The 144,179-nt window shown below is 43.3% G+C and overlaps 3 protein-coding genes across 3 annotated transcripts; all 3 read left to right on the forward strand.

Moving 5' to 3' along the window:
- The first annotated feature begins 2,816 nt into the window (after window positions 1-2,816).
- Window positions 2,817-59,460, forward strand: CRYL1 (crystallin lambda 1). The gene is made up of 8 exons (XM_074148586.1): window positions 2,817-2,948; window positions 5,453-5,560; window positions 15,617-15,743; window positions 26,718-26,879; window positions 30,918-31,112; window positions 40,342-40,447; window positions 55,054-55,160; window positions 57,215-59,460. Exons 1-8 carry the CDS (start codon window positions 2,917-2,919, stop codon window positions 57,326-57,328), a joined length of 951 nt encoding a protein of 316 aa, XP_074004687.1. The 5' UTR covers window positions 2,817-2,916; the 3' UTR covers window positions 57,329-59,460.
- A 42,763-nt stretch (window positions 59,461-102,223) lies between these two features.
- On the forward strand, window positions 102,224-103,015 carry LOC141464303 (gap junction beta-6 protein). The gene has a single exon (XM_074147119.1). It carries the CDS (start codon window positions 102,224-102,226, stop codon window positions 103,013-103,015), a length of 792 nt encoding a protein of 263 aa, XP_074003220.1.
- A 26,082-nt stretch (window positions 103,016-129,097) lies between these two features.
- Window positions 129,098-129,775, forward strand: LOC141463898 (gap junction beta-2 protein-like). Its single transcript, XM_074146575.1, has one exon. The coding sequence runs from the start codon at window positions 129,098-129,100 to the stop codon at window positions 129,773-129,775; it is 678 nt and encodes a 225-aa protein (XP_074002676.1).
- The last annotated feature ends 14,404 nt before the right edge of the window (window positions 129,776-144,179 follow it).

Here is a 144,179-nt window from a genome sequence, read left to right on the forward strand (position 1 = left end):
CCTCTCCGCAGCCAGTAGCATTTTCCAGCTCCTCACGTGGGGCAGCAGAAGAGCATGCTCAATAGAAGCTAAAAACATGGAGGGATCAACTTTACAGCTCCCAACACAAGTTGTCTGCTCCTACTGCTGATGGACTTAGAAGAAAGAATATATACGCTGGTGAGTGCATATTTGCTCCGCTTCAGCCTCTCCTGCTGCCAGCACAAGTCCTGCTTTTCATTCCCTAATGGAGCACAGGACCTTTCATCGTATTACTTGATACAGATTTTTGATGTTTCTGGGCTTAGGGTACCTTTTGTCCCTCCCATGTGAGTTGCAGGAAAGGCAGGAGAATCACTGCCCCTCATTCATGGAGGCTGCAAGTGCTAGGCCTAAAAATTCTTATGCTATTACACAAAAATGAAACTTGGCTCTTTTTTCCAAAATTGTATTTTATTCCCTTGACTTGCGCTTCTGAGAATTTAGTTCTTTATATTTTCCTTTCTTCTTGCAAACTTCCCTTTCTCCACTTTTGATCTCCTCAGTTTGGACTTACCAGTGTGCATGGTCACTGCAAACAGTGGGGAGTATGGCTGCTGTCATACCCTAACATATAAATAACCAATGCAGAGCTATGTGGCTTTGTCACTACTATATGGATGATAATAATATAGTTAAGATTTCATTGCCACAGACCTCTTGTTTTGTCCACCAACAGAACGTAAAGGTCCTGTAATTGCTATCATCACAATTGTGGTTAGTTCTCAAGCCCCTGTTGTAACACCTCCTGAATAGTTTCACTGAGCTTTTAATTCTGCTGAATCCATTTTTCTATCTATAATGGCTTTTCTCATTAACAGTCTATTACTTAAGACAACATAAGGTATAAATACACATCTCAGGAGGTCAAAGAATATTAAAATAACTGGTAGGTACTTCCACATGAGAGTGATGGTGAACTTCTGAAAACCATGTTTCCAAAGTCCAGGAGACATTAGTTTTGTGTTCTAGGAACATAATTTTCTTTCTCTGAAGTAAAATCTTGAGTACACAAAATAAGTATACACTGATTGCTTCAGTTATGCTTTGGATAGACAAACGTCTGTGTGTTTGTAACACATGCCAAGTCATGCCATTTTGAATTAGTCTTCAAAGGAGCAAAATTGGTACTTGGTAAAACCATAAAACAATATTTTCTATGCCAGCCTACACAAGGTCTAAGCAGCAGAACTGCCACGGCATCCAGCACCGTTCTATCCCACTTCTTTCAATCTTCCCAGTTATGGACCCTTTGCTCCACCTGATTTCCCAGCTACTGGCAGGTCACAGGTTACATGGATGGCGTCCAGATCGGGAAGTCAAGGAGATACTAGTTTGGTTTTCTACCTACTATCCATTGAGTGGCCTTCATGAAGCCTTTAGGAATTTATACCTTTAAGATCTCTGTCTCCTTATTGAAGGTGGCTGGAATTAGCAAAGTCCTAGTGAGAGGGATGAATGTACAAAGTGATTATGTAGGTCCTTTTAGTTTTTTCTTGGAAACTAGAAGAAATGATAGCCAAACAAAAGTTCACTGAACTTTGTCAGTAACTATGAAATGTTTATTCTGGGAAAAATATATTCATTTTCAACTTAATTTTTTTCAGAAAGTCAGAAACACAAGAAAACTTGCAAGTATTTCTCAGCTATATTAAGAGTACAGTAATATAGTATTTGATAACAAGTAAGCATTTAAAACGTTAACTTTTGTTTCTTTTCAGGAATATCCAGCATCATTGCAGAGCAACGTGCAGATGAGTAGGAACTAAACAGAATTAGAAAAAATGAGTAATAGAACATGCCAACAAGAACAGGAGATATTGTAGAGCAGCTTAAAGAATTACGTTAACATCACATTTTTGCACAATTATTTAAAGCTTTTTCTATGAAAACCAAGGACAACAAAAATATATTTTTAATTTAGAATTCCAAGAAGAAAGTATTTTTAAGAACAATAAGGCCTTGGTTAATGTTAAAAAAGTATGGAATTAGTTTTAAATTTGAACTTTAATTTGGAATTAATTTGTGCCTTTGTCAAAAAATAGAGAGCAGTGGGGTTTGATGTATTCTAGTACTGTCTCTGGCCAAAGCATGATAGGGTCTTTGGGTCCTCAAAGGGGGCTGTGAATCCCAATGCCCAGGCTCTCACAGGTGTTTCATCAGGAGCTCACCTGGGGGTACCCGAACACCTTTGATTACGTGGCCATAGGGGTCTACCTTTTTTAATAGTAGGGTAAAACCCTAGCCTTTACCCAGACCTTGGCCTTGTCCCACCCCAGGGTGGGTATGTCGGGCAGGCCTCCATCCCGGCAAAGGCTGACCTCCTGCCCCTCATCCTGCAGGTGACCACCCTCGCCTGCCTACCTGTTAGTGCAGCCCGAGGGTGAACACGGAGGGCCTGCCTTCCCACGGGGGACAAAGCAGCGCTGCCAGCACCTCGAGTTCGTGGGGAAGACTCAGCTGATCCTGTGAGAGGAGGTGTTATGGCCGCGTCCCCCGCCCCCTGTGGAGGAGGAGAAGGAGGCGAGCTGGCACTCAGCCCAGGTGAGAGCCGCCGGTAGGTGAGGGGAGGAGACCTTTCCGTGTCCGTGCAGGCGTCACTGAGGGCACCATGAGCCTGCGGGCGACGGGATCCACCCGCTCTCGCCCGGCCGGGGCGGCCGCTCCCGGCGCTGCGTGGGGGCGGGCTCTTTACCCGTCGAGGAGCGGCCGCTGAGGGGCGCGGCACGGAGCCAATGGGAGCGCTCGTAGCAGTAGCCAATGGGGGCGACTGTGACATGGCGGGAGCGGTGGGTGGGGGACGGGCGCGCACTGAGTCGGGGGCGGCACTAGCGGTGGTGGCAGTAGAGGTGGTGCTGGCTCCTTGTCCCGCATCGTCCGGTCCTGACCCCCGCAGGCATGGAGCCCTCGCAGGTTGCCATCATCGGCAGGTAAAGTTCCCTCTCCCAAGGTGCAGGTGCCGGCCCGGCTCGGCCCCCGGGGGCTCTGGGAGCCCGGGGACGTGCGAAGGGTCACGGACGCCGTCCCGGCGAGGCCCGGCCTACGGGGAGGTCAGTTTGCCGCCTCGGCCTTCCCCGCCGTTGCAGGCGTCGGGTGACGCGGCGAGGTGCTAACTCGGGGCGGTCGGTGGGTTTCGGCCACCGGGAGGGCCGGGCTGGGACGGAGGAGCGGTGCGGGACAGGGGCGGCCGGCTGCGGGTCCGCGGTGCCACCGGTATCCGGGAGCCTGGCGGGCAACGCGCGGGTTTGGATCGATAGAAAGAGCGTCTTTGCTTAAGTCCCTGACAGCTCTGTGCTACTTTAAGAAACACAACCCAAACGAAACAACAGAAAACCATCTGCAGCATCTCTACTGGAGGTCAGTCATCCTTTAGGTCTGAGAGGCTGCTGCCCTCCTTCATTGCCTCATTCATTTGTTTGTGGGTAAGTGCGAGAGGAGAGGAGAAACCTGAGCACGGCTTTAAGATCCTGTTCATCAACTACATCAAACTCCTAAGTTTCTCTCGGGCACTCCTGCAGTAATACCTTCTTGCCACAAGATACAGCCGTGTTTCTGACTTCTGTGGGAATGCTCTTCTTGAGCCAAAACTGAAGTTCTCTAGTTGAACAATAATCTGGTGGTGAGAGAAAAAACCTGCCCAGCAGTAACAGCCCCCTACTCACTGTTGTAACTCTCTGCCAGAAGTGTGGGCTGCAACAAACTTTATTAGCAAGACCGCTTGAGGTCTTGGCAACACGTGTCTGGGCAACATGTGATGGTGACAAAGCTGACTCTTGCCAGTGGCGCTCACGGAGCTTTTATTCACTGTAGGTGTGCGAAGGGCAGGGAGAACTGGACTTGTTCTGTACAGTCTGTAGTTCAAAAGAAAAACAATCCCCGCAATCCCAAAAACTTGTATCGAAATAAAAGAAAAAAGTACTTCTTGGTCAAACATTGATTTAAGGAAACTTAATTTAAAAGTGCAATTCGAAAGAGCTGATGCGAACTTATAAAGATACTGGTAGCTCTGATATACTTGTTTGAGTGATCCAAATGCCTTTATTTTAGAAATATGTGTTACTGAGGAGGCTACAGTAGCTAACAACCTTACCTTACTTTTTCCATAAATAAGCTTGTTCTGTAGTTTGAGAACTTTTGAGGTCTGGGCTTTACTATAGTGAAGGGGGGTGTGTGTGGTTTTTTTTGTTTTAAATGGTAAGTTTTGTGTGAGAGCTTATTGTCCACTTAACAACACTAAATGCAAAGTTTCACTCTTTTTTTTTGTCCCAGTTATTTCCACTGATTCCTGCTGTTTCCTGAAACTTCCTGTTTTGTTCCTTTTTTTCATATTTAAACTGAAGGCTGAGTATGTTCCTGTTTTCTCTTCCTTCTTTTCTCATCTGTGTTACTGCTTTATCTCTGACTCTTACTCTCCTTTTAATCCTTTATTGATGCCCTAGTGGCCTTGCGTTTTCCAATTGCCAGAGGTTGCTTAAGTTTAATACTACGAATACAGCGGTCTCAAAAGTGACAGGAAATGTGTGTAATTATCAACCCTCCACCGTAACAGTCATGGGTATAGAGTTCTGCTCCTGTCTTTAAGGAGATTATTTTTCTTTTATGATCTCAGGTTATTTAAGATTACTACCCTGTTCCTCAGTGCTTCTGTTTGAAGAGACTGATGCCTGCTATAAATCTCATTAAGAAACCTACATTGCTTTAAGAGACATGATAAAATCGTCAGTAACTACAAGTTTCCTCTGTGCATTTCTCAGTAATGTGACTTCGCCAAAAAGTTGTAGGTAGGCTGTTCCTGCATGCCTCCAGCATGGTAGGGTGCTTCACCTAAAAATAAGGGTATTGCTAGAGGTTGGTAGGTGGAAAAACAGTATCAAACCCATAGTTATTGGTTTGTTTTGTTCCTTTTCGCATGCTCATGGTACTTCCTGAATTGTAGAGGACTTTGGTAGCTGGGCCTTAGGTTTTCTGATCATCTCTGAAGCAAGATCCTGAACTCTTGGACCAATGGGCTGGTGTCTGTCTTTAGACTATGAACTGAACAGATGAGTGTTAAAAATAATAAAAAAAACCCCAACTCTTTAATGTAATTCCACGCACCAGCTCCAGGTTAAGATTGCAGCTGATGAAATTGTTGATACTTGAGTCCAGTGTCCCAAAGCAGCGGTTCCACCTCTTTGGAATTCTGCTGTCCTTTTTCTGCTTTGTCTTTTTCTTCCTCATTGTCTTTCTTCCAGTTCTCAGAGAAGCTGCTAAACAGCTAGCAGAGGATATTTCTCTGTTAGAGAGAGATTTGTTTCTTATCAATATGTAACTGATCTTTTAATGAAATATTGAAGAATCCAAGCTCTGTTTTCCTCCTTGTAATGCTTGTCAAGACTCCTTTCCCCAAAATAAATGCTGCTTTATTAATTGGCTGATATTTATTTTCTTTCAGTGGACTCATTGGTCGCAGCTGGGCCATGGTGTTTGCTGCTGGAGGCTTGAAAGTGAAACTTTATGATATTGCACAAGAACAGCTAACAAGTGCACTGGAAAACATTCGGTAGGTCATGTGACTTGAAATGACCGGGACTGTAATGAAACTGTGGGATTTCCGTAATCATGAATGAACAGCCACATCTTACTATTTAAGGGAACATAAGTGTTAAGCTTGGAAGAAGGCTTTAACTTAGAAGTGCAGGACGAAGTACGGGTCCTGTTAAGATCAGAAGAACTCTGCTCCCAATGACACTTCTGATGAGCACTTTAATTCTTAAGTAATGATTGAAGAGCTTAAGTTTAGATCCAAATTCTTGAAATTGTTTAATGATTATGTTACCTATAGGCTAAGCTTAAAATGCATGAAAGTAAGAGTTTTTGCATAGAAAGACAACAGAGACTTTCAAAATGGAAATAGGTTAATATGAATTGCTGAGGAGCCCTGCTACAATTATTAGTATTTTATAACTAGAACTTTTAAAATTCTTAAATTAATATTTTTTTGAGTTGTAGAAGAGCAGATTGATCAGTTGTTGCATCATTAGTGGAGCTAGCAATTATAGTAGAAGCTGGGAAGCATCTTTAGAAAGATCAACTTTGAGAGCATGAACGTAAGAACAATCACACTGGTTCAGACCACCAGTCCTCCAGCCCTTTGCTTTGTGGCACTGTGGCTAAAGCCACATGCTTTTGGTACACGGCGGAGCTACAAGTTCAAGTCCTGCCTGTCTGCTCCCCTCCCCCAACTTTCAGTGCCCAGAAGTTCCTTGTGTATTCAGTAACTCTAGATTTCTTCCAGGTATTTCTCTAACCTTCCCTTGAACCTGCGTAAATCCTTTTGCAGCCTCCTTGCCAAAGGACTTTGTGTTCTGCAGGTTTACTGCTCACCATGTGAAGAGCTATTCCCTTTTGTTTGTTTTCAACCTGGCTCCTCAGTTGCTTTGTTTGGCCCCTAGTTCTCATGTTAGAAGGGACAGTGGTTCTATCCACCCTTTTCTTGCTGGTCCTGAAATGTAGGTTTTTCTATATGCCTTTGAGAGAAAGAAAGATAGCATTTATAGTGGGTCCGTAAACAATCTTATGTTGCTGTATCAGTATTTAATTCTAAAGTTCAGGATGCTACATGATCAGCATCAACCTAAACATGTCAGCCCTCCCTTCGTGATGCATTGGAGTGAGCTATGTCAGCTGCTGTGTGTCAGCTGCTATGGGAAGTAAGCTGCACCTAAAAAAAGGTTGTGGCCTGTTGTATCCTGATTGCTTTTTGTAACAAGGCTTACAGCGAGGAGGAGTGACTTCAGGAGCCCCTTGTAGGTCAGTTCAGTTGTTGGAGTTTAGGAGTTAAATGGTATGTGGTATCTAGTGAGATTTCCTTAAAAAGGCTTGATAACGAAAGAAGGGAAAAATCTCTCTCCTACAATTTTTTAACTTTTCTTTTTTTTAATTTCCCCAAACCTGTCTTTCCAGGTATGTGTTAGTCAGACTGAACATCTCTGTTGCTACACCTAGATGACAGACACTTCTGTTTTTTGCAGAATTGCTGTCATAGTGGTAACCATTCCGAGATTCTGGATTTTTGTGGAGGGGCAAGTTTTGCAGTCTGTGTTACAAAAGAGAGCACTTGCCCCTAATTTTTTCTTTTTCTAATAGCAAAATGAGGACTTTAGCCTTCTAAGGTTTTTGACTTGGAAAAGCGAAGCATAAAATATCATGTATGACAGGGTAGAGTGCTATTTGGGTGTGTCTGTACTGTCCTGTGTCTGCATGTGCTGCCCCGTAGGAGTTCAAGGCAGGTTTTGCCTTTTACATAAGGTGTTCTTAACTCGATTTATAATTAACTTACGTATCTTGGCTGCTGTAACATCCTGGTTAAAAAGCCTAGTTTCAGGACAGCATACCTTTTGTGATAAGAATACAAGTTATGGAGTTTCTTCAACCAGTATTTTAATGATTGTACCTGTCAAAATATGGTCAAACTTGAACAACTTTGCACTGATTTCATAGTGGACACAACCTGCAGTAAATTCCTTTGAGTTACTGTTACGATACTTGCGTAAGGACTGGAGCTTGAGAAGGTAATGAGGGCTTGCAGGAGAGAGCAACTGGCAAAGCCGGCTGGTGGCTACTTCTCTGGACTTGCTGGGATCTGCTTTCCTTTTTCTCTGCAGATAGCTAGCACTTGTAGGGAAGTTTTTAGGCTTAGGATTTGTAGGGTTTTTTTGTTTGTTTTGTTGTACTATTGAAAAGTATTTGTTCCACTCTAGTCTGCAGTCCATGAACTTTAAGTGTGTGGAGGTGCTCTACATATTAAGGAGAAATAGGAGTGTACGGAGGACTGTAGTTTCCATTTTCTAAACAAAAGTGCAATTGCAGTAAACATTCACTTCTAAAAGGAGGTGATACTCCTTTGACAGAGATTACACAAAGTATTTATTAACTATTTTGTGATGGACTTTTAGTACATTGACTTGTAACTCACCGTTCTGAATTTATATAAAGGGCATCTCAGGTCTCATTAACCTAATGAATTAAACTCTTGCACATCAGGAGATAGGCAGCAGGGCTGTGTATTCCTGCAAGATGACTGGAACAAGTCTGGGATGGACCTACAATGATCATGAGAGCCTGCATGTATCTGTATGGAAAACCTGAAATGTACTCTGTAAATTTATTCAAAACACTTGGTTATGGGTAAAAAAAATAAGATTAAAGCATGGAATCTGGATCTACTGAAACAAGTGGAAATACGTGATGTGTTACCACAGTACCAGTAGACCAGATACAGAAAGAAAAGGAGAGTGTGTCTACGAAGGCCTGACATGGTGTGATGGATTTACTACCTACCTGCCTGTTGACAGACATGTAGCAGGCAGTGCCCTGGCACACAAAATGACCGCAGATTGGATTGAACTGGATGTACCAGTGGCATTATTAACCAGTGTCTGCTCTAATGGAACAACCTTTTGTTCTGCTGAATAAACAAACTAATGAACAGTTTTATGTCACACTTGACCTACTGAATGCACGCTGCAGTGACCTGCGTTGGAAAATGTAACTTTCCATATCTGGTGTGCTTTCTTCTGAGTCAGTGTGATTCTGACTTGAATGCAAGATCGATAAACTTTAAAATAATGAGAATTGGAAAAACAAGTGAAGTGCCATATTGCACTAAACAATCTTAACTTTTTTTGTGCTGTAGAAGCACAATTGCTACGAAAAACAAACAAGATACAGGGGCTAGAAAAAAGTAGCATTTCCACACTCACCTCTGGCCAAGTGCAGAGAAGTACTTTAAGAATTCTGTACTGTTGTGAATGGGGATCTGGAACTTGTAACGAAGTGCGCGATGCATGGCAGGTTGCAAGGCCAAGGTAGTAAACCATATCTGTGACTTCATTATAGCCAGAGTTTTGAAAGATGCTTTCCGCTGTAACTCAAGCTCATCATCTTTCTCATTCCAGGAGGAGACTGGTCTGTAGAAAAGACATTTGAATGTACATTACTTGTTGCTATCTGGTGCCCTCTTATGCTTTGTTTGTATAAAAAAGGGAACAGCTTATTGGATTGGGTTTGTAGCATGAGGAGTACACTGATACAGGCTTTGCTCTCTTTTCCTAGCTCATGGCATATTCCATGGCCATGCATGGTTAGAAACTTTTCCCAAGCTGGCTTCCTCTTCCAGACTCTGGTCTGTATTGCTGTCTTGTATTGACACTGTATTTGTATCAAGGGCAAAAAGCAGCTTGGCTTAAGTCTTCCTTGATAGTTTTATGTATCTCCTTTGAGGGGACACCTTCTAAGTAGACAATTCTTATCAAAGTGTGTTTTGATCTTGAGTAACTGACACTGGCACATCAAGCTTGTGCTAAATCATAGGCATGATTCTACCTTTCAATTTTATCTTAACATACCTAATGAGTGAACTTATTTAGCTCTATAGATCTGGAGACAGGCTTGGAATTGATCTTCTAAGGATAAGAAGTGAGTTGTACTGAGTTGCAGACCCTGTTGAAACTCGGCAATATGGCAACTCTGCATTTACTGTGGAAAAACAGTAATGACTGTAACTGCATTTTCTGGTTACAAAATCTTCACTCTTATTGCAGCATCCAGTTTGTGTAGTGCCAGTGGAGACATCCTGAGAGTGCTGTGGCTGGAAAACAGTTTGTGTGTGTGATAACTTTAGGAGAACGCAGAACTTTGGCTTTTGTGCATCACCATGGTCTTATGCTGCCCCCCGGCTCCACTGTAGTCAAAGGCAGATGTGTAGCTGTCCCTCTTTAATATACTGCCATTGCTATGGATGAAGGGCATTTGACATTGCTGGATCTCTCTTGTCTTGATAGAAACATGCATGCTTCTGTGGTCCAGCTTGTACTGCTGTTTCAAGAAGGTGAATGTGTAATAGCTTTTCCATGGTGGTGTATTCTGTGCTTGCCTTTAGTCTGGGGAAAGCAGGAAGATGGAAAGTAGTTGCTAACATTTTCAAATGACCAATTGCAACTCAATATTAGCAGCTCACTGTTTGGCCATTTTATGTGTGGACAGTGAGCTGGTCCCAGTGTCGGGGCTTTCAGTTGCCTACTTGGCACTGGTAATGGGGTTGGGTTTTTTGTCACGCCAACTACCCTCTTATTTATCAGACAGCGCTAGATCGTAGTCTGGTGCCGTGACTGGTTAATGGCCCTAGTCTTTGACAGTGATGGTTGGCTGAACTTGTGAAGAATAGTATTGGCGTTATCTTCTCCCCTCCTTTCTTCTTGCTGCTTTGGGTAGTAAGTTTGTGATTTGGTGGTCTTTAATCTTGCAAGTATTTGCTTATTGCAACAATGTGTGCTGAACACTATGACTGCCCAATAGTAGCTGTGGATAAAGGTGAGGCAAGGGGGTGTAGACAAGATAGATTAAGTGTTAGCATCACTTGTTAGGTCCTTCTCTAAAAGCTTTTGGAATAGTATGTGTAGCCATGAGCATCCCAGGCAGTTTATGTGATCAGGAGTGTTACTATAAATTGGATACCTTATCTTGAAGCAAATGCTGGCTCACTTCCCAGAATCATAGAATGGTTAGAGTTGGAAGGGACCTTAAAGATCATCGAATTCCAACCCCCTTGTCATGGGCAGGGACACCACCACTAGAGCAGGTTGCTCAAAACCCCATCCAGCCTGGCCTTGAACACTTCCAGGGACGGGGCATCCACAACTTCCCTGGGCAACCTGTTCCAGTGTTTCACCACCCTCACACTAAAGAATTTCCTCCTAATATCTAATCTAAATCTCCCTTCTTCCAATTTAAAACCATTACCCCTTGTCCCGTCACTACATCTCCTGACAAAGAGTCCCTCTCTGGCTCTCCTGGAGGCTCCCTTCAGATATTGGAAGGCTGCTATGAGGTCTCCCTGGAGCCTTCTCTTCTCCAGGCTGAACAACCCCAGCTCTCTCAGCCTGTCTTCATAGGGGAGGTGCTCCATCTGTCTGATCATCTTCGTGGCCCTCCGCTGGACCTGTGCTAACAGGTCCATGTCCTTCCTGTGTTGAGGACTCCAAAGCTGGACACAGTATTCCAGTAGAATAGTGTTGACATGGGCAGTCAGATGCAACAGTAAAATTCTGGAGGTAAACAAAGTGTGGGCTCTAAAAGGAAGTAGTATTTTCTTATGGATGTGAATTTTTCATTCTTCAAATACCTTACAGGTATGAGTCAAACTCTTCAAACCGTGCACAAAATACAATTGCAAAGCAAAGTCCTGCGGTGTGTTCTATGGGCATGGCTGCAATGACCTCAGTCTGTTGTCATCCTCAGGGATGATCACCCTGAAGTCTGGGCTGCTTTGAATAAAAAGTCATCCAGTAGAGGTCAGTGGTGCACTGCTCTATGTACAAACCAGTCTGGTTTGTGCCTTAATGTATGATAAATAGCAGGGGAAGCTCCCTTCCTTTGCCACAGAAGTGTGGGCAATCTATTACCCCAGCGGAATATAAAGAGAGTTTAGCATTTGGAAGACTTAAAATGCATTTGTGGGCAAACCAGGCAAAATGTCAATAAATATATTGGTGAAGGGGGGCAAAAAAAAAGAAGGCCAAAATTCAAGTAATGCATAAATTGTATTTCCTATTCCATGCTTTAAATAACTATACTAATTTAAATAAATGACTAGCATGAAGATTGGTGATGTTAATAGGAAGATTTTTGTTTAGGAGAAAAAATCAGTCCAGCCTTAAGTTCCAAAGTATGGAGATAGTGGTTTTACAGGTTAATTAAGAAATGGTGTTCTTGGTGCACAGTGTAGTGTGTAATGACTTATGTCAGAGAAGCAGAAATGATAGGAGGGTCATCACTGGCAGAGCAGGAAAGGTACGAAACAAGAGACAGGTGCTGCAAACTTCTGTAAAAACTTGTGGAAGAAAAATGAAAGCCAGATCTTTTAGTCTGTCACTAACATTTTTGAATCCCTCAGTTACCAGTCATGGAGTGGAGTTTCAGAGGACCAGGAAGGATGAGACTACTGTCATATTGCACCGAAAGTGAACAAGAACTTCACCCTCTTCTTCAAAGAAAGAAATAATTCTGTTGTGATCGCTTCAAACTTAAATTTTGGGTTTGTTTTTTTTTTTTTTTAAGAGCAATGAGGAAGAGAAGGATGCTGGATTTTGGCAAGCTGTGGTGTACCCTGGCAGCTTGGAAAATGGAACTGAAGCTTCCAGTTTCCTCTTCCTTGCCATGCAGATTGCTCAAAGGCAGAAGTCTGTGCTGTGTTGTTACAAAACCAAATGGGGAACTCATCCAGAAGCTTGATGGATTTTCTGCTTATTTCTGTGGTGCTGCCTGGAGGGAAATGTTGGATCACTTTTTTTTTTTTTTCTTTCTTGAAGTGCTTTTAAACAAAACTTACCAGAAAAGAATTTCCGACCAGTTTAGCTTTGGGTAGGAAAGATCTGGGTTTATGAACCTAAATTAATATTTGAGACAAGAGGCAGAAGGCTGTTAATGGAACTCTTTTCATCAGTTTTGAACTGCATGAACTGGTAGGAATACTAATTTTGGCACCAAGTCTAAGGGACTCCAGGGAAGCAAACAGGATGAAACTGAGCAGAGTCTAAAAAGTGTATGACTCTTAGCTTAGTTTTCCAACTAAGAATGAATCAAACCTTTTTAAAGCTCTTGTCCAATGTAAACAGAATGCAATGTCTAGTTGTTTACCCAGGCATGCTCTGTCTAAGAGTCAAAAATCACTGTCCATGATCAGCTCTGATAAAGAGGAAGCGTTACAACTTGCAGTACAGAAATGCTTATCTGGAGTTAATTGCTGAAGCAGCTCATTGAAGAGGAGAAAGTTAATGCTTGTAGGAGTTAGCACTGTGTGTGCACATGCATGTGGATTTTTGTTGTTCCTTTTGTTCTTCCCAATTCGAAATATGGGTGCGTATTCTGGTTTACAAGGTGCATTGTCACCTTTACCAGCTTCAAACAGAGCCTCTCTTGGAATCTTACCTGCTCCCAAGTTACTGGAAATACTTTGAGTCATTGTACAAAGTCCACGGTGATCTGAAGGTATTTGTTTCTTCCGACTGTTATGCTAAACCAGGAGCAGAACTGCTCTAGGCATTTTTTGGCTCCTGCTGCGTGGCTACTGAGTGCTCCTTACCTTGACTTTTAATGGGGTTGCTCCCAGGATAAGATATTGGGGCTCTGAGTTGGTGTCATAAAGATATATTAGGAAACTGGTTTGTTTGCTGGGAAACAAATTTTCTCTTTCCACTACTTTTAGTGGAAGAAAGGACATCAAAGTAACATGCAGAGCAGCAGGTGTTTATGACCTCTTAATAAAGCCAGAATAAAAGTGGTAGAGACTATACTTGCTGTATTTTGTTGGACACAACACAACTACATGGATGCTGAAGTAAAATTCTGATTCTTTGGAAGTTAATGGAAGATTTAGTGAGCCAGCTCAAGGTGAAGATCTGAGGGTCCATTGAATTTCTGCTGAAATTTGACTTGTATCTACAGTTAAGTAGGAACTGGATTGTCTTTGAGTAAATCCCTGCAATTTTTTTTATTTGGTGACTTCAGGATACTGTGGTCTAAATGTATTACTCTGAGCTATTTTCTCTTGGGGAGGGGAGAAATAAGTATTTCCATTATAAGACAAGATGGATTGCATACTTGAATGCCTAAAAAAGATCAAACACACCTGAAACAGTTCTCCCTTCTCCAAAAGAGAGCTGAAGATAACTGTCTTGTGCATGTTGACAGGGTAGGTGAGATGAATCCCACTCATTTTGTTTAGGAAAATCTGGAGCAGGAAGCTTAATATTTTTATTTGATCTATGGACTCAATAGTTGTTGACAGGAAAGAGCTCTAAATAAGAGAATGGTTTGACAAAGTGCGAGTGCATTGTCACACATTGCTCAGCAGGTGGTCTGAAAGGGGTAGAGAGAAGAAGAGGCAGTGTGACCTACATCCTCTCCCTTTTCACTTACTTTAAAATGCTGCTTGAAAAATATAGATGACACCTCCCACAATTTCATAAAGCAACCGAGAGCTGAGGTCCGGTTGCTCCCTGTCTGGTGTGTTGAGGATTGCTGGTGGCTGAAGCAGTGTCATCGGCAGAGGGTGAGGAAATGCCTCCCCAGGGTATAAGTGCTGGAGCTGGACTGGAGAAGTGGTCTGGGGCAGACATTATCCTGATGCTGTGCCTGTCCTGCTTCATAAGGAAGACATAAGGAAGGTGTTTGTCTCTGACTGCTGTAGATTGTGACAAGCATGTGGGTTCCCATCTCCTCTGAGCTCTCTAGATACATAGATAAATCCAGTGTTACTGTCTGGGTACCTGGAGCAGCCTGGGCAGGTGTATTGAGGACTGCGGTGTGGCTGGCAGTGGAGATCTGGGCCTGTATAAATAAGTTCTGCCCATTTAACATGTACTGTCCCTTAAAGCCCCTAATGAAGACTGTCATGTGTGCCCCAGTGCCACAGTCACTTAGGAAACACATGATGGGTGACAGGTTATTTCTATATGCAGTTATATGATTTGTGCAGTAGAAAAATACACTAACTTTTCCCAGGCTGTACAGCTTCTCTGTTTGCTACAGCTTTTCCATCCTCCAACTGGCAAATGCAATTTATTTGTCATGTAAAAAAAAAATTTATAATTTATCCAAAAAGAAGCCAAAGCTTCAGAACTAGATAGGCAGGGAGAAGAAAGGAATTTTTTTATTTTTTTTTTTTTTTTCCTGCTGCTAACCATTAGCTCAATTTCCTCCTCTCTTCAGTATGAGTAATTTTTGTTGAATAATAACCATAGGCTCAGAGAAGTTCTGGCTTGAGGTAACTGACAGATTTAACTGTGATATTGGCTACATCAAATAGCTTTGTGTTGATTGTGATCAGATAGTTTAATCCCACTTAATTTCTGTGGAAACTGCTCCTCTAAGTGACTTTTAACAGTTTTGAAAATGGCTTGTTTGATCTAGATTTATGGGCATTTAAAACTGTAGAGGCTTTTTCTGAGAAGGTAACGTGTCCAGCCCCAGCAGTAACGTATACTTGAATGTTCAGTTCAAGCTCTGGCCACTCAATTTAGTAACTACTTGAATTTTCTGACACTTACTCTGTAGTCATTAACTCTGCAGGGGTATGGGGTTTTTGTTGGTTTGTTTTTTGCTTGTTTGTGTTATGGGTTGTTTTAGGAAGGACTCCTGGCTGTATGGAATGTGTTTGTTTATTTCTATACAGTTAAACAGTGTTCCTGCAGCTTCATACCAAAAGAGCTGTTGTTTGTAAAACTAGATGAAGTATATTAAAGAGACCTCTCTTCCCATTAAATATGAGTTGAAAATCTCTTGCTGATTGTGCACCAGTGAAGACAGATTTGAGGTGGTGAGAAGCTTGTGTCTAGGAGTAGATCTTAGAACTGTCCATGCTTGAAGAGAAGAAAAATATTATAAGATGGAGAGAGCAAAGAGAAATGACTGAAACTAACATTTTATATTTTTTGAGTATAAATATATGCAGTGGCATGACAAATGGCATATTACTGGGTTGTTAAGAAGCTTTTTAAAAAATTAATGGTGGCTTAATAATGATGAAGTACTTAATTGCGTATGTTGTTTCTGTCAGCAAACAAATGAAAGAGCTGAAGGAATCAGGATTCCTGAAAGGAGCTTTGAGTGTGGAGCAGCAGTTGGCTCTCATTAGCGTCTGTACAGACCTGAAGGCAGCAGTAGAGGGTGCTACTTTCATTCAGGTAAGCAAAGATTTGATGATTCCTAGCAAACAGTTTAGAAAGATGATCAAGAGCTGTGCTGTGCAGTCGATGGGCGATGGAGAGTTCAACATCCTGACCACATAAGGGTGCTGACCAGTGCTTCCACAAATGTTTGCAGTTGTAATGATGATAACTGACTTAATTTTATGAGCTAACTTTCAGGTCATTTATGAATGGATATGTCTTTGAAACAGCACTGGTCAGCATCTTCCACTGAGTAAGAACTGACCTTCCTATTGTCTATTTATTATCTTTTTACCAGTTACTGTCCATGAAAAGACCTTTTATCTCACATGTGACCAGTTAACTTCCTTGAAAGCTTTTATTATTTTTTGTTACAAGACTTCTGCATCAGCTACGTGATTCCTCTGCCTGTGCTTGCTGCTTCCTTTAGAGAATTCTGCTAGGTCTGTGAAACAGGACTTTTGTCTGAAAAAGGTGCTTTGATTCTTCCCCATTCACGTAATACTTGTTCTGTGCTACCCTTTTCTCTTAACTTGATAGACGCATAAGGCTTACAGCATCATTGTTGAGGTCTTTCCTGAAGTTCCCTTAAAAGTTGCATCATGCTTGCCACTCTTCTGCTCTTTGGTACCAAAACTGTGCATTCAGTTTTGTTTCAAGTGAGCAGTTGTATATCGCTGTTACTGTGCTGGGTATTCATATCAAAACGTGTCCTCTGATTCCCAGCTCCTCTTATGACTTGAGACAGATCCTGGGAGTCGCCAAGACTGAGGCTTCAGTTTTCTGCAAGGATTAGAAGGAGAAACAGAACAATTGCAAAGAAATCACTGTTCTGTGTGTGTTTTCCAGATGACCATCCGTCCTGTACTCTGATCATCTCTTGGTCCTATGCATTTTTCTTCTCCATGCATTTTGAAGAAAGGGAATTTTAAAAATTTTTTTTAATTATTTCTCTTGTAAAGTGTGTGTGTGTATGTCTGCTTTGTTCTGTCATATTTTGACAAATTAACAGTGCTACATTTTCATTTCATTGCTACGTGCCATGTTCATTTGGGTACTGGCTAAACAAGAAGGTTGCCTTCTTGTTTCTAGTAGACTCTCCTAGTTCTGCCTGTTTTCTTGTACTTTTTCAAGTGTTTCTTACTACCTGGTACGTCTATATGCTGTCGGTATGCTACCTGTAAGAATCTGATCCTTCTTACTGCCAACTTTCATCTCCTTAGTCTCCTCACTTTTATTTTAGTATCTTCTTTTGAAGCTAAGCACAACTGTGGTGGAGGTCTTTGGCTCGTGTTGCTCCTGCAGAGATGTTGAATCTTAGTATGCTGTTGTTCCTCTTAGAGAGGCTCTTCAGCAGTAAGATTTTTGAACAAGGCCCTGCATGCTGCTTCAGATTAAATCAGGGGTTGCATCATCCATCCCTCCTACCATCAGCTGATGGTAGGTATCACGCAAATGTTGCAGAATTAAAGTAATTTGGGGTTGGAAATGACCTGTGGGAATCATCTGATCCAACCTGCTGCAAGGACCAACTCTCAGGATTAGTGCAGTTGAGTTTTGAATATCTCTAAGGATAAACACTTTTGGTTTCTTTGGGTAACCTGTTACAACATCTGATTACCCTCATTGTTAAACTTCTTTCCTAATATTGAATTGGAATTTCCCTTCTTGCAACTTTAGTTTCTTGCCTCTCATCCTACCACCATGGACCTTAGAGAAGAATCTGGCTTCTCTGTGTGTTCCTTTCAGGTAGTTGAAGACAGTGGTGGTGTGTTGATGGTCTACGAGTAGAAACAATCTGCCTGAGGCAACTCAAGCTTTCTGGTACTATTTTATGGTCCATTTGCCCTTTTCATGTCTCTTAATATGTAGTCATTAAGCATATCGTATAAATAAAGAATAAATAAATAAACCGCAGTATGCCTGTAGGCAACAAATCATATGTGTGGAACACTGTTGATGGTGTTCAATATCAGATCTTTGTTTTCAAACCGTAGCATCAAATTTTGGTTTGATACAAAGTGTTAACAATTATACAATGTAAATGAGCAAATTATTTGAATTAGTCTTTAATTTGCTCTTGGAAGGGACGTGGAATAGATATAAAAGAATCTTAATTCTAGGCTCACAGCCTTATTTCAGCAATGAACAGACTGCTTTCTGGCTCAGCCATATTAAACTTCAGAAATGTTGCCTAGTGCAGCTTTGAACCTGGAAGGAGAAAATGGACTAATCGTAACTTATGAGTGCAAGTGTTCTGACTTTTAGTTACTTTAAAAATAAAACATCAGTTGCGTTAATGTTAGTTGAATATAGAAGACTGGTTTTTTGCTTAGTTATATAACCTACTGGTTAACTTGTTAGAAGATTTCCATGAGAACTGCATTTCTTTACCCTAGATTTCAGTTGGTTAAATCGTAACTTCTTTTCAAATTTGGCCTTTGTAGAGTAACTCCAAGCTTTAAAAATTTCCTTGATGTTTGCACTTCTTAAATGAATTCTGCAGACAGTCGCCTTCTATGTCGTTTTCATGGGACATAACTTAAAACAAATGGGATGATGTAAAAAGTGGAACTTCTTAAATGACATGAGTGAAGATATAAAAGTGAAAAAGATGCAAGAAATAATTAGGACTGAGTAAGAAGAAAATTCGTAATGTCGTGTACCTTTAAAAGCAGTAATGTCATTAACCTTTAAAAGCTAGGTATGCCTTGATGCATATTATTTTCTATATTCTTCTCCTAAGCATTTTTATCATGTAACTTGTCTTGATTGGTGTGCTTTGCATCAACTCCAGAAGGAAATCAGTGTGGTTTTTGCTCTAAATCTGAGTATTCACCCAGTTACACTTCTCAGAGCTTTTCTATGCTACTTAAATTAAGTGCCTAACCTATAGCATTTAGGTGAATGTGCACTGCAAGCTTCTTGCATCACTAAAAGCTTTAATTTTGAAATAAGGTTTCCATTAGCTGAAAACACCATGGAGACAAATTACTGGGTACATTTGTACGATAATGTCCCTGGCGTGGGACTATCACGGGTGAGGTAAATGTTTCTTAATATTGTGCTCTTAACTTTCCAACATAAATACATGATGACTTTTGTCATTTGTCCTTAGGTGACTATTGGGTACTGAATTTACTAGTACTCCTTTCACTATTAAAAACATATTTGAGTGGATGTGTGTCGAGTTGCTAAATAATGTAAGCTGAACAGAAATCAGTACAGCACTTCTATGATCTCTTACCACAATGCTAGTAGAAGGAAAACATATATTTTTAATTGCTTTGCCTTGGAACAATTTACTAAGGGTAATAAAGTTTACTAGCTCTCAGAGAAGGATAAGATGACTATTGGTAAGATTTTTACTCCTGACACCTGAGCTGCTGTGTACGCTGGTGAGCTGTGAGGTCTGGCTGGGCTGGTTGAAGCCAGGCATGGAGGGTGGCTGAGAGGTGATGTCCAAACCCATCACTTGTGCTGTGGCATGGGACAAAGCAGACTGGTAAGGGGATGAGATTAAGCTTGTAACTTACACCTTGTGATCTGAGGTATTTATCCTTTTTCCTTTTAAAGGAACTCTACCTAAAAGCCTTAGAACAGTATCTTTATTTTTTTTCTCTTCCTCTTTAAAAAGAGGAGAAAGTGTCCTCCCACACACATTATGCCTGCAAACTCTTTTGAACTGGTAATAACAACACTAATAGATCTTTAGCCTGATCTCTTCTGGATCTTGCTGGTGCTTCTATCTGTCCCAGTGAGACATATTTAGAAAAACAGTGTTACCAGCATAAAAACAAATTTCAAAAAGCCTGGTGCTGCCTCAGAATGGGAAACCAGCATTGACTTGGGAGCCTTGACGGTAGCTGTCTCATGTCTCCTGACAGAAAAATTTGTCATTGGTTGTTCGGTACCAGCTTCTACCTCTAGCTTTTGTTTTACTTTCCTGATGGTGTTCAAGAACCCTTTTACTTCTGGGGATGAGGGAGTATCTGCAGACAGCAATGTGTAAAGATGTCTTTAGCTGCACTGAGCTCATAGGATAGGAGAGCATCCTGGTTTGGAGGCTTCATTAATGATGTACCTCTGTAAATACAAAGCTGGTGGAAGGCAGAGTGTGCAAGCATTGCAGTAACATGCCTTCTTCTGGACTGGTCACTGGTCAGCTCTGAGCACTGGACAGACAAACATGGGTTTGTTTGCTCTCAGCTGGGTAAATATAACCTTGGGCCTGGTTTTACCCTACTTATCTTAAATGCTGACCTGTGGCACCAGAAGTTACATTTTGGCTTCTGAAGGAGCTGGTTTTAAGCACGTGACCTGACTTGGTGTCCTTGTAGAGGTTTTGATAAAACTCTTTTCCTGATTTTTAGGGTTTGAAACAGTCTGATCTCAAAGACTCGCTGTAAAATACTTATCAAGTCCGTATTTGAGTTGAACTGAAAGTTGCTGTTTGGGTAAACAGCTTGCCAGTGTCACTGCTGTGCTGCTGCTGCTGAATGGACTTTTGTCCTTCCAAACTTTCTAACGTTCACTCCCCATCTATCCTGTGCATATAACAACTAGTGTTGTCTACCATTACAGACTTGAATATGGTTTTGGTCCCTGTTACTGGAGATCGTCACTGCCATAACTGTCATCCTGCCCAGCAGTTAATCTTGCTCTTCAGGTTCTCTTTCAGTGCTCCCTGGTTACCTTTCTAGGGCTGTATTGCATTTTCATTGCCTTTGGTAGATCACTTCCCCTATTTTTCACGGTGGATGGGGTCACAGCAGAAGAAAACGGAAGATCTGGTCCTTTGAGAAAGGATGCAGGGCAGAGGAAGTCAATCAGCCTGTTTGAGATCTTATTGCCCTTCCCTAAGGGAACCAAAAGGATCTTCATCTCTTCTGTAGCAGCCTGATCAGCTTTTTTGTCTGTCTTTTGGAAGTTTTGTAGGGCACGTGAACATCATGGAGAAAGATGGATCTCTTCACGGTCTGGATACTGACAGTAGATAAAGCAAAACTTGCCTTCTTCATTTGTTGCATGTGCTTTAAACAAAAAACAACCAAACAAGAAAACCCCACGCAATCCCCCAAAACCATCCCAAATATTCAAGTTTTGAATTTAGAATATGTAGTTCTGAAAACTGGTACTTCCTTAAATCCTGTTTTATATTTTGTACTAAAGGTTGAACAGACACTTATAATTCAGCCATTTATTCTGAACAGCATAAAATGGCAGTAACTTGATATTTTTATTGCTCCAGTTTCTTAACAGGGTATGTTTCTGAACTGTAGGAAAGTACAAAATGTTCCATCCAAATGCTGGATTTCACCTCACTAAAGTGTTATTTACTTGTACAATATCATGTGGTAGACAGTCTTTCATGTCTCTCAAGAGGTAGTGATTTAAGAAGCATCAAATTTCACACTGGTATGAGCTCATAAATTCAAGACAACTAAGTAGTTATCACTTGTTTAGATTTGAAGTCGGTTATAGACCTAAAATTTATTTTTTTTAATTAGGTTAGCCTGAAAGTACTGGTGTTTTAACTGATACTTTTACAACTGCTTGCTTATCCATTGTCCTTTAGTTGATGGCTTTGAATTCTATTACAGCTTTTCTGAATATGAACTTAACACTGTTCTAAAAGCCAGGCACTTGCAGATTTTCTGTAAAAAAACTTTTTTTATAACTGCATTTTGAATTTTAAATCTAAACAAGTTCAAACCCTGTGAATCAGAGTTAAACTTGTACAGGGGTTTCCCCTGCCCTTACTATAGTCCTCTGCTCTACAGCAAAACAGCATATGAGAAGACCCAACTTTTATCAGAAAGGGTAGATTATTAGAAGGTAATTATATTATATATATTATCAGAAGGTAAATATTCACCTTTATCTCTGCTGCCCTATCAACTACAGGGTAATCCAAAATCAGGCTGGAAGGGACTTCAGAGGTTACTTAGTCCAGCCCCTGCCCCAAGGCAGGATCAGTCATACCTAGACAACTGTCTGTCAAAAATGGGTTCACATGTTCTTCAAATCCTCATGTGCTGTGATTCCTTCTCCTCCCCTGCTAAGCATTTTGTTTCAGTACATACCTACCCTGTAGAAAGTCTGTAACTGAAGCCCCAGGATGTGAGCATACGTGACCATACCTTTCTATTATTTTGTTTTTATATAATTGTGTCAAATGGTGATAATGGGGCCACATCATTAACTAATTGCCAGTCTGCTTTTCAGTTAAAGCTGCTGCTGTCCTTATCCTGCTTTCTTACCCTTGGATAAGAAAGGATACCAGTTCTTGTTCAGGTTGAAAAATAAAGTCTTGGTTGCCAAGGTTGAGGTGGCTTGTTTTAGGCTAACTAGAGTTATTTTACATCTAAGGAGTCTTCTGTTGCCAAGCATATTTTTTGTTAACAATTTGGTATTTGGACATTATTATTTATTATTATTATTTAGATGTGGTAAAATTGTATGGAATGGTTATATTTGACTATGCAGTTGCTGGCTATGGTAATAGTGCTCTGAAATCTATGTTCCATTTAATTCAATTTCCAACTCTCCTTTTCAGGTGTTTCTAATGTCTGTCTTCATACAGGTAACCTGAATGCTGTTTAAAATCCACACATCCCTGCCTTATGTAGGTTTATGTTAATCGAGCTTTGTTTTAGAAATATGACATTCTGAAGTGTTTTGGTAAATTGAAAATAAGATAATTATGCTCGAAGTCTTTTCTGGGAAGTTCTTTTTCTAGTGGATTATAACTACAGAAGATAATTAAAGTATTTGTACAAATAGATTAGGCACTAAAACTTTCAGAAAAACTGCTTTTCTGAGATTCAGAACTCTTTGTCTCTTAATCCTGTGAAGATCTTTATATTTCCACAAAAAGCTGTGCATAATGTGGTTCCTGTCACAGGAGTGATGACAGTCTGGGTCCAGCTTGTGAGATAGTTCAGTGCTCCGAAAGCTACTGGTATGTCCTCATTCTATGAGAGGAGAAGATTGCTGTCACTTGACTCTGGGAACTGTTCTACAGAAGGGCCTCAAAATTGTCACCTAAATTGCAGCACTGAAAAGCTGAGAACACTTAAATTGCTGTAAATTATATGTGTATAAATAGAGGAACAGAGCCAGGGTTCATGGCATGTTTGGAGATCATCACTTAACTGCCGAAGATGAAGAGCATCCTTGCAGCAATCAAAGTTGATTATGGCTTCTAAACAGCTTACCTGCTACTTGAAGCCCCATTGAATTTACTGGGAAGAGGGAAGTCGTGGAACTCTTGAAAATAATTTTCTACCTCAGTTGTGGTTAGGGTGAAGCTTCAGGGCGTTCTTGCTGTAGCAGCTGCAGCATGATTGTGAAGTGCAGCTTTTGGGGGTTAGGTGATGGAAAACAAAGGTAGGAGAGGACTAGCTGCTTACAGTATTGATTACACGCTGTGAGCCAGCACACACAGAGCTCTGCCTCTGTTTGAATGAGGAGCCAGATGAGAGCTTATGGATCAGGATTAATAGGACCACCAATGTGGGAGACGACGTGGTAGATTTCTGCTACAAACCACCTGATCAGGAAGAAAATGCCGTCTTCAGACAACTGGAAGCAGCCTCACATTCACAGGCCCTTGTCTTCGTGGTGGGGCTTCAACCACATCAATATCTGCTGGAGGGACAGCACAGGAAAGCACAAAAGATTCAGGAAGGTTCTGGAATGCATTCGTGGTGTCTTCCTGACACAAGTGGTTGAGGAGCAGAAGAGGGAATGTGCTAGACCTCACACTTAGAAACCAGGAAGAACTGGTTGGAGATGTGAAGGTTGGGGGGAAGCCTTGTCTACAGTAACCATGAGGTGGTGGAGTTGAGGATCCTGAGAGGAGAAGCAAGACAATAAGTGGGATCACAACCGTGGACTTCAGGAGAGACAACTCTGGCCTGTTCAGGCCAAAATCTGCTTGGAAGAATTCCATGGCATAGGATACAGTCTGGGAATGAAGAGGGGTATAGGAGAGCTGGTCTAGGAGAGCTCAAGTTTGATCTATCTTCACTTTCAGGAATTGACATTGTCATAAATCTTCATATTAAGATTGCCAGGGAGGAAATGTTTTCTTGATTATATTTTGAATATGCAGCAGCCAGAATCTAGTCAGGAGGTGGGAACTCATCATTGTGCAGCTCTGGCTTTCAAACTCCTTTATTCTGCAATTCTTTATGCTTGGTGACTACTATCAGACTCCATACTTGCTATTGAAAGGACTCCATTCTGCTCCCTGTGACAGCATCTCCAGGTGCTTTTACAGAAGATGGCTTGCTTGTTCCTGAATGGCTGCCAATCTTTCACCTTCTCCATGCCAGTTTAAATCTTTGGCTTTCGTCTTACACTGCCGTGCTTGTATAGGACAGTACCACTTGCTTTAGGACCATACCACTGTGTTGCAGTACTTTATTTCAGGCCATGCTTTGTTTCTTTCACCTCCCAGTGCTAAGAAATCCACAGCCTTGGCAGCGATTCCCATTGCTAGTGTAAGGATAAGGTATTTTGCAAGATAATGTTTTGGGGAGTGTTTCCTAGAAGGTGAGTTGCTACCTTGGCATATCTGAGAATGGATAGGAAGAATCTGGATAGATGCCAGCATTTAAATATAGGTAAATGAAGTTGTGCGCTTCGATGAGCGTGGACGTGTGTGGGAGCACAGATGGCGGAAAAGCCTGTACAAAAACACGGGGCCGCTGGTTTTAAACGGATAAAACTCCGTTCTCTAGCTTTATATGTACTGGCATTCAAGAGATCGTGTCATGAGTGCAGCTTTTTAATTAGGGGCAACTAGACCTCAATCACCTGTTTTGGGTACTGGTGTTGTCTGCTGGGGAGAGAGTGTAGTACGTGTTTATCTTTGTGTAGCTCTTTAAGAGTTCATAGGTAGGTCAAGTAGCTGTTACCTGTTCTCTGATTGTGTATTTGAATAGCATAATGCCTGTTACCTTTAAGCCTTCAATTCAGTACAACACTTCCAGCAGGTGGGTTTTAAAAATTAACAACTGTCATGTTCTGATCAGGCTGTTAAATAGATATCTTAATAAAGTTTAAATTGGAAATCAGATTAGTAGCAACCTTGTTCAGGTGCTCAGGCCTCGGAATAAAGGTGTACTGTTCTCTACAAAAAGGGCACAGAAATATACAGTGTCACTTAAAATGCGTAGAGGTGTATGCTAACCTTTTTGCACTGATTCTTTGAGAGAGACTGTGGTCGCTTTAAAACCGTATCTTACCTGCTCACTGTTTGATCTTCTCTTTCTCAGGGTGAACAGAATAGCTTCAGACCTCTCCAGGCTGTATAACTGACAGCAAGTGAGGTTCCTGTTTAATGGATTGTTTAGAGCTTAATTTTCCCCCTGTTCTTCAGGGAATTGGTGTCTCTGAGAAAATAATTGCATGCTTGATGAGGACAGAAACTTTATTGCAGTGGTCCAACAACCTGAATACAATTGTGACACTATATGAGAAACTTCAAGCAAATGGCCCATTCAGAAACCTTACGTAACTGTGGCAGGTTTGAGTTTCCAGCAGATTTGAGTTTGCCTTTTTTGATTATCATCTGATGTGAGAGGAGGCTTAGAATTTCAAGTTCACAATAAACCTATTCAGAGCAACTCTTTTATTAGCTTGAACAGTATCTCCAGAGTTCTCTTCATCTTTGGCTTTACTAAAAGAAACTATTTAAACTTAACCAACAAGCAGGGAACCTGGAATTATAAGCAGAGTATCATTTTGTTTTGATAAGACCATTTATTACTTTGGGCTCTATCTGGAGCTCTTAAATGACCCTGTTTATCTCTTCTGCATCATGGAACTTCTGGTATTGTTCCATGCAACTTGCTTATTTTTTAAGACTTCAAATTACTTTTAACCCATTTACTGGGTTAAAAACTCTGGCCCTGGGCATTCCTGCCACAGAGTCTGTCTGAAGCTGCCAGGTCTTAAATGTAAATTTTGGATTATATTAAATGTATAGCCTATTTCCCTGTCCTTACATGAGTTCAGCGTAGCAGAAGGACAGAATGAGGTACTGACAGGTGGGAGAAGGGTTGAGTTGGAAAAGAGCAGGTATTTTCATGTGTTTTAAGGGGAAAGCTGAGGGTTTGCAAGTTTGGGATCCTGTTTGAATTTTTTTTAAACCCTTCCAAAAAATCCAGAAAACAAGCTGGCTTTCTCCCTCTGTTTTGTTCTCATAGAGTGAAGTCTTTCCTGTTGATTGTGGGATCCACTGTAGTTATCCTCCCATGTCCTCATTGCTCCCAGCCTGGTAGACTTCTGCATGCTCTTCTTCAAGCAACTGCAGGAGACAATTTTGTGATTCTAGTGACTGTAGATTGTGGCTCTTGGCTCGTATGGGTTAAATTTTTACACAATATTGAGCTGAACATGCTCAGTAGCTTAGGGAGAAGTTCTGATAGACTTCTGAAGTACAATGCATGCTTTCTCAGAGTTGACATGAATGGAGATATTTAAGTGTGAGAGTCACTGAAAGACATTTCAGTGCAGGTTCCAGAACTGTACCTTGGAATCTCCTGCCATAGTTCTGGAAACTGTTAAGTTTGTCTTCTTTTGAGATACACATTTCCATCTTGTCTGATAGTGTTAACTTCTATCACGTGAGATTCTCCTAAAAAAAAGGAGGCCCAAGTCTTAATCCTCCACACTCTGTTATCTCTGTGCAGGAGTAAAAGTTTATATTTCACACAAAGCAGAATAGTTGGGTTTGTGTTAAATCTCCTGTGATGTTTGGTGGTCCATCTTGCGCTTTAGAGAAACTTCTAAGCTTTCCATTTCTTTCTGGGAAGGTGTTTTTGTATTATGGCTTGCTGGTATATCTAGGCTGATTAAAATAGATGGTTTGTGCTGAGTTCCTAGGTGTCAAGGTGGGATCAGTGAAGTCTGGAATATATGAATAAATACTATTGAACTAGTAACTTCTAATACTGATTTTTGTTTTTATTCTAGGAATGTACTCCGGAGAACCTGGAGCTGAAAAAGAAGATTTTTGGTCAGTTAGATCTTATTGTTGGTGACAATGTTATCTTGAGCAGCTCGACCTCTTGTCTCTTACCCAGCAAATTGTTCACTGGCCTTAAGCATGTTAAGCAGTGTATTGTGTCACATCCTGTAAGTATGATGGCTTATCTTGTTTTTGTAGTAGTAGTACAGGTGTTTTAACTAAACTGCATCCCAAACTCTTCCCTGCAGACTGGGAGATACAGAAGGATATTTGGAGTGGTTTTGTGCTGTCAGTAGTGTGCAGAGGCCTGGCTTTTCAGAAAAGCTTCTTTGGTCAATCTGTGAGCAGCAGCATCAACTAAATTGAGAGGATGTATGCATGTTTCGTACTGTTGGCTCAAGATAAGCTGTGTAAGCTGATACGCTCATATTAATGTATGTTACTCAAACTGCTGGTTCTCAAAATGTAGGAATTCCGACTTTTGAAGACAAACCTATAAAATTATCTTCTTTCTTCTTGTGGCATCATTAGCCTTTCCTAGTATCCTTTTTTCAGCTGCTGTTGGGTGACACTAAGGATCCAAACAGTGAGCTGCATGTGCTTATCGGGTAACGTCAATAAAAGATGGAAGGTTTTGAGTCTGGTTTCTTCAGTTCTGATGCAGAAGCAGTATACCCCAAGAGGAAAAGCAGGAGGATGAAATGGAACAAATTGTACTTGCAGCTGAATTTGCATGCTTTGTGACCAGCTGGGACAGGGCAGTGATGCAGAAGTGGCATGACTAGAAGTGGCAGCAGAACCTCAAAAGGCTGAAGGGCACCTGTGAGCCTCTTTGGGGCTGCCAGACAGTGGGTTTATCACATCTCTCCTCAGTATGGAAGAGCATTTTGTCCTGATTACTGGGATTCTTACTGCTTCTGTTTTCCACTACTCAGTAGCTAATGAAGTTGTTAGCCTATTGTTAGTCTGGTGTTTGACAGATTAGTTAGGAGGACTGTTGTTATGAAGGTTTGCAGTATTCTGGAGAAAGGTCTGCAATTTGGTAACTACATGTTGTTTGTCCAGGGCATCGCTTGGGGTATAGAGTAAATGTCAGTTCCCTGGGTGTGCTCAAGAGTGGCAGTGTGAGCACGAAAATACAGCACTACTTTACTGTAATGTCTCTACAGCTACCTGTAGTCTAATGCTGCAGCGTCAAAGCATTTGGTGACATCCCTCCACCACCACCATTGTGCCTTGGGGTGATTGGGAAGCAAAAGGAACAAGAGGATTTGTTTCTTTCTTTCTAGTTAGTTTTCATCCCCTTCTAGTTATGGGGTTTTTTTTTAAAAAAAAGTAGTCAAACTTCAAACCTGTGTCTATGTTCAGCTTTTCTCCAGTCTAAAATTCAGTAGTTCATTATCTCCTATTTCTAGGGTTGTAACTTCCTGTAGTGCAAGACAAGAGATAATGTCTCTTCTAGACTTCTATATTAACTAACTATAGCTATGATGGTTTTTTAAGCAATTCCTAGGCTTCTGCCTACTCTCTGACTGTCAGTCTTTACATTAGTCTTCCTTACTGTTTTCCCAAGTTGGCCTGTACCTGTTGACTTGTTTAGTCTGAGCTGCAGTCTTTATAGGAGCCACTTCTGAAACCAGGTTTTATCAGATCTGGAAAGGTAGCTAGTCCCTGCGCAAACATTTTCTGGGTTGCTGTTGTAAGGATTTTCCAAAAGCGTTTTCCAAAGCAAATACACTGGAGTGCCTTAAAATGTCTAATTGTTCTGAAATGGCTTTGCAATCCAACTGAGACTATTTTCTTAGTAATCTCAGCTTCACTCAAAGGGGAGTGTACTGGAGAAGCTGTGAGCCAGCGTAGTCTTCCAGGGACCTTTCTGCATCTGTTACATCAGGAAACATGCTTGCTTTGTTGTCTTCTGGTGTTTTTTGTTTTAACCGTGGCCTTACTGACATCTTGAACACAACAGTAGGACATGGGGAGTGGTGGCCGCAGGAAGCAAGCAGCTCTGGAAGACGCTGTAAATACAAAAAGTTTTGACATACCAGAAAAATTAGAAGCTAAAGTTGTAAATCCTCTGGCACAGGTGAGTGTATTGAGGAGAAACGAAATGAAATGCCCAAAGGGCAGAAGGAGCTCATCTCTTTGCCTAACATAGCAATGGGTTCAGTAATTAGAAAAAATAAAAGAAATCTCATAGCACAGCTGTATGATAGGAATGTGCACAATATGTGTATGTACAGCTATTCTCTGCAAGTAGTTTCAGGCAGCGTATGAGTGGAGGTCTTCTGCAGAGCAGTTCATTTTTCGTGACCTTCTAGGTCACACAGCTAGAAATAATGACACAGACTGTGTGCCATTGAGTGAAGTTCCTTGCTTTACAGGAAAACATGTGATCACCTTAAAAATGAAAGACTTTTAACTCTACTGCTCCTGTTGGAAGTTGTTTGTGTCTTCTAATTTTTGTTCCAATCTTACTAACAGTCCATTAAAAGTAATCTGATGTGTGTTGGCAGCTTTTGTGTAGCTTAATTATTTCTCTGTGTTTACTTTGTCATAACCTTTCTTAGCTTTCATTTTGTTAGGGTGAGTAAGGGAAGCTCTTCTGCCCCCCAAAGAAAGGCTTTGCATTCCCCTTCTCATTTTTAGAAACCTTCCCCCACCCCCAATTTCGTCCACGTTTTGCCACTTTTAGTTTTTTACCAACATCTATTATCTCACTCCTAAAAAATTGTCTTGCTGCATCTCCTCAATGTGCTCATGAACACACCCATGTACTGCCTGTGCCAAGTTCATGAAATGGAATATTTCAGTAAGATGACTGTCAACACTATTCTTGGAAGAAATTTATAATAGCCTCAGTCTCTCTCAACAATTAACTTGTCCTCTTCCTGATTGAAACCTGTGATATACTTAAGGGTTAGAAAAGCCTTAAGAGAACTTATTGGTGCTTGCATGGGTTTGGATCTTGCTAAATTGCCTGGCACCACACCTGCGATGGTGTCCATCGCAGTATTCTCAGCATTGGCAGTAGCACTGCTAAAGAGACTGATGTGAGAAAGGTGATACTGGAACATGAGGCACTTTAAAGGCGATGAAGTAAGTGCGTTACATCAGTAGTCAGAGCAGACGTAGCCTACAACAGGTTATCTTGGTCAGACCTTACAGTAAAAGAAACCATGTAGGTACAGGAAAGAAAGAATATACAGCGAGAAAAGGCTGTTTGCCCATTGCTACACAACTAAACCCTGTACTTACATTTACATGAGCACAGTTAAGAGTGGTTGACTATAAGGGAGGATGGTGGAAGAATCAGTACTTAATTACCATCCTTTAAATGTCAGTGTTACTTCTGGTAGTAAGTTATGATATTTTAGCTCCTTCTATTGCCTGGAAACTAGATCGAGAGTTGAATTTAACAGCTTAAGAATACGGCTGAAGGACTGTTGCTTTCGGAAAGGGTGTGCAGGCAGCGTTACTGCCTGTAACGCTATGACCTGAAGAACTTCTAGCTGTTTCTAGGATGTTCTTTAGAATTTTTTGTTTATTACTTCAAAAATACATTACACAAAGGTCTTGATGAGAAATTACATTTGGGAAGAGTCAGGGAGAGGTAATTTTTTTTTTTTAAAGTAGGTACAGTGTTTGAAGGTAACCTGTTCTGCAACTTCTTCAAAGTATGTTTTATGTGATATCTGTTACTGTATTTAGCATATATTTACAGGCTTGGGCCAGTAGCAGCTTATCTATTAAGTGTTGCATCTTCCAGGTGGTGTTTAGAATGATTTTGATACAAAGTTCTTGGAATATCTGAAAGGAAATGCCTTGCTTCATTTGGAGAGACAGGTGGTGGCCATGTGCGTTACAACAACAAACAGCCTGAATATTGGTTACCCAAGTCAGGATAAAGTCTTCTAGTGATGTGTTCCAAAGTACTGTTTAAGTGCTGTCATCTTCAGTGTCGCTCCACGAACTTTGCTGGGGTTAAACAGAGTTAAATTTGATGCAAAATTATTTTAATTTTTTTTAATTTGAATTAATACACTAGCTTTTATTGAATTGGTGAAGTCTTCCAGGGTCTGAAGATCAGGCTTACTGTGTTCACTGGAAAATATCCACGCTAGTAGTAACCTATAAAGATACTTTATATTAACTTGTTCTGTTAATCTGTTGATAGCTGACATTCTTCTGTGTTTCTTTTTGAGGTAAATCCACCTTACTTTGTGCCGTTGGTTGAAATTGTTCCTCATCCAGAAACAGATCCTTCTACTACAGAGAGAACATATGCCCTGATGAAGAAGATTGGTCAATCTCCTGTCAAACTAAACAGAGAAATTGAAGGGTTTGTTCTGAATCGGCTCCAGTATGCAGTGATAAGTGAAGCCTGGAGACTTGTGGGTGTATGTATGTTGTTTGGGTTTTTTTCCAATTTCTACACACACGCACATACTGCTGGTTTTATACATGTGACAAGTGAGATTGTGTATTTAAATTTCCTATAAATTTGTATTGTCTGTATTAAATTGTCCCTTATGAATGTGAAATATATACTAACATGTAAATTAAAAACAATAAGAAATGATGTTAGTTATAAATACCAAAGTCTGAGAAAAACAAAGTGGTGTGATCATAACAACTGTCCATTATCCTGCATTCTTTTCAGAATACTGTCACTTTCAGGACAATCAACAACCTTAAAAGCACAGAAATCAAAATACTGATTTTTCTTTTCTCTTGGTTGTCTCAATTTCCTGTTATTTTGTGAATGTTGCTGGCCTCTTGTACAGTGGTTATGAAAATAATATTTTAAATAGCTTTCTCTTTGGCCTTTCAGGAATTGCACTCATAGGTTCAACAGTTATTTGATACTTGTAGTTAAAGATAGATTTCTCCTCCTTCTGCCCATTCAGACTTCTAGCTGAGAATCATTTGTTGGTGCCCCTTCAGGTTTTCCCACAGTTAGCTGTTCTTTGCTGCAAAGACTGATCTTTCATCAGGAAGAGCTGAATTACGAGTCCCTTGCTATTCTGTTGAGAAGAGATTCAGTTGGGCTCGGGTAGGGCTTACTTCTTTGTCATGGAGAGTGTTTTGATTTTTCAAGCTGTTTAGAACAACCATGCACACAAATATAGGCAAAGATCTTTAATATTAACATACCGCAAATAAAGCAACTCTTTTTCCAAAGCAGTATCTAAACATAATTGCTGAAGTGATATTCCTTACCTCTAGTTAACGTCTTTGAGCAACCCAATGCAACAACATAAAGGAGGTGGCACAGAGGTGAATAGTAAGCAAAGCAGTACTGTTAGGAACCCGTATGAATGGGTTCAGGGAACATTTAGACACGCTCATGCTAGAGGAAAACCATGCAGAAGCAACCTCTAGCTGTGGAAGTCCCAAAGACTAGACTGCTGGGAGCTGAGGCTGTGTGTATCAGTGAAAGTATCGCTCTGCATTTGGCCCTCTCTTATGGAAAGAGTATAAGAACACTTCATGGGCTACTATTGGAAAAGAGGTATGATTTGAGGTGAACCTTTAGTGTGAACCTGTATGGATGCTTTTTGTGTGTGGTGGTACATGAATAGTAACAATATAGTGCTTGAAGCACTGACAGATAATGAAAGTTGCTTTTGTTGTGTATTGTCAAAGTTTCCAAGTTTTCTGGTTTTGCATAATTTTATCACATTTCAGGCAAATACCCTTTTGACCTGTAACAACTTTGATGGCTGTATTTTTGTTCCAAAAGCCTGGACAAAATAGAGCTATCAAAGATGTATAATTTCAGCTGTGTAACTTCAGGCTACATGCTGCCTTTGGGAGTAGAATCACTGTAGAGAGGCGAGAGCTGCAGGCCTGGGGCAGTTTCTGTGTTTCTACTGTTGTGCTGCCAATTTTAGTCGTTTTTATTGCAAGCCATGTTCTTTTGGTGTTTCCACTTTCAAAGAGGGGAAAAGTACTTCTTGCTTCTGGTTGATAAGCCACTTTTCAGTCCTTGTTGTTGAAAACGTCAGCCTCCCCAACTCTTAGAGAGGCTCCTAAAAATCAAGTCTCACTCACATTGATGCCTTCTGTTAACAGATGTTTTCCTTACCCTAAGAAGCACTAGGGATGGAAGATAAACTATAAATATTAGCAGGAGGGACAACTAATAAAGCATTCTTGTCCGAAATGACCACCCTATTAATCCTTTTGTGGTTAGATACGTAAATTGTATGTATTGAATGAAACAACGCAAGTCATCTTGGATGCAGAACAGACATTCTTACGAAATTACTTAAGAATACTGGTATTTTGATGCTAATAATTGTATATTGCTTTTGACTATTGTAAGAGAATAATGAGACAGAACCATAAAACATAATTTCAAGCTTACTTGTTTTATTAGTGGTTGTAAAGGTCTGAACAAGTCTATTTGTATGCCTACATGTAGTTATAAACGAATCAATGCTCCTTTTTCTGTTACAAGTTTTCTTTAATTTCAACATGGTGAGTGCTGCATTGTTGCTGGAGGACTCTTGTACTTGCACTGCAGCGTATCAGTTCTCTGCCACATAACAGGGCCATAAGTATTCCAGATATAAACGCTGTGCGTGAACCAGGAGAGAAACGTAGCAGCAGTCTCCCAAGTTTTGAAGCAACTGATCTTAAATCAACCCCTTTATGTAAAGAACTATCTGGTTTTTTGAGGATTCTGCTGAGATGCAGGCTTGAAAGTTCTCATCTGCATCCTCACCTCAAAAATATAGCAATGGCAGGGGAGTGATCTTACACAAGTGCATATAGACTTTTATCAAAGTCTGCATTCAGACACCTTTGCATGGACCAAAACAGTCTCTTTTTTTTTTTTTTGGGGGGTGGGGTGGGGTGTTTTTGTTTGAGGTTGTTTTGGTTTTGTTTTTTTTCAGTCAGTTGAGCTTATTTCATTCAAGAAACTAGCGGAAACTTCTCTGGTACATGTATTTATGTACTGTTAAAAAAGGCATTGGTGGTAGGACAGACAAGCAGGTACAGCTGTACTAACAACATTTATCTGGACAACTATCACAAATGGACAGTATCTTGCAGGATACGTTTTAGTTCCTAAACGTCGCTCGGCAGCAGACAACCTGCCAGTCTCTCTCTTTTCTTTAGTAGTGCTGTGTTGGGATGTGTGATGGGTGAGGCATGGGACAAGGATCAAATAATGGGAGGAGGGCTCTGATACAGAACATGAACTTGGGGCTGCCTAGAAGGCAGTTTGGTGAATATAGTGGCTTGCTGGATGATGTATGGAGCTCACCAGCTGATGCCATATGGGTCCAAGAGCAGGAGAGACTATAACACAGCCAGAAATCTGAGGTAAGGTCCTGCCAGCAGGCTGGGTTCAGGCTTGGACTCCATATGGTGCTCAAATTGCGTGTGGGCATGGATGCTGGAGCAGAGAGAGAGGCATAATTCAGCACAAAGTGATGAAAATAGCAATGAGAAACCTGGGTATCGGGATACAGTTTGTGTTTGCCAAAGGATCTGGGGTCCCCAGGAAACATACACAGGGAGGCTGGGATTTTGAAGCTGGGCACAAAATGAGTGCTGTGAAAGCAGGACTGGGCCAAATGTGGGAGTGGGAAGTACAGAGTTAAGATGGTGAAAAATTTGGAGGCCTGAAGGTTGAGAATGCTTTGTAGGAAAGTAGCAGAATGAAAACTCACTTGGAAACATACAGTTGGATGCTGAGAACTTTGGCCATGTGCATAATTAGGAACATGGATTTAAGGATGCAGGAATTTGACTTTACAAAAACTTAGAAGCCAAGACCATCCATTCAGTTACGGGCCTAAAAGAAGGAATTCAAGCAAGTGCTCCCCTTTGAGGCAAGAGTGCTACAATGAGATGTTTCATTTTGGATCTGAGTTAGTCTTTTGTGTGACAAGATTTATTTTGGAACATTGTTTTCACTTGCAAGTCATGAGCACTTTGGCAATGCAAGTGTGTTTGGCAGGAACTTTTTGCATGGCTTATCTCTGTCTCCCCATGCTCCACGTGTAGTCCATGAAAAAGTAGATACTGAGAACGCTCCAGTCTGTCTTTTCAACTTCATGTATCTGAGAACTTTCTGTAGGACCACATAGTGTGTGTGAGACTAACATTCTTGTAGATTTCTCATTTATGTTTTTAATTCTCAGCTCTCTGGTAGAAGTGTTGCAAAGCTGATTGTGATGCAAGTAAAAGATGTACTGTGAGGTGTTGAGGTTGAAGATCCTTATTCCTCTCAATCCTAAATTTTGATCCTACAGGTTTGGAACCATTAAAATAATCTGTAGCCAGTAACAGCAAAAATCTCTCAGACAGCTTTCTCTGTTATTCCCTGTTACCGTTTACTTACTTTCTCATGCCTTCATTGACAGTGGTCAGTGGTATATCTGATTTTGGTCATAACTCCTTGGAGTAGAGACTTACTGACTTTATTTGTCTTGGAAGCACCCTGTGCACTGCTGACACTGTTACTTTTATACTTTTACCAGTACTAATACATTCTATAGTAGCTTGGAATTACGTTGCAAAAGAGTGTTAGTTAAATAGCTCGACTTTGTCTTGTTCTGAAGGTAAAGTTTTCGTTGATTTCATCCAGAAAATTAACAACAAAACAGTTTCACTAATGCTTTAGATTAGAAGTCTCAAATCTTACTCCGAATATCTAGGACTGTCCTCTTACTGTGAATTGCTGAATGGAGGCTTATAGTGGTGAAATATTTTTCTAAGCATCACCTGGAATTTGCAAGGAGGTCCTGAAATACAGCAGCAAAGATAATGAGGAGAATATGGCAATTTTTCAGCCCTGATCCAATTTAGGAGTTTCGGCTGCTTTTAAGAACCTGCTAAAACTATTTTGTGTGATGGATGTATGAAAAGTATCTGAAGAGTCTCCATTTTCCACTGTATAAGCTTTTGATACTGTTTTAATGTAGTTTTTTCTTTAAAAGTGTGGGGGTTTTAAGGTGATAGTCACTGTAAAAGACAAGAAGAATGTAGTCCTGCCATCTTTGTTAAACTTTCAGAAAAGAAACAGTCATGGTTTGGCTGTGTGTCCCTTTTAGTTTGTTTTCACAGCAATCAGGTGCGTTGGCTTTAGTCCCAAATTTATGTACTTCTCCCTCCTCAGGTGTCTAGCTTGGCAGTTCTTAAATGCTGGCAAGACTTTTCTAATTCCAAATTCCTTATTAATAATAATTGTGTTATAGCGTTATCCAGAAGACCTTTCCAAAAGATGAAAGATAAGGTAGAAGGTTAAATATCTAGTTACAGTGCCCCATAAAAGGGGGATATCGTAAAAGGAAGTTTAAAGGGTCAGGGAGAAAAATAGTGTTGATACTAAGTGTTTCTTACAGGGTGAGGTGAGTGAGGGTGCCATGGAAGAAGGAAGATAAAGGCCAGCAAAGTTGAGGAGGTGTGAAGCGTGTAGGACAATAAGTTTCTCAAACGTGATGAAATGGAAAGAGATGGAGTCAGTAGAGGGATTGAGGAGAAAAGTCATATGCTCAAAATGACAGGACTGGAAAAAGATCTCATCAGGGCGTGGATGGAAGGGACTTGATTGAAGTCATAATGAAGAGAAGGGTGTAACAGGTGCTGCTGAGACAGAATGCATATATATTAGTGGCAATCAGAAAAAAAAACCCACTGGCTTTGGGAGATAGAGAGGATGAAATGGGAAATTTGGAGACAGAAAGTGTGTGGTCCAGATGAGAGTGAAGTCCAAAATAACTCTCTAGACAGACTGGAGTGAGTAGGAGAACATGCTGAATTGGTAGTATGTCACATTTAATATGATTACAAACCAATTCGGGGGCAGAAGTTGTGATGTGGGTGTGACTCAGATGTAAAGACTGTTGATTAAAACCAGGTAGGTTGGCTCAGGGCCTAAAGGTGGAAACTGCAGAACTGCCACAGGTTTTTGGAGGGGAGAAAAGGGTCCCTCCATAGCAAGAAGCACTAATGAAATACCAAAGAAGCATTAGGACAATACTGTGGCATCACAGGAGATTAAAATCTCCAGGAAGATGAGGTTGTGGTGTATAAATTGTGTCATAAGAAGTGTGGAAGATTCTGAGCTTGTCTAGATCTTGAAGATTGACTGGCCATTGGGGTCACTGAGGATTTTGGTGAAATTTATTTTAAATTAAAATCTTAATTCTGTAGCTGTGAAAGCTTCTAGTGAACTGTAACACACTTCCTCTTCCCTCTGACAAGTGCTCAAGGGGAAGGCTTACAGGAAGGTTACCTAGGATGAAGATTAAAAATCCCCTTGGGAAGATTGTTTCACACCTAGACTTAATGAAACTGGATTGGAACTCTTTCTTGTTTACTTGTTAGCATAAACAGTGATACTTGTGGAGGACACCTTGCTGACCTTGCACCCACCCTGCTGAATCATTCCACCAACTTACGATCCCCTTAACATAAGTGGGAGTAGGGTTGTTCCCTAGGGGAGGACTGTCTAACTTGTTTCTTGTTTACTTTTTCTCTTCAGAAATTAAAAACACATAAAAGGTGTTTATGTAAGAGGGTCTATGTGACAAGGAGAAACTGAGCTCACATGTATAGAATAACATATCCCTCAACTGAAGGAATCTGTCATGTTTTCCTCTGGTAGTAGCAACATATTTAAATAAATATACAGCATAAAATTACAGCTATAGTCAGAAGGCCAAGAGCAAAGCACTCATCTCAAGATTGAGAGGGCACCTTGTCTTCAGATGTTAGTACCAAGGCTGAGGACTGTGGTAACAAAAGAAATAAATTAGTTTTGAATTTGAAAATTAATTTGCAATGATTCTGAAGTGTTTCAAGGGCCTGTTAACTCTTTAACGTTATGTTCACAGCTTTGAACCAGAGCGGCAGTTAAAATGCATCTCTGGAACTTGTGGTTAATCTTTTGTCCACAAATCCATGTCAACCAGGAAAAAAAAAAGCATAGCTTTACCAGCATAACTCATTGTTTGGATGAAGCACTCCCAACAGAAGAGTGCTTTTGTTGACTTTGCTGATGTCATGCAGAGAAGTTGTGTTGCCATGTCAGGGGAAAAAACTTTCACAGAACGTGTGGTGCCTGTGTTAGTTAAACTGATGCTGGTCTGTAATCTGAACGCTGTCTAAGGTTTTCATTTAGTCCTGTCTTTATGCAGACCTTCCTGTCTGGCTCTAGATTAGTTACTTTACCATGCCTATGCCTTATCTTTATGTTGAAGAAAGTAATGCTTCCTTATCCCTGCCATTTTATGTCTAATTAAATTGTTACCAGAACTGCATGTTCCATATATGGTGGGTAGATCTTAATAATTACATTATTGTTTCCTTTTCAAGATAGAGTTCAAAAGCCACCTGCAACAAGGATTCAGCCAGGCTTATTTTTGTTAGGAGCAATGCCTACTAACAGATTGAGACTTGAGGTTGAATCTTATAGAAGGCTCTATTTAAGCCTGAGATGAGATGAGACTTGATGTCTGTAGCCAGCTGTAGATGTTATGTTGGTCTTTGGGTTATAATTTACTTCCAAAGTAACAGTAGATCATAGAATCATCTAGGTTGGAAAAGACCCTTGGGATCATCGAGACCAACCATCAACCCTACTCTACAGATTTCTCCCCTACACCATATACCCCAACACCACATCTAAATGACTCTTAAACACATTCAGGGATGGTGACTCAATCACCTCCCTGGGCAGCCTATTCCAGTGTCTGACCACTCTTTCTGTGAAGAATTTTTTCCTAATGTCCAGTCTAAACCTACCCTGTTGCAGCTTAAAGCCATTCCCTCTTGTTCTATCTCTAGTTACCTGTGAGAAGAGACCAGCACCAACCTCTCTACAGTGTCCTTTCAAGTAGTTGTAGAGAATGATGAGATCTCCCCTCAGCCTCCTCTTCCTCAAACTAAACAGTCCCAGCTCCTTCAATCGCTCTTCATAAGATTTGTTCTCCAGGCCCTTCACCAGCTTTGTTGCCCTCCTCTGCACTCGCTCCAGCACCTCGATATCTCTCTTGTATTGAGGTTGATGAACACAGAAAGACCCTGTGGGTGGGATTCAGCTCACTTAAAGTGGGATTTCTACAATGTAGGCATTGACATCTAAGCTCCTTATTCATCTTTCAGTTGGTGAGGAGAATTAGGCCCTTTTAGGGCAGAACTCATCTTACCTATTCTAGATGCCTGCTTTAGGATGCCGATTGCCTTTTTTTCCCTAGTGATTATAAAGAGTCTAGATGTCTAGCTCAGATGTCAGTGCCTAGAACAGGTCAGGAGAGCTGTCCTGCATGCCTGTAACTCTACCTGATCACTGTGATACGAAGGAGCATTCAAACAGGGCCCTAAGAGGTGGAAATTTAACAGAAAAATATGTCTTTGGCCAAGCAGATGAGTATACCTACTTGTATTCTGCAGCTCAGAGGGGCTTGTGGAGAAAGAGGTGCACTGATTGAGGAAGGCCCCTCAAGGTAGGGTGAGAAGACAAATTAGAAGCAGTTCAGCATGTCTTTCACCTTCTTAACCAGAAGGAAATGGTTTTATGTTTCTGGGAATAAAGACGACAAGTTCTTGAAACCAAGCTTTATCTGATGGAAGTGGTTAGAACAGGTCTTAGTTAATTCCTATCATTCTAGTAGGTGAAAAACAAGCTCATATAATAAATATTATTCTTCTTAAGTAAATCTGTTAAGGTAATGAACTGTAACTTTTTCTTTTTTTTTTTAAAAAGCCTTCCCGTGCTTGCCCTAACCTGATGGGGATGTAGGCTTTCCTGTAAGTGCTACCATGTGGGTGGAACAGCAGTGCTCAACTTTTTAACAGCAGAAAAGCTTCATTTTGCATGCTCTGTATCCTCCCAGCTCTGAGATATGAGGCTGGCAATGAACTTGAGAACCTGGGCAGGCTGAGGCTGGGTAGGTTGAACGTTCAGTGAATTTTGTGGAAGGGAGTGGCAGCTGCATTGCCTACGTGTTTGGTCCTGGCCTTTTTTGCAGGTGGCTGCAGGAGTAGTACCCCTTGGTGCACCCTCGTTCCAACAGTTGTGACTGTCCAAAAATCCGTAACTAAGAGAATATGAACGGAGGTGTGAGATTTAGCCAAAATTCCTGTATTTAAAAGGACTGGTATAGTACTTGGATTTGATATAAACTCTTTTGGTCATGTGCTTTTAAGAGTGTCATGTTTGCTCTGTGTTCTCCGATAATCAGTTTATAAGAAAAAAGTACATTAGTTACCAGAAACAGCTCCATTTCATTTTAGTACATGAATTATTTTAAGTAATAAGTACTGGGCAAACTAGCACATACAAACAGTACATACTGTATGGAAAAAGTGTATTAATTTATAAATTTAAAAACAAGATACTGTCAAAATGTATCAAAGTGTATTTGGATTATGAAGTACAGCAAGATTAGATATGTGAATGAGTGTTTATACTGAATCATAGGAAGGCTTGCATAAGAGATGGACATTTCTGGCAAACAGTTGTGTTTATGTTTGCAAGCTGACTGCTATTTCTAGCCTTAATTTTTATTACTTCTTTAATTTTTGAACTATATATAAAAAGCAGGCAATTTTACCTTAAACCCAAGCATTCACAATTCTTCCCGTTCTACTTTTGCTACTTAGGAAGGAGTAATATCTCCTACGGATCTAGACCTTGTGATGTCTGATGGATTGGGAATGCGATATGCGTTTATTGGACCTCTGGAAACCATGCATCTTAATGCAGAAGGTAGGTAGTTAAAATGATATGAATACGAAGGGAAGGCTTACGTTGCACAAGACTCTGGAAGTGTCTTACAACAAACAAGGTTAGGATTGCTGCAACTATGACTCGTCTCTCTCTTTCCTGTCATGATAAGAAAAGGAAAAGCTTAACTAAAACTTGAGGTCAGATGGAAGGAAATGGATATTGACTATCGTATTGTAAGTGATCAGATGAAATATGACAGATCATTGAAACACTAGCTCTGTACTTCCTTTTTTCCAAGGTTTGTCCCAGTGCTTTGCAAACATTGCTGTACCCGTGGTTCAGGACTGTCTGAATGTCAGGAAAAGAAAGTATTGAAAAATTTATCTGATAATCTGATGTCAACAGAAACTCACTTTCCATAGATTCCCCCCACCCTGAATTCTTAGCAAAGGAGAATGTAAGTATTGCTGGTGCTAGGTTGCCATAAGGTGGTTTAAATCCTGAGGGAAGTAGAATTGCAACTGTCCACAAAATACCGTGCTTATAAAGCTGACTTGACAAAGCAGTCAAGTAACAGTTCAACGTCTGACTTGCATAATCAAGACAGATTTTTAGATGCTTTTGGAATAGTATACATGAATCCCAGCTAAATAAAAAGTTAATTGTATACAATGAAATAAAAATTACAAATTAGGGTTACAAAGGTTTGAATTTAACAAAACATGAAAACTTCAAGTGAAGATAAACGAAATACATTTTTAGCTCTTTATATTCTGGGCTCTGTCTTTATTCTGCTTTTGTATGACCCCTGACGTGGTAGGCCCCTGCTTCGTTACTGGATCTTTTAGGCAGTACTGCAATCCTTAATAATAAAATAAGAAACCCAGATCATCAACTATCAGTGTGGAATTAGAAGTGTTACTTTATATTTACTTGCTGATTAGTTACTTGGCAGAAACTGTGTCTCCTAAGGCTGACTAAGCAATTTTGACATGAATGTGGAATTGTGGATCCTCCTTCACCAGAGTCTTTCAGCTTGTCAGTTTGGTTGTATATCAGTAAATTAAATGTCACAAAGTGTTTGCTTTTGTGCATTGTTAGTTAAACAACGTCCATCCTCTAAAAGTTTCCCTTTTTTGATCTATTTACATCTGGCAGTTTCCAGTCCTCTCTAGTGATTTTAGACTTACTCAATATAAACCTTATACATTCTTTGTATAGAACAGATCAGATGCGCGCAGTACTAGCCTCAAGCACAGCAATCTACCTGGAGTCTTGCAGGCCAGGGTTGTCCAGTCCTGTCCCCACCACTCCACTAAGCTGCCATGTTGTCCTCTGCAGGAACCAGCCATGCACAGGGTCTTATGTCAGAGTAACTTGCTGAACTGCCTCTACTAAAACATAAAACCAAACCAAAATGCTTGTTAATACCAAAAAAAATTTAATCTATTTTAGAGATCAAATCATACTTGTGAATCCTTTTTTTTAAATCCATGTTTTAGACTCATTAATACTAAAACAATGTGTCCTTAAGATGAATAGAATCGTATAAGTCATCTGGGTTGGTTTTGATCCTCTTCCTGGAGTCCCCCTTGGCATTTGATGTTCTATCATGACTGAGCGTAGTTTCCTTCCTCCCATCAGGAAGTAGTCATTGTTACAAAAACGTTTCTGAAATTTCCCATCTCAAACCAGTTTTATGTAATATATGTAACTGGTAGGTTGCTTATTCATGGCAGGGTTCTAGAACCCTATCCAGCTTCTGGATTTAATGCTACCTTCCGTTAGGAATTTTATTATTCCAGATTAGAAGAAGAAAAATTATGAAATAGAATCCAAGAGACTGATAAACTGGAAGAGTAGTCTTGTGGTAGGCTTGCCAAATATAAAACCAATATATACCTGTAGAGTTATTTTAATATTATATAATATTCTCAATTAAAAATAACCCTAAAATATCATTAATACACTTAGTGGACTGGGTCACTTACACAGAAGCACCTTGTCGACTTGTTCAGTAACTTGAATCATGAGAAGTATTGCTTCACTCCCAACCTTCAGGTGTGGTGTTTCTGAGTCTAGAGCTGCTCCTGTTTACGTGCTGACAGGCTGATTCAGGCTGTTGCTCTCATCAGACACAATTTAAATCAAAATTGCTGATGTCAGGACACATGATGGTTTATTGTCATAGTTCCATACCAGTGCCCAGTGTTGGTTGACATAATACGGAATAGTATGGACCTCATCTTGATTGCCCAGGACAGCCCACCCTGATGCATTGTACTAATAGTGTGTATTTTTTTTATCAGTGGAGGGAAATGGAGGCAGAGATAAGAAATCCCCTCTATCCTGTTTGTTAGCCTGTCTAGCAGCTTCACAGCAGCTGTCTTTTTTACAGCCGTTAAGATATTAATTACCCACAATCTTAAACTCTCTGTTAATTGGTGGGAAAGGATGGTGGGGATGCAGGAAGCACATGAGAAAAATAGTGTTATTTGTGGGAGACCTTGGAAGATGGAAACATCTTCCGTTTTGTTTTCCTTTTTTTGGTAAGGGTGATGTGTTTTTTATTTGGTCTTGAATAAAGAATATTATTACAACAATATTTTTTTTTCTGAGATCAATGTTACTTCTTTCCCTGTGAGATAAGTGCATCAAGATCCTCCCATGAACTTCCTGTCTGCTAATGCCAAGCTTCTCCCATGTTAGTTCTTAAGTCCTTTCCTCCATATTCACAAATGGTCCTATTAAAAGCTATTATCTAGGCCACTTTAGATTACCAGTTGATCCATGCATGAATATTAGGAATTTTGACTATATGGCAGTGAGCCACCAGCCTTGAACATGGAATAAAATGACAGCGTCAAATCACTAAAAGGAGCAGAAACAGCAACAGCACTTTGAGAACCAAATTGCAACAGACAGGAGGGAAACCCCTTTGGGGGAGAAAAAAGGACATCCAAATTGCATAATATTTTAATGTTGATTGTTGGTTTCAGTAAATAAAATTAATGTTGATTTCAGTTTCAGTCTGAGTCTGTCATCTTATGATTTCACATGGCAGCATCGCAACAAATGCTGTTAAGTCTCTTACAAAGAACATCAATAGATTTCACTAGTGTCATTTTACCCGTTTACTTATCGTAGGATTACGTTAGCGGACACAATGTCCCTCCTGTATATGTACCTGACTCTTTGTGAATGTACTGAAGATGATCCAGCCTCAATAAGATTGTATCTCCTAAATCACTTGTTTCTTGAACTCTCAGCTCCTTTTAAGCCCTTGCAGAAAATAATCTGTAAAACCAGAGGCTAGACTATCATATATTGTGTTTTCCATGTTTGCAGCAGCAGTTCTTCAAATGTATTTCATAATTGGCTGTCTTAGATGATTTACTTTATTAGTGGGTTATTTAGTGAGCTATAATTGGAATTTAATCTTGATATAAACTGCTAATATTAGCAGAAAAGCTGGATAGGGGGAGGTTGAAGGATCTTTGTTGCTATTTTCTCTCCTGCATTTCTTAAAACACCATTCCATGAGCATATTCTACCTATCGCTCACTGTGGTATTAGTACAGGTGACTACAGGAGTTGTGTGAAAATTGGGGCTGATGTATGGTCCCTGTCAGCGCAAATACCCAGTAAGCTAGGAATGAGTCTTCATGGTCAAAATTGTGTTTCTTTTATTGGAAGTGGGAACACTTGCTTGTCTGAGAAGCACCAGTCAGGTGAATTGCTTTTGGATGATAGGAGCAGAATGATTGTGCTGAATGAAAAGGGAAGAGGGAAGGAATCATAAGCCATAGTTCAAAGGAAGGAAGTTTTTTCTTGTCTGGCTAGGGAAAACATGGCCACGCATGTTTTTTAACAATTACTGTAGACAGGCATTCTGGCTGGTTCAAAAGCAGAGATTATTTTCATTGCTATGGCCATGTCTTTAATGCTGCCATATAGAGAGCAAACCAAGCTTTAACCCAGTTCAGGAGCTTTTGTACCACAAGCAGAAGGTGTGAGAATCTCTACGTTACGGTAATAAAACCTAAGAAAAGGGAGATTGTTTCTGTCTCTGTCCAACCCCTGTGTTATGTTTTAGGATAGCAAAATATCTCAACTTAATTCAGGAATATTTGTAAAAAGGTATTACTGAGATGAAATATCACAGTGCTACATAATCATTGAAAAACCTCTTCTTTCATGAACCCACCAGTTATTTCATATGTGTTTACTCACATTCAGTTCACTTCCCAATAGGCTGGAGAAAGCAGTTTATAGTCCTTCTAGAACTGCTGTTTGCCTCTGTGTGGTTGCAGGGCTTTTCTGTATGAAGGAGTTTGTGTGCAGTAAGCAAAGGTGTGAATTTTTCCAGCATACTGGCTGCTGTGCACCAGTTCCCTTCTATGGGCTCTTAGGTGTAAAGTGGTTCCCTCCACCTTCTGAAAGGGGCACGTGACTTTGCACAGGAATTCTTAATGCTTTATGGCTCAAGTCATTATAGATGTGTCCTAAAGAGCACATTTTGGTGCATCCTTCTCACTTGTGCTAACAAAAGAATGTGTGTGGTCACCAAGTAGCTCAAACTGAGGAATTCGTCCCACCCATGAAACTGATTGACAGGGTTTCAGTTAGGATAGAATTAACTCTCTTACTAGCAGCTGGTATAGTGCTATGTTTTGGATTTGGAATGAGAAATACTTCTGACAGTGCACTGGTGTGTTTAGTTGTTGCTAGGCTGTCAAGGCTTTTTCTGCACCCTATATTGCCCCGCCAACAAGCAGGCTGGGGGTGCACAAGAAGTTGGGAGGAGACACAGCCAGGACAACTGACTCCAACTGACCAAAGGGATATTCCATACTGTATGACGTCATGTTCAATGTATAAAGCAGAGGGAAGAAGAAGGAAAGGGAGATGTTTGGGGTTATGGTGTTTTATCTTTCCAAGTAACTGTTACAGGTGAGGGAGCCCTGTTTTCCCTGGAGATGGCTGAACACCTGCCTGCCGATGGGAATCATAGAGTCGTTTTGGTTAGAAGAGGCCTTTAAGATCATCAAGTCCAACCATTAACCTAGCACTGCCAAGTTACCCCTAAACCATGTCCCTCAGCACCACATCTACACATCTTTTAAATACCTCCAGGGATGGTGACTCAATCACTTCCCCAGGCAGCCTGTTCCAATGCTTGATAACCCTTTTGGTGAAGAAATTTTTCCTAATATCCAATCTAAACTTTCCCTGATGCAACTTTAGGCCTTTTCCTCTTGTCCTGTGGCCTGTTACTTGGAAGAAGAGACCATCCCCCACCTTGCTACAACCTCCTTTCAGGTAGTTGTAGAGAGCGATGTCTCTCCTCAGCCTCCTTTTCTCCAGGCTAAACAACCAGTTCCTTCAGCTGCTCCTCATAAGACTTGTGCTCCAGACCATTCACCAGCTTCGTCGCCCTTCTTTGGACATGTTCCAGGTCCTCAGTGTAGTGAGGGGCCCAAAACTGAACACAGTCCTCAAGGTGTGACCTCACCATTTCTGAGTACAGGGGGACAATCACTTCCCTAGTCCTGCTGGCCATGCTATTCCTGATACAAGCAGTGAATTAATTTCTTGTTTTGCTTTTCTTGCATGCGTGGCTTTTGCTCTACCTATTAAACTGTATTTACCTCAACCCCCGAGTTTTTCCTTACTTTTTCTCTTCTGATTCTCTTCCCCATTGCAACTGGGGGGACTGAGCGAGCGGCTGTGAGGTTCTAGCTGCTGGCTGGGGTTAAGCTATGATACTGACCTAACAAAAGAAGTAGTTCGTGTTAACTCAGTTTAATTCTCTGATCCATCTCATCACAGCAGTCCTGCACAAATATTTATGCATTGCTGTTGAGATGGTAATACACTGATAGTGAGAATAAAACTTTTTTTGGTGTTACCGCTGTCTTAGGGTAGTTGAAAGTATTCATGCTACTACAGTCTAAGTGAATTCATATGGGAATTAATGTAGAGTAGCAAGTTCCTGTGGATTCACACCCTAACTAAAAGCATGCATCTGTGTTCAGACACACCCTTTATGAAGACAGGATTACAGAATCACAGAATATTTTTTTATTACATTTAGAAAGTTTTCCTTGGAGCTGTAATGTCTAGAAATGTAATCCCTCTATCAGCAAAATTAAGAGTTCGGGACTTTTTTTTTTCTCTTTGAGCATAACCTAACCATGACAAATTCCTCCATGATGTTCCTGACATATGCCTCTTCTTTTCTGTTCTCACCCATAGTCATCTTCAGTCTTACGAAGTGCAGCCTCTTAGATTTTACCTGCTAAAATCAACCCCACCCCAATCTTTTCAAATTGTTGATGCTGGTACATCAGTGGCTTGACCATCTTGCCTACTCTTTGAGTCATTACAGTATCTTATTATGCTCCTCATAGGTTAATGCTCAGTATTGTGAGGCACCCTCTGTCTTTGGCGTGTTCCCTGTCCGTGTTAGTAACACTTGCTCTTGTCTCTTGTTTTCTCTCACAAATACCTCAGTGCCTTCCTTGTTTTGCCCCATGTGTAGTGTCCTTGCCAGACTGGTTTACCAAGTTTGCTTGCTTGCATCTTTCAGCCCTCGTGCCTGTTGTCTTTCTTAGGAAGAGGAAGGAACAAGACTTAGCATATAAGAAGCTAAGATACTTGAAGACGTTTACATGCTATAATGCATGAACATTACTACATTTTATACTGTTATGTTTTCCCTTCTTTTTCCCTACTACTCCTCTCACCTTTATGTTTATGAACCTCACTTGTGAAGAGGTCTTCTCAGGGCATTGAAGCATTTTGGGCATGCTTCTAAGCTAAATATCTGTCCTGAGTTACTTTTCCTTCGTCAATGTCCTGTTCATGTTGATGATGCAACTAGAGGCATTTCACTGATACCATGTTTGCAACACACCAGTGCAAGTCCTTCAGGAAAGGGCCTGTAAACACAAAGTGTAGTTATGTGAACAAATTCTTGTGTTCATTAGGTATTTTGGGAACTCCCTGGACTCACATTGATGCTAAATAAGCAGCAGCTTATTCTTCCTATGTTGGTGGGATAAAGAGCCTTGCATTTCTTAGATACATATGGGCAGCTGAAGACTCTTGAACCAATGCCCTCATATAGCTTGTGATAACATGTTCCTGTAACTGTGCTGTACAAGTCAAAGTGCTGCATGGGTTTGGGACTTCCAAGGAATATATAGAATATTCCCCTTTTCATCTTTATAATCCTGTATCCACTACTTCCTTAGAACATTTTGTTACTTATTCCTCATCTTCCACTCTCTGCCATAGTTGTAAACGTGGTGGAAGGAAGATTCACGGAACTCCTACCTTCCCTGGAGGTATTTTTGTTCTGTGTTCATGGTTCTCTGGTGCCTGCTGCAACATCTGCTTTCTCCCACAGCCCCTTCCCTCCAAAACTGATGAGGTGTGTGTGCAAGGAAGATGGAGGTTTAGGCAGGGAGCCAACAAACCACATAGACGAGAAGAAACTATCGTCATTCCTGTGCTGCAAGTTGGTACCCCTCTTTCTCTGTCCCAGATACGTCATGCGTCATTCTTTTTCTCCAGTGGAAGATAGTGGGGCACAGTGTGGGCACAACTGGGTTCAAGGAGTGGTGTTGGTTGTTTTTAACGTGTTCTTCCTGTTCCTCCAGCTCCCGGGTGCTGCCCTGTCTCGCACTGTTTACAGATGCTAATTCTTCCAGCTTAAGCTGCTCCCTGGGCAGTATCAACAAGGATTAAAGTTAGAGGGATTCTCTCATATTTGTTTTCCATCTTCTTGTCCCTGTGCTCCAGCCAAGTGCTCTTCTCATCCACCTTTGCAATAGCCCTGACCTTTGAACCAAAGGATTCCTCTAAGTCTAAAGGCCTGGAGTCAAATATTTGCCAGTTTTGAGTTTGCAGTTGAAAAGCAAAGTGATTTTTACAGCAATATTCCCCATTGCTCAAGTGCCTTCTTGAAGCTGGCAGCATAGGGTTGATCTTGATTACTTAAACCAAATTAAAGATTGCACTAGTCTCCACTGACATGTCACACTGGGAGTGCTATCCTGCAATATCTGTTTTGAAATTATTATTTTTTTAATCTTTGAGTGAGACCATGTATATATTCTAACTTTTGGTGTATTTCCTTCACTCGAGACTCGAAAGGTTTTGCAGTGTCCACCCCCTGGTTGGCAGGCAGCTTACATCCCTGCATATTGCCATTTCGCCCACAATGCTGAGATCAACTATACTAATGCTGCTGCTCTTCTCTAGACCCGTAACTTTTTTTTTTTACCTTTCCTATTTTGCTGACTTTGCATAAGGCTTCTTTTCATTCTTATATTGTATGCAGTGAGTGAATTGAGTTGCATTACCCAACCTGCATTTGGCATGTCTCTGTTGCATTGGTGAGCTACACCCACCCAGAAATTGTTCTCATTCATTCAAGCTGTAGATGAGCTGCCAGTAAGAGCTCAATTTCCAGGACTAGCTGGCTGAGTGAGCTTTGAAGGCCATCTCTTCAGCTCAGGAGTTCACATTCACCAGGTAAATGGATCAGCCATGTCCAAGCATTCAGCTTTTATAAGATACTAATGTTATCTCTTTAGATTGAGGCTCATGAAAAAGATTTCTGGCACACAGTCTTTTCTTCTGCCTTCTCCTGACTGTACCAGAATCAAAACTACTCAGATCTATGGTATTATTACATAAGCTTACCAGGTAGTTGAGAGGTTCCCCATGACTTTTGGAAAAGTACCAAACCCAAACTATTCAGCACTGGTCTAGGTGTCATAGACTTGTGTCAGCTGGATAAGGACCAAAATAACTGGTCCTGGTACGGCTTTGTTTACCATTCCTTCTATTGCCAGTTGCTCATGGATTTGCTTGAATTTCCATATTTGACTGAATTACCATTTTTGATTTTGTGATTGACTGGCTGGCAACAGCTGCTGCCAGCAGCTGTGTGTTGGCAAGGTGTACCCAAGTCCACATAGTTCTGCATTCCTCAGCCTCAGACATTCCTACGTCTCTACATCTGGGAACTTTCTATGATGTTGCATGATGTGGGGGCAAACTTTTTCCTCAGACTCCTCACTGTTAGAAGAAAAAACTCATGTGAGCAAGGTGAAATGTAAATATCATTGTCTTGTGGCTGGTGCATGAGTCTCATCCAGAATTGTCTTGGGTTCTCAAGATTGCTCATGTAAATAGCACATCCCCTGTAGGTAGATCTGGGTTGGCTTCAGGTGCCAAAGTCTGTGAGCCCGACTGTTAAGGTGTAACAGGTAAGCACTTACGCTAATGACAGGGTATGGTCAGTAAACCCTGATAACCAGTGGTCCTTTCCAGAGTGTTTATGGAGAAGTATGGTCTCTGCTTATTCCCTCAGTGAAGAGATAGAGTCGTTCCACATCCCACAGTAATGCTTCTTTTCCTGAATCTCGCTTCCTGCCAGTGATGTTTTTGAGCCCGCTAGGCAATTTGAAAGTTTCTGGCTGTGTGTCAATCAAGAAAATTGAGCAAAATACTAAATTTCCATATAATTAGAGCACCGATATACCTCTATGACTAGCTGACCTCCCTTTTTGTGTTGGAGAAGTCCAGAACATGCCAGAGTGTGTTCTAGGAACATGTATGCTCCATGGGTAGATAATACAAGGAAACAGGCTGACTGGCAGACTCTTAGCACCAAATGTAGGTTCAAGCTACTTGACGAGGATGCTATTTTTCTCAGAGCCTCTTTCCTTCTAATGCCAGAGAATGTTTCTAGTCCATTTTTTAAGGGAGTTGAATACTCCAATCTCTCCATGTTGTTCTCATGCAATGGACATGTTCTCCCATTCTGTCCTTTCTGTTATTTATCTGATGGTCATCGTGACTTCAGAGTGCTAATTTCTTAAAGGAAAATTTAATACTTGTCCTTTGAAAGTTCTTCTGTCTTTGGTCCAGAAACAAGAGAATTCTCCATACTCTTACTGACCTCAGAGGCCTTTTGGAAAACCTGTACTTCAGCAATTTCAGGCATGTTGAGCAGTATAAGTGTTGTATGTAAGTGTTGGAGTTTATGATTCATAGTTTCCAGTAGCCAGTGGTTTCCTTTCAATCATCCACCATTCAACCTCAAACATTTAGAGTTAGACAGGTGTGACTTCTACAATATTGATATCAGCCAGTATTGCATTCCAGGGAACTGTCTACAAGCTGTTCAGGAAAGAGACTGCTTAATGACTCTTGCCCTGAGTTGCATTCTTTTGTGTGGTAGTCAGGCCACCCCACTTACATTTCCTGCATTTTGTGGTTGGATAAGGCCATGAGCAGTTCAGGTTCATGCTTTTCGGTCTGTAGGATTTCCTAAGTCTTCGTGAAAGAGTTGGTGACCATAAATGCTTGCCTTTGTCTTCTACAACTTTCTCCTCTTTGCTTTGATAATTAGCTAATAAAATGAAGGGTTAAGGATGTCAATTCTTCAGTCTCTGTGGTTCTCAGAAAAGTGAGATTGTCACAGCTTTTAGTGGGTATCCAGAACTTCCCTTTTCAGGTCTAGGATTTTTATCAGGATAATCACATTCTTACTCATGTCGGCTTGCTTACTGCCAGACAAGCATCACTCACTTACTGTTGTGGTGCAGCTCATGACTTCTTGATTGATGTACAGTGGGAAAGGCCACATTACCCTTTCTTGATTATGTGGTAGTTAATAGCACTGAAAAGTCTACTAGCTGTATATGTCTGGATAAATGACTGATTTTTTGTTTTGGTGCATTTCTCATTCCAGTTCCTCTCTAATGCCTCAACAGTAATTTTTTTGAGATTCCTACTGGAGCTGATGGAAGGTGGATGTCGTGGTTTTGGCCTAATTTACCAAAACCAGACCGACAGATGGCCCTTCTCCCCCGCCCCCCCCCCCCAAAAAAGAGGACAGAGGAGGAGAAAGAGATAAGGAGATTCAGAAGTTTAGAATGAACTAAAGTACTTTAATGAAGAATTAATATTAAAATAAAAATAAAGAAGAAAATAACGAAATAGATACAATATATACAAAACCTCCCAGGATGACAGTCACATCACCGGCAGGCACTGGGGGAGTCCCAGAGTGGACTCAGCGATGGATGGGAACTGCATTCCAGCTCTGGTGTCAGTGAAATTCAGTGAAAAGGCAGATGAACAGACAGAGTCCTCTCTGGATGTCGGCCATCGCAGGAAGGGGGTTGACCCTTTGATCCCTCCGTTTTTATACTGAGCATGGGGCAGATGGGATGGAATACCCCAGTTGGTCAGGTTCGGGTCACCTGTCCTGTCCACTCCTCCCCACCGATGTGACCCCTCTACGCTTTGTTCATTTCCGACCCCCTAAGGGGGCAAATAACGAAATGGGCTGACCTTGGGTGTTATAGCAATAAGTATAAGCAAGGGCGTCCCTGCATCCCATTCCTTGGCATGGAGCACAAACATTGGTCTTATCATTCTGAGAACGAGCAGTTTTCTCCACAATATGCCGTTAATTTCAGAGAGTTAGAGGAGGCCTAGCTAGGATGTAAAGTTACAGAACAGAAAATTGGTTCAGTTTTACTTCAAACCGGGACAGTGGACCTTTCCCTGATTCAGCCAAGGTCGACTTGACTGCCATTTTACCCATTATTACTAGTTATCTGGTTCTCTGACCACATGTTTTTTAAGATGTTCACAGCAGGGTCAGCTCTGAGGACAGACCAAGCTGCTCAGGGTTTCATCCAGTCTTGAAAAACCCCAGAGATGGAGACTGCACAACCTCTGTGGGCAACCTGTGCCACTGCTTGAGTATCCAGTCTGAACCTCGCATTTCAAATTGTGCCTATTGTTTCTTGTCCTCCTGCCATGCCACAGCTCTACAGAGCCTGTCTCTATCTGCTCCATGACCTCCCCATAGGCAGTAGGAGCTGCTGTTAAGTCCCCGCAAAGCCATCTCCAGGCTGAGCAAGCCCAGGTCCCCTAGCCTATCCTAGCAAGACAAATGCTCCAGCCCCCACCATTTTGGTGGCCTCTGCTGGAGTTGCTCCAGTTTGTCAGTGTCTGTCTTGGGCGATCCCAAACTGAATGCAGCAAGTAAAGGCGGGTAAATACTTCCTTCAGTCTACTGGCTGTGCTGTTAACACAGCCCAGGATGCTGTTGTCCCTCTTTGCTGCCAGGGCACACTGTTGGTTCATGTTCAGCTTGCTGCCTACCGGGACCAGGAGTTCTTGGAGTTCGTAACCCTGTGTTGTTGCATGGAGCTCCTCCTACTGAGGTGCAGGATCTCGCCTTGTTAAATTTTGAAGGTTTTACATTGGCTCATTCCTCCAGCCTGTCTAAGGGCAACCCTGGCCTCCAATGTATTGTCCATCCATCCCCACCTCCCACCCCTGCCCAATTTGGTATCAGTCACAAACTTTATGAGCAAATACTGTTAAGCAGTACAGGTCTCAGGAGAGATTGCTGCAGTACTCCACTTTTACTGTCCTTCAGGTAGAGTACAACCCATTAACCACTACCATCCAAGCCTGAGTATCCAGGGTATCCAGCCCATTTTTCATCCACCTAGTTGTCAAAACACGCAGACTTTAATGCCCTAACTTTGATACAGAATATCATAGGAGACAGTGTCAAATGCCCTTCTAAAGTGGAGGTAAATGATATCCGCTACTTCACTATTTTCCACAAATACAATGATTTTATCACAGAAAGCAACAAGGTTGGTCAGGCATGATTTACACCATGGCGTACCTATTGGTGGCTACATCCTGGCTGTCACGATCACTTTCTTATACCTGTGCCCAGGAATTTGTTTCAATATGACTTGTTCTTTGATCATCTCAGGGACAGAAATGAGACTGATTAGCTTGTAGTACCCTGGATTGTTCTTTTGGCCTTTCTGAAGATGGGTGCAATGCAATGTTTGCCTTCAGTCATCTGGGGATTTCAAATGATGAGATTGTTGCATTGACTGGCATGATTTTTAAAATACAATAGAAAGCAGACTTGCAAGGGTATGGGCCATTTCTCTCATATCCTTGGATATAGTCTGACTCGTCCCATGGTCTCAGGTGGGGCTGAGCTCTTGCAGATAGTCACTGACTGGATTGTCATCTACTGCTGATCACTCCTCTCCTCTTTGAGCCCTGCCTCTAAGCACAGAGGCATAGGAGACCTTGTCAATGAAGACTAAAGCAAAGAAAGCAATGAGTAACTCCCCTTTACCTGTTTCTCCTGTCACTAAATCACCTACCGATTCAGCAGCAGGTCCACACTTTCCTTGTTCAGCCTTCTGTTACTAATCTAACAGTAGAAGCCCTTCCTGTTGCCCTTGACATCCTTGCAAGTCTCAACTGGAGCTGAGCTTTGGCTTTTTTGACACCATCCCTACATGCCTGGGCAGTGTTTTAAATTTCTCTTTTACAGCCTGTCCTAGCTTCCACCTCCTGTATGCTGCCTTTTTGCATTGGAGTTCACCCAAGCCAACCTCTTGATACATCTACTTGTCTTGCTCAATATCAGGATGGACTGTTCTTGCCCTTGGCAGATGCTGTCCTTTACTGGCCTCTCCGCTGATGCTGACCCACAGGCTCTCACACAGACAGTTGACCATCCCGTAGAACAGCTCCAATACATCTGAGCTGGTCCTTACAGAGATAGCCCCTCCTTGTCTTCCCTGTCTGCCTTTCCTGCAGCGTGTACCTGTCCACTGCAGCACTCCAGTTGTGCGAGCCATCCCACCACACCTCTGTTGCTCCAACAGTGTTGTAGTTGTGTGACCACACGTGGAGCTCTCATTTCCCCTGCTGGTTTCCCAGGCTGCATGCATTCGTGCACATACACTGGAGATGGACGACTCCTGCCTTTTTTTTTTTTTCACTTTCTTGAGGTTTCTCTTGCATCTGTTACTCTGCACTCTTTCCACCCTGATATACCCCTTCCTCGCTTGACTTCAGGTTGTAATCTCACTTTTCCAGTGCTCCTAATATAAACTTTTCTCACCAGATTGACCAGTTTTTTTGGCAAAGATGCTTTTCCCCCACCTTTTCAGGTGGATCCCGTCTCCGCCTGACAGCGCTCAACCCCTAAAGAGGGGAAAGCCAAACCCCAGTTGCAGTACAAGGTGTTGATCTGCAAGATCTGTATGTTTCTGCTTAAGCCTTTCTCCTTCAGTGGAGACCAGCTGGGTCTCCCTGACTTGACCCTTTCGCCCTGAGCCATGTTGCTCTTGATACACTCCAGGTCAATAAATAAAAGTAACAACAGGAATTTTTCAGCTGATGTAACACTTACCAAAGAGGAGGACAGGAGAGGTGAGAGTACTCTCCTCATGGACAGTGGTCAGGGAAGCTTTCTGGTCTCAAGTAACAAAGCACAAGTATATCCATGGTTGTGTCCTACTCCCCTCACATGGTGTTGCCTGCTGGTATGTAATATTAATTGGTTTTGCAATGAAGGCATGTTCTGAATGATTTTTCCATGAACCTTAAAGGAAACGTGGTGGATGACAATTCCCTTGATGACAATTAGGTGTCTTAAGCATAAGAGCACACCTTTTTTTTGGGCTCTGATTTAAGACAGTGCTCAAGCACAGGCAGCCTTAATGAACTTAAGTAGAAATTTCTATTGAAATGCAATTTTTTACTCTTTTTTTTAGGTATTTCAAGTTACTGCGAAAGATACCGTGAAGGTATGAAACTTGTTCTGAACACCTTTGGACCAGTGCCAGAATTTTCAGGTGAAATTGAGCAGAAAATCAATCAGGTAAATACGGAGTTGATAAATGCAGTGACATTCAGAACAAAGGACGTTAGCTTTTATTTTAACATCTGTGCCTTTTCAGTTTACTGTTAGAGATATCTGTAGTCTGTATTTCTTGTGTGAATGCACCTTTTGAACTAAAAGATCAGTACAGAATGCATGGTAAGTCCCTTTTCAAAACACTTAGACATATGTCACGGAAAAGTGATCTAGCAGCTGAACAACATTATTACTAGACAGAGGAGTCAACAGCTAATGACTATGGATTACTGACATTAAATCCTCCACACTATTTCATATCACTTCTGTCCTGTGTCCTCTGCCATAATATGAACAGCTCCAAACTTCCTTTCCTACATGACTTTTCTTCCTGTGTCTTCCTCCTTCTCCCTCTTCCTGCATAAACCCTGTAGCTTTTTTCTTCTGGGTGTTCTTTTTCTTGGTTTTGTATATGTTACAAACCAGTCTGTAACACGTGCAAATACATCTTTATGAGCAGTCCAGTAAGGTTACTTGCATGTTTAAAGATAAGGTATGTTTAAGTGCTGTTCTGGATTGGGACCCAGTGTGTCTATTAACATTTCTAAGCCCCCGGTTTGTTTCTATTCACTGTATAGGCTATTTCGTATGATCATAGGAATTAACTGAAGTATTTTTATTTCCTAACTCTGCCTTGTCATAGTTGGCTTTTTTAATGCTTTGCTAAAGAACATGTGTATGTGTTGAATTGTTCTTGAATAGCTGACATTAATTCCATAGATGGAAGCTCTCTGTCTGGAAGACAGCATTATTTTATTCCTATTTATACAATTTCAACATCAAGTATGTCAAAAAGGAAAACTATTCTTTTATGCTTAAGCAACATAGACTGCTTATAATAGCAATCAATAATAATTGTGGAGTTATTAATTATTAGAAGCTTTTGATTGGTATGAAACAGTTTGGGTTTCTTTATGGAAAGCTGGATTCCACTTCAGCGTCTGTTTCTGTATCTCTTTATTATCTTTGGTCTTCAATGCCAAAGATGGGTTTGCAAGAATCCTCTTAAGAGTAAAACATTAAACATTTCTTATCTCCTCTGACCCTCTCCCTGACTTTTTTCTGGAGTGACTGCAACTTGCCAGTCCTTGGTAGCAGGTCCAGGTTTTACCCAGTTTCTCAACACTTGCCTTTTAAACCTAAGACCTCAGGTGCTATTTTGGCAAAGATGACCTTGTGATCTCTACCTGCACTCTCAAAACAGCTTTTTTTCTTTGAAAGAACATCTGTTACAATGTACGAACTGGCCAGAGCTTACTACCTCTTGTTCTCCTTTCAGTGGTAGCATTTGACTAGCGCTTCTCAGACAACTTTGATTATGCACTCAGAATTATTTTTTTTTCCATTTTGTTTTAAATATCATTTTTTGCGTGATAGCTTGTTCAGACTTTCACCTTTTGTGTCCTCAAATAGTGCTTACTTTCTTTCCCCCATATTCCAATAAGCAACCAAAATTATAATTCTGGGCTTGTTATGTGTCTTCCTCTGTCATTTTGATTATAACTGGCACTCCTGAGAAAAAAAATGTTTTTAATAAACATTTCTAATTTATTTAAAAAACATTATCCTTCATTACATTTATTAGGAGCCAGGAGAGAGATCACAGCTTTAAACACGCACAGAGAGGAATTTGGTTTAGAGCACATTTTTAGCCATGTAAATGACCGGGTTGCCTCCTTCCTATTTAATAGAAGGTTATTTATCAAAGAGACTAGGCAGTGGCTGTGTGGGACAAACTGAGAGGAGGGACTGATGCTTTGATGTTTCTATAGGAACCTTCATTGCCACATTCAGGCCAACCTTCTCCAAGTGGGAGCACTTTTCTTCTCATACTGGTTAGCTCATTTCCAGTGACCCATGTAAAGAATTAGTGGCCTATTGCTTGTGACAGACTAGACTATGGTTTGTGTGGATGGTTACTTGGTCTGATGCAGGAAAAGCGCGAAGACGATGCTGGTGAGAAGCTTTTCCCTCAGAACATGAGATTTGATCATCTTAAATCATCTTTTCTGTTCCAGGCAATGTCTGAAAAAATTCCAAGTGTTCCAAAAGTCCTGGATGCCAGGAGAAAATGGAGAGATGACTGTCTCACTGGTCTTGCCAAACTGAAAACAGAAATGAAATCTGACTGAGGTGCACCTTGTCTAACAGGAGAGAGAGACCAAATGAAGAGCAGGTTTCACAAAGAGTGGAATTTTTTGGTCACGCGGAAGAGAAGCCTGAATGTGCAACCAATGATATGCACAAATGTAGAGACCAATGAAACATTTGGTCCAAATTTGTCGTGACATAATTCATGAATAACTGGAAACAGTTACTAAAAAGTTCAGTTAAAATTCATCAAATTATTATATATATGCATTAGATGTGTAAGCATAAAGTAGCTTTAGCAATATTAATATTGTGCAATGCTGAAACACAATCATGTTTTAAATAATGCATTTTTCAGCTTGCTTAGGAATTCAGCGCTTGAACAATATTTGCTTACGCAGGGATCTGAAATAGGCAAACATCAGCTGTTTGTCACTGGAGAAAATAAGCCCTCGCCCGCCAATCACTGCAAGAGCGAGGTTAATTTGTAAAGCACTGACTGTAGATAGGAGAGGGCTGTGTTGAGCAAAGAGCAGATTCACTGGCTGGTGAGCTGAGACCTCAACAGCAGTAAGGGTCACTTCAACTTAGCTCTGCAACTGTTCCACAATGCAGGCGAAGGAATTACTTTTCATTTCCCTCCCTTTGGCACTTCTGTAGCTGTATGATGATCTAAGTTTGAGTAAATAGAGCAGAATGCCCCCCCTCATCCCCTGCCCCTAGTTCTGTAAGAACTTATCAGAGACCTTCTCGGTCTTTAAGGCCATGCACTTGATACCCCATGGCCTTTCCCCCACCTTAAGTCAGAAGTTTGGTGCTTGCCATTGGCATTGCTGCATAAATATGTGCCCCATTTTAAGACTTGTCTAGGAAAAAGAAGATATTTTGATTTAATAGCTAGCTTGGGAGACAGTATGGTGTAGTGGATCAGTCTGGACTTTCTCCCAGGCTACTCCATGACTACTCCCAAACTACTCCAGTTCACCCCTCTGTTTCCATGCCTATTTTGTACATTATCTGAAGCAAGGAGTGCTTCTTTAGGACTCAGCGGTACTGAATTCAACAGCTGTAGCTGAAGGGACCGCAGGTGTCTGCCGTTTTTCTTTCCCCCAGAGGGAAAGGTGCAATGGATGAGATGTAGCATTTATGCTTTACTGCTGCCCTTCCTACAGGAGACACAACATCTCCTGCACGTACAAGGATGCAGTGTACACCTGGAAGTAGTAATACCCTCAGATGCTGCAGTGGCGTATCATGGTCCACAGCAGACAAAGTGTTATTATGAATGTATATACCCTGTCATACAGTTGGACTTTGATCTTAGCCAGAACCTTGGGGCAGTGTTGTCATGCAGATAGTGAGAATACCTTGAAACAGTGCATCTCACCCACGCTCCTAGAGGAGCGTGGGTGAGATGCACTGTTTCAAGGTATTCTCACTATCTGCATGACAACCACTGCCCCAAGGTTCTGGCTAAGATCAAAGTCCACACTGTATGACAGGGTATATACATTCATAATAACACTTTGTCTGCTGTGGACCATGATACGCACACTGCAGCATCTGAGCGGTATTTACTACTTCCAGGTGCTACACTGCATTCCTTGTACGTGCAGGAGACTGTTGTGTCTCTGTAGGAAGGGCAGCAGTAAAGCATAATGCTACATCTCATCCATTGCCACCTTTCCCTCTGGGGGACAAGAAAACCGGCAGACACTGCGAGTCACTTCAGCTACAGCTGTGAACTTCAGTACGCTGAGTCTAAAGAAGCAATCATTGCTTCAGATAATGTATTCAAAATAGACTTAAAATTTTCGGGTTTCTTCTATTGCTTTTTATTGCCACAGCAACTGGTTCAACCTGCATTCAGACATCTGAAGTTGGGGAGGTCAATTCTCACTCCTGATGGCTTATTAAGCAATAGAAAATTAATTATGGGGCTGATTTCCTAATTTTATGTATGTTCTTGTATTTGAGACAAGGCCACAGAAGGTTCCAATTACTTTCAAGATTAGTCCTGTTTTTCTATGCACATATGACATTGTCATAACTCATTAGCTCACATTGCTTCTGTTTATACTGAGATATTTTAAAACTCGATCACGTCATCAAATATTTGCCTCCATCTTTATTATTTGCTTATGAATAAAATATTTTAATGAGGAAGGTGTTCACTTCTGTGCTCCAGTGTGATAGTCTAGTGGTAGCAGTATGTAATATGTCTTTAGAAGCCACTGCCCTGGTAGAATAATTTGTGGAAGTCAGTGGGAGTAAAAAGACAAGAAATAAATTGCACTCTCCTATAGTTCATGGGTGACCAGTTGCTGCAGACGCAGGGCCCTGCAGTGAGGGAATGGCTTTCAGGGGACAGGGAAAGGACTCTGGATGCCAGAGCACTTCTGTGCGGTGAGCAGCTCCTCCGCAGGGTTTGGCATACAGTAAAGCTCACCGGGGAGCACCAGTTCCTACCCAGGCTCACAGCTACGAGCTGGGGGGGTGATGCTTGACAAAAAATGCATTTTAGTTGACACTTGCTTAGGATTTGAAGCACACAAAATTATTAGTTGGTAACTGCAACAACAAGTGGAAAACATTAGGAAAAGGTAGCTAAAGGAATGAGATGGGCTGTCCTCATCCCAGGAACGTGTATCCTGTTCAGAATTAATCCCCTTTACTCGTCATTAGACTGTGTCTGAATCCTGTGCCCAGCTTGGGACTCCCTGGTACCAGAAAGATACTGGACAGATGGTAGAGCAGGCCCCTGAGGTGGTGAGGCTGGAGCACTGGTCCTGCAGAGAGAGGCTGGGGGAGCTGGGGTTGTGTAGCCTGGAGCAGAGACAGATTCAGGAGGACCTACCAGCAGACCCCAGTGCCTATGGGAAGGTCATCGAGGAGACAGAGACAACCCTTCCAAATTGGGGCCAGGTGGGAAGATAGAGACAATGGACATAAGCTGAAACACAAGAGTTTCAGCCTGGCTGTAAGGAGACACTTTTTCTCCCATGAGGACAACGAGGCAGAGGCACGGGTTGTCCACAGACATGGTGCGTCCTTGGACGTTTTCAGCTCCTGACTGGATGAAGCCCTGAGCAGCCTGGTCTGACCTCAGAGCTGAGCCTGCCATGAGCAGGAGGTCTTCTGAGCTGCCTCTCAGGCTGCATTAGCCTCATTCCTAGTTTGGTTTGATTTTGGCCTATTTTGCATCAGAAATATTGCTCTGGTTTAAGTAAATTAAATCCAAAGAATGTGTATAGATTACTTCAAATTTCATGTGTTGAGGACTTCTTAACCTAAATCATAAATGAAATTTAGGATCATGTGAATAGGTGTAAGTAAATCTGCATTCAGGTTTTTTCATGCATTTTCCTGGGCAGATTAATGTAATATCATTAAATTGTCACAACTTTTCACATATAAAGAATTCCTTACAGAAAAGTCTGAGCCACCAAAAATCCTGTGTTGTTGGTCCACAGGGGTGACCCCTCCTGATGATGGACAAATATTTCATTAACCTTGTTCAGTGTCTGCTGCTCGGGGCTGCTGGCAGGAGCAGGCTCTGGGGTTTACCGGGAGGGGAGGGTTCCCCTCTCCCTCTCTCTCCCCCTTTTCACTTCTTTCCTTTACCTTCCTCTTGGTTCTTAGCTTCCCATAATAGTCCATCACTAACTTCTTCCAAGGTATTTAGCTGACAATTTGGACAGAATAGATTTGATAATTGGACAGTGAAGAATCCCTTCAGGGGAGCAACTCGTCCGAGCTGAACTGCATGTAAGATACAAATCCCAATTCTGTTGAATTAATTGCTTTAATTATTTTCTTCAGATTTGTCTTACTCCTTTTATCCCATTACTTTTTTTCCTCATATGCAATAGACTTCTTGGGATTTTGTGAGGACTGCACCTGGTATTTTATGAGGACTCTTTTGGAATTAACACCAGCAGTCCTACAAAGTTGCAGAACTACTGCAGATACAGTCAAATATTTATTTTGTTTGATTGTCAGCAGAAGAAGCAATAGCTGCTTAAATGTTCAAGCAACTGTTTTATGGTAAAGTATGAGATATTTGGAAGAATTAATCACAGTTGTGTATTTTAAAATCCTGTATTTTTTAAATCAAGTTGCACCTATAGAATTTGCTAAATCTCTCTTTGTTGCACTGAATTTTTCTGTTTTACCAATTTGATATTTATTGTTTTCCTTATTACGTGTACTTTGCTGTTAGTTACTGCTGCTTGTTGAAATCAAAGTCCAACCTGTTCATACCAAAGCCTTTGATTTACTGCTATTGGATATCAAACCACATGTAAGCTAAGGAAGAAAGGAAACACTCATCTGCTTCACTGAGGGAAGTCCAGTATCTCTGATTCCTAAATGTCTGAGTGGAGTAGTTTGCAGCTTGCAAAGCAGCTGTGGGAATTTACTCTCGCTATTCTGTAGTTATCCTTGTGTTCAGTCATGATAATAGTTTGAAAGTTAAAATGTGAGTATTTTCTGATTGCCATATTATCTAATTGGAATGGTATTAAGAAATTGCATTATCCTATCTATACCATCTTTGCTTCATTAGAGAAGCAGGATAGTGCTTGTGGTGCTTGTTATAAAAACAGAAAAAATGATTTTGAGACAAAATTATGTCAGTTTCTCAAAAGAAAGATGAGATGTGCTGCCAGTGCCTATACAGTTACATGTCAGGATTGCATTGCCAGAGCAGGGAGTTACAAAAAGGTCTTTGGAGAACATGCGACTGCGGTACCCGTGCAGGGACGGAGATACGGAGGATGGGAGCCCTCCATGAGAAGAGGAGCCCGGCAGATGTAAACCCAGCAATTAGTGTAAGTGTCAGTAGGAAAAACAAATGGTCTTTGGCTTTCAGCAGCCTAACAGGCCCAAAGGGAATGTTTCACAAATTAATTTGGATCTAGTTGGAGTAAATGAGTGTAAATGAATACGTTTGCTCTAGCTGCCTGCTCATCTGCTCCCATTCCCCCAAGCTCCAGTCAGGCTGGCGCTCGCCTGTGCTTTCCATTTCATGTGTGTGTGTGCACGCTATTGCAAATCAGTCAAAGTGAGTGGAAAGGCAAAAACTGACCCAAGGGGAAAACTCACATTTGATTTGGTAAGGCTCTTTATCAAGCCAACAGCCAAGGATTTCTTCTCTTTCAGAAAGAGAAAGGAATTCCTCCCTTCAGTGCGTTACTCAGTGGTTCGCAGCTCAGAGCACACTGCTTAGAGAGAGTTACCCACGGGCTAGTATTTCTTGTCATTCATTTTTCAGTTAGAACTTTCTTCTCCCCTCCAAGTTTTTTCTTTTACTGTACGAATTTAATTTGGAAGGGTCATTTTACCATCAAATACAAGCTAAAATTCATATATGAATAATGATAAGTACTGATTTTTATAATAAGGAATAGCAGAGAGACAGGAACTTAAATCTGGTGTCTTCATTTAAATGTGTACATTTAATCATATAAAAGCAATATTCAAATGGAAAGATTTAGCTGCATATCTTAATACTCATGAAGGTTTAAATATTACTTACAGCTTGTGCTGGGAGCAGACCAGCAGCAAAGGCTGATTCCTCACCGCTATGTCCATACAAGGCTATCAATTGGGAAGAGTGAGTACCTGCATCCTCCTCTGCCGCATGTGATGCCATAAGGCACAGAGCCCTGACTACTCACCCCTCTTCCTTCCCTTATAAACGGGAGGTCAGAAAAGAAGCTAGCAATTTAAATAGCAAATGCTGTCATATCAATAGTTTCATAAGAATTGGGGGGGGGGGAAAGATGCTAAGAGTGCCCTTTTGAGGCAAAACAGGGCAACCTTGAATGTTTGACCCCCCAGAATTTGCTCAGAAGCTCCAGTTTGCACATGCTGATCCGTGGTTGTGAAACGCTCTGAGGACGGTTTCAGCTGGCTCCGACTGCAAGCCGGCTGCAAGTGAAGCCATGAACAAACGCAGCTGGACTAGCAGTTTTTTGTACACAGCTCATCAAAAATTGGCCCAATGTCCTCCTGGCTGTGAGGAAAAGCCTGCACCGCTCCTATGGGAGCAGGGCAAATTTCAAGGAGAGCTGTTCGTAAGGGCACTGTTCCCACAAAATTCAGTGGACTTTTGAAATACATCAAACCGCTTTGTTTCCTAGTTTGCTAGAAAACAGCGTGACTTCTTTTCTTGAAGTGTACTCAAATAAATGCTCCATGGGATTGCACATCCCTCAGCATTTTCCCTTCTCTCTCTGATGATTTTTGTTCCTTCAGCAAGGATGGATTGCCCTTCACCAAACACTGAATGAGAGGGACACTTGGAATAAAATGGCACGTAGCATGCATGGGATTTCTTCTTGAACCTGAGTGTGAAATGGGCATTTTTAACGCTTGGCTTTGTAGACTTCTTCCAGCTACTTGGATTTCAGACCTGTATTTGCAAGAAGCAGAGATGTGTAAGATGCAGAATCATCCAGAAACTTGTTTTCCTTTATCTATGAGTAAAATGTAGTCTAACATGGAAAGGTCAAGAGCCCATTACTTGCATGTGGACATAGGACAGCTTTGTGCAGAAGCTGTACTTTTTAAATAGACTCTATAAAATAGAGTTGTAAATTTGCCATAAATTGGATGTTTGATCTGTTTAGCTTAAGTCTAGATGGTGACTACTGCTACAGTATTAATGTACTGCCCAAAGCCTCCATAAGGATCCAACAACTCTGTGTTGATGCAACAGAGATGTTTTCCAACAGAAAATATTAAAAAGCCTCAGTAATTTAAAACATTGTGAAAACCTTCTTTTGCATGCGTGATGTGATTAAATTTTAACATCACGTCTTGCACTAATTTTTCCAATATTGTAATAGTACATACTTTCCATATGAAGCCACGGTTGCTCGTTCTTGGTCGGCTTTAACAGATAATACTCCTAAGGAATACAATGGAGGCATTTTTTTGCAGCCCAGGGAGAAAGTGATGAGGCTTCAAAATCCTGTCACTCTGATACTACTGAAGTACCTAAATTAAAACTGGCATTACTAAGGCATGGTTTACCATTGCCTTGTGCTTCACTCCAGCACCTGCCTCAGTGAAGACCTTGGGCATTTCCATGTAGCACAGATGAGTTCTTTATGTGTGCATTGCTCCTGCGGGCACCAGCAGCAACTGGTCAGCTTTACGCCCAGCTGTGTTGCTGTGGAGCTTGTATTTTCTTTTTAAGCTCTACTTAAAAACTTAATGGGGTGCAATCTGTCTACTGAGTTTTTAGCAGTGACACAGAAAGTATTTCTTGCAGTTAAAATCAAATTATTGGAATTACTGCTATAATACAAAGGCAGCAGACCAAGAATTGCGGAGCTTTCCACACCACCTTATAACCACAAAAACAGATTTTCCGATATTACTCAGCAATGTCATTTCAAACCCATGCAATAATGGAAAGATATAATTGTGCCATTTCAAACATACAGGGTAGTGGAAATAGGGAATTGCATAACCAGGCAATTTAACCAAGTGGGCAGTGCCTGTGCCTGATCCCTATCAGACAGAAGTGTATGCAGTGGCACGAAGTCGCATCGTGTAATTCTGTAAACCAGAAATGTTTCTTGAATTTGCTTTTGGTTTTCCTTTTTTAGGATGAAAAGTTAATTACAAACATCATCTCACCCCTATCAAAATCTGTATCAGTGCATAGTAAAGGGTAATTACAGAAGTCTGATCAAATTTTAAAGTCTGAATATCTTCAATTGCTGAAAGAGACAACATCATACTTCTCTAAATTGTCATTTACAAAGCAAAAGCTATTAAAAACAAGGCTTTGAGAGCAAAGAAAAATTAAATATAACTTCTCTAACAAGATGCAGGTATTATTTATATTACTACAAATAAAAACATATTTCATTAAGTAATTACCTGATCTTATGTTTTAATCTGATTTTAGTATCTGAATAGTTTCTTATAAATAAAACCACTAGATAGGGATTAATGCAATCTTACTTAATCATCAGTAAAAGTGAGGTATGTGCTTGTTAATGTTGCCCCAGTACACTGTATGAACAGTGCTTACTGTGTCTGCATATAGCTTTAGGTTTCTCTTACAAAAATTACAGTCCAGCCCCCTCTGCAGAGCACAACCTCGGGAGAGTGCTGCCCTACCAACTCATCACACTGACTGCCCTTAAACTTGCCCTGACAACTGTCCAGACAGCGGCCGCTGACTGTATCCTCGGGTAATTATTGCCTTGTGCACCCTGTTACCAATCCTGTCCCCATGCACATGCAGAGCAAAAGAAAGTGTCATTTCCAGCTGCCACCTCTCTGTAACCTGCTGATGAGTTTCTGGAATGGACCTTGCTCTGACAGCCAGCTCCCGGCTGTGACGGTGCCGCTCAGAAAATAGGCAGTGTGGGTGGGTAGCTTTGCCCACAGGCTGGGGCTCTGCTCCATTTCTTGGGCCCGATGGGTCTGTGTCGGCCTCCTGCTTCGATTGCTGCCCTGTTTCTGTAGCAAAGGAGTTTTGGTTGTAATGTTTAAATAGGCCAGTCTGCCCAGTCCAGCTCATAGGAAGCCCAGCCACAGCCCGTTATAGAATCATAGAATTGTCTAGGTTGGAAGGGACCTTTAAGATCATCTAGTCCAAACAGCAACGTAACTCTGATAAAAACCATCACTAAACCATGTTGCATAGCTAGAAACAGGTGCTAATAGTTCATCCTTATTCACCAGTCTTCCAGGCTAACAAATTTGGACTATTCACCTGTAAAATCAATTTTTTCCTTCCAAGATAATTTACCTGAAAAAGCTGAGTGAGGTCCCTCTGCCCTAACACTGTGCTGGTCCAGGCTCTCTGTTCCATGGTCCCTGATGCAGCTTTTCTGATTTCCCCTAATGCAGGTTACTGCCAGCTGCCGCCTTTCTGATGGCCTTATTTCAGTGTGAGGAAAGCTTGAGAACTTTCCATGAGACAAATATCCATCTTATCAGCAGCATATAGCTCTTTTGCGAAGACGTGTGTAGTTGTAGGACCTTCTTCAGGTGGTCTCATCAAAGGCTTAGAAGCCTATATTATCATAATTAAAAGGCAGAGGGGATCACCACTGGATGTTAGAGCCTACAAGAAGGACTTGAATGAGACCGTGATCATGATTTATGAGTAATATGGCATAAACAACAGAGATAATTTGGAAACTACCTAATTAAGGCAGTGTTGAGAGACTTCTAGAACAATACATGATCACCTTGTTTATAGTAGGAAAGCACAAAGAGCAGAACTGAATAAAGCTCGGCTACAACGGGAAGACTGTTTTATTTATCATTAACTCCATAGCTGTCTCTTACTTTTGGTAACACTCAGCAAGCTTATTATCAATGGTGGCACTGGAACAGCATTACTCTGCTTGCTTCTCATAAGCCCTCCTTCTTGGGTACATATCCTCTAGAAGTTTCTCTGAGGGAAGCAAGACCTTGTGTTTTCCAGCTCATTTTTACATGTAACCATAGGTTATACATTACACTTTGATATATTTCTTCTTTTTCCTTTTCTTTTTTAAATCTTCCTTTGAATTGTCCATTCGCCATTTACCATCCACCCCCGTTTCCACATTAGTCTTTTCTGATAACCCCTTTCTTTATCATTGATGTTTCTCAGATGCTGAGACGATCGTCTTCCCGCCTGGATGCAGTACTGAGCCCCGCCTGGATGCAGTCCTGAGTAGCATTCTCTAAGCAATCCTGCTTCAGCAGGGGAGTTGGACTAGATGATCTATACGGTCCCTTCTAACTCTAAAAAAAATTTAGTGAAATTCAGTCTTTAATTTCAAAACTACCTGTGTGGATTAATTGCTATCCAGATGTTGTACCAACCTCCCACTCCAGCCTCTTCAGGCAAAATGCATTTGTGGCAACTACTGATTTTCTTTCACTCAATAGATGGGATTCAGATGCCAAACTCTGGCCATCTGGATGCTGCTTGATCATGGTTGATGTCCCAAGAGCCTGTTTTGGTCCTTCCCCAGCAGCACACTGCAGTTCCCTTGGCACAGCCCAGCTGCCCATTGGCAGCAACTCCTCTGACTCACATTCCTCCCAGGAGAGTGCTGTGTGCGGCTGGCGGTGGAGAGCCAAATACAGCCTTTTCCTAATCCTCTCTGTTGACAGTGATGTTTGGCTTCTCCGATTTAATCTCCTGATACGATTCAAGATGAAGCTGCTCCCTGTTTTACGGCTGACTCAGTATTTTTCTGTTGACTCGGTGCCTGCTGAGATCATTAGTGATCAACCGCTCTAGGAGCCTTAAAAAAAAGTTACTGGCAGAAGCCCTTTTTATACCACAGGGTTTTTATATTTGAATCTAGAAGGCAGAGGGCAGTAGACGCAGGACCCTGGTGGCAAGCATGGTCACTGTAATGGGGGACATTATGTCCCTTTTTTATGCTGTCAGGGCAGCTCTTCCACCCCCCAGCTCCTGTTATTTGCTTTTTCATCTCCTTATATCCTCCCTGAGCAGCAGAGACCCCACCATTGGCAGCACGTGTGGTGGTTGTACCAGGCTGCTGTGCTCTGCCCTCGCTTTTATTCCTCTTACTGGTGCAGCTTCTCTGAGCCCCTCTCCTTCCAGCTCTCACTTCATATTCTTTCTTTATATTCTCCACCCACAAGAGACATTTTTGCTTGTTTCCAGTCCTGTTTGGCAAATACCGTCCTTCCAAACCTGGTTTGCTCAGGGAGTCCTTACTCTTTGTTACTTGAACTATTATTTTCAAATGGCTTTTGTGGTATAAACTAAAATTTCTCCTGAAGAAAACTATTTTTTAGCAAATCTGTGACACCTGTTCCTCTTTTTTATTCCTTTTGTGGGGAAACTACGAAATGCTTAATAGATGCTTCTACTTTTGTGAGTCTTTTTCTCCATCTGGATATGCAACCAGCTACAGTCGCATAAACTCCATCCCCATCTGGAATACTTGGGAAAACCACAGTAGCTGGGTGGAGAAATTATAGTCTCCATAATTAAATTGCAAGCTGACTTAATTAAAGCAGATTTATTAGGGAGAATTTTATGACAGTATGTTTTCACCTTTGGCAACCATCTAATAGGCAGCACAGTAGATAGAGTGGGGCTGAATAACAGCCTGAGCGCAGCCCGGCATGGAGGGAGGCTGTACCGGGCCATCCTTAGGTCCATATCAGCATCTCCCTTCATTGATCACGATGATGGGCAATGGTCCTGGTCCACTCTCATCGTTTCTTTCTGCCATTTATTTATACACAGTGCGCTTTTTCCTAGCAGCCCTTTTTTTCATTTGTGGCCTCATGTAGTTCCTGCCCTACTACCCTATCTTTTTCTTGTTTGGTTTGTTTTGTTTTTTTTTAAATCCATGCCTATTTGGGGGTCCCTTACAGCCTCCCTAATTTTTCAGCTGCCCACTCACTGTTCAACCGCATCTTTGCATTCCTCTTCCCCCCCATCCTGGTGCAGCTCTCGGTGGAGGCCGGTGGCTGGCTGGGTCATCCGCCCTCCCAGGGGAAGCGGGTCGGGGACAGCAGAGGGAACTGCTGCGAGGACTGCACAGGAGCCTGGTCTGGGGGTGACACCTCGGCAGAGGTTGTTGACTCAAGCCACGGCCTCGGCCCCGAGCGTGGCAAGTGAGAAAAGCCTGGCCGGGGACCCTGTTGCCCTCAGGCAGCGACGGGCCGAGCAGATTTATCACCTGCTGCTCGTGCTTCCACATCTCCTCCTTCTAATGCCAATGATTTGGGCTGACAGTTATTTTAACTGTCCATTTGCTCATGAGCTTTTATTGGGGGGTATTAGTTGTTTAGACAAGTAAGTTTTAATTAGAATAAATTACTTAGGATTATAACATGGTGTGACTTGTGCTGTTTGCCTAGCTTTACTTAGCATGAGTAACTAGATTTGCTGAAGCCTGTAGGCCGCAATAGAGTTATTTTTCATAGTGATTTTCCTAGCAGCCAGTACGCTGCTGTGCTTAGTCTTTTAGTGTGGGGAAGATGTTGATATCACACTGGTGTTTTGCTAGTGTTTTTCCCAAGACTGGGACTCTTCAGTTCTCCATGTTCTGCCAGCGAGTGCAGGTGCACAAGGAGTGTAAACCAGAAGATAAGGAGACTCCAACCCTCGGCTGAAACTGCAAATCATCAAGATAAGAGCCTGGCTGCCTGGACGCAGAAAAAGAATCCACTAAGGTGTTAGAAGACCCCAGATCAAAACTCACCACTGGAATAAAAGGCACGTGGACAGCACGTGAAGAGCACGTGAGGGGGTGGGTCTATGGATCATGAGGGTATAATTGCCCAGGGATTTCTTTGTTGGGGGTCTCTCTCTTTGGAGGCACCCAGCCTGGGCTGTTCTTGCTGCTGTACCTTTCAATTAAATTAATTATTTTATAAAATCCGATACCTGAGACTCTGCAACAGGAAACCTGGGGTCAAGCCTGAAGAAGGAGGGAGTGCATGTGAGAGTTTGTGTGTGTGCGACACCATGAATGGTATGTGAATGCTCAGGCAGTGGCTTCTCCTTTAACACTTTGCTCCTTTTTGTGGGAATGGAGACCATCTTCACATACTTACCCACACTCTTGAGCTCACTGCTTATGAAATAGACTTTAAAATATTTTTCAAGCTTTTACAAGATTGTACAAAGTTCATCCTAGGTAAAAATATAAGCATTAAGAGGGTTTGATCCTGTCCAGCTTGCTTAGATTTTTTTAAAATGTCTTCCAAAGTGTAAGTTAAGCAACTGAACAGGCTATTTAGAGCAGTTGCAAAGGTCTCTGAGTTCTTTTAGGGAAGGTTAGATATACATCTTTTGGAGATGATGCAGATATAGTTGGTACAAATCAGAAGCCTTTCATCCCTATAAGCATGCAAATTAAAAACAATTAAAATATACAACATTGCCTAATGATTAATATAAGCATACACCCAATGCTCATGTAGCCAACAATTAGTTTATCTAACAAAGAGACCAAGAGGAAGACCAAGAAAAAGGTGGGGTGACACTTGATCACAGTAAGTAAAGGCTAGCTCTGAGAAGGTGGTTTCCAAAGAGATATTTTGGTAGCATTTCAGATGATTGTAAGAGAAAACCAAAAAAACCTCACCGTAAATCACAGGATAACTATTCAAGGAAGCGATCCAAGATAGCATGGTGGTGGGCTTCACAGCAAGGTGTAAGCAAACATGGTAAAGCTGTGCAAGCAATACAACAAAATCATTCCCGGAAAGGTATGAATAAGCCAAGGCTGCTGAGACATCACCATTGCACAAAGTGATGAAGAAATCGCCAAGAGTGGATACTCATACCTTTTAGAAAGGGGAAGTCATGAAGGAAATGGGAAATAAAGTCAAGACAGAGGAATGTAGGCCAATAACACTAGTCATAAGGGAACAAACACTGTGAAGGTGCAGGGAGTGTGGAAGGAGCACTCAGATGGACTGAACTGCACAGTCCATCCCAACATATGCACTGGTGTGTTGAAACAACCAGGGAGCCTACCAGGAGGGATCAGTGTCAACACCAAGTCTGTGACAGATGAGGGAGCAGAAGAGGGAAATGGCTCCAGAGCAGGATGTGGCTGTACAACTAGTGGGAAAAGGCTGCTGAAATATCAGGAAAGGTCTCCAAAACCAGGCACAGTGCAAAGAGGTACTAACTGGCAGGTTTCGCTGCACTTTCCTGATTTTGTGGAGGGTCACCTCGATGCTTCCTTAGGGATATGATGGGAGTCAGTACTGAAAGAAGCCTTGGTGAAAGTGGATTCCCATCAGTTTAAAGGCAGCAGTGAGCAAGGAAGAGCCAGTCACCCCCAACAGCCAGGCAGGGAGCTGGGGATGCCATGCATGGTTGTGCTTATTCCTTGTAGGAGGCATCTGCTTCAGGATGCAGCACCTTACAGAGAAAGCAATAAATCATGCAGACACTCAAATGACAACACTGTCATTAAAAAAAAAAAAAAAAAAAAAAAGGGTTATTGCAGTTTTCCAAGAATTGACAAACGCTTACGCCACTATTTGAGGTCAAGTGCTAATGGCAGCCGAGGAGTTTCAGAGCTCCTGTGTTTGTCATTTTCATGAGCAAAGATTTGACATTTTGGGGCTGGGAGAGGTATTCCTGTGGAAGATCTGAATGCTGTTCTTTGGTCACTGCAGGTAACACAGTATAAATATCAGTCACATTTAAATTAGTGATCTACCTGGACTTGTGCAAAGCATTTGATGCTGTCCTGCACAACATCCTTGTCTCTAAATCAGAAAGACATGGATTTGATGGATGGAACACTTGGTGGATAAGGAATTGGCTGGATGGCGACAGTTGCAGTCAATGGTTTGATGTCCAAGTGGTTACCAGTGACGAGTTGTTTTCCTCAGAGCTCAGTACTGGGACTGGTGCTATTTAACATCTTTGTTGTTGGCATGGACAGTGGGATTGAGTGCACCCTCAGCAGGTTTGCTGAGGACACCAAGTTGTGTGGTGCTGTTGACATGCTGGAGGGACAGGATGCCTTCCAGAGGGACTCGAACAGGCTTGAAAGGTGGGCCTGTGTGAACCTGATTCAAGGCCAAAGTTCAACAAGGCCAAGTGCAAGGTCTCACACCCGGGTTGGGCAATCCCAACAGCAAATACAAACTAGGTGGAGAATGGATTGAGAGCAGCCCTGAGGAGAAGGACTTGGGGGTGTTGGTGGATGAGAAGTTCAACATGAGTGGGCAATGTGCACTGGCAGCCCAGAAAGCCAATCGCATCCTGGGCTGCATCAAAAGAAGTGTGGCCAGCAGGTCAAGGGAGGTGATTCTACCCCTCTACTCCACTCTGGTCAGACCACACGTGGAGTGCTGCATCCAGCTCTGGGGCCGCCAACATAAGAAGAACATGGACCAGTTGGAGCAAGTCCAGGGGAGGGCCACAAAGATGATCAGAGGGCAGGGGGGTTTGAACTCAATGATTTTTAAGGTCCTTTCTAGCCAAACCATTCTATAGTTCTAGTGGCAACACTCTCCACCACCCTGCAATCATGATTTTTGCCAGCTTGGATATACAGCCTCTCATCTCCGAGCTCTTCATCTAAGACAAAGGGCAAAATGTTGCCATGCAGCAGGAGGAGTTAATAAAGAACAGGTAAATGCCATGTTTGCAGGAGCTGGACTCTGCACCACTAACACCTCCATGGATGATGGCAAATGGAGATGTGGCCCAGGCATCTGTGTCGAACAGACAGTGTCTGGTACATGGAACCATTCTTTGAGCTTTTCTTTTGGTGTCCAAGTGCAAATGTGTCCGATCCTGTGTGTGATGGGTCCCCGGGTGTTATTGCACAGCGTGAGGATGGCTGTGGCAGGCAGCTGGGTAAAGGCTGGGTAAATTAGAGACGTAAGGGCTCTAAAAGCCCCACAGATTAAAAGAATTGATTGTAAGACAAATAAATAGAGTATGGTGTGAGATAAAGGTACATAATAGGTTACAGCTGAAGAGATTATAGAGGTGATATGAAAAGAATGTCCTGAATTAATCACTTCCTTTTGTATAAGTATTTATGTTTTGCAAATAATTATCACTTAGCAACCTACGCTGTTCTTTTTATTTTTTACAGACTTAAACTGTTTCCTGGGGGTATTATCTCTGTCTGGCTCAGCAAAATTAAAACAGTATCTCATTTAACATTGTCTGTAAGTAGACAGAAATAGTTGGCTCCAGATGTGTTTTAAACTGCACTTTGAGAACTAACATGGTTTAGTTCGAGCTTGTAGAAAGCGGTGCATACTTGGTGTTCAACACTTTCTTATAGAGCAGTAATCTGTGCTTAGCTTTACGGAGCTTATCAAATGCTTGTTGAAGCCAAGTTACAACTCTTGCCAAGAATACTTAATGCCACATTTCAGGCGATGAAATATAAACCAGGAAGGGACCTGGTGGGATCGCTGGGTCCCCCCTCTGCTCTGAGGCACCCCCTGCCTGCCAGAGAGCCCTGCCAGACCCTTGCCCACAGTCACCCTCAGCACAGGGAAGAATCATGGGGAGTTTTGTCTAAAGACTCCTGAAAAATCTCTCTGGAAAGGGATTCTCCAGCCTCCCCCCACGATCCACACCTTGTACATCTTGGAAATGTTCCCTGGTAGCCAGTCAAAACACTCTTTGTTGCAGAAGAAATACTGATTTCTTCATGTCTTTGTCTCCACAGATGATATAAAATGACCATCTCCTCAACAAGGTTTTATGTGTTAGAGGATTGTTTCCATCTTTGTTCCTGATATTCTTTTCTTGGACTAAATGAGCCAAGTTCCCCTTTTTTTCCCTTTTGCATCCCTTGGTCTATATTTCTCCTGATTCTTGCATTATTTCTTGAAAGCTCCTCACTTTGTCCAGCTCTGCAAGCACCGTGTCCAGACCAGCACCCAGCACTTCAGTTAATTCATTCAAAGATCTTAGCGTATATTTAATCACACCAAAATGATGCTCACTTCTGTGTTAGAGGAACGAAGACAACACTTGTCTTCTCCCAGTCCTTCTCAGACCGATTTGCTGCCGTGCCAGGGTGACCCACAGCGGGCTGGGTGGTGACACCAGCCGGACTCTGGCACACGCCGACCTCCCGCCCGGGCTGCCTGCACTTATTGCCCTTGCTCTCGCACGCTGCTGCTTTCAGTCCTGCCTAGATGAGCAGAGGGTGAATGGGTGGAGGGCAGGGAGTGGATGATAAGTGGCTTTGTCCTCCTCCTTCACCTCCCTGAAATCTGCTGCCCAGCACTTGTGGTCGGCACAGAGGGAAGCCTGGGCTGGGCTGTGAGTCACCCTTTGGGTGCTGCGCATTTCCTGACAGCTGCAAGCTACGGCCAAGGCCTCGGCCCCGCACTCTGTGGGAAAAAAGTGTCTTCCCTCCCTGCATGTATCCACCACCATTGCACAAACACGGCCCCATTTGGAGCAACGCTCTCTTCCCATTCTTCTGGAGGATGGGCCTTGCACCCCACTATGTTACCACTGTCAGAGGACACATGCTGCAACCCTGCTGCATGGCCCAAGCAATGGCCTTGTGGGGAAGAATTTCAGTGCTAAAAGTGGGTCAAGAAGTGGGAAGAAAACCAGCAATCATCTCATGACTTTGTAATACCTGATGGGAGAGCTGAGACAGTGCAGGTCTGCAGTGTGGGCTCTTACAAACCCACCGTTCCTGACCTGATTAATAGCAAGGAAAGCTTTAACATGTCATTTTACTGACAGCTGCATTAATGCCAGAGGTACAGAGCCAAAGGTAGAGGCGAGCTGAGGAATTAAGCATTAGATAGCTTTAAATGTTAATAACTATGTCTATGGCCATAGCATTCCACCCTTTAATGCCTGAGCCTTTAATGCCTCAAACCTCAAGCTGTCCACTGAAGGATGCTCTCCACCAATGCATCTCCACGCTCCAGCTGTGCGTGGAGCAGGACAGACCCTGCCCAGGCTGTGCTGGAGGATCCATGCGATTGGAAAGCGGGTGCAGATACCCCGGCACCACTGCAGTACTTCCAGCTCAAGGGCATCAAACAATCAGGAGCCTGGTGTAGAAACCGTGAGGTTTTATTGTAAAGAACACTTTTTATTGCTTGTTATTAGTGTTTTTTTTTAATTAGCTCTTTTTATTAGAGAAGTTGGCTACTTTAAGATGACTTCCTGTTTCTTTTATCCACAGTTTGCAAGATTGTAAATGTACTGTTGGAGCTGGTTTTGATTTGACAACTTCTTATTGCCTATGTTCTTTGCAGGGATTTTCCCGTACTCCAGGCGACCCAAGGAGCCCTGGCTTTTCAAAGAGGGCATCTATCATCAGCCGACACTTGTAAAATCCTGCAAATCCATGAAGAGCATTGCAGAGCTGTGCCTTGGGCTTTGCTTGGCACTTGTAAATAATTTTGAGATGGTTCTGTATGAAGGTGCTGTGCCAGTTCTCATGCTGCAGTGATATTTTCCAGTTATTTCTTTCCTACGCGAAACCTAAGCCCTCCCGGCACATGAAGGGGAGGGGAGACTCCCATTCAGCATCCCTGAGGGAGAGGAGGATTTTTTCACCCTGCCCTCTGCTCCAGCCAGAAGTGGCCCTTCTCTCTGTGAGGATGCACCGGGGTGGCACGTAGGGAAGCCGCCCTGACGCTAACTAGGCCAGTCTGGGGCTATTAGTCATCCGCTCGTCCCATGCCTCATTGCCTGCACCCTGAACAGACGTGTTTGACTGCCTTTATGGGAAACCCCCCCCGAAAGGGCTGGCTGGTGCCAGGGGACGGCCACCTCCCCCACCGCCTGCCACCACATGCTTCCCCAGTGCCCACTGGGGACCTCATGCTTTGATTGGCTTTGAAGCCTGCCAAGAAAAGGCAGAGGTGCAGGAGGACCTGCTGCAAGGTGCCAGCCCCGATCCAAAAAGCCCACCTGGAGCAAAAGTCCTGGCTTGTAGGACTGACCCTCTCCTCCCACCCTCCTGGCTGGGGCCGCACCATCGGGATAGAGGGTCTCTGTCACTTTTTGTGTCAGAGGAGATGCTGGGGGGGCTCAGCACAGGCTCTGCCCCATCTCAATCCAACAGTCCTGGTGTTTTTTTAACAACCGTGAGGGACTTGGTTTGGTCTAATTCCCTGTGCAGCCAGCAAGCAAGTTCTTATCTTGACTTAACCCACAGGTAGAACGACTCTGGCCATAGCACTGGCATATTTCAGGAGTTTATGTCCACACCCCTGTGGCGTACGCGCTCCAGTATCCCTCAGGTAGTCTTTCATCATCGGTTACGCTTCAAGTATCTGCAATTAGATATGGTTATCTGAGCAATAGGGAGAAATATTTACCAAAATTAAATTTAGATGGGAAAATGGGGAAGGAAGAAAGAAAGGAAACGTAGGAAAGGAAGGAAGAAAGGAAAGGAGGAAAGGGGGAAAAAAGAACCAAAAATGGAAACTCAACATTGTTTGAAATATGCACTGGTGTTTGTTAGAAAATTAATTGGTTTTGCTTTTGCACATCAGCAGTTCTATGTGTGAAGATTTATCTCATGCAATATATTCTTTGCCTTCTGATTTGCATGGTAATTTGATTTTTAAGATACTTGTTTCTTTCCTCTCCCACACATTTAACTCCTGCTAATGCTGAGACAGGTTGTTGGTGTGGACCTCAAGAGAATTTGGATTGGGATGAGCTGGGGATGTTGGAAGTCCAGTTCTGGATAACATTTCTACATTTTTACTGTTCTTCAGTAAACATCCACTAATTCTTTCCTAGAGTTTCCTCCTAAGGGATGTTGTCTGGGCTGCGATCCACAGGGGATGGTACAGATTGCTGAGCAGAGGTGTTACCACACACTGAGATACCCCCGTGTGCAGGTGACCAATCCTAAATACCATTCACGTGCAAAAGCAGCCTGTTGGTCCAAGGAACAGCCATTCCTCAGGACCATTTAGTCCTTGTGAGAAAATAAGGTCTTGGCTACTCCTGTAGCCATGGCTTTGAGCAGAGCAGCTCAGAGACCTTTTGTTCTTCTGCCATACTTTTTGGGGATGGCTGACAACATCATCTGGTGTCCTGGTGGGAGCTGGGAAAGACAATGGAGAAGCTGCTATAAACAACAGCTTAGTAGACCATCACCATCTATGCTATCTCTGCATGTGAACATGCTGCCGTGAGGAAAGCTGCTCCTGGGGGCTGGCAGATGCTTTGTGCTTGCGTCTCCCCCTGCCTGGTGCTCTCCACACCCTGCTACATCGCTTTGCTGTGCCTGGTTTTCAGGAGGTGTTGTGTTGTACCCAGCAGTTGGATGAGATAAACCCCGCTGCGCTCTCCTGCAACCACACAGCTCAGAGTAGGACAGACAGCGACAGAATTCAAAATCACATTTTTCTTGTAGCTAGGGAACAAAGGAAAAGAAAGACTGACAAAGCCTGAATGGTCTTGTGCGGAGGATGAGCTTAGGAGACAGGTTTGTGGGTGCTCACAGGCCTGTCTTGTGGCCCTGTGCTGACGGCTGCTTGACGTTAGGGCCCTTGGGTTGCCTTCTCCATGCTCTGGCGTTCTTCACCTCTGAAATGAAAATTTCTGCTTCCCTGATGACAGATTTGGCTGGTTATTCATGGGCTTCTCCGAGCTCCGGAAATGGAAAGTTGCATCAAAACTTGGTGTTGTTGCTGCTGGTACTGTCCACAGCCCTGCGGGATTCAAATGGGATTTCTGCTCTCTACAAAAGTTGCTCATCTGGCTCTTCTGGATGCACCCTGACTTGTGACTGCCATCTCAGCACTTAATGAAGGGGTTAATGCACATCTCCTCCTCCCTGCTCAGCGTGGTGGTACTAGCAGCCTGGACCCTTCAGGGAGGGAGAGCATGAGTGGATCTCACCAGGGATCTCCTTTACAACACTAAAATGCATTCCTGAAATCATGCCCTTGCCTTGTGAATATCTGATGTGGCACGGGCTATAGAGAGATCTTTGTGGACATGAAAAGCGTTAAAAAGTACCTACTTACTGTGTTGCAAAGGCCATGCATTGCAAACTTGGGAAAGTATGTTAGGCAGCATGAATTTTGCCCTTAAGCAATATGTAATATATGAATTACTTCTTAAAATTAGTATCCAATGCTTGTTAGGATTTGTTTTTTCATTAAGTTCCTTTGCTGTCTCCTCAGCCTGTGTACATCTGAGGTGTATTATTATTCTTTCAATTACTGCATACTTTCTACCAGGCCCAGAGGGATCAGGGTCCTCCATACTAGGTTTTTTTACCCTGAGTGATTGCGATCTGCAGGACAAGAGCTGTTGAAGAAAACTGTGAGCGCTCTGGAGCAGTCTGAAAGCAGGTAGGTACGTGCTCAGAGCCCCTAGCCAGCCAATGCCAAGGTGAAAGCGTTGTCCTGACCTTGCAAAGGGGGAAAGGGTCGAATCAAGGTGAGACTGAAGTAGCTCATGTAAAGTTTTCCTTCTTAAGACTCCCACCTTGTGCCAGTGGGTGCCTCAAGGAAAAGCCCCAGGAAATACTTGTCCTCTGGGGTTAGGCTAGGGAACTGCGGGAAAGCCAAGCGGATGTGTGATTTACCAAAAGGGTTTGGAAGACCTTCTGCCCACACAACAGTGTCAAGGGGTGGGAGGTGATACAAGTCTCAGCAAAGCCATGGAGGCATGCAAAACACAAACTGGTCTGATTCCTGCTCCTCCATGAGCTTTACTATATGCTGATGAGATAGACTTGGAGGCACAGTGCTCAGCATAGAGCAGGCCTGAGATCCCTCAGAGATGGGGGAAATTCTGATGATTCAGAGTTTGGGCTTAATTTGGATTGTATCCCCTTCAGAAAGGCTGTTTTGGGGGCAAATATTTATAAACATGAGAAGAAAAGGAAAACAGAACAGGCTTCTTGAGGGAACAGCAGAAGTAGAAGGGTAGGTCTTGGACACCATTTGACAGAGCATGACTCCAAGTAGCAACCCAACAGGATGAGAAAATACTTTCTACCCCTGCTCAGCTTGTGGAGCAGCCCAGAGGTTGCACAGACTTTGGAGACACCAATTTCAGTCCTGTCACTAACCCAGCAATTACCTGTGTAAGCCGTGGCTCTGCATCCCAGCAGGAGACAGGGTCTCTCCTGGAGGTGAGACCCTCAAGTGGTCTCAGCAGCCCGGGTTTGGGGCAGCTGGGTAAGGCTGGTCCTGGGAGGGTATGGGCCGGGCTGGGAAACACCACAGAAGCACCTGGACAAACTGAAACCCTCTGGACATCTGTGCCTCACAGATCTCCTTCTTGCTTGCATTTGGGATGTGGATTTTATGCATGGGACTCACCTCTCATAAAGGCATGGAAAGAGCAGTTATTTACCTCTGCCTTGTCTTCTGCTTTTGTTAATTTACTATATAATTTTGTTTTACAGGTAGGCAGTGACTTTTATTTTCTTATTGGTGCAGTTATTTTATGACTGAAGAAGGGGCAGAGTTGTATGTGAAGTACCAGGTAAAGAAAGAGTCTCTGATGCTCAAGGCCCTGCTGATGGAAAATGTACTGGACGAGAGAACTCCTCTGCTCACGCAAAATACAGGAGGCTTTGGCAAAAAAAAGTCTCAGGTTTCCCCTTTAAAAATTCAGAATTTAGTAGAGTCTCTTGAACCAAGAAAAATGCATTCATGGGAAGGGAGTGCCAGTAATAACAGGTCTGCACTCACATCCAGTGGTAAAAGAAATAAGCAGCAGTTTCCCCTGAGGGAAGGGGGAATTCTAGAAGTTAAACAAGAAATTTTTATGTTTGTGAAGAGTTAAAAGGCTTCCTAGGCACCCTGGCTTCCCTTTCATACCCAGGGCACCGCGGGGTAATGCATCAGCAGTGGCACAGGGAAACAGCCCATCAAAGAGCTTGCTTTCTGCAGCTCCGTCTTCTGCAGGGAGACTGAGGAATCACCAGAACAGAGAGGTGGGTTAGAGTGGACTCCAAAATTGCCAGTGGGGATTATTTACATGTTCTTTCTGTGCAGGAGACCGCTGATTTCTCAAGAGATGAAGCTTTCAGCTGCTCTAGTTGAAAACAACTACTGTTACAGGATTTGCTTTGTTATATTTAAGGCAACTCACACAAAAGTGAAGCAGACCGAGTTCAAGGCGAGTCACCACTTACACAATGATCAATTCTCCCGTTCTCATTTTTGTATTTGAATTATTCTGTTAAATTTGCATATAAGACCTTTCTGTAATGTGACTTTTGGCTTGACATCAAATATTAATAATTACCCTGCTCTAATAACATCTATATTCTATGAGCACTCCTCCTGAAAATGTGCCATGTAATCTACACATGCATCGATCCTAAATTAAAAGACAGCATCAAATCTGAGTCACTTCTACACATTATTAAGTGTCCATTTTGGTTAAGCTGGCGACAGTTGCCAATCCCATTTCATACCTGCCCTTCCCTTTTTTCTAGTCTTTCTCTCCTCCTGGCAGAGGACTGCATAGATGACCAGAGCACAGCATAACATGTCTTTGTTTCTGCCTTTCACTAGGTTTTCATATGGATTTTGTCACATGTCTTATGTCAGGGGCTCTCCTGTGGCCCCATTCAGTCGACAGTCTCCCCTCTTGGTCATCTCTCCAGTCCCAGGTGAGATGAGTGGTTGAAAATCTTTTATGGAGAAGCTGAACTCAGTAGTCCAAAGCAAATTTCCTGGCTCTGTTTTCACTGGGTGGAGAAAAACCTGCAATCAAACCAAAACTGGTTTCATGGCTAAGAGGCAAATCTTTCCTCCCCTGCAGCCATGGGAGATCCTGAATATGGTGGAAGGAAAACAGTTTTGCTGCACAGGGTGAGGGAAGGAAGAGCAGGAGGCAGTTTCTAAAGGGCCACCTCACAAGGCAGGAAGACCCTGTGCGAGGAGGACACCCGGGAGGCTGGAGGTTTGCAACATCGGGAGATCATGGCCATGCCCTGTTATCTCCAACCATGCAAATTGCTGAGAGCCAGAATTGCAGAGATGTTAGCCACTGCATACTACAAAGGGGATGACTAGCAGGACAAAGTAAGCAGGAGCCCATTCATTGCTGAGCTGAAGGCTGGGGTAAATGGGAAGAGTCCTTCCTTGGGAGGCAAACCAGTTTGCTGGATGACGAAGAAAGAGGTTCTCCTGTAACCTAAACATGTCTAGCACAGACTCAATGGGGACCTTTAAGTGTCATGAGACAAGTCTTCCCACAACCTGAGTCAGCTCTGTAATCCCCACATTGCAGATTACCACACAGACATGCACCCAAAACAGTAGAAAAAATTGGAGATTGTATCCTTCAGAGGCCACGGGTGCTCCACAGGCCTTCCTGCTGCTCCAGAAAATAATATCAGGAAACCAGGAAAAGCAGAGGGTGTGACCATCCTGCATTGCCCAACCTCTGCTCACTCAGCCGGCGTCTACTTGGCCATGCTGGTGGAGAAGAGAGGAGAGGGCTGGCTGGGCACTGGGACAAGGGGAGCATGTTGGCATGTTAGCACAAGGTTAGTTAGGAGCAGCTGTGGCCTTGGGTGGTTTCTGATGGGGTGGGCTGTCCCCAGGTGTGATCCCTTTCTACTGGGCAGGTGTCAGATGAGAGGCACTCACTGGCCACTGAAAATCAATAGTGTTGGCTGAATGAAAACTCTTAGATAATACTAATGGGCTCAGAGGACAGGCCAGAAAGATGCTAATAGTTGTTGGCTGATCTCACTACCCTCTCTCTGCCAGCGGCCCACATGCTTCAGGGGATGGAGGACACCCCATGGGATTTCTGTAATGACCTCCTATGGGGTGAGAAGGTAATTTCTTAACTCTTCAGGTAGAATCATACAGGCCATGAAGTATGAGTTATACCTGAGCAAGTTAAAGAGAGGCTATGATTTTAACTGGGACTATTCTGACAGGACTGGTTTAACTACCCTGGCCCATCCACCTGGGGATCCTGGCACCGGAGGAGAGATTATCTCAGTGGCTTTGATTGATGGGGACTGAGGATCATTGCAGAGGCATGACAGCTGGGAAGATCCCTTCCTGCTTTCTCTTCCTGCAGGGCCTGGCAGCCCAACTTAGTCATTCTCTCCTGAGAGGAAGAGGGGAGGTCTCTCAAGACCTTCTTTAGTCTCTCCATTTGCATACTTTAAGTCTTTCTAAAGTTGGGCAAGTGTTGGGGCTGGGAACAACAGTGCTTGAGCTGGAAAACGCTGCTAGCTTTCTGCTCAGCCCATACCTGTGTTGCAGAGTCCAGCTTACTCAGCTTGCGTAAGGAGTGTTTTCTTAAAGCATTTCGCTTTTGAGTTGCTCCTGTGAGCATGTGCTGGGAATGGCTCCTGTTCAAATCCAGTAGCTGACATAGCAAAATCTTGCACTCAATTGTTGCAAATCATTAATTCAGAGTCACAATCCATTTGGAGTAACTCACGGAAACCCATTATTATTTTGCCACTGCTTGTTGAGCTGCTTAGATAATCAAAATACTTGTGAGAACAGGCAAAAACTCTTGCTCTTGGCCTAAAAGGTATGCAGAGCAGTGACATATCCCAAGCAAGAAGCAGCAAGATGTGTGGAAGGAGAGAAAGAGGATGGAGGAGGATAAGAGCCATGAGACCTCCTGGAGACTCAGTCACATGGACTTCCCTGAAAGGCTCTTACCTGCTCTCTCATTTCATTGCTAAGGTGCAAGGGAGGTAAGGGAGGAATGGAATATGAAATTATTTTTTTTTTAATAGCAAAGGCAAAAGCCCTTGCCATGTTTTGGAAGCCCAGCACTCCTTCAGACAGAGACAATATAGGAGGCCTGGCCCAGCTGTCTGGGGAGAGCTGGGAAGCTCCAGCAGAGCCTGCTCCTTTTTCATCCTGGAAGTCTGGAATGGGCAACAAATGAATGGGGAATGTTTCCTTTAACTCATGAGGAAAAATGTGAATTACTGCTAGGGTTTCAGTTCTGCACCAGTAGGGAGCCATTTTTTCACTCTGGCCAAAGATGTTAAGGAATATTTGGCATATGAGGACAGCAGTGACTTCATGCATTTCTGTCACATGGGCTTGAGACTGATGCCATTTACTGATTTAGGGCTTGATTCTGCAAACATATAAGTAGGTGAATACCTACTTATCCAAATGGTTCCTTTGAATGATTTTGTGTATGTATGAAAACATCCATCTCAGACCCTCATAGCCCCAGGGGCAACAGGGAAATGCCCATCTGGAGCTCTGAAGATTGACATTAGCTGTGACTCTTCCAATAGGAAGCTAAATAATAACATTTCTTAGATACAATCATTCACAAAGTGAAAATGTCAGTGTAATAGCTTATATTTGAAACTAGTTTCTTATGACTAATTATACATCTGGAAGTGAATACGCAGCTGCAGTTACCAACTGATAGGGCAAAGTCAAAGGTCCATAAGTACACTCTAACCATAATCATCCTTTTTGCCAACAGAAAGCATGGTCTTTCACAGCTGAAACACATACAACAGTATAAAATATATATGAAGGCAGTGACGCTGTGTAATCATGCTGTTTCTATCCAAAGCCATGGAAAATTAGAGCAAAGCATTTGAAGGAGCTAAGTCACTCGGGAACTTTGTTGCTAACTCATTTTGGCTCTTTTTTTGCATTTTACAAGTTCCTGCACACATTGTTTCTCTAAGGCTAAATTCTGCAGGCCCTTATCAGCTCACATTTAAGGGTTAATTTACAGAGCCTCCATCCTGCAGAATATGGATCACTGTTCTTTGCACAGCTGCATAAAACATATAAACATTTAATAGCAAATAATGTTGGGGTAGGAAAATAAAGGCAAATCTTCAGAGAAAGACCAAGTTTTGCGGTATGCCTGGATGCTGTGAAAGTGAAGTAGCTGAATTAGAGGGTTATACGTATTTACTCTGACTGACCGATGCAGTAAGGAAAATGGGCAGTTTGTGTATTTATATAGCTCTGTATTTATGTAATCTTTCCTAGATTCATGTCTCTGGCTGTTAAATGGAGCACATACAAATGGTTAAACCTCTTTGCCCAAACTCTGTTGTTATCTATATCCAGAAGCATTCACTCAGCTATTCCAGGCATAGACTGCATTTCATCTCTTGGCTTCTGCTATCAGGGTATGTGTGTGCGTGTAAGGAACGTGATATTGAGCTAATTTAATTTTCTATGACCTATACAGAACCCCCTGACCTAACCTCGGAAATGTTGCCTCTATGGGATGGCCCCAGCAAGGCCCCTCTTGCTCCTTGGAAGCTGGCCTTCTTTCAGAAGACTATAACAATACTTTCCAAATTAGGAGTTTTCAACCACCCCTGCCCAGAGTCAGAGAAGACAATTATCAGCATGATTTAACTGAAAAATTTTCAACTCTTGAACATACTGTGGTGACATTCGAGGATGGTATTGTTAGTAAGCACAGGAGGAACCAGGCTTTTTGTTAGTATGTGTATCGAAGGCAATGTCTGTAGGATTTGGCCTTTTCAGATCGCTGTACTAATGTTAACTAAGGGCTGGCATGTTAGTAGGTGTCCTGTGTTTATAAAAATCATCTGGCATAAACATTGCTAAGGAAAGACAGGAGGATGCTGCGGTGGAAAAGGAAGTTGTTGGTGAAAACTGCTGCTGTTGCCACTGCTTAGCATGAGGGGAGCTCCCACAGCTCTGGAGACGTGGGGTGAAGCCACACACCCACCCAGAGATCCTGATTCCCATCAGGGCAATCCAGAGAAATGTCTTGTCCTTCACTACAGTCTTGTAGTCTGAAACGGAGAGAAAGGAAAGCTACAGGATGGAGAGAGAGGAAGAGAGAAAAGTCTTCAGGTTTTCTTATGTGGGGAAAAAAGACCTCAGCTACCTCCCAGTGCATAACCAGTACTGCCTTTTTCGACTGCATCATGAGTATCTCACAAAGCACCATGAAGGGACTCAGCACCCCATGCTCCATGCCTGCACACTGTGGAAGGTGGCACAACCGTTCCAGGTGACAGGGTGACCTCTCTGAGCTACACACCACCCATGTGAACGGGAAGACCCATGCCCCCGTCCAGCAGGCAACGATTCTTCCCTGCATGCCAGTGCATCAAAATGGTTACAACTGATTTTTTGTTTGTTTCTCAGTTTGAGATAAAACCATTGGCATAAATAATACTATAAAACTTCTGTTATTTTTATCTCTGTCCTTCTCTTTATTAGAGCATATTGACACCACGATAATTACATCAATGCAATGATACCAATGAAAACCTCTAATAAGCCTGCAGTGAAGTGATTTGCACAGATTTAGCTTCATTTGCAATTTCTGAAGGAAGTGCAAAGTGCTTGATACCAGTGTTTCCCCAAACTGCAGAAGTCTCTGAAGTGCAGGGTAGGGCTGAAAAAGGGAACAACTTTAGGCTGTCATTAACATTTTAGAAAAGGACAAAATACTTCACACCAATACAAAGGTGTGAAGGCCATTAAGGCCATAAAAACTTTCTTTACCTTAACCACCTATGCAGCTATTGCTCTTGCCACCGGGGGTGCTTTGCAAATACAAATGGAAAGGCTGGTTGTACAGGGAAGGGCAGCTCTCCCCATTTTTCTCTTTCTTATCGTGTGCTTCACACTATGAAAAGCCTCGAGCACCCATATTTTGCATGTATCAGCTCAGTGAATGGAACCACTATCAGAAAGATGCCTTACCAAATGCAGAAGATGGAAGATGTCAAGAAGAGTCTGACACCCGCTAATTCTCGAGCTAATTTTAATGTTGTTTTAATTACCATCATGGAGAATGGAATGAAGAGTCTGTGGCCCAGTCCTGTTCTCATAACATTTTATGAGAGGTTTGGCACCAGCTGTCATGAGAATGGGGCTGAGTGTCATACTCTCATATACTAGAAATGCAAGAGGGATTGCCAGTACCTGTATCATTTGCAATGTCAGGTGGCCTTTGTAAATCAAGCAAATGAGCTGAAGCCAACAACAGGAGGACCTGCAAAGATGAATTCAAAGGGTGTCGCTTATATAGGGGAGAGAACATATGTTAGAGCAGCGGGAATATGAGTGTGTCGCATTAACTAGGGTACACACAATTCTCCCTTAGAGAATTGCACTCAGGTTCAGGAGCCCGTAAGAAAAAGAAGCAAACTGAAATTAATTCCTAGCTGAAGGAAACACAGTTTTTGGTGAAAATAAAACTTGTGTGGTTGATTTTAAAAAAACCAAAGACCCAGATCTCTCAAAACATCTTCCAAGGTTCTTAGGTATTCGAAATCAATGCAGTCTGGCATCTGAAAACCAGAGGGGGCTGACCAAAAATGCCCTAAGAATACAATGGCTTTTACATGCACGAAAAGCAATCCAGAAACAGGATAATTCATTGGAAGTGAAATTGAAAAGCATCAGCCATGCAGTGCAGGATGAGTAAAGGTCCCTTAAAGGCTGGAGGGGAAGACAGAGGTGTCTTTGTAGACAATGAGATCCTCTCTTCAAGAAAATATTGACACACTAGTGAAAAGAGAGAACCAGAGGAAGGAAGGGGCAACACACCCTGAAGCTGTTCTCAGGAACACAGAAGCCAGCTGTCAGATGGCCACTGAGTGATGGGGATTACTCTGGACAGACAAGCAATCCGTCCTGGACTTTCTTTTAAGGCACTTGACAACGCAAGAAAAAGAAAAAATGGGTAAATACATAGAGTAAGGATGGGCCAGAAAGAATGACGTGGCCAACAGGGCCTGGTCAATGCAAAGCCAGGAGGGGTATACGCTCACACAAGATGTTGTGCATACTGGACTGACAGCACAGGTAGAGCGGACTTCACCTATATGCACCGAACTGAAGTGGCCAAGGGAAAGCCTGGGCCCATGCTGATCATTAACGTAAATGCAGCCTTACAAACTGACCTACTTTGAAAAACAGTAATTCTCTACTTGCAGAAGTGTGGGTCTACTCCTAGCATTGACATCAGATGGCTAGTGGAGCAGAACAGCAGAGAAAAGAGAGCAAGATATACTTAGACCTCATTTTTCTGCTGAATCGAGACAAAGGGACATGCAGTGAGATAAGCCAAAGAGATCCAGGGAGATTGAGGAATGAAGTGAGAGCCAGAGAGTAGAGGGCCAGCAAGAAACCTGAACCATCATCAGGTCATTTTAGGTGAAAACAAAAGGTTAGAGTATGAGCTAAGGAGCAATTAGAGAATCGTTATAGTGGACATAGAAATCTCAAAGGAATTGAATGGATCCAGGGCGGGGAGGAAGAAAGATGATGCTAGGTACCATGCAACAAGGGGAGAGGCTTCTGGGTAACACCTTAAAGGAAAACCGGGTACAGGCAAGTAGTGGAAGTGAAGGAAAAAGAAAAACACCAGACAAGCGCTGCTGCCTGCACAGGATTTTTAGGCAGAACAGGATGAAAAAATCCCAGTACAGGAAGGGAAATCTGGGACACATGAAGCAAGTGAAATGCAATGCCTTTGGGGGAGCTCAGGAGCAGCTTTAGAGGAATCAGAGCAGGTTGCGTTCCCGTGGGATGCAGTGGTGACAGCTCTGGGAGGAAAGTTGAAGGCAGGCCCAGGGCGAAAGACAGGGAAAAGCCGGGAAGAAGGAAGAGGAAGATTAGAGGATGAGTGAGAGAAGCTTCTTGGGTTGGGGAAGAGCTACAGGAACAGAACAGAAAAGCAGGAAGGGAACAGAGGACCAGAGAGCAGGTCCCAGGAGAAGAGCAGAGCAGTGGGTACAGGAGAAGGATCAGAGGTAGACAACATGGGTTAGGAGCCATGAGCCGTGCTGGCAGTCAGCAGCAGGACCTTGCTTATTCAGCAAGTTAGGCGGCAATTAATTAAATCAAGTCAGGCAGCAATCAGTCAGTTAAATCGGGTAACAATGACTCAATTAAGTTGAACTGGGGAACAATGAACTTATTACATCGAACCAGGGAACAACAAACTAATTAAATCAGCTGGAAGCCTCCACGGATCCATCTGGATCCTGGGCTAGGTGCCACCGGAGCGGGGGGACTCTCACTGCAGCTGCCCGCTCCAGGAGAAACATCACAACAGCAACTGTGCATCGCTGCTGACAGCCTTTCTTGTCCCCCTTTGCCCAGAGCGAAGAAGGACACGGCAGACTACAGCTGGTCTTTTGAAATATCTGTAATAAACCAAAGGGGTGGGGAGATGGAAACTGTCAGTTTCCAAATTAGCAATAGCATTGCAGAAATTACTGGGCTGCCTAAGGATGGAGAAAGCTCTGCCTTTCAAATCAATCTGATCCTGGATATCCGGAGTTGTCAGCTTGAGAAATTAACTGAGAGGCTTTGATGGATGTCTGGCGATGATTTAGTCTACCCTACCTAGCACGCAGGAGAGGTACGTTTTCCAATGGCGTCCTGGAGGAACGTGGCTATGTACCAGAACAGCTGCCTGTGTCCATTTTGAGGTAAAAAGTGTAAATCATATGGATTGGTGTGAGCCAGGCTGGTCATGTACCAGCAGTACTAGGAACCATTTTCATCCCCTTTTGTTGCTCCCCCATATCATTTGGGGTTGGGGTGGGTTTTTTTGTTCTCTCATGTTCCTACTTCTGTTTCCACAAGTGAGGAACACCGATGAGCCCGCCAAGTTACCTTAGTTGGAAAGCACCCCTGGTATGTTTCTCTTGGGATGTTTCATGAATATCAGTTAACTGAAAATAAAAAAGGGAAGGTCTCATTGATAAGGACAACCTGAAGTCAAAAAGATATGGGAGACAGCCATCTGCCCCATCATTCAAAGAAAGTGCAATCTTAATTGTTCTGCAAGAGCACCTGTAAAAGGCCCTTGCAGGTGGGAAAAAGTACTGCTTGTCACAGCAGTACAAGTGCTTGAGGAGCTGTAATGGTTAATAAACAGTCATATTACATGGGCAAACTTTATGGTACCACATATTATCATTAAAGTAATTATACTGAAAAGGAAGTGACTCTTTGGGTGTCATTTCTGTCTGGATGAGGTCCTGGGATTTGCCGAGAGTGAGTAAATTGGGGCCAACACAATCCCTGTAGGAATATCAGCCAGTAAATTAAACTGAAAAGAAAAGCTGAAGAAGAGCAGCTTCCTGAGCATCATTCAACAAGGATTGGGCTTGATCCAAGTCTTCATATATAGTATCAGTATGACATCTATGCCTATTGTCTCCTAATAAATGTGCCACAGGAGAGCGTGTGCTTTGAGACGCACAACAGTTTCACACTGAGGGACTGGACTTAATCTTCTTTTTCCCCTTCTGAACTGCTAAATAATCAGAAGGCAAAAAGAGTCTATTTAGAGATGCGAAGGTTTGGAAAGGAACCAGAAATTTTCAGGAAGAAAAACATCCCGCTTCCAGTCTTCACCACAACTTTGGAAACGGAAAAGAAACTTCCTAGTGTGTGGGTTTTTTCTCCTTTTTCATCCTTTCTGAATAATAAGATGAATGAGAAGTTGGATTTGTTTGGTAAAAATCTTCAATCTAATGAAATATGTGAAAATGACGTTAAAATTTCAGTCAAATGTTGTAGTCGTCTCAGACTCTGGTTTGATTAGAGGGGGTCAAGAGGAAAACGTGACCTACAACAGTATTTTAAAAAAGGTGCTCATGGTTTAAACGCTCTTACTTGATAATCAGCCTTGCCTGTGATGATGAACTTACAGATGATGATATGCAGTACCAAAGAGACTGCCCTTGCCCTAAAATTAGGCTTTACACCTAAAGCTACTCTTGGCTATCTTATGTTGTAACAACTATTTTTCCAAAAAATATATTTATGAAGATGTTTCTTTTGTACTTGCATTATCATGCGAGGCATCTAGTGACACAGAATTTCTGAACCCTCCGACTTTTAAATTTTCCTCTTTGTCAATAATAGATGGTTTCTATGTTTATCCGTCCCGTCCCCCTTTTTACTTAAAAACTATGTCAACAAACAAAATATGCTCATGCCCATTTTAGCGCACAGCTGCAGCTATTACAGGAGGAAGGGTTCTCATCAAGCAAAAGTAATCAATTTACATTTATTTATTTCACAGGTTTATCAAACAGTACTTCTTATAAGTACTTCTTATATGCTGGCTCAATAATACACAAAACATTCCTCATCTGTACAGGAATAAGTACAATTTAGCTGTGATCACTAAGTAATCAATTACTAAATATATTTTATTTTTTCCCCATAATTAATAAGAAAAATCCTGGGATTACAACTAGGAAACTCTTTTTCTGTTCCTGAAATTTCCAGCACTGACACCTCTCATTCTTTCTATTTAGTGTCCCTTGCATCATCACTTATAATCAAAGAGCATGATGATGTTATGAGGTCAGAGAAGTAGCATTCAACAGATGAGAGATGAAAAAATTACCCATCAGAGGAGAACCTGGCCCACTGCACCCATTCACCCAGTGCTCCCCACCATGGCTCCAGCTAACGAATGGCTAGTTCCCTCCCTGCTGTGATTCAATACTGTCTCATTTTTGAAACACAGAACATCACTAAGGATTTTTTCTTTGCTGATAGAACTGAGTGGTTTTGCCTTGGGATAAACACCAGATATTGGCCTCCAACCATAACACCCTCCCAAAGGCAGTGCAGTGAAGACCTGATGCAAAGCAGCTTGGAGAAGTCCACGCTGTACCCCGGCCTGCGGCTCGTCTCCTTTAGGTAATTTCATAGGGTCTTGTCTCCACTGGCTTTTCATAATTATTTCTTACTGCAAAAATAACTCTTTTTGGCAGCAAACACAGCCTTGAAAAGCAGCACAAAACTCAAAATCCTCTGCTGCAGCTAAACATACCTGATGTTTAAAGTATTTTGACCTTGGAAAGGCAGAGATGGGACGTGTTTTACTTTTTCAAGATCACTGAATCAAGATGGAAGGACTGGAAAGGGAACAGCACACAAGTTCCAGATGTCTCTTCTAAAGCTTTTCTTACATTAGAGGATGGACTTGCCCTTTTGCAAAGTGCAGACACATGGCCAGGTCCAGAGCCACCTCCCTTCCTCATACAGGCCGTACTCATGAACCTTAAACGTCATCTGAACACGCAACTCCCACAGAAGTCATCAAATGCAGGAAGACTCACACCTCAGGTATTTATTGCTTGTCTAGCTCAGCATAGCATCATTTACCTTGGGCCTGGTCCTACAGTTGCCACAGTGAACTGACTCCAGCTGCAGCAAGTGATGGGTCCCCCGTGGATGGGGTATAACTACTGAATGGTCTGAGATAAGAGCTGCTCCTGCTCTGACCGGGAGGTTGGACAAGAAGCCTCCTGAGATCCCTTCTGAAATGAATTTTCCTATGGTCCTAACATGCAGGTCACATAGATCTAAGCGCAAGGGTAAGGGGTGGGGGAGGAAAGACGAGCACCACAGAGACAGAAGCTAATGTTTAAACCACAGCTGATGGCAATTTCTTATCCTTCAAGTGTAAGATCGAGTTGCTCACGCTAGAAATTTCTGCCTCTTCTTCCTGAGCATGAGATCAGTTAAGCCATTGCCTTTTGGTTTCCCTGGGTTTATTTTTATCCTAGCAAGCGGAGATAAAGGACAGAAGAATTTAGCTGGAAATCATTTATCATTTGAGCCCTTATACTGGTACTCCAAACAAGTGTAAACACATGCATTTTTCACCCAGAGCCTGAGCAAACCCGCTGTTCTTGTTGCAGTTTTGCTGTAACGGGTTTTTTTGGAAATTTAGTTCAAGAGGATTCAAAACCATTTATTTAATCTGATGTGCGTGATGGAGGAGTTCAATTTCGGGCAGAGATTTTTGAACCCAAAGTAAATTGTTTCCTCAGCAACTGTATTCCTTGGAAACAGAAAAACTCTCCAAAACAGGTCTTTGCACTGAGAAATATCTGCAGCTCGGTGAAAGCCTGCGAGCTCGCCGGGCACTGCCGTAGCATTTCAATTGCACTCGAAAATAAACCTGAGAAAGCCCGAAACTTCTGGCTCTTCCTTAATGTGTTTGGCCAGCAGCTCCTCCATGATTTCCAGGAGAAAAGGCCTGTTCGGGTGAGCTGGGTGTTTTTTGGGGTCCCGAGGCCCTTTTGAATACCTGGTTTTGACAAGATGGAAATACGACCCTCTCATCTTAAACAGATATGCGTTTCTCCTGGAAAAAAAAAAAAAAAAAAAAAACACAAATCTACTGTTATTATGATTTCCCTCCCCCAACCGAGCCCTGGGCGGGGGGAAGCGGCCGGGGGGCGGCGGGGGGCGTCCGCCCCCCGCCGCCCCCCGGCCGCATCCCCCTGCCCTAGGGAGGGCCACAAGCCCTCCCGCCCCCTCTCCCAGCCACCCTACGCTTCAGTTTGGCCCTTTTCCCCTCACGAAGCCCTAATCTCCGTGCCCCCCCTCTTCCCCCGAGAACGGCAGTGGGGACGAGCGCCCGGCCCGGCCCCGCCCAGGCCTCCCCACCGCCTCCGCGGGCGGCCGGAGGAGCCGGAGGCGGGCGAGGGGCGGGTTAAAAGCGGCGGCAGGTGAATGGGGAAGGACCTTAAAGCTGCGGGGCGGCGAAGCTGGGACCGACCGCTCCTCAGGCACCGCCGGACCCGCGTTGAGCCCCGCCGGGAGCTCCAGGCGGCGGGGCTGACCTCCCCCTGCGGCTGTGGGCATTGCTGAGGTGAGGGGCGCGGCGGGAGGGGGCGAGCAGGGAGCGGGACCGGGCTGGGCCGACGGTGGAGGAGGCCGTTCCCGTGAGGCGAGGGCTCGGGAGGGACGCGGTGGGCCTCGCCGGGCCCCCGTGCTGCTGTCGCCGCCACACTTGTTGCATCCCGAGGCGGGTCCGGGACCCTCGGCCGCGGAGCCGGGAGCGCTGCCCGCCGCGGGGAGGGATCGGGGGCGGGCCGGGGGCGGCGGAGGGGCGCGGTGTGCGCTCCCCCCCTGCGCTGGGCAGGGTTTACCCCCACAGCTCTCGGTTTGGCTTCCCGAGCTTCAGCGTGAGGGGGAGTGATTGAACCCCGCGACTGGTTTTAATTGCGAATACTCTTGTCGCTGCTAGTTATCCATTTAACTCCTAACAATCTCTATTTTTATTCATATTTTCCGAACAGGGCTTTGCAGGTACGTTATGTGAAGTACCCGGACCAGCTAAAACACCAAGCAAAATACAGGCTTCCGCAATTACAGGTAATTTGCGACACGCCTACAGACGTTAAGAGAGCTGCATGGAGGTAAACAGCTTGCATCAGTAAAACTGACAGGTCCTGTGAGCGTCTGATCACACACTGGAAACATTCCTCAGAATTACAAGGGGAATAGGAAATGAGAGGCATGAGTCAGAAATAAACGTATTTCTGAGTATCAGGGCAGGATAAGATCGCATGGAGCACTCCTGCAGCCCTTGAATACAAGGCGAGGGAGGTGGTGGAGTGAGGGCAGGAGCGCTTGCTCGGCTGACCGCAGTAGCCGGTAGCTGGCTGCGTTCCTGTGGTGTGCTGGCCATGCCTGTGCTTCCCGTCATCGGGCTTTCCTACACTGGGTGCTACTCTTCCAATCTCTTATGTTGAAGAATATCCTCTGCCCCCCCAATAGAAGAATTGTTTTCTTTGTCTTGTGCTCCACTAGTTTTCACTATGTAGCCTGGTTAAGAGAACAGGCAGGGGGTTGAAAGAAGAAAGTAGCCTTTTTGTCTTTTTTTGCCTTTTGTCTCTTTTAAACCTAGTTTTTGTGACTTTGATCACTAATGAGACTTTATTGGCTGTGGCCTGTGTGAAATGATATGGAGGTTTGAGCTCAGATTCTGTATGGGATTACCACGATGTACATGCGTGCACTGAATTGAGAGCAGAATAACATATATTTTCATCCCTGATTTTGTTAAAGAAGTTATATAGGTTTCTAATATGTCTTCCTGGAAACCCTGCTTGCCAGGTACTTACCTTGAAGAGCCCCAGAGGAAAGGCAGCAGGCAGAAAGATGTGCACGTGATTGTGTTAGGCTTAACTCTGAGGACAAGGTGATGGTGGGCCAAGCCTCAGCCTGGAAGGAGGAGGTATGCCCATGTGTCAACCAGGCATTGCAATGTAATTTTCCAGGTGGAATTTCCAATGTTTGCAGAGCCATGAGATTGTACCCCTAGTGCACGTCAGGGTTACTGGGATACTTCAGTCCCCAGAACTGTCAGTCTTATAATTGGTAGAAGGACTACATATCACAGAGCTTAAAGATGGAACAATAAAAAGGCATGAATTAAAATATTTCTCTGGAGGAATTAATTCTGTCTTGCCAGGGGTAGTTCTCTAAGCTTTCTGAAGCTTGGGCCTCTGACTGTGTTGCTGTTTGGCATTCCTTGAAGCATAACCCAAGTATATTACTTGGGCAACCTCATTTATTTTGCACAAAACATAATTGAAAAGTAATTTTACAGTGAAAAAGGTTTAGCAGACTATCTGGAAAAACAGCAGCACTTTGAAATATTTCAAAGTACAAGTTCTTAATAACAGTCATTGTATAAGCTCAGTTGGTACCTGTGAGTAAAAAAGATGCTTTAGAAGTTTATTCTTTCTGGTATTCACATGAACAGTTCCAGTGAAATCAGTGGTCTCAAAGTGTACCAAACGGGAGCATGGGTGGAATCATTGTTTTTCCTTTTGATGTTTTTCCTTGTTCTGTTCCTTGCTGCTTTTAGTTGTTATTTAATGATGACTGATGAGTTATCTGAAAGGAGGAGATCTGTGACTCTTGCCTGGCTAAACACTAGTTTGTGTAAGGAAAAACTTGATGATGTATGAGGAGAGATAACGTGCTGTCAAAACAGAAGGAATGTGGTAAAAGAGAAAAATGTCTCATTAGTTGATAAAAAAAGGTGAAAACTAATTCTATTCCTTATCTCTTACAAATGTTTCTTCCTGTAATAGAATCCTTTTTTTAAAAAAGGAAAAACCTGCTTTTGTCTTTTACTTTTGATGAAAAAAGTGGTAACAAAATGCACACTCAAGGAAAAGCTGCACTGCAGTATAAAATCTTAGTGCTTATAAATTTAATTAGCATTTCCAAGAGGGGGCAAGTTCTGTCTGTGTGTGAAAGAGACAGTGACTTGCCAGTTCTGTACTGAAATGGGAGTGGGCAGATTTGCAGAGAGGATGTAGACATTTGCCTAAGTCTGGGGGGAAGGAAACAAGAATTAAGTAGCAGGTTTAAAAAAAAACAAAACTCCACCCATAAAAAGATTGTAACTAAAAAGTTGGTATTTTCATGACTGGGAGCAGGACACAGTGTGCATAAAACTTTTAAGATATGAGAAATGGGACACTTGCATCAGTGAAGACATAGTGCTCAGGAATTTGACTTTCTTTCAAAGCAAGAAATTTAAAACACATTTTGAAGGAAAGGTTTATGGGGGAAAATGGCTGACAGGGGCCAAATTCTAACAGGACGTGTGCTGTCTTGTTATGCCTTCAAGTGGAACTGGCACTTCTGACTTCCTGTTTTCCACAAGTGGAAAGAATTTTGCGAGGAGATGTTCTGAACGATGATAATCCTCCATTTACGGTTGTAGGCTAGTAAAGTAGCTATGAGAATTTCCAAACATACATGGAAAATGACTTAACGCATGTAGGGGCATAGATGCGGGACAGTCATAAGGGGGTCATAGTGGGTAGAACTGAACCCTTAATGCTGTTGATATTTAACTAGCATACTCCTTTAACATTTAACTGCATACATATTGGGTCCTAATCTGTTGTGTTACAAGCCATATCTGGCTTTCACACTGGGTTTAATTAGAGCACAGAATGCCTCCTGTTTTCATAAACTTGAGTAGAAGGAAAGTACAATGCTTGCAGTGTTCAGACCTGCAACTGTCAGAGGTTTCCTGTTGCTGATTAGTCTTTGCCTGTTCTTGTGTCAAATCAGATATACTGTAATCCCTCTGTCATGGCTCTTCTGTTCTCCAGTTTCCACTCCGATGTGGAGATAGGTGCTCAGAACAAAGTTTGAGAGCTACTAGAGAGAATTGCACAGGCTTTTGTGATTGTTAGGCAGCTCTTTTGATCTTTATTCAACTCCTTAGGAAAGAAGGAGAATTGTTGATATTTCAAAGTGCTCCAGCTGCATGCTCCTTGAAGTTTGATATACAGCTGTAAAATTAAAATAGCTGGAAGCTGCCTGTAGTAGTGAAATTAAAGGATTTTGGTTGCCAAAGTCTGAGTTCAAAGCTGCATCTTCTTACAGTTTAAACTCTGCATTAAAGCTGTAGCAATGTAGGGAGCTGTATTCTTTTTCAGGTAGCAGGAACATCCTTGATGATTGAATTCAAGCTCTGTAGTTCCAACTTTGAACTGATACTTATCTGTCTTGGTCCGCTGTTAACAAAGTACGAGTCTGTGAACCCTGTAATTGTAGTGAAGCATTTCAGAACAGCCCTGTGAGATGGTGAGATTCTGTTATCCATGGTTAATGTCTGGGAAACTGAGGCACGGGGCAGGCTGGCAAATTAGGTAAGAAGTCTGAGAGAGTTAGCAAGTAATTGCTGTAGCCTGTATGCCAGCCTTTCTTGGTGAAATAAAAGGATGCTGTCTTTGGAATATGCTAATCAGTATTTGTTAGAAGCTTCCTTGGTTCAGTCCTGGCAATGCTGCTGTTCTTGTGGTATAGCACCAAAACTAACTCAGCAATAGGAATAACAAAATCTACTCACTAGCAGTTAAGTGCTTGCTGTTTTGCCTAGCAATAAACTAGACCCTGGCTTGGCAGTGTGATGGTTTCCTGATACAAAACTGCTGAAATCCAGATCTGTGTGTTCTTCAGATCTAGGTATGAAGCAGCATGTACAGTATAGCTCTGAGACACCTTGATGCTGGTTATCAGCCCCTATGTGAGCCAGTGCTCTCAGCGTAACTGCTTAGATCAAGACCTGAAGGGAAAGCTGTATCAGCAGCACCTTTGAATACACACTGGACCTCAACATACAGCAATGCTTCTTGTGTGAAGTTGGGTCATAAAATAATTTTGGTAATGATCTTGGGTCTGATGCAGTTTAGACACTCTAAAGCTTTTGTATGGCAAAAGTTCTGTGTTAGAACTCGCACTCTTAGGCGTCTTGAGTTATTTTGTCCCCAGCTTGGGGGTTGGGGAGGGACACTTGGGGCCAGTGCTTTTTTTTTGTTTTGTTTAAAAATTATCTTGGTTAATGCATTCCCAGTTGGGATAAAGTGACTTTTGTCTTGGCAGACTGCTGATCTTGTGTCAGTATCTGGAGGCACTACCTGAAAGTGGTGGAGTGTTAAACCAAACCGGTAACTGTTGGTAAACCCTGCACTAAAATTCTGATAGGACTGGAGGCATCGTGAACACCCTCTATGTTTCTGTGTAATTCCAATAGAATAAGTAAATCTGTATCAAGTTTGTACCTCTGGGGAGAAGAGTATAACCTTATCCTGAATTTATGTATAAGTTGACATGCTGTGGGATCTCTTCTTGACTGGGACTCCTAGATGTTCCTGTAGCATAAGCAAATACTGTAACACTTGCTAATGACTACTTTTTTTGCTTGATAATAGCAAGCACCATACTGTATGTGAAAGGAATGTATCTTCTGTTGGTTTTACTGTATTCTAGTTGTCATTTGCTGAAACTGTGGGTTTAACCATTGACTAATGATTTCCCAGTAGAACAGTCTTTAACGGAGTGAAAAAAAGCATCTGCTAACTAGCTGTACTCTTAAACACAGGAGCTCAGTGATAATTGTCCTCAGTGTTGTGAATTGCAGGGGTTTTCACTGGGTGTATGCACTTCACTGTGGTTGTGGTTTGATACAGGCTTACAGGAGTGAGCTTTAAAGTAGAAGGCAGTCAAGCTGTGGCAGTGCAGAGTTCAAAACAACACTGCCCAGAACCTGGGGAATTACAGATACAGTTAAGCTGTAGTTCTTCTGTTGTTGCTGTCTAGCCTACTAGTGGGGAAAAAACAAAACAACAAAAAAAAAACCCAAAAAACCCCCCAAAACCAACCAAACAAAACCCAACCCACACCTCCCCAAAACAAAACACCTGCATACGTGTGCCTCTGTGTGATCATATAGAATCATTTCCCTCATAACTAACTTTTCAGTGGAGCATGGTGATCTTTTATGGTTGTTTTTAACTCCTATTATAACAGCCCTATACTATTGTAATCCTCTGATTGTTGAAATGGAACAGAAGGTTCAGCTGGTACGAGAACAGAGATTTATGCTGAGACTTGGAAAGGCTTATTTTCATGCCCAGTTGCAATTTTTTTAAGGAAAATCTAACACTTGGTACATTCCAATGTTAGAATGGGTGCTAAATGTTCAGTTACTCAGTCTCATTGACTTCAGCTATCTTCCGAGCTTCTTCCTTTATAACCAGTCCCAATCCTTATTCCTACCTTGCTTTTTCCCCCTAAAATTCACTTGAGTCTTTAACTTATTTTTGTACTGTGCTGTACTTCTGAGACCAGCAAAGCAGGTAAGTCCTGAACTGTCTACATACTGTTATTTCTGCAGGCATTTAGCTGGATTTCCTCATGTGGAAATAGTATCTGGACTGGTCCTATGAAAATAAGAGTTAACACCCTATAAAGGGAAGTAGCTTTCCTGCTTGCTTCTCCTTGGGTCAGCAAGACAGTTAATATTTTACTTGCAAGTAAAAAGGTCTTAAAAGCAAGTATCTGGAAGAAAGATAGCCTAGCTCATGAGTCAACATCCTAGCTTTTGAGTAAGTTAGGAGTAAATGACCCATCACATCACTACAGATAGCCCAAACTTGATGTTTAGCTGGAACGATCTGCGCTGGTGGCTTCATAGTGTGAAGACCCATACTTGGCTAACCTAAATTCTGCTTGGCTTACTGTTTATTGGAGAGAGGTGGGCACTTCAGCAGGCCCTGAATTGCCTTTGTTAGATCCTCTGCATTGCATTGATGAGAGCTGTTTAAAGCCAACTTGTAGGAAGCACTGTCGCCCAAGTATTTGGGTGGAATTCAGGCTGCCTGAATACGGCCCTACAATCTTAACTGTGCCACCCTTCAGGGAGAAGATAATGAGACTTTACTGCTATCTCATCAGTGCCTGTATCAATCTCTGGAGTGACCAAAAAGTCATATGACTTTCCACCAGCATAAAAACAAGCCTGAGAGGCCGTGAGGAAACATCAAGAAGGGGCAAAGGTTGGTGACTAGATCAGCAAGCAGCAGGAAGAATACGGGGAGCTGAAGAGATCATTGGAGGATTTGGAAAGGTAGGAGGGAGGATTTGGGCAGATATGAAAGACAAAGACTTTTTTGGGAAGGGAAGGAGAGGAAATATCAATAGGAGACTTAAAGCAAAAAGCTGCTTCTCCAAGGTGCGGCGGCTCCAGGTACAGACATACTTTTGCTAAAGTTGAAGCACCATGTTTTTGCTTAGCGAGCACAATATAATCTCAAAGGAGATGGAGCAAGCCAGCTGAAGAGTATAGTTTCATGATGTGTTGTCCTCAGCAATGAAGCTTTGCCAGCCCTTCTTCCCCACTGACTGCTTTTCTTTCCCATGATTTGCAATTTGCAGCCTGTTTTTTAAAGGAAGTGCTTTTCAGATGCTTTGTGGGTCTCTGCTCTAAAGCAGGTTGGTGAAATGGATTGGGTAGAAAAAAAAAAAAAAATACAAAGCTTACTAATACTGGGAATGACTTTTGACCAAGCCCCCTGATGATGCACCCCCACAATGTTGCAGGAGATGGAGAACTGCAGTGTGACCTCAGGAGCAAATACTGGTGGGGAAGCACCTTGAGCTAACTTTGTTACTGGAGGCAAAGTACCCTTTAACTACACCTGGAGGCACAGGAAGGAGTGATTGCATGTGGAAGCAAATCCTTGTGGAGCTCTGGTGACAGAAAGGCAGCAGTATTGTTGTACAGCGAGAGGTGAAGTGTGAGAATTGGGGCTTATGAGGAGAGGATACACAGGTTCCACTTAGCCTTGCACGCTGTAAGGAGGTGGCTGACAGGCAGGGGCAAGAAGGAACAATGACTGAGAAGAAAATGTAAGTAGTCTGGTGGAATTAAGGGATGGGTGAATGATGTGTGTAATACCACAATTTACAAGGTGCCAGTCTTCTACAGGATTTATATTCGGGTGTGAATAAGTATTTCTAGTCATAATATTTAGTTGTAGTGTAATCTTATAAGTACTGTAATTGCAATGTGTGCGTAATAGTAACAGAGAACACTAATAACAACACTAATAAAGTTGTAACTGTTCTTCTGTTTAACATACAATGATCTCCAAAACAAATCCTGAAAGAAAGACTGGTCTGATGAAAAATCAGATGGCAAAAAAAAGGGGTGGAAACAAATATTTGAAAATCTGGCTAGTATGTTTTGTACATACCGGTGGTATTAAGGGTCTTTCCTGTGCCCTCATAGGGTTGTTAACCTACAGAGACTTTCTCTATAGCTGTATGCTAATTAAAAATAAACTGTTGTCTTGGAAAAATAACCTAGCAGGACAGCAATGTAACTCGGCTTCCAGGACTTTCACCTTCAGAGAGATACAGAGGTAATAGCCCACATAGCTTCTGCATCCTGAAGGAGGCTTAGGGAAGGTTTTCTTCAAGCCGAAGAAAATCTTGGGTCCCCCTCCTTGGTTTTTACACCCTGAAGTATAACCCTACAGAGTCAACCAGCATGAGCTGAGGGAACCATTGAAGGGAGACTACACTTAAATTCCAGTAACTCAAGGAAAAAAAATAACCTTGTATTCACATAACAGTTAAATGTCCTCATTTTCCCTGAGCTGTTGTGTGCTTTGACCAATGCTCTCTGCTGTAAAGTAAAAAGGTTTTCAACATTATTCGGAATGGGAGTGTGATGCAGAAGACAACTGCAAAGAAATGTCTTCGTTTTCTTTCTGACGCAGTGTGAACCAGCTCAGAGTCAGGAAAATCTTAAATTCTGTCTCATGATGGATATGATGGCCTTTGTAGCAGTGGTGGCTCTTCTCTAGAAACCCTGAAAGTGTGATTTTTTTATTTTTTTTTTTTGCTTATTGGTGCCCTGTGCTGTAAATGCTGAAGAAAGATGGCCTCTGAGGTGCAAACAAATTAACAAACTTGAGGAATGAGGAATTTTGGAGCAAAGAGATCTGTGAGCACTTTTAGAGGGTCTTGGCTGATAGGCACAAGAAATGCTGGTTTCTTGAATTTGGAGTAGCTTGCAAACTAACTTTCTGTAAATCTATCTGAAGTGGAGGGGTGGGGGGAGGTGGGCTGAAATGCCTCTGTGAAAAGCTGTTGTTTGTGGAAGCTGAGCAAACCCGGACAATTGTGGTGTTCCTGGGGAGGTATGTGGGAGACAAAGGTGAAACCCTGTAATCCATTACAGTCATAGTATTGTGAAACTCACCTACGGGAAACTACTTCTGTAGAAAAGTCTCTGAGCTACTGCTGGCCTGTCTGAACTCTTCAAACGTTGATGTTAGCACTCTCCCAGCCTCTGAAATGTCTCCCGTTTTCTAGGAGTAATGCAGTGTGTGTTACAAGAGGAAAAAAACTTACACACCTGACAGGCATTTCACTGAATTTCACTGAATTTTTTTTTTTTAGAGTTGGAAGGGACCATATAGATCATCTAGTCCAACTCCCCTGCTGAAGCAGGATTGCTTAGAGAATGAGCAGGATTGCTTAGAGAATGACAATTGACAATGAAGGAGTCCTTGTCTAGTTACCCAAGGCTCTCTTTGTAGTTAGTGGAGAGAAATGCAATTTTGGATGTTTTAAAAAATCAGTGCTCAAAGATCCATCCCAACTCAAGATGGATAATGACCAAGACTTTACCTTCATTGCCTCAAGCTATTGTGGAATTTTCTTCAACTAAGGATACAGATCCCTACAGTCACTTTTTTTTAAATTTGTGAATGCTGGTTTTCCAGACGTGCTCATGGAAGGTGCAGAGCATCAGCAGCAGTTCCTCAAGGTCTGTCTCTTTGCTGGAATGCGCTCATGAAAATGTTTACACTTTAAAGCTAACAATGGGCCAAGTTGGCTTAATTTATATAGGAATTCTAGCTGTCCAACGCTTTGGTTGTTTTTTTTTTTTAACATAACACCTACCTTACTTTTGGCTGATGTCTTCTATTCTTTTATTACTGTTATCAAACTACCAGAAGTTGTAGCTTTTAATTTAAGGCTGTTTTCATCAATTTCCCCTGTCTTTTTTTTTTTTTTCCTACTTAATGTGGCTAATAGCTGTTGACAAATACGCCTAGAAGTCAAATGAATGTGATATCATGGGTGTAAATTAAGTAATGAAATATTACCTGCTGCTATGTGATTAGATTATTATTTGTGACAGCTTATAGGTAAGCCCACTGCATCAACAAAATGTTACCAGAGTCAATGGATATCCTGCAATTATATGATATTGCCTTTATTTTATACCATATGCTTGATGGCATTTGTTTCCTGTCTTGATTAATCTCAGTTTTGTTTATTTTTCTTGTCTTAGGTCAGCCAATTAAAAGAAGACAATGGATTGGGGCGCTCTGCATACCATTTTAGGAGGCGTAAATAAACACTCCACCAGCATCGGGAAGATATGGCTCACAGTCCTGTTCATCTTCCGTATCATGATCCTGGTTGTGGCTGCAGAGAGAGTCTGGGGAGATGAACAAGATGACTTTGTCTGCAACACACTTCAGCCTGGGTGCAAGAATGTTTGCTATGATCACTTTTTCCCCATCTCTCACATCAGACTGTGGGCTCTGCAGCTGATCTTTGTTTCCACACCTGCACTGTTGGTGGCCATGCACGTAGCTTACAGGAGGCACGAGAAGAAAAGGCAGTTCCGAAAGGGAGACCAGAAATGTGAATACAAGGACATTGAAGAAATCAGAAAACAGAGGTTTCGTATTGAGGGCTCCTTGTGGTGGACATACACCAGCAGCATTTTCTTCAGGCTGGTCTTTGAAGCAGTCTTCATGTATGCATTTTATTTCATGTATGATGGGTTCCGAATGCCTCGCTTAATGAAGTGTAACGCTTGGCCCTGCCCCAACACAGTAGACTGCTTTGTTTCTCGACCTACTGAAAAGACGGTGTTTACTATTTTCATGATTGCTGTGTCCAGCATTTGCATTCTTTTAAATGTGGCTGAATTATGTTACTTGCTGACAAAATTTTTCCTCAGACGGTCTAAAAAAGCAGGAAATCCAAAACATCACCCCAACCATGAGAATAAGGAAGAAACCAAACAAAATGAAATGAATGAGTTAATATCTGATAGTTGTCAGAACACAGTTATAGGATTTTCAAGTAGCTAAGGTGGTATCAATGCTGGTGTTCACTCTTTTTGGAGTGAATGTTTAAAGGCTGCAAATGAAATTTGTTACATGAAACAATTTAGGTTGGGCAAGACTTTGATACGTAGTGTCAGGTGTCAATTATGTGTGTCTGAAAAAAAAGGCGGCCTAAATGTGAAAATTGTGTGGGGATTAAATAGGAAAGTGTGTCTTCCTGTGAGTATCCTTACAAGCTATGACAAGTGGGAGATCTACTAATACCTTTGAAAACTACACACAACAGCAATAAGAACAAAATCCTTTCCAAGATAGGTATTCTAGTATTACAAGATGTTTTGTAATAGTAATAGTTTTTACTTGTGAACTGACAATTAAAATATTTTTCTAAAATCTTAAGATTCCATGTTACTTCAGGTGTTATAGTACACAACTGACTGTGTTTTGTTTCTTAACCAGGCATATACAGAGGAACCCTGTAATACCGTATCTGTAGGGAGGAGACAGCAACAGGCTACATCTTCACAGCTTTGCAAGCGCTGCTTGAGCCTGGACAGGTAGCTTGAGACACTTGCATACACACTGCTGGCTGTAGGGGGAATTGTGTGAAAACCTACCACGTGTAGCGTGAGCAGGTCCCAAGTGCAAAGTCATACCTAAAACCAGCGTGAGACTGTAGATATAGCCTAAGTAGACTTGCTTTAACCATCTAGCAGAGCTGGTAATAATATTGATCTTTTAATTGCATACTGCCATTTTTATAGCAACATACATAACTTTATCTAAATGTTTGTCTAATGTATTAGCTGTATTTGTTTCTTTATGCTATATCACATCACAGAACTTCCTTGGTTTTGATTTGTTTGCTTTTTTGTGGTAGACTGATGGTGCTGTTATGGAACTAGGGGCTCTTTGGTTTGAAGGACATGGAAAAGTAAAAACACTGGAAACAGAGCAAGTCTTCTGAATAAAAGGCAAACATTCTAACCTTTCTCAATGCAGTGAGAGTCTGTATGTGAATGCTAGTGAAGCTTTAAGCAGGACAAGTGCTTATGAAATACTGTTTTCAAGCAGGAAATGTATGTCCACAGTGCATGTAGCCCATACACACCTCTCATCCCAGCCAGGGCACTGATGCCCTCCTTCTGTTGTCCATTCTCTAATGGAGGTACACACAACTCTTGAGTATGTGCTTGCGGGAGGGGTGTGCTGCTGAAAGCTGGGGATCCTGAAGGTGAAACAGGTGGGTGTAGTACAAGACCCTAGCTATGTAGTGTCGTGTGTGTGTGTTTCCTATTTCGGATCACTTCTCACCATGATAGAAATGTTATGGATGCACTGGCCTCAGCAGAGTTGCTCTTTTCTTTTTAACACCAGTGCAAATGGATTAGCCTCATTGTTTTGGTATCGTGGAGCTACTCTCTCAAGGGCCCAGTGCAGGTATCCCTATGAGCAGAGATTACACTTGGTACTGTTTTCTTCCTGCTATTGTATATGCTTTTTCCTACAGGTGCCAGGTCAGCTTTGTGTGTGTCCATGCTCGGTTTGGGGTGATCGGTGGTTTTGTATGTGACCAGCAGAACTCTATCAGGGTGCAGGCACAAGCAACAGGCAAGGGAAAATACCTAGAGTCAGCTCTGTCCCTGCATGAGGGCCTGAGCTGAGCCCTCGCATTTATCTATTCTCTTCCACTAGCAAACTCCTGATTTTTCCTGCCTTCGCAGCACATTTTCTTTTTTAATTGCTGTTGTGAAAAGAAATTGCTGCTGGTCTTCTGAACATGTCTACCTACAAGCTCGAGGAAAAAAAATACACAAAACATACAGTTAGTGTGCTTGTATTGTTCTCTCTGCAAATTGAAAATGTAAGCGGAAGTGAGAAGTGCTACAAAAGTTTGCCTTCCTAGGCGTTGTTCCTGGTGGCCTCATCACAGCTCCTTCTTGGCTCCACATCCTGCTATGGCAATGGTTTAAATCTTTACTTAATGGACCATAGTAGGGTCAGGAAGGCAGGTGCTCAGATCACCCTGAGACTGCCCAAGGACAAACAGCGTGGGCTCAGATCTCATGTTGTGCTGGTCCCGGGGTGTGGAGATACAGTTACTTCTGTTCCAGAGCTGTTTTTCGTGGAGCACCTCAAGCTATGGACTTTCATCCAAGACATGCTGTGAATCACATACCGTATAGGGAATGTGAATGGAGATCAGTTAATGGTTATGCCTGATCACTTGTCATGCATCACCACTTCTAGTGAACAGATTGAAATAGCCCTATGATAAATGTCAATAAATCTGGAAAACACCTTAAGGCAGATATGTTTTCCTCAAATGGAGGAGGGGGAGTTTTTCTTGGTCTGTGAAAAAGCACAGGCCTGTTGAACCCCAGATGGCAATATGATAATAGCTCTCGATATGGTATTTTCATTTTCTGCTTACAGGTTTTCAAACAGTGTTTTATTCCAGCGGTTGGATCTTTCTAGAAGATCAGTTCCCTATCTGTTGTTACTGTAAGCCTGGATAAGTGGCCAAAGCTTAAATGAAGAAATTGGGCGTACGTGGTCCTTTGTGTGCCAGCACAGCTATGTGCATGGCCACGCTGGAGATGGGTTTGGGTTGGTTGGACCTCTCCTGCATGGCGGCGGGGCCTGGTAAGGTGCAGACAAGCAAGGCTGCCCCACTGCTGGGGTGTCTTGGCAGCCAGGCAGGTGCTAGTCCCTGTCCAACCTACGCCGAGGGCGGCTGTAAATCAAAGAGCCAGAGCTTATGCGAGGTACACCAGTGCTGATTCATTGGCTCAGCAGGGAGGACCATTGTGGCTGGGATGTTTCCCATCACACTGCTGTGTGACCCCAATTACGGACACTCTCCTCTATCTGAAACATCCCCTGATTTTTTTCACTGCCAAGGGAGAATCTCTGACAGTTTTAGTGCCCTCTTTGAACAATTCCTCATCTCCTGTTGTGTTAGGCTGAAGTTACAGCATCATGAAGAAACTGCAGCTTTCAGTGTCTTCTTGTCACCTTCCCACTGCTTGCTGCATCCTGTGGCCTGAGCAGAGGAGGGGCTGTTTGGTGGGGAGGTAGTTAACCCTTTCTGCAGGGAAAAGGTGAGCTGCTTCTCTTGGTTTCAGACCTTCTCCCGCACCTTTGTGGGCTGGCTGGGGCTGCTCTGAGCTCCCAGCTCTTCTCTGTGCATGCCCCTGCTCTTGCCTGTAGCTGCCCCTCCGGGCAGAGGGTCTCCCACCCAAGTCTCTGACCCACTGGTGACCTGCAGTTGGTACTATGCTGGCACCACCATCATCCGGTGTGGTAGTTCAGCCAGTTCCTCTGATGGCAGCTGGCTTAATTGTCCCTGCCCATCCCTGCTGCATCTCTCCACCCTGTGATTTCCCCTTTGTTATGCCTCGGGCAGAGATTGCTCAAATTGGCTGTGGTGCCAAACCAGTAATCAGAGCCTCTGGAAAAGCTCTTGCAAATTCCCCACACACTCCCTTCCATCCCCCTGTCTTGCTTTCCTGGACTCTGCTCCCATGACGAACAACAGCCCTTGACTCCTGCTGCATGCCCTTCTCCATCCCTCTTTCTTCTTCTCAGCCCAGTCACCCTGCAGCTTTGACTGTTTTTCCACTGACCTAAGCCCTTCCCAGCAACCCTGCATGACAAAGCTCTAAGAAGCAAATGAGACCAGTTGCAGGATGGGCTGAACCCACTTTCCTTTTGCCTAGTTTGGCTGCCTACCCTACCCCACAGACGGCAGCCACAAGCTCTTTGCTGCCAGGTTGGAGCGAATTTGGCTCTCCCAGCCCTTCTGCCGAGCTGGTGGGTACCGCGACGGCCCAGCGCCTCACCCACCCTCGCCCCGCGATGGCGTGCTGGAAAGCACCTCCACAGCCAACACGAGGCAGACCTCTGCTCCAAATTGCTTGGTATGTTTTTCTATTACCTCTATTACCTCTACTTCCCTTGCTGAACCAAGGTTTTATTACAGTGCTCCTGAAATAAATCTATTTCATAGGATCATAGAATCATAGAATAGTTTGAGTTAGAAGGGACATTTAAAGGTCATCTAGTCTAACCCCCCTGCAATGAGCAGGAGCATCTTCAACTACAGCAAGTTGCTCAGAGCCCCGTCCAACCTGACCTTGAAAGTTTCTGGGGATGGGGCATCTACCACCTCTCTGGACAACATGTTCCAGTGTTTCACCACCCCCATTGTAAAAAATTTCTTCCTTATATCTAGTCTGAATCTACCCTCCTTCAGTTTAAAATCATTATCCCTTGTCTTATTGCAACAGGCCCTGCTAAAATGTTTGCCGCCGTCTTTCTTATAAGCCCCCTTTAAGTATTGAAAGACCACATTAAGATCTCCCTGGAACCTTCTCCAGGCTGAACATCCCCAACTCTCTCAGCCTGTCCTCATAGGAGAGGTGTTCCCTCCCTCTAATCATTTTTGTGGTCCTCCTCTGGGCCTGCTCCAACAGCTCATGTCCAGCTTTTCATCCACCAGTACCCCCAAGTCCTTCTCAGCAGGGCTGTTTTCAATCCCTTCATCCCCCAGCCTGTATTGATGCTGTGGGTTGCCCCGACCCAGGTGCAGGACCCTGCACTTGGCCTTGTTGAAACTTACGAGGTTCACACGGGCCCACTTCTTGAGCTTGTCTAGGTCCCTCTGGATGGCATCCCATCCCTCAGGTGCGTCAACCGCACCACTCAGCTTGGTGTCACCTGCAAACTTGCTGTCAATGCACTTGGTCCCACGGTCTATGTCATTCATGAAGATATTGAACAGTATTGGTCCCAGTACACACCCCTCAAGGACACCACTTGTCACCAATCTCTAGCTGGACATTGACCACTGTCCTCTGGACGCGACCATCCAGCCAATCCTCATCCACTGAACAGTCCACTCATCAAATCCGTATCTCACCAATTTAGAGAGAAGGATGTTGGGGGGTATCATGTCAAAGGCCTTACAGAAGTCCAGATAGATGACATCCATAGTTCTTCCCTTATCCACTGAGGTCATCACTCCATCATAGAAGGCCACTAGGTTGGTCAGGCAGGACTTGCCCTTGGTGAAGCCACGCTGGCTGTCTTGAATCACATCCCTCTCCTCCATGTGCCTTAGCGTAGCTTCTGGGAGGATCTGTTCCATGATCTTCCCAGGCACAGAGGTTAGGCTGACAGGTTGGTAGTTTCCAGGGTTCTCCTTTCTATCCTTTTAAAAAATGGGTGCACTTTTTGCTCTTCCTAACGTAGCACGTGCTGCCTTGCTGGCTCTTCCCATTGCCACTGCGGTGACCATGGCACGGCAAGATGAGGAGGTGCCCAGAAGCCAGGCTGGGAGAAGAGTCCCTGTTGTGTATATCTTAGTGATGATCACTCACAGCTCAACTTCTACCTCATAAGACTCTATTTATTGATTTGCAGCAAAAGGAGTAGCTGGGGACCTGTGTTAAGAGCAATCACGCTGTTTGTCTTCATTACCCGATGCTTGCTGAGCTGCTCTTGCCGTGGCAGGAAGGCAGAGGGGCAGGCATTTAAGAGTTCTCCATGTACATTTTGAATTTTTTGGTGTGTGATCACCATGGACAAATTTCTGCTGTGCTGTCAGGCAGTATGGCCTCTGAAGCCAGAGAGGCTGTTGCATCCAAGATCCCACACCATACTGGCCGCTGCTCTCCCCTCAGGTGGGGCCATGGCAGAGACCATCTCCATCTCAGCAAACTTCCTGGTAGGCACTGAACACCACTGACTCCAGCAAGAACACCATCATCGCAGCAGCCTTTCCCCTGCCAGAGGCAACATGTACCCACCTCCCTGCACAGCCCTCTATCATCAGGCTTGTATTTCTCAGTTAGGCGTGTAAAGGTGAATGGCCTCCTTTTCAACTTCCACGGAAGCCCAAAATTGGCCAGCTTCACCAAAAAAGATGGGGGTGGGGTGCAGATAACACTTCTGCAATTTCCCACCTACTTGACCCTGCGCCCTTGATGCTGTGGAGTATGACTGCTGCTTCTGCGTGCAGGCACAGCTGGGTGGCTCGGGGGCGTTTCTCTGCAGAGAAGCGCCCAACACGTCCTCTGACACACAGAGCAATGGGCAGGTGGGTCCATGGGAGGAGGAGACAGGGAGAGGTTCTTGCAGAGCCCTGACTCAGCCATCAAGTCCTAGCAAAAGCCTCAGTCAGCAACCTGGCTTCATCCCTGCCAAGAGGCACATGGACAGGAGTGCCACTCCCTGCATTTTGTCACCACCCGGCTACCACCTGCCTGTGCCACTGGGTCACCAGTCTAGTCCAGAATTTCTACTTCAGCCTCCCCCCACCCGTCGATGCTGTGAAAATCACGTTGGCACTTTCTGCAAGCTTGCAGATGTTCCAGGGCTGGCCGGATCCAAAGCTCCTCGCTGTCACTCAGCAAATCCCTCTTGATTCCAGCGGGCTTGGGCCAGGCCCATAGGAAGGGTGTAACTCCTTCAAACCGCTGCAGTACCACCCAGCCACCTTCCGCACAGCCCTTTTGCAACATCAGGTCCCATTTCACACAGCAGCTATTAACCTCCTCGCAGCAGATCTGCAAACGGGGTAAATAATTCCCAGTTGGGAGCTGGGGAATGGTGTACCAGCGCCCTGCGGACCAAAGCACCCGCGCTGACACGCAGTCATGCTCTCACAACCATTTTAGCTTTTTCTAGTGATTTGCTGGTGGCCACAGAAAAGAGTTTATTACTTAGAGAAGGACTGGGAGAGCTCCCTAAATGGTTTGGCTCTTAACAAATCTGAGGGCCTCTCTTTGCTGGCTTGGATGTTGGGTAGCTCTTTACTTGTCTGTGAGCCCACGGATCAGAGGAGCTTGGGGTGACAAGATCAGCAAAGCAGGAAGGCTTTACGCCCTGCCAGCTCCTGGTCTGTGGGAATCAGGCTATTTTACTTCCTTCAGACGCAGGACAGGGCTGGTTATGCTCTTAACTCTCCAGAGCAGCGTGGTGCAGCCTTTCTGTATTATCAAAACCGTAGTGGAATCCTGGCTAATCCAATTTCTCCTGGTATCTTACACACACACACCTCGCCTTGTTATCTTTTACGTAATGCACGTCTCAGACCAGGGCCCCATCTCAGTGATGGCTTGGGGACTTCTGGGAAATTTAGACAATTATTAAATAGCAGTGACAACGATGACGACAGCGTATAAAGCATGACCATGACTTCAAGAAAGAATGGGACTATGTCCTTTGATGCTGCTTATGATATGTGAAAAGCCTGGCAAGAAAAGCTACTGGTGAAGCCTGTGGCTCAGGTGAAATTCCCTGTCAGTCCCTGGGGCTGAAGTTCACAACAGTGAAATCCAGGTTCTTTCTTGCAGCTTTTAGCTGGACCTGGGTGACACAGGAGGGAGCATTTAATCCTGTTACTCGGGCTGATGGCTTGGGTTTAATCAATCAAAACATCAAAACGTGTTCAGTTGGGGAATGATAAAAAACAGTTTAAAAGCATCCAAGAGACCTTTAATAGGCTGTCTGAAAAAAATGCCCCACTCACGGTTACTGAGTTTCCGGTTTCTTATCTAGTAAAAATTTAACTAATTGGCCAGTCCCTGCAAAGTTTCCCAGTGCAGATAAGGCTTGAGCGGCAAGAAGGAGCGCTCATGTCTCACACACCACAGCCACCCAGATGGGGCTGAACCCAGCTCTGGCACCATGGTTCATTGGCCAAAGGGATGAATAATAATAGTAATAATAATAATAATCATCATAATAATCATTTGTATTAACACAGAAAAAAATCAGCAAAAATTAGAATTCCCAGCAAATTATTTAAACTCTGGGTTGAATATTCAGTTTTATTTTGGCATCCCTGATAATTATTTATTTTTAGAGGGATATTTTCACCAGAAGAAGCCGATAGAAGACAAAATCATCAGACGATGAGAGAGAATTAGTTGAGATCAGAGAATAATAGAGGCACTTTGGGGAAAGATCATTTTAGCAGCCATCACATGTAGGTGATACATGAAAAATAAAATACACTTCAAGGAATCGTCATCCAAGTCCCTGGTTTCCAGTGGCCTGAACTGCTTCAAGAGTGAGAGCTGGCTGGGCTCGCCAACTCAGGGGAGTTGGACTAGATGATCTCTAGAGGTCCCTTCCAGCTCTGACAATTCCGTGACTCCGTGATTTGATCAGCTCTGCCCTGTGCCCAAAGGTGATAGAAGAAAAAAAATGCCAAATATTTAGATTTATAAAGAGAGAAATTAATAATGAAATTGATGATTATGTCACCCAATCGTGCTGGCAGATAAGGGGCAGGTTCAGCTATCCACAGGGGGTCAGAGACATGAGGGTTTGCTCTCAAAGACAGCCCTGCCTTCTGGCACAGAGCTGGAGGGTGTACCCACACCCAGCAGAGGTGAGGGGTGATGGCCAGAGACACCTTCCTATTTCTTGGTTACTGTAAGTTAAAAGAGAGACATCGCTAAGAGTAACTTTTTCACTTCTTACAGACATATGAAACCAATAACCTGGAAGCATGCTGACTGTACGATATTTCCCAGGAATTAGGGATGAAAGGGGAATACTGCATAACTCGGGTTTCCCTCCTCACAGCCAAGGGGGATAACCTTGATCCCAAGATTATTTTTGTGTTTATCCACTGCTTATTGCAAAATATAAGGTCATGCTGGGGCTTCCTCTGAAGGGAGAGCCTGACCTGCCAAACTGCCGCCTACACTTTCTCCCTTCCGTATTTCCCCTCTTCTTCCCGACGCCAAGGTGGGATTGAGATGGGAGAGGCCCCTTCTCTACTCCCCTGGCCTCTCCAGCAACACCACAGGGAAAAGGGGAACCGTGGGTGAATTTGCAGGTCAGAGAAGGCATCCATGAATTTAAGTGCCTGGAGGGCTGGGTGGCAGCTGGGTGGGGGTTTTCTTTATTGCAGCTCTGTAGGTGTCTGACATTTATTTAAATCCTATCAAGCACCTGAATAGTCTCTTGGAACTTGTCCCAAAACCTCCCTAACCCCTTTATCACTGTGTAGGAATACCTTGATTAGCAATCATAGGTTTTGGCAGTCAAAGACATTGTATCAGCTACTCATGAACCCTAGGGAGATCTTTGGGCCCACTGCTGCCTCCAGAGCAGGGCTCTCCCAAAGGATGATACAGCCATCCCTCTCCGGGCCTGAATGGTCTTGCAATATCCGCTGGTTCACACATGATTCACGAGTTTCATTTATGCCTCAGCAAGCTAACTCTCACTCTTGGTGGTTTTTTAGCAGTTCTGGTATTATACAGCCTCCTTCACCAAAGAGCTGGAAGGCATTGCCACTGAAAAATTAATCACTGAAGAATAACAGCCTATTAAACATGATTAAAAAACAGCAGCAAGTGCATTTTTTCCTAATGGATCTGTTAGGAAGAAATGTTACTTTTTTCCACGTGTACAAACCAAGCAAACAAAGTAAGCATCAGAAATGAGAGGTCACACAGCCCGATCTGCAAATCTGAAGCAGAATCAAATTCACCTGGGTCATACCTGAGATATATTTGTCTGACATGGTGTCATGGTTTAACCCCAGCCGGCAACTAAGCACCATACAGCCGCTCACTCACTCCCTCCTGGTGGGATGGGGGAGAGAATCGGAAGAGTAAAAGTGAGAAAACTTGTGGGTTGAGATAAAGGCAGTTTAATAAGCAAGTAAAGCAAAAGTCGCGCACACAAGCTAAGCAAATCAAGATATTCATTCACCACTTCCTATCAGCAGGCAGGTGTTCAGCCATCTCCAGAAAAGCATGGCTCCCTCACACATAATGGCTACTTGGAAGGACAAACGCCATAGCTCTGAACGTCCCTCCTTCCTTCTTCTTCCCCCAGCTTTATATGCTGAGCATGACACCACATGGTATGGAATATCCCTTTGGTCAGTTGGGGTCAGCTGTTCCAGCTGTGTCTTCTCCCAAATTCTTGTACCCCCCCAGCCTACTCTGGTGGGGCAGCGTGAGGAGCAGAAAAGGCCTTGACGCTGTGTAAGCACTGCTCAGCAGTAACGAAAACACCCCTGAGTTATCAACACTGTTTTCAGCACAAATCCAAAACATGCTTGAAAGATAAGGGCTATCTCGTTTTGCTTGGGCTTTTTCTATAGCAGAAAGGCTGTTTGGATTAACTAAATTAATTTTATATTTATCTTGATAAAATCCTGGAAAATTCCTGTGGTAGATATGCTTTGATTAGTCTAAAGCTTGTATATATTATTTTAGCTTAATTTGGTAAAGCCATCAGTGCCACTAAACCAATTTGAATGTTGGATAAACTCTCAGCACCAGCCAAGCCCAGCAGCTCTGTCAGCAAAAGCCTGAATATGTGTTATTTTTGGGACTATCACTTTTGGAGGGAAATTCTTAAATTCTCAACTCCTGAAAACAAACCATGCTCAGTAGGTCACTTTTCCACTTCTGTGGATACACATAATGTGGTTCCTCAGGACACACTTCAGTGAGACACCTCTGAGAGCTTTTGCCCTCGGCCCCTGGCATGGCTGCAGGGTGCCCTCAGGACACCCCATCCCTTCTGCACCAGAAACCCATAGTCATGAAGAAGGAGTCACCAGTGTCCCTGAAGGATTTAGTCAGTGTGCTGCAGACATGCCTGTGCGTGCTTGGGCATGATCTGGCACCTCACAAAACACCTCCTTTCCAAATGGAGCTGGCTGGATAGTTGGCTATCCCTCTGGGTATGTCTGTGTCCCAACAAGGAGGAGACCCAGACCTGTGTTTCCTTTAGACTGCAGGGTTCAATCCCACATCCCTCCTTCAGTCCCACATCTCCATCAATCCCACATCTCTCCTTCCTGAGGCTGGTGGTCAGGTGTGGAGGCAGGGAAGGAAAAAGGACAGAGAGCATGCAAGACAGGTCCTGACTCATCTAGTGGTTAAGATCGACAGCTAAGAAAGAGTAACTGAGTCCTATTTGCTGTCTTTTTTTCAGTGTTTAATGTAAAATGCATAAACAATCCTGAAAGCAGAGACTTCAGAGCTTCCTCCCCTTCCTAGCTGAGTTCTCTAATCCTTAGCGAAGATTCTCCCACAAATTCTCTCGTACTCTCTCCCCGTCCTTCTGTCCTGATGCCTTTTGTTCCCCTCTGCCCAGCTGAATAAATTCTGCAGGAGAGGTGGATACCAGCATCAGCCTGGGCTAACCTACAGCCTGGTGGTTATGGCATTGTGTGGGGAGTAGGAGATAGAAGCTTCTCAGGTCAAGCCAAGCAAAAATCTCCAAATCTTGGGTGAGTTTGGGAAAATCTAAGGATGTTTCTACACTAGCATTTTAACTGGGAACAGGAACATGTTGCTGAAGTGACTCCCCTGATTACCTCCACTCCGGCGCTTTGGTTTGCACTGAGGAGTCAACCTGGGTCTCTTTTGGATTGAGCAGAACTGGAAAACCCTCTCCTGGAACACAGCACCTATGATCCAGCTGCCCCGGCAGTCAGTCCACGGGGGCTGGTCTGTAGCAAACCCTCTAGACGTGTGTGGTGTGACTGCTGGGTCCTCAGCACAAGCTGTTTCTACAGAATGCTCTTGCTGAGCTGCAGTGGTTGCAAATGTCTGTAGCTGTAGCCTGTACCTGTAAATGTCATGATGCAGTGTTGTGTGCTGTAATACGGTGTGATGTACTATAGTGTAATGCAATGTAGGCATAGGCCAAAAGTTATTCTATAAATGAGGCATGTATGAAAAAAGAAAGAATCCTTGATGCAGGATTCTGCATTTTACATTAAATCATCAGCACCAGCAGCTGCTCTTAGAAGAAAGCAAGTTGCTCAGCTTTTGATAGGAAAAGCTGTGGGAGCGTCTTCCACGCCAAAGGAGCGGCTTCCGGGCTCTACATCCAAAGGGATGGTCTAACCCCAGGAGAGAGAGGTGAGGGTACACTCCCTGCATTGGCACAGCTCGCAAGCCCTCCCAAGCTGTCCTGGGGTGTGGTATAGAACTGTAATGCTTACCAGAAAGTGCTGGATTTCACAAATCTGGTCAGTAGCTTCTAGGACTTATTGGAGAGTTTTTAGGTGACTTTCCCCATATCTTCCTTTGCTCTCTGGAATTTCAAAGGGAGCACAAGTTGTTTTACTCCTGAAGCTGGACTGTGGCCGCAACTCTGTCATAGCACATATCAAATGAGCAAAGGGAAGAAGAAAAATTAATTTAGCTGGTTTTAGTGATCTTGCTGTGATTTTCACTTCAGCAGGCAGTGCCATTACACTAGTGGGTAGTGCTGGAAGTGTGCTGAGCGCCACAGAAAAGAAAAAAGAGATTCAAACCCAATTAAGCAGGCCAACTAGAGCTGTGCATACCTAAACGGGCATGCACAATCTTGCTTTTTATGCCCACATTTCATGTCTCTGAAATTATAGACATGCATGTGTATTTTTCTGATTTAGAAGCAAAATTCCCGTTCCCAGGATGTACAATAGGCTACACAACAATGCAACAAGTCTTGACACAAGGAAGAATGACCTCACCTGAGATTGTGGGTTGCAGTTTGGAAACAAAGTGTTTCAACAGCAATTGCAATCCCTAATGGGAACTGGAAAGTCTGCACATTCTGATCTTGCCTGGAATTTCCTTGTAGCTTCACATAAATGCTGTAGATCAGAATAATTTCCAGTAGATTCTCTCTCTTTTGAAATAATAGAAACTACTGCAATTGATTTATGAGCACCTTTGCCTGACACTCTACCTATAACAATAAAATACCTAGCAGTAAAACATCTTGTGTGGTTTAGGTCTGATTTATTTAACATTTTTTCCACAAGGTAGACTTGTACAGAGCTGCTGTAAAGTTGTTTTAATCCCATTTTTCTGTTGTCCAAACAACGCTCTTTGTACAACTCAGGCCATCAGCCAGCCTGTATTGTGCAAACACCAGCAGGGCCACTGCGCTCCCCATGCCAGTCCTAAGAGGTAGGTCCCACCAGGGACCAGGGTCCTCCTGGCAGTGCCTGGTCTCATTTTGATTTTGAACCAAGACCTGAAATTTGCCTCTTTTCCCCTCCTCTCCATTTTCTCTGAAAGCCCAGCATATTTGGGAAATGGCCTTTTCCTGCTTTTCACTTTTGCAAAAAAGCTGACATTACTATGTGCCAGGACAGCCCAACATGCAGTTCCTGTGCTGCCTTGACCAGGAAAGACATCCCAGTCCTTCACAGTGCCGTACTGGGAAAGGACTGCACACACAGGTGGGGACAAGAGAGAAACTGAAGCGTATGCAGCAGAGGGACTGCGAGCCCGGGGCTGCCACTGGGATCAGACAGAGCAACATGGGACAAAAGTGAGTCTGGTTGGGAGTTACTCTGTGGCTCTCTTGGAGAGCATCCCACCACAGCTATGATCTCCCTCTCAGCAGCTGTGGACAGCCTGTGTGACACGCTGGAATGTATGTGACCGTGCTGGGGAGCAGGGACATGGGAGTGTACAGGACAGAGCTGTAGGCAAGCGCTGCTGCGAGCTGAGCCGAGAGGGGGGTCTGGTAAGGAAGTCCCAGCTAACACAACACTGCATACACTCGATGCGTGGGGTTTGGGCATTTCCCCTTGAGGGTGCCCCAGATCCCTCCAACCTCTTTCAAAATGTTTCCCTTTTATGTAGTCAAATAACAAAGGAATAGATCATTTTTTTCCGTAGTCGATGTATTTTGCTACCCACCATTTACTCATAAAAAAGTCAGTTCACACAGGAACCACTTAGCAGCAGGCACATTTTGGTGCTGAGAAAGAATCTCAAATGTGGGAGGGAGCAGGAGCCTGTCAAAAATGTATTTCTTAACAAAAGAAATGATCTACTGACCCATTAAAACACACCTGCAAGTCACCAAGTACCTGCTTAGCTGGAGCCCTTGACTTTTAGCAGCAAGTGCTGAGAGTACACAGGTAATGCAAATATTGCAAAAGACAGTGGTTTTCTGAGACGTCCACCTTTCCCTGCCTGAAGCAAATCCCTTTTGGTGTACTTGAATTAAGTGGAGAGCAGAGGCAGAAGGATTCCTGACCCAAAGGGGTTAATTTTTCCTTCTCTTAGGGTGCTGATAAAAAGGGATATAAGAAATATCCTATGTCTGTCCCTGGAGTTTTTGTAAACTTGAATGCATACATTGCTTAGGAACAATCCAGTGGCATTTCTAAGGAGATGCTGTGTGGCGCTCTGTCATTACTTGGCATGATGGCTCTGTTTCTTCTGTGTCTACAAGATCCCTTCCCACAGATTTCTGCAATGGGTTGTGCTGGGACTTCTGCAATTAGCAGCATGATGACAAGGAAGGCGGAGAGACATCGGTACCTGGAACAATACCTGCCCCGGGGCTCCACCACCCTTTGGAGCCAGAAATCAAGGATTCCTTCCTCATACTAATTTAGCAATAATTACTGCTCCAATCCTGAATGATCTGGTCCCTTTGGCTCTGTCCAAGTCCAGCTTATTCAGTTTAAGCATAGACTCGATAACCTCCTGAGCTCCTTTCCCTGGTTCTGGGCAGCTCAAACACACCTGCAGCTGCACAGAAATCCTGAAGAGATCTTACAGGGAACATCCTGGCAGTTCTCAGCTTATCTTCTCCTTTCAAATCAGCCAGTACAACTGTCTCCCCAAAGAGCTTGGAAGTTACCTTCCACTGTCTGAGTCAGGCCCAGGAAACAGCCTTTCTTCTCTCTGGGAGTTATTCTGCACACCAGGGACTTCTTGGTCCTCAACAAAAAGAAACACAGAAGCGAGACAAGTTCTCAGTTTTTCCAGCCTGTGGCAGCTGCTGACAAAAAGTTTAGGGAGAGCGACGGGGCTGAAAAGGCACTATCCCTCAGGCAAGGAAAAGGGGCTATTAGGAAAATCAGAACTGGGAAGCACAAATATAAAGTTCATAAAGATGTCAAGGAGAGCCTAAAATAGCAGACAGACAATTCAGACTACTGGGGGAAGAGCTCCAGGGATTTCTTCATCAGCAGCCTTTGTACCCCAGGGATACTGCCATGTTCGAGGTGTTCTCCACCTCTTATCGCACAAAGCCAGGGAAGAGCCAACATCCTTATCCCCTTCCAACCTGTTACAGACAAGGGCAATGAAACTTTGATGAATACAAAACAACAACCGCTTCACTCTTCCTGTGGCTGTTCACAATGATTTCACAGAATCATAGATTCATAGAATGGTTAGAGTTGGAAGGGACCTTAAAGATCATTGAGTTCCAACCCCCCTGCCATGGACAGGGACGCCTCCACTAGACCAGGTTGCTCAAAGCCCCATCCAGCCTGGCCTTGAACACTTCCAGGGATGGGGCTTCCACAACTTCTCTGAGCAACCTGTTCCAGTGTCTCATTTTACAGTAAAGAATTTCTTTTTAGTACCTAATCTAAATCTCCCCTCTTTCAATTTAAAACCATTACCCCTCATTCTATTGCTACACTCCCTGATAAAGAGTCCCTCCCCATCTCTCCTGTAAGCACCCTTCAGGTACTGGAAGGCTGTTATAAGGTCTCCCCGGAGCCTTCTCTTCTCCAGGCTGAGCAACCCCAACTCTCTCAGCGTGTCCTCATAGGAGAGGTGCTCCAGCCCTCTGATCATTTTCATGGCCCTCTGCTGGACTCGTTCCAACAGGTCCATGTCCTTCCTGTGTTGAGGACTCCAAAGCTGGACACAGTATTCCAGGTGGGGTCTCCTGAGAACACAGTAGAGGGGTAGAATCACCTCCCTCGACCTGCTGGCCACGCTTCTTTTGATGCAGCCCAGAATCCAGTTGGCTTTGTGGGCTGCCAGCGTGCACTGCTGGCTCATGTTGAGCTTCTCATCCACAAGCATTCTCAAATCCTTCTTCTCAGGGCTGCTCTCAATCTATTCCCCGCCTAAGCTGTATTTGTGCTTGGGATCGCCATGTTCCAGGTGCAGGACCCTGCACTTAGCTTGGTTGAACTTCATGAGGTTTGCATGCGCCCACCTCTAAAGCCTGTATAATACACACTGTCATAAATTACTCTTTTCATGAATTGCTGGTTTGTGCAGGTTCACCAAACTTATCAGTGAGGAACATAAATCACAAGCATTAACCATTATCTGGCCCTCAAATATTAGAAGTCCATCTATTTATACTGAACATTTGTTTATCACCTGTAGAAATGCAGCAAAGGAATGTAGCAACACCAGAAAAATTTGGGCATGAAAAGGGTGACAATTACTGGCCCATGAGCATTTTAGTCAACTGCAGAAGAATTCTGTTAGTAAAAATTTGTTAGGGGTTTTTTGGGGTTTTTTTTTTGTTTGTTTACTTATGTTAGCAAGGTATCTAATATTTCCCCTGGTTTTACTTGTGTGTTTATTTATCAGACTTTACATACCAAATACACTCTCTGAGACTTGTGTTTCTAGCCTGGGGTTTGCATATGCCATAGAACTTTGAAGAGTCCTTCCAAGCAGCAATACTGTGTTGTAGTCCAGCCCCACCTCCGCCAAGCCCCAGAAAAGCAGGATGTGCCTTCCTCTGACAACGGACGCTACCCTCAGCTCAACAGCATTTTTGTGTACTTTGCTATTTGTTTTGGTGTCTGGTTGTTTCAGGTCAGCAGAATCATTCCAGCAAGCTGATTTCACTCCCCACTTTGCTGGTAACACCTCCCCCTTAGGTATGAGGTAGCGTATAGATCACCACTGGTATATTTTCAAGCTTGTGGAACATCAATGAGCAGATGGTATCTGAATCTTTCCTTAATGCTGTTTGGTGTCCAGCATTGACACCGATGAACCATAGCTGTTACTCAAAAAGCACTACTCCCAAAGAGGAGGAGTGGATCTGGGCTGATACTACTACCTCACCTATTTTGTGTTCTTTGAAGTGCACGTGGCTTGTACTTTCCCAGTACAACCTCTGCTACTTTATGTGGCAGGCTTCTGTTGACTTTCCCAGTACACATATAATCTGGGAATATACCCTTTTTCATTATATACGCAGTGGCCTTTGGCCAAACAGGTCTTCCCAAAGCCTACTTCAATTTCCTTTATTATTTCCTGTACAATGCAGAGCCTCACAGTCTTGCATAATTTCTGTTGACTTTCTAGCTCCAAAATTGTTGCCCATTGACTAACTGCAGTCAAGCTTGAGCACGCAGCTGCCTGCTTGGTTTTCTGTCATGACAGGAGCTCTCCTGATGTTGTCTCTGCACAGGGGCATTAGTGCCAGCTTTGCACGTAGCTTCAGCAACCAAGAGCTCTACAGGCGCTGTAGATTTTCCCCAATCAGCACCACTATCTCACCTTGTCACGCTGTGCTCTTTTTTAATCTGCTCCACTGAGTATACATGGCCGCCAAAAGTCAGCAGATTTTGAGTATTCTCCAAATTATGTGCATAACTCCCTTGCAGAGTGCTAAATTATCTTCACCACTCAGTGGCAATGGAACCCTTGTTCTTGAATACCTACAAATAAGGAAAGAACAGCTTGGTTTTGACATGTGAAGGAGCCATCTGATGGGATGAGTGACAAGTGCTGTTTGACAAGTAGTTCAATTGCCAGGATAAAAAAAGTCTAAAAATGGGGAATGCAGAAAAACTAGGGAATGAAAAAAAACAAACAGTGGGCATTTGAGAATTTGACTTGTCCTTGTTTCCCGGGACATTGCCCAGATGCATCCCATAGGGCTTCACAAGCATGTTCCCAGGGGCATTACTCCAGGGAGTAGCACCGGACATGGGGATGCCACCCAAAGGGCCCTGGTGTTGCAGCTGACTGAGAGCATCACATAGACACATGATCTCCAGGTGACCCGTAATCCAGCACAGATCTACTGGTGGAACATGTTGGTGAGGGTTTGACCGGAGCTTCTGCCTGGAAAGCTCTGTGTAATAGCCACTGCTTTTATTTTTTTTTTTCTTTTTAACAGCATGAGATTTTAACTGCCTCCTCTTAGATCCTCATGACTCTTCCTTCCCAAACCCGGTTCTACTCCTTTGTCTCTGATTAGCTTAGCACGAGGAAATGTTTCTATTATATATTAGCATTCAAGAAATGACTTACTTAATATGATGCATACATAGGTGCAACCAGGTCGTTACTGAATCATCTTATTCTTGTTTTTAATCTGATTCATGACTTGCACTTGAGACCTTAGCAAATTCTGCTGGATTAGTCACATAGTCCGTGATTTGAATATTGACAAAAGGAACAAGATAATGTACTTCATTCAGATTGAATTAAAACAAAACATGAATCCAGTTCACTTGCCATGGAGGAATCATACATCATTCTCAGATGCCGCCTGCTCTCCCCTCTATTGCTCTTGAGCTCCTGTCACTGAGCCCAACGACTCACAGAAGAAATTTTAATTCCAATTAAGTCTTCCCCTTCCCTCTGTGGGCTGTACAAGATGAATCCTTTTCCCCCTGTTGGCACCCAGCCTCTCCTCAGGCTTTGCTGGCACCACCCTTTGTACTTTGCAGCCTTTATGGCTGCTCCATCAATACGGCCTTTAGCAATTTCTCTCCCCAGGCTCCAGCGTTTGCCACCTATTTTGCTTCTTCCCGTTCTTATCTGTGAATAAGTAAACTAATGTGTGTTTCTTCTATGCTCTGTGTGCTCCAAGAGATACAGAAGAACAAAACCTCCTCAGATAAGCATCAAAGAGTAAAGTGTTCTTGGCAAACCTGAGAAAACTTTGCCTGAACTCTAACAGTGCATTTACAGACACAGAATATGCATGACAAAGGGTGGGAATTAGTCAAAAGTAAGGTCTGCCCCAAGCTCTGGCCTGTACTCTACACCCCTCTCCTTTCAGGAGAGATTATTTCTGAGGGACAGATGAAAGCACCTTCCCAGAAGCAAAGAAAATCATAACCCTCCTTTATAAACCCTCCTCTGTCTGCCAGTGCCTGGCCCTATGGTGCATCTTCATGATACAGCTGTTGGTGAAATGAGACCCTCTCTGTTAAAAGGTGCCATGCCAGCTTTCTCACATGAGACTCTGCTACCCTCTCCCAAAACGTTTTTTTTAAGCAACAGGCAGGAAATATGGGTCCTACCCACCAACTCCGTTTTACCTGTGAAGGGGTTTCAGCCTTTGTGCACAAACAGGGCCAGGGGCTGCAGAGCTCGGGGCAGTGGAGACTCTGTGAGCTGCGAGTGAGCCAGGCCAGCCAGGTGCCCCCCATGAGGGAACAGGCGGCAGTCCTGGGAAGGTGTCTCAGAAACTGCAGGACTTGGACAAAGGACCTGGGAAGTTGAGGGAACCATACTAATTTGTTTGAATTAGGGAGAAAAGGCAAATAGCCACTAACGACATAAATTCTGGTTGCCACAGCTGGGTGAAACAAGGGAGCAGGCAGCTACTGACAGTGTCACATTGTTGGTTCTGTTGTTTTGGTTTTTTTTACAGCTGAATAGAATGATGAAACTTGTTTAATCTCTTTGCTATCCTGCACAGCCAAGATTTCACCAACAGAAAAGACAGGACCCACGCTGGTTTATGGAGTGATTTTGGGGAATAATTTTGAGGAACAGTCTGGTGGAAGACAGCTCTAACTCGTGGATGTAAATTAGGTGCTCTCCAGAAGCCTCCTGAATTGTTTGAACTAGGCACTGAACATAAGAAAAGATTGATATCTTCTGCACTGGCTTCCTTTTTCAGTGGTCCTAAGTTTTGTCTGACAGAAGCTTTTGGAGACTGTAAGGATTATAGGATCCATACATGTGGCCAGAGAAGTGAGGGTGACCTGCAGCAACATTGATATAAACCAGGATCTTTAAATTGCATTAAATTGGGTTTAAAAAGCACAAACAAGTGCACTTTTCACACTCAGACCAGCCTCACATTCTCTGATCTTCCTCCTAGAGCACTTAACCAGAGTGGCGTTTTTATCAAATGAATATTTTACTGTTAAAAAAACCCTCAAAGATGATGAAGTAGCAAAGTATTTATGTCAAACAATAGAAGTTTGTCCTTTGTAAATAAAATGTTCCTTGAAAATGACACATGAGCCCGTTTCTTCCATGCAGAGAGGGAGGAGGCAGCAGTGTACTGAACACAGGGGCTGGGTAAGCTCCAAGAACTCAGTGTTGTGCAGTAGACATGGAAGCTACGGCTTCATGGATTTCGGCTCCTAAGACCCTCTATTTGTATTAGCCAGACCTTGCCAACAACGCTTCAGGTGCTGCTCTATAAAATGCAAACGCTTATTTTTTAAAGGCTGGGAGAGCAATTAAAGTGAACAAGAAAATAATGACTGGGTACCTATGTCAGACACTGATAGGTGTGTAAAGATATTGAAGGAGACAAAATGGTTTGCACAAAGGCTAAGCAAGTATGGTATTTTTGGTGTTAGTATGACTAAAATGAATGTTTGAAAAGTAAGTGCAGAGGCAAACTGGTTACACATGCTGAGTTAAACTGGGAAGGTGCTTTTATTGCTAATGTTAGTGCAAAAATGTCAGGTGTAAGACATGTTTAGCTCAGCCTCCAAGAAATGAAAACTCCTTCCAAAGTACAAGCTGAGTCTATAGTCGCATTTCCAGTTGATTAACAACAATTGTGCATGACAAGTAGCAAGTGAGCTGCTTGGTGTTGAAAGAGCCTCATTTTAAGCAAAAATGATGAATAAGAATGTTGCTACACCTATGAATTAGCAAAAAATCAATTGTGAATAGCACATTATAAAAGTAATGCTTCATGGTAGTCAAAACTAAACCTGACCGTGAGGAACAGCGGAAGATCTTATCCACTGTGAGTAACTGGACAATAAAATGGCAAATGAACCTCAGTGTCTGCTGCTGCAAACTAATACACAGTGAGAAAATTAATCCAAAGTACACCTATTCAAGTATACGTGCATATATGTACCCCAGGAAGTATTGTTATAGTTTCTAGAAACTTTTAAGAAAGAATCCTGGAGTGACTATGAAAAAGTCAACTCATTGCTTTCAGGTGTTTGAAAAATGAAAATAATTAAAGAGGAATGACTAGAAAATGGTGGAGAATGCAACAGAAAGCATTGCTCTGTGCATATATAAACTGTTCGGGTACTTGGACTGCTCTTGTAAAAAAGGCACAAAAAGTTGTGATGGGGATAATAAAGACACATAACAGCTCCTGCACGGCACCGATTCAACAAATGAGGCCTTTCAGCACAGAATAAAAAGGATGGAGAGAGGATATGACAAAAGTTTATGCATTTGTGGAGGAGATGAACAGGGAAAGACAATTAGCTATTACTCCCAAAGTGAGGACTCAGGAATGTTACATGAAATTATATAAGTGCAGGTTTTCAGTAAGCGAAACAATTTTTTTTTTTCACCACACACAATAACAAGCTATTGAGTTAATTACTCCAGGATCTTGTGGATTTTGAGATATATATATGATAAATATTAAATATTTATATAATCCAGATATGGGTGACATCAAAACATGGTTAGACAAAGCTGAGAGTGAAGCAAGAGCTATTAAAAGTATAGATCCAGACAACTTCTGGAGGTGCCATGAGGCTGTTACATGAAAAGATGCAGACATAGTCTTTGGAAAGCTGTAAGACATTACCGGAAGATGAAGCCAAGATCTCTGCTCTCTTGAAATAAGCTAAAACCTGTTGCTGTGTTGAGAAAGTTGCAACAGTATTTATTTTTCTATTTCTATGAAGCTTTTATTTTTGCATTATTTTACATTCCACAAGAATCAGTTTTTGTACATATATACACACTTTGTGACATTTATCACCTTCAGTCTACCAGAATAACCCTTCCTTACAGCTGAACCTCTACAGCTGCCAGAGCTAGTAATACTTGGCTCTTGCACCTCCTGCCAACTAGCCAGACGTCAGCAAAGCACAGGCAATAAGCCTGCACCCCTGGATTTGTGCTTTGTCATAATTCCTTGCTGGGATTCCCCTCTTCTTCCCAAATAAAGGATTACATACTTCTTCACGTGTAGAAGCAAGCAAACAAAAATGAAGGAAAGGCAGCACTCAGCTTTACCATAGATTTTGGTTGGTTGTAAATGAAAACCGTTGTGGCAGCACTGAGCAACACAAGCTGTGGATTTCTTTCAAGCATTTACATTTACCACTATCAAACTTGGGTATTATTTTACAAACCATAGTTTGTTCTTCCAGACATTTCTTTGCAGATTATTTAAAGATCTTACAAATCTCACTTCATTTTCTAAACCTCTGAGAGCAAAACCAAATTCACTTTGCCATTTTGCAGATACACATGCAAGTTCTAGTTTCCTGTAATTATTATCTATACAAATTACTAGATCGAGCTTAAACTTTATTTAAATCCCTACTGATGAAAGCATTTCTACTTCCAAACACACCTCACAAAACCAAGCTCAGTACTAAGTGCAACATACAGGACAGATCTTTACTTCAATATACAGAAACAAACACACAACTTTCAGCAGTACTTTATATATTTAGACAAGTTTTTATTATCTCACAAGTCATACACATAGCATTTCACCACCTTCTAGCTTTCCTACACACCTTCTTTAACACAGCATTCTTTTCTGGTAAGATTTTTGGTCACAGTGTTTAAAAAAGCAAAAGACTTTTTACTGTGTGGTAATCAAGCGTCATTTAATAGAAGTCACTCTTGGTTGGATGCTCTGAGTAAAGTGCACTGGGTGAGACAGACCCGAGCCTGACAGCAATACTGGACATACTTCACAAAGCCCAATGTAAGGGCTGCAGCGCTGATCCAACTAATTCATGCCTGGCTGGCCATGGCATCCATCCTCAGCAGCTTTCCTCAAAGGTGGGGTTTGAAGGACACTATAACTAGGTCTTCTTTTTTTTTTTTTTTAAATTGTCAACAACAGAGCTCAAGCTCCAGAAAAATAGCACCTAGTGACCTAGTGAGGAAGAAATATTCCTTTAATTCACTATACTTTCTGCTAGATCAGTTTCTCTCACAAAAAACTTTAGCTCCCCCCCCCTTTGCACAGTAGCAGTGAAATCAAGGTTGTGCACACTAGTGAGGGTAGCAGAAAGGTTTCTTACAGGTGTAAGAAAGCCCACAAGATTTCAAAGGGAAAACAACCACAAGTCTTACTTCTATCCTGTCCTGAGCTGCCTGCTGCCCCTGTTACCCCTACATCTGGCTACCAAGATCATTCAGATAGTATCAAATTAGCAGTTATTTATTTGTTCCGTGTCTTCCAAACTCAAGCCATCTAAGGTCTCTGAGGTTTCTCTCTCCAGCCCTGCCTTATCTTACAGAAAGCCTCTGGGAGCTGCGTTTTATCTGACCGTTTTCCGAATTGGCCCACGGTGACGACTTCCTCGGGCTCTCACGGCACCGGGGCAGTTTCGCAGGGACCCAAAGGACTGGATTTCCCTCGGGGACACGTTTTCTGCTAACACGTGGGAATCAATCGCAGCGCAGGGCCGCGCTTTCAGGGTACCGAGCCCACTCTGCTAGATGCAGATGCCGGACGAACCCCGGGCTCAACCCCTCGGTTCTGCCCCGCGGCGGCGATGACCGCCCCACACCCGGCCCTCGCCCCGCCCCGGGGCCCCCACCGCCTCCGCGGGCGGCCGGAGGATCCGGAGGCGGGCGGGGGCCGGGTTAAAAGCGGCGGCAGGTGAGCGGGGAGGGACCTTAAAGCTGCGGGGCGGCGAGGCTGGGACCGGCCGCTCCGCAGGCGTCGTCGGACCCGGGAGCGGAGCAGCGCCGAGCGGTGCATCCCGGGTGCCCTGCCGAGCCCTGCCAGGTGAGGGTCCGGATCGGCTCCCGTGTGCTGGAGCGGTGGGACGGGGATTAGGCTGTGCGCTTCCTCCGAGCGGGTCGGGATCGGTGAAATGCGGCAGAGGGGAGCCCAGGCTGGGGGCGCCCCGGCGGGGCTGGGATGGGGGCGGCCAGGGTAGTCACGGACCTGCCGGTGAGGCAGCCGTCCTCGGGTCGGGTCTCCAGCCTCAGGACCGTCCGAGGCGGCGGGGCTGCGGGACGGGGGCGGTCCGCCGGGGCGCTCCCGCAGCGCAGCCCGTTCCGGGAGGAGCCCGTCGGGCCTCAAAGCCAAAACTGGCGTTTGCCAGCGGGTGTCTGCTGACGGGAGCCGATGGCAATCGGCCGTGGGGGTTCCCGCAGCAAAAGGCTGGCTGCGGGCTCCGTGTCCGCCCCAGCGCTCCGGAGTTCGTGGGCAGCAAAGCTCGGCGCGGAGGGGGGACAGGCTGGGAGCTGCCTCTAGGCATTCAGCGTGTAACCACAAAGTGAGGATTTCGAGCGGTTTGCAATAAACGATGTCTCGGTTGGCAGGGTGAGTGTCCCGGTAGGTTCACTCAGTCTCCCCAGCCAATTCTGGTGTTTCTGTAGTTGCAGATGAGCAGGGACAAATGTTTTTTCCCCCCAGACTGGCAGCGCTGGTTCAGAACTGCGGTGTGAGACCGCATTTGGAACACAGGTTATTCATCCCACTGGGATATGCGCTTCAAATACTTTCCCTCAGTCCTGATCAGCCCCTTTGAAGATTTCATTGACTTTGTTTTAATGACTATGCAACAGACATGAGGAAGTTCTTAACAGAAAGATGCAGGTATCTGGTCATCAGCTAGAGTTTAGGTCAATATAAAAAGTTGCATAAAATGCTCCTAGTTTCAGCAGAGACAAAACATGAGAAGTCTAAGGAATTCCAGCCACCTTCTCAGAGCTTTTTTTTTTTTCTTTTTTTTTTCATCTTACCCAATTTCACCTTTCCTTGTCACAGTAAATCTGACCTCTCCCTCTTGCCTCAAGGCTTGTCTGTACAAGCTGGGCCCTTATACCAAGGGTATGTGCTGGGGCACGTTGGTCCTTTAGTTGTGTTGTAATGACACCAGGCTAGAGAAGTTCTTTTTTTTTTTTTTTTTTATTATGTGAGAATGAGAGACTGAAAATTTTGAGCAGTGTCGTTTTGCAAGGTACCATGGTGTCCCCACAGCACACAGCCTGCACCAAGAGGAGACAGAGCTCTTATCCACAGCCAGTGTGGTTCTCCCACACAGCAAAGTTGAGCCCTAGACTTGAAAGATGATGGACCAGCTATGCAAGTTCCCAGCTCTGGTTTCAAAGTGTTTTGTCCAATTTGGTGATAGTTTCCAAATGGCTGCGATCAGTAAAAGCTGAGCCCTGAGACTGAATTCTGACTTCAGCAAAACTTACCTCTAACTTTCAAAGGGGCAAAGAGTGTGGATTTTAATTTTCAAGAGCAGGAGGAAAGCTGAAATGCAGCTTCCCTGAAGTTTGACCTCCTGTTTATTCGCTGGGGTGTGATAGCATCTAGAAAATCAACATAAACTCTAGCTGAGGGCTTTTTCCTCCTGACTGTATGGCTCTGCTTGTCTCCTTTTTTGGATGAGATAGCAATGAATGTGGAAGGGCAGGCTCTGTGGTATCTTCCTTTGCCTGTTGGTTTGTGCTGTATGTGCATGCAGCCCTGACAGAGCTGGCTTGAGGCTTCTCGGCAGTGTTGGCAAAATCAAATGCTGTACTTCTGAAATGAAGGGCCTGCCAAGAAAGGGACGCGTCTGAGCTGAAGCAGAAAGCCTTGGAGGCCTGCTGGAGGTGTCTGGGAGGAGTGAGGGCTTCTGCTGAAGAAGGCCAAGTCGTACTTACCTCGGAGGCAAATAAAGCACCATCCCAGCCTTCTAGGGCTGTGGTGTTAGCAAAGAAATCCTGTGAAAACTACCAGAGAAGTCTCTGCTTTGTCTAGATGTGGCCTTAACTTGTGCAGTGGCAGTAAGTTCTACTGCTTTGGGAAATACACTGAAACACTGACGAGAGTCAACCACGGAAAGGGAAGGAGGGCATAGAAGATGCATGGAAGAAATGTATTTGAAGACGTAACTTCTTTCGTCCCCAAAGCCTTGCTGAGAAATATATCAAAGTATGCCTGTCCTATCATAAATACATGAAAGAGAGAGTTTAATAAGCTGTTTGAATCCATAAACTTATGAGTGACATTAATGAAAGTGACTTGCATTTGCCTATGACTCTTGAGTGAGTGCTAGGAAGTCCTCTTATTCATAGAAGGTCTGGAGCTGATTTTTTTACCCTTTGAAAAGTGACCATTTGGTGTATTATGTCATCCTGCAGGTAAAAGGACACAGAAAAGAAGATGGACTGGGGAAGTCTGCAGGCCGTTTTAGGAGGCGTAAATAAACACTCCACCAGCATCGGGAAGATATGGCTCACAGTCCTGTTCATCTTCCGTATCATGATCCTGGTTGTGGCTGCAGAGAGAGTCTGGGGAGATGAACAACAAGATTTTGTCTGCAACACACTTCAGCCTGGGTGCAGAAATGTTTGCTATGATCACTTTTTCCCCATCTCCCACATCAGACTCTGGGCCCTGCAGCTGATCTTTGTTTCCACACCTGCACTGTTGGTGGCCATGCATGTAGCTTACACCAGGCACGAGAAGAAAAGGCGATTCAGAAACGGTGAGAAAATTGATATTGAAGAGCTGAAAAATGAAAAGATTCACATTCGAGGCCCCCTGTGGTGGACATACACCAGCAGCATCTTCTTCAGGATCGTCTTTGAAGCAGTCTTCATGTATGTGTTCTATTACATGTATGATGGGTACCAGATGCCTCGCCTGGTGAAGTGCAATGCATGGCCCTGCCCCAACACAGTGGATTGTTTTGTGTCTCGGCCCACTGAGAAAACCACATTTACTATTTTCATGCTTGCTGTGTCTGGGATCTGCATGATGTTGAATCTGGCTGAGCTGTGTTACCTAGTGATAAAAATTTGCATGAAAGAACCCAGGAAAACAACGGTTTTAAAATAATTCCCCAGTTTCAGGATTTCCTAGCTCCCCATTTCCCTCAAACTTTCTTAGGTGTCAGAAAAAAATCGGCAATATTTTCACACTCAAGAAAAAGGATAAAAAAGAAAGTTCATTCATGTTTTAGAAATGATAGCCTCCCTGGGAAGCTGCCACTGAGCGCAGGTTTTAAAGATCATGAGCTAATTCTGTATTCCTGCATCCACAAATAGAGAGAGCAGCCTTCTGGCAGCAGCTTTTCCAAATATGCCTACTGCTGGGATCCTGTTGTTGGGACAGAGGCACTTTTCAAAAAGTGGGAGTGGAAAGGCTCAGAGAAGGCTCTAGTGCCCCAAAGGGAGCCAGGAATGACAAACACACTGTGTCATCTTCAGAGGCCAGCCAATAACAAAGGGTTTCAGTCACAGTGGGGTGAAGGGTTTTTTGGAGGGGGGAACTTACAGCTTGTGAAAGGGAAGAAGACAGGGAGGTGATTGTGTTTGTAGCAGGTGTCCTATTCTCTCTCAAGTGTTCTGGAGAGCAAGGAAAGGGCCTAGGAACAGAGGTACTCTATGGCAATCCATGCTACCACCTCTGCTGGGCACCAGCAATGGCTTTTATCTTTTTATCTCCCCACCTGCACCGAGGAGCATCTCCTACAGAGTTGGGGGTGGCCAGTCTCAACTGCTTGTGAATGTCATTAGGTCAGTGCTGCCTCCTTCCACTCACAGGGGCTGCAGCAGCAGGGGGAATGAAATTTGGTTTTTCATTCTCTTGGTCAGGTGAAAGAAAAGGATTGTCACCTTTGAGAAGGTGGGGTCCATGCAACTGTCTTCCTTCTTCTCTTGTTATCCCCCAACAGTTTGTGAAGAATCTCAGTATAGTAAGTTTTATTTGATGAAGAGACTTATTACCACCTGACTGTGCCTCCTTCAGCTGTGTACCTTTAGAAGTTGGTGGTTTTTTTAGTAAAAGCCAAGAAAATTTGCCTTGTTTCATTCTGTATGTTATCCAAAAGAAGTGCTTCAACACCTACAGCATGATACGCAGTAGATAGCACCTACCAGTGCTCCTTCCATCAGTCCCTTTTTGCTATCCAACCTGCACAGCATTTCTTCATAAAACCTTCTCCCTGTCTGAGGTACCTTTCAAGTGAGTCCATCAAACCACTCCCAATTGCTCTGACATTCCACACTGAGAGACTGAATCACCCTTCCTTTTCTTACAGTAGGTCTAGCAAGAATTACAGACAGCCTGCAGAGCTAAAATATCAAAGGGACCCAATCAGAAGTGAGGAGGAACTTGCTGTTTTTCTTGAAGTTCACATTGCTGGGCTGTGAATTGTACATTACTAACTTGAAGAACTATGTGAGTCAGTCTGGTCTTGTCTCTCCAGAGTTGTCTCAAAACATGTTTTATGCCTGTCATAGGCAGCTACACATACTGCAACAGTTTATCCCCTAAGTGCCTGCCCATTAAACCTGTTTCTAGAAAACTGGCTATTTCTCCTCCTTAGCTTTAATATCTGGCTTTCCCCCCAAATGAATGAGTGCTATCTCAGCTTCTCTATTTGCATCCATCTCTTATTGTACATTTAAGTTTACCACTGTTGGAGTTAAACAAAGCTGTATTAACTAAGACCTGTGACCCCTCACTGTGCACTGGAAGCAGAGCGTGAGCAGGCTCCCATTGCTCGTGAGCTACATCCAGTGTTATAACTTGACTGCAGATGGAAATCTGTCATCTAGGAGGGGAGCAAGAAAAACATAAAAACACTACCCTCAGAAGCATGAACAAAAAGATGGAAAGTCATTAATAATGAGGTGAACTGGAAACTTGGACTGTGAAAACATCCTTAATCCAACTCTAAAGACAAAGCTTGGCACATATCAGATTTGTGCTTGGTAAAGTTCCTGCATTGTTCCGTGTACAAGTACAAAGAGAACAAACTATCTACACTCCCAGTGCTCTAGTATTACATGTCTTTTGTAACAACAGGAATTTTATTTTTTTCTGAAGTTATAATTAAAGCACTCTTGTGGTGTCTGTTTTCTGTATTACTTGTACGTCCCGTTTATTACTTAATGTGTGTAATGAAAATCTGTTTACCGTAATGGATAATGTATGCACCAATACTACATTTAATAGCCAAGGGTTACTGTAAGGATTTTAGTCTTCTGCTGCAGGTTGTTTTTTCAATTGGTTACATTGCCTGTTGTCCTTCATGAGCTGGGAGTGGAAGGTCACATATATGACCCCCTACAAGAAATCAAATGTGCTGCCTAAGTCAGCCTTGTAGTAGCAGAATTGCAGCTGGAAAAGGCTGGTGATAAGTAACTTAACCAGCTCTGTAGGGGAGAGAGTTTGTTTTCCCAGACTGCCTTTGAGTTTAACTGGAACTTGGAACAAGACACACCAGATCTGTAACACTAACATAATGAGGTTCTCTTCAACTAGCAGTTTGGCAAACAGATTGTCACACAGGGAAAAAAGATAGAAATAAGTGTTTAAAGTGGCAGAGAGAGGACTTTGATCCAGAACTGCAGCATCAGGTCACAATAGCTCTACCAGAACATATTTACTGTCTGAGATTTCTTTTCTATGTATATTAAATTTGACTAAATAGCTGCTTTGTAAACAAAAAAAGTTCAGGTACTTCATAGGAATACAGGAATTGCACCTATTTCTACATGTGCTACATTGCATGGCTGACCTCCTACAAATGGATTTCATACAGATTAAAATACAATGCTGTGTTGGAATTGTGTGTGTTCTTTCCTGAAATACACTAGAAGTGTCTGCATTTTTGGCACTTCGTTCCTAGGCTCTTGTCAGAATGAAGACTGCAAGAGTGTTGAAAACCGAAGCAGCAAATCTGAAGTCATGACTGTAAAAGAGGCTGATTCCTCACTGTCCAGCATCCAGTGTAGCCAGGATATAAAGCATCAAATAATGATTTCCAGAACTGGGAAGTGTAGGAGTGGGACTGGCTAGAATTATACCGTGATTGAAATCACAAGGAGAAATCACCATTAACTTCATCAAACTAAACTTTCGTCCAAACCCGTGAAACTAAAACTACAAACATGTTTGTCAGAAAGGGGGAGGGCAGCGCGGAAAGCAAACTTCACTGTTGATTCATAGACCCAGCCAGAGAAAAAAACCCTAACTCTCATTGGAGAAAGACTAATTTAAAAGGAAATCAGAAGTATAAATTTGTATTTATGACTTCTGGATATAGAAGTACCTTTATTAAAGATTTTCTTAGACAAAAATAAAAATTCCTTCAAATGTTTTACAGTTATTGTGAGCCAATGTACTGTGTTATTTCCTATCTGACAACAAGAATATAAAAGACAAATTATATGGTACATACAGAGAAGAGCACTCCTGTACCATAGAGGTTCAACTCAAAATAGCAACACTGTTAAAAGTTGCTTTATTTCGTGAAAAGTGTACTGCAGCAAATAAGCAACAGCTAAGAACACTTCACTACAAACTGAACTTGGTGAAAATGAATCTGTTTTTTTCCCCTAATTGTAATTCCCTCCCCTGCAACTTAGGCTAATGTGTTTTACAGTCACAGTCAAAGAATTGCACTGTATTTTGTCGTCACCCATATTCAGGACATACTCAGGACAGCCACTACCCCGGATGTTAATTACAGGTTTCTTTGGATTTTCACCATCTTATTATCTATACAGTCATTTGAACCTGTTTGTAGACAGTGGCAAGATTAATGGTAACTATCTGAGGCTTAATGAGCTAAGACTAATGGTTATGATCTTCAAGATAAGTTCAGGATGTACATATACTTTTTTCCCTATCTGACCAACCCAGCTTGTCATTGCCATTTTCTTTTACAGAATATATTTCTCTTCTGTAAAGTCGGCCCAGCTCTGACCCGGATATTTTCTCTATAAGCCATCCTAGCCACCAAAAAAGGTCTTTATAACCTAGGTTTGGAAATGTATTAAGCTTTAATCAGCAGGCCCAGCTGAGGAAACAAGTCACATCTCTGACTTTCCGCCTTGGAGAACATAGCTTGCTCCTGCTATGGTTGGTCCCCCAGTACTGCCATAGAATTCAGCCTTAGAATTTGACACATAATTACACATACCTTCTCCATTTTTCTGCCCATTAAATCACTGCCACTAACTCAGTGATTATCTTCCTGCTCTATGCTCAATCCATTGTGTTTGAATAAGCCACCTACTTAAAAATAGCCTCTCTGAGAATACCACCAGGTAGCCAGATGCTTGCATAAGCCTTTCTGGTAAAAGAGTGATATGGTATCAATATGACATACAGTTTAGGGAAATAGGTTTAGGTTTTGAGTGAACTGATAGAGAATTTACAGAGTTGAGCTATGAATCACCACAGGTTGTGGATGAATGTTTCGAATGGCAGTGTATATTCTGCATGCTGCTAAGAACCAGCATTTCACTCATAGCCCGGCACAGTACCCAGGATAATATACACTGTAGTGTGTGAATGCAGTCACGTTGGTCTGAAACAGGTGGCATTTTTCAGTGGAAAAGCTGTACTGGGCAGCTTACTTGCTTAGGCAAAGTCTATTTTTTCTGTTGCCTTGGCAATTATGGTAATACAGGCTTGTCAGCTGCGAAAGACAATAGCATTCTTAAAACTGTTTAAGTTGGGATCATGAAATTTGGTTTAGAAGTGTTTTGCGGATCATTTTCTACTGAGGTTCAATCTTTAAGATAACACATACAAATCCCTCCCACACCTCTAAGTGATCTGCACATTAGCAGGTATTCTGCACCTTCTTTTGATGAAGTGAGTGGAAAACTTGCTGTTTGTTATCCAACTATCAACATTTCTTTTGTCACAAGACTTAGATAAAGGTGACAACTGTGTTGTGTTCACAGGGAGCAGAACAGTTTAATCAAGTGTTGTTTGTTAAGAACATTGCAACAGGTGCCAGAACAAATATTTTATAATTATTGTGTGGTAAAGATTTCAAACCTATTGTATGTTGCATCATGAGTGTAATGTCTGCTTATGGTTAGTCATGTCCCTGCCCTAGGTGTTGCATCCTTTCCAAGGACTGAGTGTTTAATATACCGTTTAAATAGCTTCCACAACCTCTCCAGCACAAATAAACAAAAAAAAATCTATACACATGCCCACACATATGTGCACACAGACACAGACGAACAAACTGACTAAATCATTATCTCACTGTTATCTGATAGAAGACTGAGACATTGCAACATGGATTTGTCAGGAATAATTTCCACCTGTGCCATGATAAAAGCTTTTGTGTATAGCAGTAAAATAGTTATTAATGACTCATTGTCAGTGTGTAAGGAACCACCAAATGGGATAAACTGTATGCAGCTGGGAGGAGCTGCAGGTACATGGGAAGATAGACTCAGAATTCAATAAGATCTTTATCACCAGGGGCAATGGTTTAACAAAAGCAGTTTGAGAAGTTAGGAAGGGCTAAATGCTGCTATTGTGGAACACTAAGCACTTGCAGAACTGCAGGATGGAGACCTGTCCTGAAGCAAAGAATAGTTTTGTAGAGAAGACCTAGGGTTTGTAGTAGATCATCAGTGGAACATGAGACAATAATATTGTTGGCTTGGAAAAATATCATACTGGTAGGAATGAAAGGTTTGCCAAAAATAGGATGTTTGAAATAATGTTTCTACTCTTCTGAAAGTACTTATCTGGACACTGCTTTGGGATGCCATCTGCCCAAAAAGCCCATTTATCAGCTGGAGAACTCGAGGGGTCAGGAATAATATACGACCAAATGTCTAACACACAGAACCTGTGAGGAAAGCCTGAAAGAAATGATTTGGCCTGGAAAAGTCTGAGGAAAGACCCAACAGCACTCTTCAAATATATAAGAGGTTGTGGCAAAGAAGATGAAGATGTTGCTCTTTACATCCACTGGCAACAGGACAAGAAATAATAGGCTTATGTTGCAATGAGATGTAGGCTAGTCACAGCAAAACATCTCTGTGAAGAGAGCTAAGCATTGAGTTGTATGACAGACTTTCCATTACTGAAGACTGTTAAATGGCAACCCAGCCCGTCATCTGTTGACGATGGTCTAGGTATAGGACTCCCCTCCAGGACAGAGGGAACTTCTAAAATCTGTGAGGAAGGGGACCCCAACTGAAAGAGTCAGTTGTACAGGTTTCTTTTGCTGGGCCAAAGCTCAGCTACTGAATCAAAACCTTTTTTTTTTTAATATAAATTCAAGTCTACTTGTCAATGCAGGGTCTAACCAGCATGATTTCTGTCAGCATGGTTCCTTGTGTTTTTAGCAATTGTAATAATACATTATTGTGTTATGATAAATTCCACCTGACAAAGCATATGAGGTGGCATTGTAAGTAAATAAAATTGTAATTAATATAAATGAAGTTGGTGATAGATTTTTTTTTTCTCCTCAGTAAAGTGGGTAAAAAGCCCCTTCTGCCTCAGTTTTGTGTTTCACAAAATAGGCATTCCTTCCAAAAGGAGCAAGGCTGAAATCCAGACCAATTTTCAGTTTTGCTGCCCAGTTTACTCTACGTGCAAACATTGGTCGAGTTCACTGAAGCCTGGTCTGCGTCCAGGAGAAGTTTCACAGCAATAGCATGCCATTTTGTGTTACTGGTTTCTTTCATTTCAAAGACAGGCCATCATGTTGTTGCAGAGGTTTGAATTTTATGGAGAAATTTTCCTACACATGAGCTTTTTTTTTTTTTTAATTTCAAAGCAGGATATCTATTGTTGTCCTTTTCTGTGAAAGGTAGGTAGGATTTGAGGCCTTTACATATTCATCATGCATGTCAGCAAGGTACATTCCTGGTAAACCATACTGTATTTGCTTTTATCCTGAACACAATGAAAAAGAACATCCTTGATTAGGAGCTTTGGTTGTGGTTTGGTACTATGAATTGTTCAGTGGTAGTACTAGTTTAAGGCATTAGTACTGATGTCATCCCTTCCTGCTCATTATTATCCTGTCTGTATCTCTCTCCCACCCCATTCAACACGGTGCCTCCACTCCAGGACCTTGACTGTGCCAGCACAGTTGTTTGCACAGCTGCACTCAGCACTGGATTGGCTGACGGTTTTAGCTGATGAAGAAACAAATATGTTGCTTTGCTGGGTTGTTTTTTAGCTGGATCAATTCCTTGATCTAGCTTACAGGGAAGCCACATGAACTTTTGTGCTGACGTGACTGTGGGGCAGCAGGCCATGGTGTTGGGCAAGAAGAGCTGCGGGAAGTGAGTGGAAGGGGTGGAGGGAATGGCAACATGTTAAGTTGTATTTGCTGCTACACACGCTGTAATTTCAAATCACAGCCTCTGGCTGCATTTTCATAAGTGACTGCTACTAGAGAGGCATAAGTCTTACCACCTCTTCCCTCTTTCGCGGTTGTACCCTTCCCTGCTCTCTACTCTTCTCTACTGGCCCTGCTGCTCATCTACTGGCCATCTTCTCCCTTGCTCTGACACAATCTCTTAGCCTTTATATGAGTTGATTTAACTCACTAACTGAGCAGAGAACTATTTGAACTCCGCATTTTGATTTGTTTTCAGCTCAGTTGGCTTTCTGCCAGGCTTGTGGCAGGCATGAAAGTATTTCAAATATCAATATTTTTATTTCTTCATGTTTCCGCCAGTAGTGTGAAAAAGAAAGCATCACACCATGACAGAATGATAAAAAGCATCATTCCTCTTAGGTCCTGTGTCTCTCTTTTTTGTTTTTCCTCCTAACATGATGCCTGCCTTGTACTATTATAGCTCTTCCTCTGCTGCAACTCACATGGAGATTTTGCTTCCATGAAGATGACTTTAAAGCATCTCACTGCTACATACCCCAGAGCAGTCTGATTTTTTTGGTTGTATTAGGAGAATTCCCACAGTCTCCAAAGGACTTTCAAGAGGAAGCCTGTTCTGGTGGGTAAAATGTCAACCTAGGATCTCAGTGCCATTCTCAGAACCATATAACCTAGGACCAGTCATTAAGTTTTCCCATGCCTCCATTCCTGCAAACTGGAAGTCACAATAACTCTTCCTACAAGCTAGAAATAAGAATAATTCTTTCTGTCACCAGTTCTTATTTGTTAATACACTGTGCTCTCTGACGTGCTTGTCAGTAGTGTCTAACAGAACGCTAATAACCACTTTGGACAACAATAATAATAACCATATAATATGAGATTAAACTACTACATTTTTTTATTACCATTTTATTTATTAGTTAATTAGTTCTTAAGTCTTTCGATTAATCCATGTAGAAAACAACAAGAAAAGATTTTAATCCTCCTTGCTTCAAACTATGCCTCCTGAGGCAGCAGTTGCCTTTCTCAGCATTTAAATATCTTTAGTGCCACCTTCTGTAGCTCAGCGGCATGTCAAGCGCAATTCTTTTTATTGACATACCATGCAGTGCCACAACAAGCTGAACAGAAGGCATTTGTATATCTTTTTTGGGGCTCACTGTGCAGACAGAATTGCTATCTACTAATTGCTATCACTGCCGAGCCATATATCACTTTGGTGTGGCTTGTTCACGACTAATGACGTGTTCTGCAGTTGAAGTGTCCTTCTACTAAACTGTGTTTGGATGCACAGTTATGGTAAGACTGATCCTCTTCTGTACTTCAAAACAGATACTTAAATTAGAAATAGCATGGGATAAAGCACTGTTTTGAGTCAATACTGATCAAAAAAGGTCCATTTTTCTTGTTGAGCAGCACCTCAGGTTCAGACTAAAATCAAGACATATCTCCTTAACTTATGAGATCTTTTTATCATTTCCTAAACCTTGGTGTCTATTTTTTATCTTCTTTCTTTGTACTTTGCCATGCAAACCTGGTTCTTCTGATCTTAAAAATATCTGCCTGACTGTTCTGTCTACACATTTCTTGAATTCACTTTGTTTCTGTGCCAGCCAAATCATATACTCCTAAAGGTCTGTCTACGTGTGGAACACAGGTTGTCACCTGTGTGGAGGCTTGGATGGAAGAAGAGAAGTTGTACTAAAGAAGATAATTAAAGGAAGGCTGAAAATTATGTAATTATGCGTTTTAATGTAAAAAATTATATGTCATCTTAAATTTTATTTGTTGTTTAGCATTAATGACAATGACCCTTTAAACATAATAAGGACCTAGGGATTTGGAGCACACTAAAGTGGCATCTGGCCACTGGCAGTGCTGTGCACCTTTAAAGACAAGTGGTAGTGAGGAAGGTAGCAGGATGGCTCTTTCATGGGAATCCCTCTGTCAGAAAGCCCACACGAAGAGACATTTTTAACATCATTGTTTAAATATGAGCTTATCTTCCTTCTGAACAAATTTTTCAGGGACACAAGTCCTACTTTTTCTCTTTCCTCCTTATATGGCTTTAGATCCTCCTACTCTAGTATGCAACTAACAAATAGTCCTCCATACCTCCTCAGCATGCTTTCATGCTTGCACTTTAACATAAATGTAATTGGTCCTTTATTTTTGAAGTTGCTCCCTTTAAGTTTCCCTTGGGGATTTTGCATCCTTGCCTGTCTCACTTTCTACAAATGCCCCAGAGATTTTTGTTGACAGCCCAAACCTCTTCTTGAAAGAGCCCAGGAGGGTTCTTGGGAAGGAAATTATTAGCTGATGGCTGTAGTCCCATGGTAGGCAGTCACTGCATCAGATTATCCCTGTTCAAATGTATTGAGTTCTATGTTAAAAACCTTCTGCCCCATCCCTGGAAGTGTTTAAGGCCAGGCTGGATGGGGCTTTGAGCAACCTGCTCTAGTGGAGGTGTCCCTGCCCATGGCAGGAGGGTTGGAACTCGATGATCTTTAAGGTCCCTTCCAACTCTAACCATTTTATGATTCTATGATTCTATGATTCTGTGGCAGTACTGAAAGGCTGCTCTAGAACCTCACTGCTCTACTAAGTGAGAATATTTTTCTTACAAAAAGGTGTCTCAACCAGTTTATACAGACGGTGCAAAATGCCACTTGAAACCTTCCAGAGATTGAAAAAGCCATCATGGAAACACCCGGTATACATCATGCTATTAAACCTTTTGGACAGATGGTTGGAAGTGAGAGATTTCTCCCCACCTCTCCCTAAAATCAAACATCCTGCCCTTCAGCTGACCTGATGAGCTAAAGGACTTCACTGCACGAAGGAAATTATGTCAGGAGTTGCTGACACTGCTGGGATTCCCTCCTGTACCCTAACATGGCCCCTCATGCCATGAGGGATCCTCATGCTTCAGGATCCACACCGTGATAGTACTACACTTACAATTACGGCAGCACTGTGGTTCAGATATATCACCCGCCTCTGAGTAGAGTCATTTGTCCTTATGCCACCACCAGTGCTAAGTTCAACAGAGATCTTTCTCCCTAGTGTTTGCAGCTGAAAGATTTATAGGGAGCAATCAAGCATTGCGAGGATACAAGAACATGGGGATGGTCTGTTTTACTTTGTCAACAACCCTCTGCTACACACAGCTCCTCAAAGCATCTCAAAATTTTTATTGATGGTATTTTTATTGAATAGAGCAGCAGAGCGCCTCAGGAATGATCTGGTGTGGTTAAGTGTTCAGCTTTCTGACTGTAGAGTAGCTATCAACAGAAACTCATACACTATTGCTGAAGAGTCATCAAGTTGTCGTGCTAGCTTAAGTCATTCTGTCTAATGTTGTCCTTTCTCTTTAGCGTTACCAAAGAACACACAAAAGCCCAACCAAGATATAGGTGATGGTAATATTTTCGAGTACTGATGCTGAAAATATCAAGAGCCACCTTTAAATCATCATCTTGAAAATAGTTGCCACTGATCTATTTTTTCAAATGGTCTGTGTGCAACAGCTTGACAGCTAATCTTGATTGAGGAAAGTCTGTAGGAATAAAACTTTCCAAAAAAACTATCCATAATGTCTTCTTTTCCTAATATAGGTCCAGTCCTAGGTATAGGCTCTCAAACTTTGAAGACCCAGGCTTGTCATTTATAAAATTTGACAAGCGTCTTGAAATAATGCAAGGAGTTGATGCATTCAATGCTGCCTTCACTCTGAAAACCAAAGGATTTGTCTTGACCGAAGGGCGGCAGCCTCTGCCTGTAAAGCACCCAGGTTGGTGGGGCTGCCAGCCCCTTGGTGTTCTTTATACAGGACATACAGGCAGCAAAGTTTACCTTCTCTCAGGAAAAACAGCCTCCTTTCTGTGTTTCCTGGTTTGAGCAACACGGGACTAACTTATCTTTCAGTGATTTTACTTTTTGGTAAGGTCTCTTCTAATGCTTTGGAAAACTGCATTTTTAGAAGACTCTGGTGTCTGAATTTGTGAATTTGTATTTACTTTATAGCCAGCTATGGTATGTAAGCTTCAAGGTCTCAGTATTTTCGAGCCTTGCCAGGTGCGAGGATGAGGTGTGAGACCCGAGCACTTGACCTGAGCTGGCCAACAGGATTATTTCATACCATGAAGGTCACATTCAATATAAATTAGAAACTTTGCTGTGTAGCTTTCTCTCTTCCATGATGGCTGTGATCCCGAAAACTCCTTGCCCCGGTGCCAGACGCCTGAGCCCTTCCCTTATGCCTGAAGCCGTAGCGCTCGCAGTGTCCCACATTTGCTGTCCACTGCTGGGAGAGCACAGATTCCTGCTGATAGCATTGGCTGAGTATAATCCTTGTATACTTTATATTGGCATAGGGATCAGTATTTTTTCTTTAGTGTTATAAGTGCTAATTATTCAGTATTATTCCATTAAATCTATTTATATTTCAGCCCTCAGGTTTCCTTGTTTTTTTCCGATTCCCCTTCCCAGCTGGGGAGGAGTCATCACTGAAATTCACTGAATTTTTAGAGTTGGAAGGGACCATAGAGATCATCTAGTCCAACTCCCCTGCCGAAGCAGGATTGCCTAGAGCATGTCAGAGCATGTTACTCAGGACTGCATCCAGGCGGGTCTTGAAAATCTCCAAAGGCGGCGACTCCACAACCTCCCTGGGCAGCCTCTTCCAGGGCTCTGTCACCCTCACCGTGAAGAAGTTTCTTCTCATATTTGAGTGGAACCTCCTATGTTCCAACTTGTGCCCGTTGCCCCTTGTCCTCTCACTGGCAACCACTGAAAAGGGTCTGGCTCCCTCCTCCTTCAACCCACCCTTATAAGATACTTATAAGCATTGATAAGGTCTCCCCTCAGCCTTCTCTTCTCCAGACTAAAGTCCCAGCTCTCTCAGCCTTTCCTCATAAGGGAGATGCTCCAATCCTTGAATCATCTTCGTTGCCCTTCGCTGGACTCTTTCCAGTAGTTCCCTGTCCCTCTTGAATTGGGCAGCCCAAAACTGGATGCAGTATTCCAGTTGTGGCCTCACCAGTGCAGAGTAGAGGGGGAGAATGACTTCCCTTGACCTACTAGCCACACTCTTCCCTATGCAGCCCAGGATTCCATTGGCCTTTCCGGCCACAAGAGCACACTGCTTGCTCATTGTCATTTTGCTGTCTACCAGAACCCCCAGATCTTTCTCTTCGGAACTTGTCTCCAGCAGGTCCATGCCTAACCTGTATTGGTGCCTGACATTCTTCTTCCCCAGGTGCAGGACCCTACACTTTTCCCTGTTGAACCTCATGAGGTTATTCCTTGCCCAGCTCTCCAGCCTGTCCAGGTCTCGCTGGATGGCAGCACGGCCCTCCAGGCCGTCAGCCACCCCTCCCAGTTTGGTATCATCAGCAAACTTGCTAAGGATACACTCTGTCCCCTCGTCCAGGTCACCGATGAATATGTTGAACAGGACTGGACCAAGTATTGACCCCTGGGGGACACCACTGGTTACAGGCCTCCATCTTGAACCTGCTCCATTAATCATTACCCTTTGGGTCCTGTCACACAGCCAGTTCTCAATCCACCTCACTGTCCCCTCATCCAGCCCACACTTCCTTAGTTTCCCAATGAGGATGCTATGGGAGACAGTGTCAAAAGCCTTGCTGAAGTCAAGGTAGATGACATCTGCTGCCCTCCCCTCATCCAACCAACCGGTTCTCTCTCTCAGGTGAGAGAATAATTGTCTAAACAGCAATAAATTGTTGTGGGTTTCTCAAACCACAACACTGTGAAGAAATTTGGGTGGGGTTTTTTGGGGGGGTTGGTTTTGTTTGGTTTTTTTTTTTTTAATTTTTGCTTTAAGACATATCTATTACCTCATGGATGAAGGTGGGAGTCTCTCCTGTAGGATTTCCGGACGTTAAGGAAACGGTACAGCACCAGCTCTCCGCCCAGGCCGCCCGGCTCCCGTGAGGCGTTACCCGCCCGCCAACGGCCGGCGCGCGCGGCCGCCAGGGGGCGGCGCTGCTCCGCCCCGTGAGGGAGCGAGCGGGCGGGCGAGCGATGCCCGGCGGGACGCGCGTTTTCCTCACGGCAACCCCGCGCTGGGCTGGGGGCCACCGGGGCCATTGAGCCCTTTTCCACGGTCGACAGGCTGTAACAGACGATGCCGACAGGCGTGCCCCGGCTACCAAGCACCCCCCGGGACCGCCGCTCCTGAGGGGGAGGAGGAGGCGGGGGCCGACGCGCTGCCTTCGAACAGAACCCTGTGGGTCGGGCGGCAGTCCCAGCGGGGCGGGAGGGATTTCTTAGGCTTTTATCCTCTCGGAGGAAGAAACTGTTTATTTCTTAGGAAATCCCACCCTGGCCCGCGAAGGGGGATGGATTGTCTGCACAGTGACAACGTCTTAAGAGCCAGGGAGAGAAGGGCAAACGCCCCGGCCGCTCCGCTCGGGAGCTTCCCGCGTGAGGAGACGGGGCGACCGGCCCGGCCCGCAGCCCCTCGAAACGGGCTGCGTGTGAACCGGCGGCTCTGGCCGCCGCCCGTGGGAGGCGGGCAAGGGGAGGAGAGAGAGGGAGGGACGGGTGCCCATTCCCTCCAGGGGACGCCGGCAGAGGTTCCCTGCCGCAGGCGGGCTGTGGGCAGCCGGCCGCCCGGGGGGCGCGTTGCCAGCCGAGGCAGCAGGTAGGGCGCTGGGCACCGGCCTCCCGGCGCGACCCGCCCCTGCACCCCCCTCCGCCGCTTTTTTCAATGGCCCGAGAAAAGCCTGGGGACTTCTCCCTTCCGCCCCCCACTTCCAATTAAATGAGCTATGCGCCACCACTGTCTGGACTCTTCAGAACGAGTTAAGCTTTTGCTACTTAAAATAGCCTTGCTCCTGCAAAGCGTAAGTAGAGCGACCCTGGGCTGTGCCTCTCGGCAGGCGGGACTTCAGGGGAGGGGGGCTCCGCCGGAGGGGACGCGGCCGCGGGCAGACCTGGAGCCTGGGCGGGGGCCTGCCTGGGGCCTCTGCCGTGACCCTGGGCTGGGCGCCAGGGAAGGGCAGGGCGAGGCCGACTTGTGGGCATCGTGCTGAGCAGGACTAGTAGAAGGGGCCTTACTGCTTTAAATATTTGCCCGAGGGA

This window comes from Numenius arquata, chromosome 1 (assembly GCF_964106895.1).
Source record: "Numenius arquata chromosome 1, bNumArq3.hap1.1, whole genome shotgun sequence".
Taxonomy (NCBI): domain Eukaryota; kingdom Metazoa; phylum Chordata; class Aves; order Charadriiformes; family Scolopacidae; genus Numenius; species Numenius arquata.

Coding starts and splice junctions, on each gene's coding strand:
- CRYL1 (XM_074148586.1), top strand. CDS start 2,917: ATGGAGCCCTCGCAGGTTGCCATCATCGGCAG. Junction 2,949..5,452: donor CAGGTTGCCATCATCGGCAG/GTAAAGTTCCCT, acceptor ATTTTCTTTCAG/TGGACTCATTGGTCGCAGCT. Junction 40,448..55,053: donor CATGCATCTTAATGCAGAAG/GTAGGTAGTTAA, acceptor TCTTTTTTTTAG/GTATTTCAAGTTACTGCGAA.
- LOC141463898 (XM_074146575.1), top strand. CDS start 129,098: ATGGACTGGGGAAGTCTGCAGGCCGTTTTAGGAGGCGTAAATAAACAC.
- LOC141464303 (XM_074147119.1), top strand. CDS start 102,224: ATGGATTGGGGCGCTCTGCATACCATTTTAGGAGGCGTAAATAAACAC.